The following is a 105,549-nucleotide window of genomic DNA, read 5'->3' as shown; positions in this document are numbered from 1 at the left end:
TACATAAACAGGTGGAAATGCGTGCAATATAAAACCCTATATTACCATCATTATTCTACATACGTGTGAGATCCACAGGATCACTTATGCCATTAATAAATGTAAATTTCTAATAATTATCAATCTTTCAGGATTGTGCATTTTGTGGAGAAGCAAACTAAGGATTTTCGACACTTTATTAATCTACGATATTCTCACAATCTACAATGTATTTGGTTTTCATATTTCCTTTGTATATATATTTCTGAAATGAAAGCCATTATCAAATTCAAATGCACTGATTAAAATAATGTCAAAATACTACAAAAAAGATAAATATTGAAATTAATCATCAATTAACATCAAATAAACATATCACAATCTCATATAATTCATAAAGTCAAAATCAGAACAAAATGCCCATAAGTTAAAATACCCACAATAAATTTCAAATCAATGAAACAATATATGTACTCTTCAATTAGTATATTTAAAATGTTGTTTGTACAAATACAAACAGTCCAAAAAATCTACTTTTGTACAATTGTTTTTTTTTTACAATAAAGACACATACAAAATATATCATTACATATATATTTCAATTCTGAGTTTCTTAATCATCCCAGACCTGGCAAATCCAATTGCAGAATAAACGGATTTATGATAATTCAGATTGGGTGGAATTCAAAAAGGTGGTTTAAATCTAGACTATGAACTATTTAGCTTCACTTATAATGATCTTGTGATCCCTGGTAATATATGTGTTTGAAAAAATGCACTAGATATATACCAGTTGCCATGGTTTCAACCATGGACTAACACAGATTTAGGCAAATTAATTCCATCAAACTTGCATTAGTCCATAGACAATACCATGGCAACAAGTACAAACCTTGCTTATATAAAAACACACACTTATTTACTAGGAGTCATTAGATTATTTCAAGTGCATATCTTAATGAAAGTAAATGTACCTACATGTAAGAAACAAACTTTTAAAAGTCCATGGTCTACATTTAAAACACATACCGGGAGTAAATTCTACCAATTAGCCCATATTCTCAAAAGACACTAAAAAACCATGGACTATGCAGATTTTTTGTTAATTATGACACTGATTTCATCGCATATACTAAGAAAAGTTAAATCATAAAAGCGCGCTTTCAGCAAAGGATGCCTAATTGAAGTGTGATGATAAATGAAATCTGCACGAACCATGATTTTGCATCATGGCACACATGAAACCTTTTTTTGAGAAAATGGACCATTGATCCTAGCAATAGACCCATAATTAAGGTAAGATTAAATCTTTGATGGATTAGCTTGACAACAGAGGGGTAAGGCAGTTTCATGGAAATTTTGCAATACATTAAAAGGGTCCTTTCATTGATATTAAATTATTAAACAATTTTACCAAAAGCACCTGCGGTATAATTGCAAACTGTTGAGAATAGTATCCCTGCGTGCTGATCTTGATTAACAGCATTCTGAGTCAAGCACACAAGCTATGAAGCAACGCACACAGGTTAAAGGTCATATACCTTGTAATGCAGATCGCACAATCTTGAATGAGTCAGTTTCCTTGATGATGATCGACGATGTTGGTGTAATCATCTATTTCTAGGATATAATTGAAGCCAGTTACCAAGGTCAAGTGTCAAAGGTCATAAGCACTGCATTCCAGATCACACAATCTAATTCAGTAATGATTATATCACCTTTTAAAGGATGAAATTAAATTGATTGAAGACCAAATGGGTATAGCACATGTGGTATTCAAATTTCTGAGATGTAGAATAAGTTTGTCATGCACTTGAACCGTGAAGCAAATTTCACGTGGAGAGGGTGAAAAATCCTTTCATCATTACAAGTGATTTGTTTCCTTCATCAATATTATGGGCAATTCCATGGAAAATGTTCACTTTAGAGAAAAAATGAAGGTTCAGATTTCACTTAAGCAGTCAAATTTTCTTAAAAAGTAATCTATAAAGTCTCAATTTCCAATAGAAAAATCGCAATATTGATAAAATTTTGTAGTTTTTTCCATCATCAAAAAAAATAGAATAGTAAATTGCAAAATGTAAAAAATGTGGCTATTTTTAAACAATTCATCGTTCCTGTCTCTACTAAAAGCAAACAAGGTCCCAGAGGTCTCTTTTAACTTTTGAATAGTTGATTAATGTTTAAATCAACAGAAAATAACCGTTCAATTTTATGCCATTCATCAGTTTTAGAGAAATCTGTCTTCAGATTTGTGTGATTTCTTTACCATAATCTGTGTCATGTCCGTTACGTTTTTCACTTAAAGTTTTCACAAATTACAGGAAATTTGTCTAAAGGTACTGCAGATTCAGATTCTATGTTAGAATTAAACCCCCTACCAAGTGTAGCAATCATTTTCCCTTACCACTTCTCATTTTCATAAAAATGGCGTAACGGACATGACAAATGGCGTAACGGACATGACGCCTTATATATGGCAAATGGCAGCAATCACAAAAACAAAATATTAGGCTCAGTGTCACAGACTGAGGTCAGTCTCAATTGTTTGAGGATAGCTGAATGTAATATTTCCTAGAATCTGCATGTCATTCAAGCTATTTTTAGAAGTTGGTGAATGATGAAAGTTCAGCTCTTGTTCTGGTAGATTTTTCTGAGAATTAACGGTACGCCACATAATATTATTGCAGGATAAGATGCAGCTAGATACTCAGATCACAATCTGCATCATTTGTGAATGAAAAAACATTTGATTATCTTTAGGTTTTTGCACTGACAGTTTGGAGCATGATAAAACTCTAATTTGTGAATTCATGATCATTGATGATATTACTTCAAAGTATCCAACTTTCACCAACCTCTACATGTACTTCTTCAGTGATGGCATGGGCTCACATTTAAAAGCAAGTTTGTATTCGGATATCTGTGTTACATGATGTAGCTCTATGAATCCATGAATCTACAGTGGCATTTCTTTGCAGTATCACAAAGCAAAGGGGCCGTGGAAAGAATGTGGCGCGATCAATAAATTATGTCATCATAGTATTTTGGTTAGCCATAATCACGATTTGAGTGATGTATCTTTAATTGTACACAAGCAGCAAGGACAATACAACGAAATTAGATACAGCCACATTTGTCAGCAATCAAGATCGTAAGATTCAGAACATTTAAGATTTGATGAAAGGATGATTATACTCAGGATGATAGTTATTTTGAATGAAAAAAAATCTCAGTATAGTATCCCTAAATTAGACCTCAAAATAGCCAATCTGGAATAAAATTATTGGAAATGGTTTTTCAACTGATTTGAGTAGGTATGGGTGTCAACATTTACCAAAAAAAAGTTAGGAGGAATACGGGTTGGGGAAAGTGTTTTTTTTCAAGGTCAAAGGTCAATGACCTTTTCATATATACCGTATAATGATATCTCTGAGATGGAAAGGCGCAGGTTGGTGATAATGGTGTCAAAATGCACAAATTTTTACCAGAATATCAAATAAAATAAAATTAAGTACCTAGCATGCACATTCACCGATGAAATTCAAGGTCAAAGCCTTTCAAAGGTCAATGACCTTTTTTACATTATATACCATACTGTATAATGGTATCTCTGAGATGATAAGGTACAGGCTAGTGATCATGGTGTCAAAATGTACAGATTCTTACAAGAAGGTAAAATAGAATGAATGTGAGTACCTAGAATGGATATTCACCAATAAAATTCAAGGTCAAAGCTTTCAAAAGGTCAATGACCTTTTTACATTATATATATCATACTGTATAATGGTATCTCTGAGATGAAAAGGCACAGGTTGGTGATCATGGTGTCAAAATGCACAGATTCTGATCAGAAGATCAAATAAAATAAAATTAAGGACATAGAATGCATATTCACCCATAAAATTTAAGGCCAAAGGTCAATGACTTTTTATACATTATATACCATATTATATACTGGTATCTCGAAGATAAAACGGCGCAGGTTGGTGTTCTTGGTGTCAGAATACACAGATTCTTACAGGAAGATCAAATAAAATGAAATTAAGTATCGACAATGCACATTCACCCTTAAAATTCAAAGACAAAGGTCAGTGTCCTTTTTGACATTAGATAATAATAATGGTATCTCTGAGATAAAACACCGCAGGTTAGTGATCTTGGTGCCAAAATGCAAAGATTTGTACAAGAATCTTCTGAAAATGGGTGGGATAGGTCTAACTCTCATGTCACAGCTAGCATCATCTGAGAGCATTTCCAAACAGCAGAGGGATGATGATGAAGTGAAGGCCATCATTAGAGCTGCATGTATATCAACTTCAACAAAGATGAATTCCCGTATTATTATTAATTACCTCTCATTGCGAGCTGCCAGAATCTCTTGAGATGCTAATGTTGCAGGACAAAACTTCATATCTGCTCTCTGCCGTACGTCACCCATGATGCTATTTCTACTAGGTATCAGTTTGTACAAGGATCATTATTTGGTCCAGAATAACTTGAGTGTTATCATGCACAAATCAGGCATATGATATGATAATGAAATTCAATAGGAGGTAATAGCTTAAAAGTACACATCCATTGACCTAACAAAACTCCTACAGCACCACGTCCAGTTCTTGAGAATCAAGCTATGCAACATATCAGTAATAATAAAGACCCTGGTCTGATATCCCTTGACACAAAGGTTATTAGGCTTTCATTGAATGGGTCAGATATATCAAAGTCCTGAAAATGTCAGAAGGTTTTCAAAAGTTTAATTACTCTTTGCTGAAGTTGAGACACTTAACTTCATTTACTATGACAAAAGCTGCAGCTCTAATGATTGCCTTATTTTAATTCTTCATCATTGCCCCTGGCTATATGAAAATGTTCTTAGATGATGCATGCTATTAGGGTTAGGCCTATCCTTTCCATTTACAGATTAAGTTATAGTTTATAGTATTGATTGTAGCAATTGAGGTTAGTGACCTATTGCTAAGAAAAATTAGTAAATGCTGCTACTTTAGACAACTTCACCATTTTAGATCATATCATACATGATTTTTTGTATACTTTTGGCAATGCATTACTACAATATATATTAAAAAGTGCTATTTGATATCGATTTCACCTCGAACTTGTATTTTGACGTCATCATTGGTCAAGGAATCAACTATTAAATTTGTGTTCATTTTCCATGCAGGTCAGTCTTTTTCCCATAAGAATCACTATATACAATGAAGTTATCAAGTTATCGACCTATTTACTTAAATTCCCTGACGTTATTGATATAGTTGATTGACTTCTAACGGTCTAACCCTTAAATATATTTTCCATGGCCGCCATTATTTATCCTTATTTCAGAGTGAAATTATTAAACATCCAAGTTTTCATAACAAGTATCTTTCTTTCTATAATTCACAAATAAAATGTGAATATTATATTTATGAATTACTATCTTTTTTTTGTGGGGGGGGGGGAATCATGCATGGATGTATAAATATTTATTAACTTTTGACCTTTGACACTGGACTCTGATTAATTTGTGCCTTTTCATCTTCTTGCAAAAATTGTTTTTTTACACCAAATCACCAACCTGCGACTTTTCATCTCAGAGATACCATTATACCGTATATAATGTAAAAAGGTCATTGACCTTTGAAAGGCTTTGACATTGAATTTCATTGGTAAATGAGCATTATAGGTACCTTATTTGATTTTGTTTGATCTTCTTGTAAGAATCTGTGAATTTTTGACACCAAGATCACCAACCTGCACCTTTTCATCTCAGAGATACCATTGTACCGTATATGGTATATAATGTAAAAGGGTCATTGACCTTTGAAATGCTTTGGTCTTGGATTTCTTTGGTGAATAAACATTGTGGGTACTTGATTTGATCTTCGTGTAAAAATCTGTGCATTTTGACACCAAGATCACCGACCTGTGCCTTTTCATCTCAGATATACCATTATACCGTATATGGTATATATTTTTAAAAAGGTCGATGACCTTTGAAAGGCTTTGACCTTGAATGTTTTTGGTTAATGTGCATTCTTGGGACTTAATTTTATTTTATTTGATTTTATTTTATTTGATCTTCTTGTAAGAATCTGTGCATTTTGACACCATGATCACCAACTTGTAGTATTTTATCTGGGAGATACCATGATACAGTATATTTAAAAAGGTCATTGACCTTTGACCTTGAAAAAAAGCACTTTCCCCAACCCGTATTCTTCCTAACTTTTTTTGGTAAATGTTGACACCCATACCTACTCAAATCAGTCAAAAAACCATTTCCAATAATTTCATTCCAGATGGTTACTAATTATGGGATACTAAGTAGCTATTTACAAATATTCCGATTACCTTTAGACTCATACATAATCGATAATGAAAGACTGGTTTCCAGGTACTGCTATTTAATTTTTATTAAAATACTTTTTAATACCATTTTTTTAATCTTAAAACTGACATTAATACTGGTACATGTTCTTTATCATACAATACATTCCATAATATGTTCTTCTTGGATTTATACAGGTCTGGTACATTTTGTTTTCTTCTCACAAAAAATGAGATTTGGTCTTCTCAGTGTGCAGTAGTGGTATGATAAACATTGTATTCAATATAAAATTATCACTTAGGCTATAGCTATTAAATTAATGATACCTGCTAATAATATCTACATATTTTTCTTTAGAGTGTTAGTAAAGGTACTTTGCTGTTACATAATTACATTCATTATTCATATTTCTTTCATTTTCAAACTAAGAAGTGCAAATGATGTTCACTTCGTAAGGGTGTCATGTCCGTTACACTAGTATGTTATCAACTATTAGGGCATGAATAAAAAATAATCTTTTCTATCAAATTTTTCTCCTTTAATTAGGTGTGGTGGATGGTAGTAACTGGAAAATACTCATTAACTGTTGTTAACCAGTGTAAAATAAAATTTTCTAAATATTTTTTTGTTTTATAAATATTGTACAAAAAGACCCCCTCTCAAATTGCAAAATAATAGGAGATATTACAGATTACCAGTTATGATATGTGTCTCTAACCTCTAGCCTTAACATGTAAACAATTAGACTTGTACCATATCTTGTAATAAAATAATTATATTCGCTTACAAAAAGTGGACGAAACTGTCATGTCCGTAACGCTTCGTGTGTCATGTCCGTTACGCTACATTTTGAGCTAGGAATACAGAATGCACTGCAAAACTGTTGTTAAATACCATTTTATGGATAGAGCATGATCTTACGGTTAAATTAACACCAACGTCAGGTGCATGCAATCTAAGAATTCACAGGAATTTTGATAAGCAATAGGAGGTAAAAATGCTTCGTCCATTTCGTGTCATGTCCGTTACGCTCACAAAGAGTGCAATTTCTCTGCAACTTTTCAACGAAACGATTTGAAATTTCATGTGTATGTAACTGATACTTAAATGTGTCTGATAAGCTTAGTAACAATTTTCAAAAGACTGCTAATTCTACTGTATAAACCTTTGAATTACAAAAATTTGTCTGAATGTCATGTCCGTTACGCTGGAATTGACCATATGTAGTTTCACTTCATCAATGATGATGTCAATGAAATCATCCGTTCTTTATTAATAACTATGAGCATTATAAAAGGGAGTTATACACGTCAAGTGCTAAGGAGAAAAGTCCTTTTGGGTTTGCAGGTCACACGCTCTATTTCATTTATTCAAATGATGATGTCATCATGGGATTGCTAGGAGGCGCTGTTGCTGTCATGGGGTATTTCCAACCCGAGTGCTTGGACTATCCAGGGATCACACTTTGATCCTTCCCTGAACTCATCCTTCGTTAGCTTTCCATCTCGGTGCTAGAGCAACAACAAAAAAAAAATATGAGAATGAGAGAAAAATGAAAGTAATAAACTATTTTCATAGGCCTGTATTCTGAAGTCAGGTTTAACTTAGACCAGGTCTAACTTTGTGCTAAAATGATGGGGAACCAAAAATTTAAAAAATTCTGTTTATATTGTATGTCTCTTATTTTTATTATTTTGTTTTCATAATGAAGACAAATACTTCAGTTATCATTCCCAGAAAATTCTGAACAATTTGAGTATCAAATGAGTTAATAAAATGGATGTGTACTGTTGGGGCTTTGTGCGCCAATTAGCTCTCCATAGTTATAACAACAACTATAATTTGATTTGAATAAAACGAGAAAACTCCAACAAGAATAACACTGAAAATTTCATCAAAATCAGATGTAAAATAAGAAAGTTATGACAATTTAAAATTTTGCATAATTTCACAAAACAGTTATATTCACATCCTGGTCGATGTGCAAATGAGGGAACTGATGAGATCACTCACTCACTATTTCTTTGGTATTTTATTATATGAAATATGAAATATTCCAGTTTTCTCCCCATTGTCCTGTGAAACAAAAAATTATTCCTCCCTGAACATGTGGTATTAACATTGTTTTAGCAATTTATGGTTCAATCAAGTTGGTCCCTATTGTCAAATTTGTAAAAATTGAAATATTGTATAATTCAAACAATATAATACAAAAGAAATAGTGAGTAAGGGATATCATTATCTCTCTCATTTGCATGACACCGAGTTGTGCATATAAGTGTTTTGTGAAAATAAGGGAAACTTTGCATTGTCGTACCTGGTAACTTTCTTATTTCACATCCAATTTTGATATTTTCACCGTTGTGCTTAGTGTTTGATTTTTCTCTATTTATAAAAATCTACAATTTTCTGGGGTGGACTTAAAGATGAGTCCCTCCGTTTGCAAAGGCTGGGAAACCTTATGACACAGTGTAAACGTCCAGTAGGCGGAAAGGGCAATTATAAGTGAGTTGAAAATATATTTCCAGCCTGGAAGAATAATCAATAGAGGAAATGTTTGTTCTGCACTCAATCTCTACAAAAACGTGAGATCTAGTAGTCATAACCAAACAATACATAGATAACAAGTTTGTACTCCCTGGTAAAGTAGTAAGCTGTGCTTTGTGGAAATATATACATATATCCCGGGGGGCCACTTCCATTCACAAGTGGATACCATGCGCGACCATGGGGTCTCGAAAAGCACCCTAAACACGTAATTTCCATATTCTGAAAATTCACTCCTTAACAAGTATTGGCGTGTGAAACCCTACCCTTAACAAGTATTAGAAACAAAACGATACTCTTGGCATATATTCCCTGAAATGAACCCCTAAACAAGTACAGGAATGTTTTATTGTTACGGGTCCTTCAGTCGTCGGCTTTACTTTATTTGGTTTAGTACGACCCCACCTTCTACACCTCGCGCAAATCGGACTCTAAACACGAAGTGTTAGGGCAAAAAGGACATCCTTTATAAAACATTTTAATTTTGTTTTATCATCCCCGAAAATTCGACCCTAAACACGTAATTTTCCTAGCGAAATAGATACCCTTTTTTCATTATTTGTGTGTTTTTGACACCCTTATCACGTTACGTACGTAACGTGCCCTATCGTGAAAAAGACATCCTTTTTACGTGTTTTTTGGTCGCGCATGGTATCCACTCGTCAATGTAAGTGGCCCCCGGGACATATATATCAATATATAGAACATTCATAAGCTGCTTATGAAGAGAAGGTTTCAATATGGATGAAAATAAAAAATTACAAGAGAGAGAGAGATATGTGCTTTGATATTGCAAAGAGAAAAGAGAGAAGGAGAAATGCGTCACTTGATGACTCCTCCCCCGGCACATACTATACAAGGTATTACAAGACAAAACAAGCATGCAAGAGTGTCACTGAGGCGAGCACATAATATGCACATCTCTAACACAGAAAATTGAGTTATTGGTCAAGCAAGAAAATTAGAAGGTGGCGTCCTTCTGACCTTCTGCCCTCAAAATCAATAGAATTGCTAGGATCTATGCTAGTGTCATACACACCAAATCATATGAGCCTAGGTTAAGTTAAACTGAAGGTATCGCGTTTACAAGGAAAAGTTAACGGACGGACGAAAAGACGGACGAAGAGCGTGATACCATAATACGTCCCGTCGAGACGGACATATAAAAAGAGAAAGAGAGGGGGGAAAAAAGAGACATTGAGAGAACCACCCCCCAGCTGAAAATGCTATGCCAGGCATGCTACGCCAGGTATGCGTCTGGTATCATACCTTCCTACAATGATTCATGTATCATCCCTAAAAATGAATCTTGAAATGTACTTCCCCGTTCATTTAAAAATTGGGATAGATATGTGTGGATCACAGTCCAACCAAACATTGAAAATCATACACAGCCCTTTAATGGTTAAACAGATTAACACAATGACTGTCATGATCACCCAAGTGTAATTCCTCACTTCTAAGGTTAGTATACCTTACATGTAAATCAAAGGCTTCCAAGGGACCTTTAAACCAGAGGCTTTCTGATGAATTGAGCATCTATAGATTTCGCAAGGCCAGTAGAACCACTAGAGGGTTGGGGTTATTTTTTTCTAGAGCAACGGTGATTTCATAGTATTACAGCAAAGTGCAATCTTGTGAAGGCTTCTACATGTCTAGCTGGTGCTCCATCAGCTAGAGCATTTCTTTGATCTCCGAGTTTTAGAAAAAAACCTGGCCAGTCAAAGTGCATTCAGAACATTTTCACTGCGTGTCCATTTCTTGGCATATTTATAATGATAGTCCATACATATAGGTTTTTAATGAATTCTTCTCATCAGTACAACATTAAAACAGGATTTGAATTTTAAAACATTACGATTACATTTTAGGCCATCAGGGTATTTTTGCTCAGCGATGTATGGAGGCTCCAGAACAAGAGAAATGTATTGACAAGTGCCCTTCTTGACAAAGAAATACTAAGAAGTCTGCTGAATAACTGGTAATTCTGGGTGAACGATACATAAGCAATTTTTAGTCAGCTCTGTATCAAGGTATAATCTGCTGAGCCAGTTTTTCGACAAAGACTTCTCAATTGTTCTCTGTCATTTGATGGGCATGTGACAATACATCACTCCTATTCTTGAATCCTCCATGCGACACTGAGTGAAAACTTCAGAAAAAAAACCAGCAACAACTTCTAGACAAATCAACACTTTGTAATTCCCCACAATCTAGGGGAGTGTTTTATCAACATTTTTGTCCAACAAGTCGTCAGATCTGGCAACTTTCCTTGAATTTGATTGGCTGAGAAGAACTATCACCATGGTAACTGCTGGATAAGAAGGAATTGTCACATAAAACGTCCAACAAGTCTTTCCATGAAACGCTCTCCTGAATTCCCTCTTGACCATTTGAAAAACGGCATGTAAACAGTTTCAAACCTACATTAGCATCCACCCGTATATAAGAATGACCTGTTCATTAAGACCACGTTTGGAATTTGAATAATTTTCCCTTAAGAAATGTAAATAAAGACCACCACAGCCCCATTTCATAAAGCATAGCGACTGATCTTGGAACTGATTTTTTTTAAATTTACACATTGCTCAATGCAATCAATCTTAGAAATTAGCCCCATTATCAATCACTTAGCTTTACAGGACCCTGGTAACAATTAATCTGCGAGCACGGACTCATATTTGACACTTTATCCAATAACAGGTCTAGAGTAAAGACTAGATGCCAAAGGCTCTGTCTGTGTCAAATAAGAGCCAGCCACAGTACATAGTGAATCTAGTCTCACTGCTTCAGACTCTGCATCATGCACTACCAGAATTGTGAAAAACAATGGGTCTGTGCCTGCAGACTAGGTACCAATGTTTTTGTTGTTTCTTGTCAACATGCGGTGGTATGTATTACACTGTATACATGTTTCACTGTACATCATCAATACTTACTCTATCCATTTGTGTGAATATCTTATGCACTCTCTTCTCTGGTGTATCTTCATCAGGGGGGAGATCTACCATTTTGCCCTGGAGAAAAAAAAATTAACATAATTTAAATAAAATCAAAATTGATGTAAATTTACTGCAAAAAACAGGATAATCTGTAAGCTGATGCAAATTGCCTTTTCTCCCTTGAATTTTGCTATAATTGCCTATTTGCCTCATGCTTTTCATATTAAGTTGTTTTCCTGGATCATGTGTGAGCAGTGGAGGTAGTGGATTTAGGTGAGGATATTTGCCTTGCAAATGCCCTCCTAAAAATAGTCACCCTTTTTAAGTGCTGACCTTTTAAAGTTTTCAATATGCTGGTATGAATTTCAAGCATCGCAGTGGCAAAAAGGGGTAAGAAACATATGTGCAAACTATTCATGACCAAAGTTTGAGAAAACATTAGGGGAGTTCAAAAACACATGTATATAAAGGCCTGGTCACACCACCCGAGCGTTGTTGGAGCGGTCGTGGAGCGGAGAGAAAAAAATCATCACCGCTCGCTACCGTTCACCATTTTTGATTTCGATTGTTTGTTTTCGATTTTTTCCCCCAATTTTGTGAGCGAAATTCGACTCTCTTACCTTCCGCTCCACGACCGCTCCAACAACGCTCGGGCGGTGTGACCAGGCCTTAAATCTCAAACTAGAAATTATCACAAGTGGTACAAACTACTCTCCACTTGAAAGCCCTATAGTTGTAGTAATTGCAACTTTAAAAATAGTATCTATCTTATCTTTTATCCAATATTTTGTTCAAACTTTTCACCAATTGGTTCTGTAATTCTTCTTCATATTATTATTATTTGTACTGGATTGATCATTTTACAAATATTATATATTTAAAAACATGAATTTGCCTTCCTGTCTGATGATATTATTGAGCCATCCTGTGCTTGAAAGATAATATTTATCAAACTAATGTTGCCAATTTAAGGAAGATTAAAATCTCTACATTCAGATCATAACAAAATTCAGTACCTCATACACAATGTATACTTACAACCATCTTGTATATTGCTTCTACTATGTGTAGCATCTCTTCTTTAGTGATGAAACCATCGTTATCTAAGTCATATAAATCAAAAGCCCCTTTGTGGTAAAAGAGAATGGATGAATAATGTTTACTAAATACAGAATATATCACTTACAAGTGAAATTAATCAATTATTATGCAATACATTACACTGTTAAAAAAAACCCGATTTTACAGAAAAATAAAAGATTTTGCAGAAAGCAATACCAGAATCATTCTTTAAATTCATGAAACAGGAATTTTTCTGCAATTTAACAGAACAGGTCTGTTAGAAAAAGGGGAAAAGAGTGTTTTATTTAAGGAAATTTGTAAGATTACACACACCAAATACCAATTTCCTGTAAGATTACGCAATCTGGTAAGATTACAGGTGTTCTCGAGACTCTGCTGCAGGAACTTCTTTTAGTTTAAGGATAAATTTTCTAACAGTGTAGCATCACTACAATTTCAAGTTAGACATACAGAGTGGTTATTTATGAGTATATATTTGTATGCATTTTGGTTCGAACTACACATACTTCATCTTTTCATCATCAGTATCATTTATTGTTCACCAAAACAACCAACTGTATTGTGTTATTATGCTAGGAGAAGTACAACAAACGCTATAGAATCTATTATCCATCTGTGTTTTTGGACCATAGGAGCAAGGCGCATACATTCGTAATTCCGAAGCTTCGTAATTCCGAAGGTTCGGTTATTCCGAAGGTTCGTATTTCCGAAGGTTCGTAATTCCGAAGGTTCGTAATTCCGAAGGTTCGTCAATCCGAAAACGCAATAAGGTTCGTAATTCCGAAGGTTCGTCAATCCGAAAACGAAATAAGGTTCGTAATTCCGAAGGTTCGTTAATCCGAAAACGAAATAGGGTTCGTAATTCCGAAGGTTCGTTAATCCGAAAACAAAATGAGGTTCGTAATTCCGAAGGTTCGTCAATCCGAAAACGAAATAAGGTTCGTTAATCCGAAAACGAAATAAGGTTCGTTAATCCGAAAACGAAATAAGGTTCGTTAATCCGAAAACGAAATAAGGTTCGTAATTCCGAAGGTTCGTTAATCCGAAAACGAAATAAGGTTCGTTAATCCGAAAATTAAATAAGGTTCGTATTTCCGAAAATGAAAAATTATTCATTTTGGTAACAAAAACGGTGTTGTCATTACAAGATTACACGATATTATGCAATGACGATCGATGATACATGCATGTGTTGTGGCCAAAAGCATGTATTTCATTAATAGGCGCCCTGATCAAGCATAGGCTAATTTCGATTTTATCTGAGCAATTGCTGCCTAAGCAAATGGTTTAAAGATGCAGGGGATCAAGTGTGTTGGTCGCGTGCGAGTAACCTCTAGATAATAGGATTTGTATTGGAGGGGATGTCATTTTTAATAACAGCTTCTGCTGGTAATAAAAATAATACTATAATAATAATCCTTGTGAGATGTTGAAAGCGCGAATCGCAAGCTCAAACTAGTAGACATTTCATGTAACAAGACGTGAACTTAAACATTCTGAGCAGAAAGATGAGATGTGTATCTTTCTAAAGAATTACCTCGAGGGCGAGCTGTAATTTGTTTATATAGTGACATAAGTAATCTTTTAAGGACTGCATTTAGTAACTCATGAATAGAATATACTAGTATATCTCACGAAATAATGAGAGCGCGAACCGCAAGCTTGAAATTTGTGACATTCCACCTGAAAACTGGACATTTTACATTTTTTGTAACCAGAAATAGAATGAGTTCCTCAATAAACAATACTTGATGCGAGCGAGAAACGTGAGCCAAAATTTTCCGATTTTCAACCTGAAAACTGGACATTCTAAGCATTCTTGTCAACAGTAATTGACCAAAAAGGCAAATTTTACATCTTCAGATTTGATTTCTTTCCCCCCAACCCACCGCTTGCTCGCTACGCTCGCAGAAATGAAACGTAAATATATAATTTATCAATCAGTGATCACTTAAATTTTTTTTTGCTCAATTCAATTACTACAAAACACACAACCTCTTTACACAGATGATATAATCTCATGGTGAAAATATACGTTTGCACCAAATTGCCCCTATTGGTCCCTTTTTTGGCTTTGCCCCCCCCCCCCAAGGAATTATATTCCGCTGCCACTGGTTGAAACACGCATCGTCTTCATGGCTAACTGCAAAAAATTCTTCAAATGTCCCCTTTAGATCAGGTCAGAGCTTATATATTTAAAATTTCTGTTTGCGACCTTGCTCGCAGTTATTATCTAAAGTTAGTTACATAGGCATTTCGTTTTGAAGATCACAAACATATTGCCTATCATATTAAAAAAATATATAGCTCGCGCTCGCATTATTTAAAAAGGGTTTATCATGTTATTACATATTTACTTTATTTTATAAGTATAAAGCTAATTATTGACTGTTATAGGACTACCCTTTCAAAGAAACAAACAAAAATCAACTTTAAGCTGCCGATCGAGGAAAATGTGGCTGAAAAAAATATTGCCCCCCCCCCCCTATTTGACGAAAGTTGGATCCGCCGGGAGGGAGGCAGGGGGCACTTGCACCCCCAAAATGAAATAAAAAACAGGGAAATGAATATTTTCCAAAATGAGAAAGTTCCTTTTTCAAAAATAAATATGCGGTTTTTCGTGTTTTCTCGAAATTAAATATACTCTTTTTAAAGTATACAAGTTAAGTTTTCAGGCTGGAATATTGCAAATTTTCAGCTTGCGCTTCGCACTCTCATTCGATTGGTGAAATATGCATCCTAAAGAGGTCACTAAATGCTTTCTTTAACAGGTTCCTTTTCTGGTCAGTATGTTTAAGCTGCGTTTTGCGCTCGTGTTAATTTTTTAGTTAGATGCACATCTTTTTAATGACAGCAGAAATCTGCTCGGATTTTTAAAAACCTATTTTCATTTTTTATTGAAATACCCTAAAGTTTTAGCTTGTGATTCACGCTCGCAACACCTCGCAATTGTGCCATTTTAAGAATAATTGACCCCCAAAAACGTTTTACAACTTCACCTTTGAATTTATTTTACCAAGCCGCTCGCTCATTACACCTTCTCCCGAAAAATAAAGCCTAAATATACGTTTTGCCATAAAAAGAAATCACTTTAAAAAAAGGTTTTTCTCTACTTAATCACTATCAAACACAATGACTTCAAGCAGATGATAATCTTTAGGGGAAAATATCACCAAAGTGTCCATTTTGACGTATGAGTTTCATTTTTTGGCTTTACCCCCCAAACGAAAATTCGTTCGGCCGCCCTTGCCTTCCCATCCTCATAACAATTGAACGGCAACAGTGTCCCCGCCCCCTTGCCTCTGCTTTCCCGGTTTTCATTTTTCGGATTAACGAACCTTATTTTGTTTTCGGATTAACGAACCTTATTTCGTTTTCGGATTAACGAACCTTATTTCGTTTTCGGATTAACGAACCTTATTTCGTTTTCGGATTAACGAACCTTCGGAAAAAACCTTATTTTGTTTTCGGATTAACGAACCTTCGGAACAACGAACCTTATTTCGTTTTCGGATTAACGAACCTTCGGAACAACGAACCTTATTTCGTTTTCGGATTAACGAACCTTCGGAACAACGAACCTTATTTCGTTTTCGGATTATCGAACCTTCGGAACAACGAACCTTATTTCGTTTTCGGATTATCGAACCTTCGGAATAACGAACCGTCGGAATAACGCCACAAATGTTCGGATTAACGAACCCTTTTTCGTTTTCGGATTAACGAACATCGAGGTATAGGCAATTTACGTGTTTCGGAAATACGAACCTTCGGAATAAAGAACCTTCGGAATTACGAAGCTTCGGAATTACGAAGTGTAACCGGAGCAAGGTACTACCAATCCCCTGATGTGGTCAAGGTGTATGTGTCACCCTTCGTCAATATCATAGACACAATATCAACTACAATCTTACCCTGTCGATTAAACAAAATGCAAATATTAACGACAGAGACTTTTTATTAACAAATCTATTAATAATAAACACAGTGACACACCTAATTCAAAGCTGCATGGATCCGCAAACTAGTTTCATTGGGATCAATTAATCCTTACTTAGAATCTAATCTCATTTTCAACATGTATTATTTCCAGATACATGTATGCCTGGTGAGACTGCAATCTTTTTTATTTTCATTTTCATAAAAATAACTTTAAGTTTTTAATATACTCTAAGCCTTTGTAAAGCACACTTATCAATTGCACATATTTTGAAAAAAAAATGAATAGTTTGCAACTTTAACATATAAAAGATGAATTCATTTTCATCACTCTTGAATATTCTTCTTACATTCAGTCACTTTTGGAACCGCCACTAGCAATGCAGGTAACTGCGTGCCTGGATAAGATTTCACACATGTCCATCAGATTTCATTGTATTACATGAACATGTACAATCAGGGGGATAAATACTCAAGGGAAATGATGTGTTTCTGACTATGAATATACAATGAATAAGGAGAGTGGTTAAAATGCATTTGTGATCGAAACAATATTTTCCACTTCACCAATTGACCATACATTTAAACATCAAATGAGACATACTGTATACTCAGGAATTATACAAGGCATCACAAGAGATAGCTCTCCAATAAACATTGCCAAATAAATTCTTGATTCTTCACAATCAAAAGACAACTTTGTGCAGGACAAGTAAAAATAGAAGAAAAAAAGGATTGGAATCTTATGGTACATGTATTCATATCATTCAACAGTACAAGTGAGGGAAACAGAAGTCATCATGTCCCAATTTTTATTTTTTTTTTTTTTTTACTAATCACGCCTTGATTTTCACCCAATCAGAAGCAAGAAGTACGTTTGAATTATCAAGCTGCACATCCTTTTCTGATTGAAAAGAGGCACTCTTACTTCCAAATCTAGCTTTATTTGAAAAAAAAAGAAACATAACATTTAAGCCAAATCTTCAATTAAACAAGGTAATTTTCTTTGAATTAAAGGAACTACAAATTTCTTGATTATATAAGCGCCCCTAACCATTCTCAGTTTAAACAATAAATCGTATATAGGGCACCACAGAAATTATAAATGGCGAGTTCATAATTGATATGATTTCACAAGCAATAACTATGATGTTTTAGCTGAATTATTCATGAGTATTTTTCCACCCCATTTACATGTACAACATGGTGATAACAGAGTATTTTGATCTGATAAAGTAACTTGCTGTTGTTGTTGTTGTTATTATTTTGAATAGGCAAACTAGTCGGTTTTGACTATTGTTGCCTTATAAATATGCTTTTCTTTTTTTTCAAAATATGATAATTTCTTTTTTCAAATTATGTCAGTTTGAAAAGTAAAAGAAAGAAAGGAAAGAAAAGTTCTCAGGAAATTGTGCAAGACCAACCTCTCCTGCCCTGTATTAGTACGTTATCCTGACAAGCCCGCTCGAGGTGCATTTCGAGGGCGTCTCAGGAGTACAAAAAAATTGTATTCCCTATGTCTCTCAAACGTGAGCAGGGGGCGCTCTATCCAATACCTCGTAGAACTTGATTTAAATTCCGCAGGTGCAAATTTATGTCAAATCGATCGGAACCATATCAACATTATCATTTTTTTAAAAAGCGAAAACATTTATAGTAGAGTAAATACTGACATTCAAGGGCCATGTGATAAAGTGAAAGTGACAATAAAGTTAAACACATAGATTAATTTGGTGAAAACATCATAAAAAATTACCCCCGAAAAATATGTATAATTATATACACTTTGCTCAGCAAGGTATTATGGTCACGAAAATAATAATTTGCTAAAGTTTAGTTCTCTCTACTCTTGACTACACCCTGTTATGATGGTTGCCATCCTGGCAGCCAATTTGAAATCTATGAGTCCTTTTGAAATATCTGATTAGAGCACTTTGTGTCTTAAGTGTGAGATTCTCCACTTTACGTTCCGCATCAGGGATATTGTTAACATTTAATTCAGCAAGTAATAGGGCTAGTTGAATAATAAATTTAGGGCAAACATATAAGAAATGGTATATCGTTTCTCTTTCATTACAAAATTCACACAATCCAGTCGTGTGTCTTCCCTTCTTAAAAAGGAAGTCATTTAAACCCAAACCTCCCAAACGTAATCTGTGGATCATTTTTTCACCACTTTTATCTGTGCAGAGATAATCAAAGGGAGTTTTTTCGGAGACAGCTTTCTGGTATTTTTTTAATTCTGAAGTTGACTTGTCCCATCTCTTCTGCCATTCCTTTCTTGCAAGGACTCTTACAATCTTTTTTGTTTCTTGGATATTCAAACCATTATTGATCTCTATTTCTTGTTTTAGGGCTGCCTTTGCATAGAAGTCAGCCGTTTCGTTTCCACTAACCCCACAGTGAGATGGAATCCACTCTATGCAAATTAATATACCTTTATATTTTAGACAAGTAGCGGTAATTATGATTTCTCTAACGAAATTATCCTCATTGTTTTCCTTCACCGCTTCAATAGCACTCAAAGAATCGGTAAAAATTACCACTTTATTATAAACGTTCAAATTTTCCAACCACTGCAGTGCCAAGACAATGGCGACCAATTCCGATCTATACGATTTTATAACTACTTCCCCACTTTGTTCCCACTAGTCTTTTCATTATATTTATTTTCTTTTTTGCTCTTGTTACAATCATATTTATATGTGGTCTCCATGTTAACTTTCTATCCAGTAATACTCCTAAAAATGGATGTTCGTCCTTTTGTGGTAAGGGGACCTCATCTAATTCAATCTGTACACATTTTTTAGTGTTACTAAAAAGCAAAGTAACAGATTTATCTTTAGAAAGGGTAAAACCCCATCTGTTGAACCACTCATTTAGGATATTCACATAGGTTTGTACTTTTCTTTTTAGAAAATCAATGTTTTTTCCACTTTTCCATATAACACAGTCGTCTGCGTATATAGAAATACTGACAGATTCATCCATTGGTATGTCCGACAACATTAAATTGAAAAGGACGGGACTTAGGGAACTACCCTGCGGTAGCCCTTCATCTATGTCCTGTATACCTGAAAGGTACTTATTTGCCCGGACCTGGAAAGAGCGCCCGCTTAAATAGTTCCATAAGAACTTAACTATGTTGCCTTGGAAACCAAGTTTATTAAGTTTATATATCAAGCCTTCCTTCCATAGTCTATCATAAGCCTTCTCCATGTCAAAGAAAACGGCCAGGGTATGTTCTTTATTCCCAATACTTTTTTGAATGTCATTTTCAAGTTGAGTTATATTGTCCTTAGTGCTTCTTGCCTTTCTAAAAGCACTGTGGCAAGATGGCAACAAACTATGTTTTTCCGTAAACCATACCATTCTTTCTTTGATGATTTTCTCAATTATTTTAATGAAACAGTCATTAAGAGCGATAGGCCTGTAGGAAGAAACGTCTGTAGCTTCCTTATGTGGTTTCAATATTGGGACTATGACGCAATGCTTACACTGGAGGGGAACAATTCCTGTTTCCCATATGTTATTGATTATAGCTAACATTATACCTTTCCCTTTGTGTGAGAGATTTTTATATACTTCATACCCAACGCCATCTTTACCTGGAGAAGACTCTTTACATTTTTTAAAAGATATACTCAATTCGTACATGGTAAAGGGTTCATTAAGGACACAACAACCCTTAGCATCACCAAAAGATGATATGATATCCTCACATTTTTTAGCAATATCTATTTGTTCAGGGGTAAAAACTTTGCCCTTAAAACTATCGTTTATGTTTTTAAAGTGGTTGGCGAAGGTATCCACAACGTCATTGCCAGTAACAACGGAACTATTCTCTCTCATGAGAACAATGTTTTTCCTGGGCGAAATACCATCATTATGTTAGCATTCATAATTCAAAATGCATAACAAATGTACAGTGTACCCGCATGTTTTATTATGCACCTGTTGTAGTTTTGATGGGTGATCATAATGCCATAAATTATGAAAAATGCATTTTGCATAGAACACAGTTTTCCAGGTCAGAATCAGATAATAGAATTATTAGCAGAATACAATTATCAGCGGTGAGTTTCACAAAATAGATATATATTCGTTTTACTGGATTTGAATATGGCAGGCCACAGAGGCCAGTCACAGCATTTATAACAAAATGTACTTGTTTTTGCCTGTTTACAAAATAAAGTGCTTCAAAATTTTTGAAAATAAATGTAATGAATCAGGCCTAAATGATAGTAACCATTAATATGAATGGCTGGCTTGTCACTGTTCAAATTCTGTCGAGCTTCATGTTTATTTATGTCCGGCTTGCCATAGTACAGTTCAATTTCTGCCAAGCAACACTAAGAGGAACAAGCGTGATATGAATGACTGGCTTGCCATATTAAAGTTCAAATTCTTTTGAGCTTCATTTATTAAAGTTAACTGATAATACAGATAGCTCGCCTGCCATAAAACATTTCAAATTCTGTCGAGCTTCCTTCATCATTGTGAAACACCCCCTCACATGCTCATAGAAATATGATTGAATGAAAAGGATGCGGTATCTACTTACAATCTAACTTCTCGTCTAACGTCCCCCTTGATGTCACTGATAGCGCACAAATGAATTCCTGGAAAGAAATAGTTCCATCCTGGAGAAAAGACATAATGGGGAAGAAATTATTACAGATGAGAGGACATGAGAAGAATACAAGATAAAAGTCAACCCACAATCCGATTTAGTTTGTCATCGAGTAAAGCCTATCTCTGGGGTCAATTGTGGCTTTGTGTTTTCAAGCAAGATGGGACTGAGTCACATACTTTAAAGTGGATGTTAAACCCCAACAAAAAGTCAATTTTTCATAATAATATAATAGAAAAATCAAACAAGCATAATGCTGAGAATTTAATTAAAAAAAATTATGTTAAAAAAAACAACTTATGATATTTGTAGCTTTCTCTTATTTCTAATAGCAAAGCAGTTATATCAAATATGAAAAAAAAACATTTCAATATGAGCAAGCTGGTCAGATCAAGCATTCACTTCCGGTATTTTCTTTTGTAGTTTGTTGCAATAATTATGCACAATATTCCATTTTTTCAGATTTGAAAATAAAGGGGAGTCTTCATTGATATCATGATATAACACTGACAATTCCACATCTTCAGGGAGGAATTATACTTTGTTTCACATTGTATTGAAGAACATTTCCCTATTATAGAAATCAGGCAATATCATCAGTCTCCCCATTAAACTGTTCTATGAAATAAGCAACCTTTTTTCAAACATATATAACCTTATCATTTTACATTAAATTTTGATTTTATTTTAAAAATTGACATTATGCTTGTTTGATTACTCTCCTTTCATTAATTAATATGAACTTTTTGTGAGGTTGTACTTCGCTATTGAAATGCAAAATATTAAGCAACAATATCAAGAATACTTCAAATGAATACAATGTTGTCCCTTTCCCCTTAAAAATAGTGAATTTGTGTCTTTGACGTTAATTGACAAGTAGGAGAAATAGTACTTTAGTAGGGATATTTTTATTATGGAATTGCCCTGCTGTCATCACCTCCAATTTTTTTAAAAAATCTTGTTCTCTACCATGTCTTCGCATTCCATCCCTATCTTTCTCATCTTATCCCCCCCCCTTTCCTGCTAATTGTATATCTTTCACTGAATTCTTCTTATCTACAGCTGCATTCTATAATCCCTTTCATAAACCCAATTATGCGGCTAATAGCAGCATAATTTGGTCGTAATATTGGAGGAAGACAAGAGTAATCTATGGAAGCTTAAAAGTGCCACCGAGATGTTGAGATAATTATCTCGGGAAGTCGACATCTTGATAGCAAAAGATAAGATGACGAGATCCCAGATCTCATCATGTCGACATCTTTTAGAAGAGATGATGAGATGACAAGATCCCGGATCTCATCATGTCAACATCTTTTAGAAGAGATGATGAGATGACAAGATCCCAGATCTCATCATGTCAACATCTTCTGGAAGAGATGATGAGATGACAAGATCCCGGATCTCATCATGTCGACATCTTTTAGAAGAGATGATGAGATGACAAGATCCCGGATCTCATCATGTCAACATCTTTTAGAAGAGATGATGAGATGACAAGATCCCAGATCTCATCATGTCAACATCTTCTGGAAGAGATGATGAGATGACAAGATCCCGGATTTCATCATGTTGACATCTTTTAGAAGAGATGTTGAGATGACAAGATCCCGGATCTCATCATGTCAACATCTTTTAGAAGAGATGTTGAGATGACAAGATCCCGGATCTCATCATGTCAACATCTTTTAGAAGAGATGATGACATGACAAGATCCAGGATCTCATCATGTCAACATCTTGTAGAAGAGATGATCAGATGACAAGATCTTCGATCCATGATCATGTCATCTAATCATCTCTTCTTAAAGATGTAGACATGACGAGATCCAAGATCTTGTCATCTCATCATCTCTTCTACAAGATGTCAACATGATGAGATCCGGGATCTTGTCATCTCAACATCTCTTCTACAAGATGTCAACATGATGAGATCCAGGATCTTGTCATCTCATCATCTCTTCTTAAAGATGTTGACATGATGAGATCCGGGATCTTGTCATCTCATCATCTCTTCTACAAGATGTCAACATGATGAGATCCCGGATCTTGTCATCTCATCATCTCTTCTTAAAGATGTTGACATGATGAGATCCGGGATCTTGTCATCTCATCATCTCTTCTACAAGATGTCAACATGATGAGATCCGGGATCTTGTCATCTCATCATCTCTTCTACAAGATGTCAACATGATGAGATCCGGGATCTTGTCATCTCATCATCTCTTCTAAAATATGTCGACATGATGAGACCTGGGATCTCATCATCTTATCTTTTGCTATCAAGATGTCGACTTCCCGAGATAATTATCTCAACATCTCGGTGGCACTTTTAAGCTTCCATAGTAATCCGCATTATTTTGATGCTGCTATTATCCGCATAATAGCAGCATCGGGACAAGATTTTGAGTTTATGAACGCATTTCCAAATAATGCAGATAATTGCCATGGTGCGGTCACAATTAAGGTCACCCTTTTCCAACACAACCGCATCGGAGGGGGCGTGTCCAGTTGTCATGACGATTATCCGCCTTTTTCAGGACGAGCGCTCGTAAAATTAATGCGGCTTATTTCAGAGTTTGTGAACGCAATTTTTATTGAATTATCCACATTACTCTTATTGGAGGATAGGTTTATGAAAAGGGTATTGTCTCATCAATCTATCTTAAGGTTTGGATTTTTTTCTCTCTCTCTCTAATAATTAATCAGCTGTTTGTCTGTCTGCCCCCCTTGTTATAGGTGCTTTCAGACTGACTAGGAAAACGGGGAATACTAGGTCATTACATCGGTGCAAGAACGCCCATAGCAGAGTGCATATGTGCACTGCATTACTGCAACAATGCAGAGGCGAAATTGTTATGCTAAGGGCCTTCTTGCACCAACATGATGAGGTATTCTATGATCAGGAAATTTATTGATGAGATACAAGATTTTATTTTTAATTCTAACATCCCCCCTCATTCTTCACCACCCCCCCCCGCCCTCTCTCTCTCTCTATCTCATTGTCTGTCTGTCTGATTATTTCAGAAAATCAGTCATTCGCACCCCATCCCTCTCTCTCTACTTTTCTTTTCTTTCCATAATTACAGCCACCAATTCTTGCTTATTATCTCCAGGTTGTTATGGTTTTCATTATGATTTCTATTTCTAGAGACATTTGGATTTCGCATCATCCACTGTGAGCATTTATCATCGGATGCATCAGATCCTACCACACATCCATCGAAAGCAAAAGAAAGTACATTGCACTGCATGGCTCGAAACTATATACAGCCCCACTCCTTCACATCGGTGTAATGTTTGAGGACAGAGTATCCCATCTGGATGACATAGTCAAGGAGCATTAAAAAAATACATATCCCTCGCTCTCACCAGGATCTCTGAAGCAATGTTGTCAGTTAAGCGCCCGAGAGGCACAACAAACTAACATGTATCACTTGAACAAAGACTTGATACCTTCTCACTCTCACAACTTGTAATTGTACAAATGGTACTATCTCAAGTTTTCAGGCACTGCGATTCTGTGATGTAGTCTTAAAAACATAATCCCCTAAACCTAAGCCATTCCTCAATATCACACAATTATGGGTAAATAATGATTTTTCTCCAAGTCGTATTTGGGCCCTACCACCTCTGCCCCCACCATGACAGAATGAAATCAGCGCTTGACGATGTCACATTCCATTCAGTCCCCGTTCCATGATGTCCGTAGGTAATGAGAAATGTAAACCAGCCAAGGAGTCATCTGGCAAATACAACTTCATTAACAAATGACAACTTAAAGATAAAGTTGAAGGCTATTCAAGCCATTTGCATTGAGAAGGACAATATGTAGATCTAGCTATTGGTGCGTGTTGTTTGAAGATGGTTTATTATTGATATAAGCAATTGATTTATTTCTCTGATTCTCCCTCCTGAGCTAAGCCAATACCCATTATTCCCAGTAAACAAAATAACAAAGTTATTGAATTTTGAAGCTTAGCAATATGTTGTGAAAACGGATATATGCATGCCATCATGAATATTCATTAGTTTGGTTGATGATGTCACGTACCTACTTTCCTTGTTCTCACGTTTTGAGATCTGGAGAAAACGTGGTGAGCGAAGAACAGATATACAGACTCATCCCCGACTAATTGCTGCAAATCTGTTTGACAGAGCCACAGTTCTGGGGAGCCTTGCGCAAAGCAATTTGTCAACGATTTTTCACTCTGTACTGTTAAAAGCTACTGATATCCTTGCACGTGATTGGTTGAGGGAGCAGAGTTCTCAGTGTTTTTTCCTTTGTGATACACTCTCCTTGTGCCCCATGAAGTAGCAAGATTCCTCCCAACCTTTGCTATTTACTTACATAATACAAATCAGATCGGAACGGATATTGTGATGCAGTAATGATCAAAATTATAAGATTGGGGGAAACATTGGTTGTTACATTGCGCAAGATACATGTACATGTAATGATCAGTGATCTGGGTAACTCTATGACCAAGTTTCAATAAAATTTAGTTACAAAATTACATATAAAAAAGAATTCACAAAAGTTTATGTTTTACATCAGTATGCTCATGGACTTGAATAATAGGTTGATGGTATGCAATTTGTTTGCTATGCAGGCATGACAAAAATCAGAATCTTAAGTTTAAATATATAATACTTCAAAAATTATAATCATTTTCTATTGCTAATAACCAAAATTTGGAGTGACCCATGATCTAATGCACTACCCTGCAAATAATCATGCGATGCATTAGAAAAGGGTCATGTTTTTATAAAAATATTACCTTAAAAAAATATTTCTTTTGTATTTTGGTTAAATATTTGTATATTCTTGGTAAAGTGCTAGTGATAATAGATATAGTGAAACTGTTACAACATCAGCTCTCTAATTTTCATATATCGTAAAAGCTGTGCATATAACTGTTTTGCGAAAATAAGTTTTGAAATAACTTTTAAATGTGATAACTGGGCTTTGTGGCGTGCGCCTGTATTAAGCTATAATCCAATAAGCTATGTGGGGAAGTTAAAAATTGACGGTTGAGTGCTGGTTACATCTTTCAGAAGGTGACGTTAAAGGTCAGTCCCAGACGTAAATGATCATATCTGATTGATTTCTGCTTATCTAACTCATTTTAATGGAGAAGCAGTCTTCCCCTTCCGGTGTGTATAGATCCAAAAAGCATTATTTGTTTTCAAAGTTCAAATTGATTGGCAGATCGAATTAAAGATTATATTCATAATACAAATTAAAACAAAAAATGTTACCTTATTTGCGTCAAACACATTGAAAACGAATCCTGCTAACTTGGATGGGTCCCCGAAGGGGAAGAACTGTTGGTATATCTTCTGGAATTCCTGGAAATCAGTGATGAATATAGAAAGAAGGGAAAACACTTTTTAAAAATCAATAACTTTGACACCTGAGCAAACACAGACTAAAGGTAAATTAGTTATTCAGCGTCTTACTTTATCTGAAGATGAAAACATGCAATCTTCTGCAACATCAGAAGGAGAATGTACCAAGGGTTCAGGTAGGTAAAAACATTTCAAGTTCTTTGAAATAATCGGAGATCAAAGGATGATAGATAGGATTACATGTATACAATAATAGCCAACATTATCATAAATCAATGGGGATTTTTTCTTTTGCTCTAGAAAACACCTTTTTTCCATCCATATATAAGTTTCAATAATGTTAACTCATGTAGGGAGGGCCATGAACAGCAGTGGAAATCCACCGAATTTCATGAGAGTAAAAGAGAAAATATTTGGGCTATACAATGGTCATTTAATGCACCCATGCATGCCTACACGTACGTCTGTCTGTCCGTCTTTCTGAGTGCCAAACTTTGCAAAACATCATTCATTAACCTTTCATTATCCACTTCAATTGTAAGTTCATCTCTATTATTTCTCCCTTCTACACACTCTTTCTCTCTCTCTCTTTCACCCCTTCCACTTTCTCTTATGCAGTCTAATTTATATTTCTGCCTCTCTTCATATAAAGCATCTACATGCCTGTCTCTTTCTTTGTAAACAACATCAGTAATTAACCTTTAATTAACCATTACTTCTGTCATTCATATGCACACATCCTTCAGCAAAACAAGCAAAGGTCCTAATTACACTGCTCATACCGCCATTAATTTCATTCCTGTTACTGATTTCCATCCGTGCAAACCTCTCCATTAAAATACAAGAAAAGTTTACACAAATCATCTAATTTGATTTGTCCATTGTCCATCGCATGTTTAGATTTCATTTTAAAGTGTTCATAATATTCTCTGCACAGATATTGTACTACTGTAACATGTATTTGCTATGGGTATCATATCGTCGCACGCACCACGAACCCTCCTCTCTGCGCACTTCAATGCGAAAGTTAGTTTTGCAGAAAACACATTTAAAGAAAAGCTGTTTTAAAACCAGCGATAAGTGCACCTACAAGGAGAGCAAATTATTTACCGGTGTCCTTGTTCGATAGTTCAGGTTCCAAAGTTTCATCCCGTATCATTATATTTTCTTGAAGTGAACTATTCACGCCACAATGGGCATCGTAATAGAGAGGACGGTTCGTAGAATAGATGCAGTGCGCTATCGCACCTCGCGATTTCACCACGAACCGTCCGCTCTGTTATGGGATGAAACTTTGAAACCTGAACTATCAAACAAAGACGCAGGTAAATAATTTGCTCTCCTTGTAGGTGCACTTATTGCTGGTTTTAAAAAAGCTTTTCTTTAAATGCGTTTTTTGCAAAACTAATACCCCTTTCAGTAACTCTTGATTTTTTGGTCCGCACCAGGCCCGCGCTAAAATAGACCGCACCAAGCGATAAAAATTGCTTTCAGTAACTATAGCAGAGCCGCGCCACTTTTACGATCACCCATTCAAAAACTCGGGCACGTAGGGGCAAACTGTCATGGTAACTGAACACGCCATATACAGAGCGGAAGTGCTCCGTATTCGATGAATATTCGCGCGGTAAATTTGATGTACACGCGATGCGGAGGCACGGCCAGAATTGTGTGACCTTTGACCGTGTGAGGAATTTTGGCCGGGGCCTGGTGCTGCTATCCGTTCATAAACTCTTTGGTCGGCGCCTGGTGCGGGCCTGGCGCTGGTCTGGTGCTGATAAAAGCAGCACCAAAATAGCCCGGGCCTGGCGCGGGCTATTTTGGCCCGCGCCATTCATAAACTCAAAATTTTACGACTTAGCCCGGGCCTGGCCCGGGCCAGCGAGTTACTGAAAGGGGTATTATAGCCCGGGCCTGGCGCGGGCTATTTTGGCCCGCGCCATTCATATACTCAAAATTTTACGACTTAGCCCGGGCCTGGCCCGGGCCAGCGAGTTACTGATGCCGTTTTCAATGATGATTTTTTGGTCCGTATACCAGGCCCGCGCTAAAATAGTCCGCACCAAGCGATAAAAATTGCTTTCAGTAACTATAGCAGAGCCGCGCCACTTTTACGATCAACCATTCAAAAACTCGGGCTCGTAAGGGCAAACTGTCATGGTAACTGAACACGCCATATATACAGAGCGGAAGTACTCCATTTTCGCTGAATATTCGCGCGGTAAATTTGATGTACACGCGATGCGGAGGCACGGCCAGAATTGTGTGACCTTTGACCGTGTGAGGAATTTTGGCCGGGGCCTGGTGCTGCTATCCGTTCATAAACCCTTTGGTCGGCGCCTGGTGCGGGCCTGGCGCTGGTCTGGTGCTGATAAAAGCAGCACCAAAATAGCCCGGGCCTGGTGCGGGCTATCTTGGCCTGTGCCATTCATAAACTCAAAATTTTACGACTTAGCCCGGGCCTGGCCCGGGCCAGCGAGTTACTGAAAGGAAAGGGGTATAACTTTCGCATCGAAATGCGCAGAGAGGACGGTTCGTGGTGCGTGCGACGATGTAAATTCCTCATGTGGATGAAATTATTCCAAGCAGCCATTACTCACATAAATCTGACTGCTTTGTGATATATTATTTTGCATCATTCTCTGGGCCATCAGTATGCTTAATCGGCAATGGCTAATGCATGCAAATTGATATGCATTTTATCCCTCATAAAATTGTATTGCTCTCTTTCTATATATCACCATCCTTGGAAAATTACTGGTTAATGTGATATTTCTGCATCTAGAATTTGGAGGCCTACATTAAGTTCAGCCTCATGGGAGCAGGACCCTGATTCTCAGCGCTTAAAGGGCAAGTCTACCCCAACAGAAAATTGATTTGAATAAAAGGAGAAAAATCCAACAGCATGACAAGTCTGAAAATTTCATCTAATTCAGATGTAAAATAAGAAAGAATTTATGACATTTAAAATTTCGCTTAATTTCTCAAAACAGTTATAATAATGCGCATCATGGTCGGTATGCAAATGAGCAGACTGATGACCTCACCAACTCACTATTTCTTTGTATTTTATCATATGAAACATGAAAAATTTGAATTTCCTCCTCACTGTCATGTGAAACAAAATTGAATTCCTCCCTGAGCGTGTGGAATTACCATTATTTCAACAGTTTATGGTTAAAGGGGAATGAAACCTTTGGAACAAGTAGGCTTATATGTCGAAACAGAAAAATCGAAGAATAAGAACAAAGAAAGTTTGAGAAAAATCAGACAATGAGAAAGTTATGAGCATTTGAAAATTGCAATCACTAATGCCATGGAGTCTGATGGAGATCGTCCTATTGGCAATGTGACAAGGAGGTGTGATGTCACATGTGAACAACTTTCCCTTTTGATGGACTATAAAATACCCTCAAATGTCTCTTTATGATTTGTCTTATGGTGATACAAACTCTTTATCCATGATGTATTCTTTGAAAATCTGCATGTATTATATGCCCTCCTACATAGAAAGAACACATGAACTACTGATAGATATGATAAAAGAGGCAATTTAAGTGAAATATATACCAAAGAAATGGGGAGAGTCGTTAACAAGTGACATCACACATCTTTGTCGCATTGCCAATATAATATGACGATCCTTTTTAGTGATCGCAATATCAACATTCTCATTATTTGGCCGATTTTTCTCAAACTTTCTGTTTCCTTGATTTTTCTGTTTTCACACAAGCTATCTTGATCCAAAGGTTTCATTCTCCTTTAAAGTAAAGTTGGTCCACATTGTCAAAATCTGTAATAAATGAAATATTGTATAATTCAAACAGCAAAAACAGAAGAAACTTAGTTAGTGTTGGACTTCATTCACTCTCTCATTTGCATATCAGTGATATCACTGACTTGTACATATAACAGTTTTGTGAAAAATAAACAAAACTTAGAAATGCCATAACTTTCTTATTTTACACCCAATTTTGATGAACTTTTCAGTGTTATGCTTGTTTGATTTTTCTCTCTAATACAAATCAACAATTTTGTGGGGTGAACTTGAGAGGTGCAATCTACCCTGAAATAAAGCTGATTTATAAAGCACTCCACCTTGATACAAAATTTATTCATCTGTAACTATTTGACTACCAAACTCTGTAATTCCTATATCTAGACTTCATAAAGTGACCACTTCCAGGTTCCATTTGGCAATATAATTAGTACTACTTCAGTAAAACCATACAATTACGCTAAACAGCGATAATATTTTTAAAATAAACCATTCATTGCATTATTCTTCACTTTTGGAACTCCTTTTTTAATTATTCGAATGAGTGAGTTGATGATGTTATAGGTCAATGTGCATTCTATTTTATGAAACTTCAAATATTTCTTTTCATGGATGTGAATTATTGAATATATATAGTATTTCTTACATGGATAAAAAGACTGCACAAAAATTAAACTAAAGACTTTGATTTAAAAATATAATTCGGATTTAAATCTGAGTCCAGATTTTGACTGGTTACTAAACCCCAATCAATATATCAAGATTAAAATTTAAATCCTTCATAGATATGGATTCTGATTTCCAGTGTTTTATAACTAAACCCATAGTCTAAATCTGTGCTAAAATAATGGAAAACAAAAAATGTCAAAGTTATGTTTTAAATTGTATGTTTTTTATTATTTTTTTTTACTTTTACTGTGCTCTATCTATCTTTCCATATATCAACACTTATTTCTCATTTTCTAATTGTTATGCATCATAGTATTGCTCAATTTCTTTTCTTTTCTTCTTCTCTTCCTCTTCTTCTCCTTCTTCTTCTTATCCTCCTTCTCCTCTTATTCCTTCTTCTCCTTGTTCTACTACTCCTTTTTCTTCTTTTTTCCTTTCTTTATTCTTTCACCCTTTTTTCTGTCCTTTTTTCCTCTTTTCCTTTACTGTTAAATAACAATTTGATCATCTCATCACAAAACATGTGTTACCATGTCTATCGTAATCATAGCAATGTCCAAGGGTCCTCTGATTATAATTAATCTATCTGATCATTGTCTTTTACTCTTAATGAAGATGTAGGGAACATCAAATATTGAGTAACTTTGAATGAACATTTGATTGGCAAATAAGCATCAAATTTCAGATTTATTTTGTCATATATACCTATTTATATATTCATCTATAGATTTATCCATCTATTTATCCATCTATCTATCTATCTGTCAATTTATCTGTCTCCTCACTCTTTTCATTCACTAATAATTTCCCCTCTCTCCTTTTTTGTCTTTTTCTCTCGAAATAAATCATCCACACTTTTCTCAAAATTCAAGCATAACTTCATGAATACCCGTCAGCTGATCATCCTCTTTAAAAATTCCCAACCATTTCTGCATCTTCCCTGCAGTCGTCATAATCATATCTCCCACCTAACACAGCAAATTAATTTCATCAGACATCAATTTATGGAGAGAAATGTCGCATTTTACCACCACATATCGATTGCATTGCTCGAGGGATGAGGAGCTCATTTTTTTCAAATTTGCTATGCAAAGCCATGGCAGTGCAATAAAAGAAATTATCAATATTGACTGGAAAGTAATCAATATCATAAAACAAATTGCAAGATTATATGTACGTGAAGTGCAAACAGAAGGTGGGTATTCATAAAATGATGTAGATTTCAGACACATATACCCTGTTTACATGTGATTGGCTTTTGCTTCAGAACCACGAGCCGATGCAGAATCAGCTCTTGGGTTTATTTTGCACCGCGTTTACACGCTGCATCGGCTCGCAGTTCAGAATCAGCTTTTGGGGCAAAAACCTGAAATGATCCTTGCACCAACAATACACGTCATAATAGAGACACTGCTGGATCCATGCGCTTTGAAGTACGTCACAATGGTAAAGTAAATAAAATGCGCGCCAATTGCCGATGCAGAATTTGCTTTCTGTTTACACGTAGTAAAAAAGCGGATTCTGCATATAGTAGACCGACCAAACCTCAAAAAGTGCTCTAGATAAGGATTCGACGGCAAAATTTGTTAATGCTTGGCATCCCAGCTAATAGTCTTGCAAAAATACCCAGGAATAGCGTATGGCCGGATGCCAAGCGCAATTTGGCGTGAAAGTGTCATTTTTAGCGTAAAATCTGATAGACTGTCGAAAATCACGCATTTTGATATTTTGACGGATTATCATCATTTTTTTTTATTATCTTTGATATGAAATTATTTTTATTCAGAGTTTCAAATTATAAGTCTACTAAATATGCATTTCAAATTTGAATATTACACACACACACATGGCACAGGGAAACATAAAACCGCGATTTCCTCGAAATAAAAGTTTGTGAAAACTATCAATAGTTTGAAGTTTTTTTACGCAACATAAATTCTTCGATTTAAATGCGTTTATCCATCGAATGTATAGTAAATGTCCTAGTGCCACAAATATTACAAGAATTTTCAAGAAAGATGGTACATATCTCATTTTATGTTATCCGAAACGAGACAATGTTCATTTTACCAGGTGCGCATTTTGAAAGAAAAAGTGAAAATACCGTACATTATGTACATAATTACATGTATAAGTACATACTAGATCGAGTTTTTATTTACAATGTGCTTTCCCTTCTTTTGTTCTCATTAATTTAATGAGAACAAAAGAAGGGAAAGCACATTAAATGAAATGCTTACCTCTTCCCCCAGTGCACCGCTGGGGCAATCTTTCATGAAATCTCTATACCTGTAATAATGGAAAGAGGAGGGGTAGATGAAAGGAAAATGTTGAGGAGAATGATGAGGAAAGAAGACGAGGTGATACGGAAAGATGAACGGAGGAGGGAAGAAGAAATGGAAGAAGAGGATGATAGGGGATGTTGAGGAGAAAAATGAGGGATGAAGAGGGAAGGGAGATATAGAAAAAGGAGAAGATGAAGAGGAAAAGGAGAAGAGGAATGATGATAGGAGAATGAAAGAAATGAAATGAAAGGGGGATAGGGAGAACAAAAAGAAAAGAAAAATTTAAGAAAATTCAAACATTAATGATATGAAATGTATCACAAATGATTCCCTGAAATTTCATTAAAATCATGAGCAGTGGTCAAGGTTTTCTCTGTACAAAAACGCCATACACTGTAGGGCATACAGCAGCCTAGACAGGAATAACCGTCGTTTCTGGGGATTTATTCAACAATTTCTGACATTTTACTGTAATCCCCATTCACCGACGGTAAAGTGTCCGTGTGGGCTCCCATTTGTTATAACACCAGCGCCTTTGTCCGACCAGAGTCCAAAGTTTGAGGTTCTATAACAGGCGCGTAGCCAGGGGGGGGGCGGTCGCCCCCCCAAAACGTCCCCAAAAAGAAAAAAAAGAAGGGAAAAAAGAGAGGAGAAAAGGAAAAGGGAAGGGAGGAAAGGGAAGAAAGGTAGCTTTGGTTTTTTTTTTTATTCTTTATTTTTTTCTCAAAAGAGAAACTCCTTCACTCTTCTTGCTCTAAATTCATATATGAATTTTGCTTCCGCGCTGCGTGCGGTCAAATGACAATATTGAAGTTCTCCATTGTTCCCCCACCTTTTCTCTAACCCTGTTTTTCAACCTCAGCTATGTGCTTCTTGCCAGTTAAAGTTAAAATTGTATACATTAGGGCATGAATTTGAGTAAGGTTAGGCTGAAGTAAATATATGAAGTTATCTTTTTTTTCAATTGATCGGGCAACTTCTGGTCTAGTCGGCTCCGAGCGGGTAAAATCTTTATATCAGTTTCTGCCGTCACCTCCATAAAGTCAGCTTCTCCCGCTTTTCAGCTCATTACTATAAACAACCATAATTTGGGGGCAAACAGGTTCCTAATTTTAAAAGAGGAAGGTATGGAATTCGTGTCGTATTAAATAAAAAAGTACAATGTTTTTTTATCAAATTGTATTAAACTTCATGTCATTTCCCTGTATACATTCATCTCCTGTCCTGCGCCCTCAGTTTGAAATTTTGAATGACACTTAAGTTTCTTTATATTCAAAATGAAGCGCTTCAGAATAAGTCAAAAAAATTAATCATCCTTTATTATATAGATAATTTCAATAAATCACAGAAATTTCAACTTTATGCGCACTATTTTCTTTGTAATGAAGTTCAATAATCTTAGAAAATCAATTGAATTATAGACGATAGGGTATTAGAGATATCTACATTTGATGAAACGTCCGCCCTTTGAAATTTCAGAGTTTCATTGCTCTGCGCGGGGAGGAATATCTTCCTCTACCAATCTTCTCCTCTGTTTTGCGAGTTAAAAATATGCACTGATGCTAAATTGTTTGTAATCAAATCTGATATTTTCAAAGAAAGTTTCAATATATCTTTGAGAATACCCTTTTCTCGGGGCCCTTTTTATGGCAAGAAAAATTGATAAAACACTTTAGCTTCCGCGCTTCGCGCGGAGTTATTATCATTTTAATTTCCTCCATTGTATACCTCTTTTGTGCGTTCACAATCACTTTTGAAAACAAGGTTCAAAATCGCAATATAGTCAACCGAATTAGAGGTACTAGAGACAAGAGAAACGGCTCCTTTTCATTTTAATTTATGAAACACTAAAAGCTTCGCGCGGGAGGGGGAAACTACCCCTCCCTGCACCCACCCCCTAGGGAGCGCGCTTCGCGCGCTCTGTAAGTGTTGGCACGCTTCGCGTGTATTTACCGCCCCCTCCAAAATGAAATCCGGCTACGCGGTTGTTTTAGAGTTGCGATTGATTGTAACTCTTTCTGCAACGGGCCCCTGGACTATGATCATTATTATCACTATAGTCATACCACCGAAACTGACTTTACACTGAACGGCTTACTCTTATTTCCACGTTTTATGAACTAGACCAATACACTTACAGAAATATGATGGTAATTCAACAAATACCCCCAATGTGGCCAAAGTTCATTGACCTCACATGACCTTTGACCTTGATCATGTGACCTGAACTTGCACATGATATTCAGTGATACTTGATTACTCTTATGTCCAAGTTTCAAAAGTCAGATCAATAAACTTGCAAAGTTATGATGGTCATTCAACATATACCCCCATTATGGCTGAAGTTCATTGACCTTTGACCTTGGTCATGTGACCTAAAATGCGCACAGGATGTTCATTGATACTTGATTACTCTTATGTCCGAGTTTTATGAACTAGACCAACATACTTTCAAAGTTATGATGGTAATTCAACAAATACCCCCAATTCGGCCAAAGTTCATTGACCCTAAATGACCTTTGACCTTGATCATGTGACCTGAAACTTGCACAGGATGTTCAGTGATACTTGATTACTATTATTTCAAAGTTTCATGAATCAGATCCAAAAACTTTTAAAGTTATGATGGTAATTCAACAGATACCCCCAAATTGGCCAAAGTTCATTGACCCTAAATGACCTTTGATCTTGGTCATGTGACGTGACACTCATGCAGGATGTTTGATGATACTTGATTAACCTTATGTCCAAGTTTAATGAACTAGGTCCATATATTTTCTAAGTTATGATGACATTTCAAAAACTTAACCTCAGGTTAAGATTTGATGTTGATTCTCCCAACATGGTCTAAGTTCATTGACCCTAAATGACCTTTGACCTTGGTCATGTGACATGAAACTCTAATTAGATGTTCAGTAATACTTGATCAACCTTATGGCTAAGTTTCATGAACTAGGTCCATATACTTTTAAGTTATGATGTCATTTCAAAAACTTAACCTTAGGTTAAGATTTGATGTTGACGCCGCCGCTGCAGTCGGAAAAGCGGCGTCTATAGTCTCACTCTGCTACATGTATGCAGGTGAGACAAAAACTGCATAAGTGAGAAAGCTGCCTATCAATCCAGATCGCTGTGTTAAGCATGTGTTTGTGTTTTTCTAAAATGTTTATATTTTTAATTCAAAGATAAATACCAGTTGTGGTAACGACCTCAAAATGAGTTCGGACATAATCCAATAAAATGACCACCCAAGTGTTTGTATGTATAAATGAAAAAATTATGTGCCAAATGGCTGTGGAAGAAAATGCATATGAGAAATTAAAAAGGCATTTCATCAAATGTCAGGTATTTTTCCAAGCAATATTAATTAACACTGTCCCACATAGGCTTTTCTGTGTTAGCGATCATCAGAATTATCGGCTTTCAGCTAAGCTTTCATGATATCACAAAGATATGTTTTAAAAGTAAAGTTTATTAATGTACCAGATCTACATGTATGATAATAGGCCTATTGTGACAATCAACCTTGATTTAAACAAGGAGGTACTTGATTTAAAAGACTTTCTCATGAAATACAAGTAATTGTTTGCTGCAACTGCTTTCTTTACCTTTTAAGCATGTTTTTCTAATTTTTCATTTGCATGAACTTTTATTGTGTTTTTCTAAGATTTTTCTATAATTTACATTATGCTATATGTTGTGTTCACATCAGAATAACATTGAACGTGGTATAACCAAAATACCAAAAAAAAAATGGGAAAGGGAAAACCATTTCCCTACTTTATCATCTACCAAGAACCAGATGTGTAAATGCAATAGACATGGAAAAGTTTGTTCATATTGAAAAGAACTTCAACTTGATGAGGACTGCTGGAAGATGGAATAGTTATACAAGTACATGTATGTCATTCATAAGTGTCAGATAATGACATTGGTACCTTGAAGAGGAAACCAGGAACATGGCATATATTCCAAAAACGAACAAGTTTCCAGCCATGTGAGAATCCGCAGATAACAGGCAAACATGTATCTCTCTTCTTCTTCTTCAAATGTGTAAACTTAATTTCGATCAGGCACAAGATTAATATAAATTTTCATCTAACCTTGCAGAATATATCGGGTAAAACACATTTTTATTTCATATCCTCCATATCATAGCTAGCCTAGAAATCAACTGGAATAGTGATTGATGCAAAGGGGATAATTTCAAAAGCTAAAGATAACTGCACTGGCTTTAAAGGGTGCAAAAATCACCATTACAAGCTTACAATCAATCAGCTATAAATCAAAAAGCTTTATAAGATTTAGCCTAAAAACTTGAGAAACAATCTTCAAACTACATGCAGAAAGTTCTACATGTACTAAAACTTCAATAAACTTTGAAAAAAAAAATCTTATTTGTATTTCATTTTAGTTACAGATGTATTTTGGTATGCAGCATTTATGATAATTGCATAGTACATGTATACAAAGAAAAAGACAATTCCTCAATATCTATGTAAGCAAAATCATGTCATTCACAATGCAATAGAAGTATAATGAATTCTGCTCGTCTGAATGCAACCATCTATAGAAGAACAAGCAGCACTCTCCTGGGCACCTGTCTGTTCTACCTGGCTTTCAGATGCAGCTGTTCAGCATCAAAGCTGACAGATAGAAGCACTTACGAATGACAAAACAGCTCTTTGACTCACCTCATATCAAGTAGTATTTACTCTGTCAGTATTTAGCATTATGAAATAGAATTATCATAAAAAAGCCTTAGGCCACCAGAGCCTATAAATGTGTATCTGAGCAGTTTAATGGTGAATACAATTTGCTTCTATCACCAGAAATACCCATTCATTACAAGGAATTGTTAGGGCTTAAAAATACCAGATAATTATTTTCTGCATTCATACGAAAGCAGAACCTTACATGGTAAGTTTTTTAAGTTATGAGCTTACACACTATCATCTGATTATACTAATCAGGCAAGGCACAAAATTCTAAAAATTGCGAGCTCAGCAACCCTATGGCATCCAAGCCCAACTACTCACTGGGTTGAGGAATTTGCTTTCACACTACCAAAATACCAGTGACTTTGGAAAAAAAAAATCCCTGCAAAATTTCTCATAGTTTCGGCAAGCACCTACATGTGCTATTAAATTTACTGGGTATTTTCTTTTGGGATACTATATGTGCTGCTAAATACACATTGGCAAAAATAAATTGTGTTTTCTCTGGTCAGGGTGGACCATAGTAAATTTCTCAATCAGAGAATAAGTATCCGGATCTCACAAACATTGAGGCAGTCCAAATATATAAGGGGAATGAAACCTTTAGAACAAGTACATGTAGGCTTGTGTCGAAACAGAAAAATCACAGAATATGAACAAAGAAAGTTTGAGAAAAATCAGACAAATAATGAGAAAGCTATGAGCATTTGAATATTGCAATCACCAATGCCATGGAGATCCCCCTATTGGCAATGTGACAAAAATGTGTGATGTCACATATGAACAACTTTCCCTTTGATGGAATATAAAATACCCCCAAATGTCTTTTTTTGCTTATTGTTTGGTGATACAAACTCTTTATCCATGATGCATTCTTTGAAAACCTGTATTCCATGCCCTCCAATAGAAAGAACACATGATCTAATGATAGATGTGATAAGAGGCAGTTTAAGTGAAATATATACTAAAGCAATGGGGAGAGTTGTTCACAAGTGACATCACACATCTTTGTTGCATTGCCAATGTAAGGATCTCCATATCATTAGTGATCGCAATATCAAAATGCTCATAACTTTCTCATTATTTGTCAGATTTTTCTCAAACTTTTGTTGATCTGTTTCTTTGATTTTTCTGTTTTCACAAAAGCTATCTTCTTCCAAAGGTTTCATTCTCCTTTAAGGTTATCTGCAATAGTATGAGTATCTGCCAAACATAAAGGGCAGGTCATGGCTGTGTATGCCATGTGGACTAAAGACTGTGCCCTTTATCAATTTCCAATTTGTGCGGTTACAAATAAAAAAAGATGTCTTGTGAAAACTTGGCCTTGCCCTAAAAGTATTTTAATTTAAGACCTGTAATTAGTCTGAAATTCATATATAACTTCAAAAGTTTGAGGTTACATGAATTGGAAAAAAAAATTAATATTCTTGTTTAAATTAACAGAAATGTATATGCAAAAGAAGTAAAAATTTTCAAATATTTTATAATCTTGAAAATTTTACATCCACTATGTCTACATCTACAGCTGATAGCAATGTACTATAATTGGTTACACTTCGTAATTCCGAAGGTTCATAATTCCAAAGGTTCTTTATTCCGAAGATTCGTAATTCCGAAACACGTAAATTGCTTAAACCTCGATGTTCGTTAATCCGAAAACGTAAAAGGGTTCGTTAATTCGAACATTTGTGGTGTAATTCCAAAGGTTCGTCATTCCGAAGGTTCAATAATCCGAAAACGAAATAAGGTTCGATGTTCCGAAGGTTTGTTAATCCGAAAACGAAATAAGGTTCGTTAATCATTTCATTTTGGACTAACGAACCTTCGGAAATACGAACCTCACTTCGTTTTCAGACTAACAAACCTTCGGATTTACAAACTATATTTCGTTTTCGGACTTTCCGGACCTTCCGAACAGCGAACCTTTGAAATAACGAAGCTTCGGAATTACGAATGTATGCGCTATAATCAACCCTAACATAGACTTTTTCTGTAAAAATCCGACAGAATTCAGAAGTCAACTGCGTTCTTCCTTTTTTTTTTACAGAACTGAATAAATTGAAATTGTGAATCATATCAAAAATTTATTTTCATGCTGCTATTCATACAAAATAAAATTTGTTTTTCATATCTCCGATACCCTAAAGATTAACTACTATAAACAGAAAAGCTCTCCGAATCTTTAACCAATGATCAGAACAACCATGCAGAAGTTTTTGCGCTCCTAGAGCAAGCAGGCCGGAGGGCACCAGGTCCCATCGGGATGTAGCTGGTAATTCCAGTGAATAATGCAAAAAGTTTATTCTCAGTACCTTTTGCATTTTAAGGCGGGGAAAAAATACATGGAGGCGGGCGAATCTGCCCGGAAATGCCTAAAGTCGCCCTCGAAATCACCCAAAATCATGCTTTTAGGAGCGACATAATCTGGAAGTCGCACCAGAAAACCGAAATTATTGCCAAGTGATATCAACTCAGCGGGCCCCTAGCGCCATATGCTTGAGCTCTGTTTGCCATTTAAAAATCATCCAAACTCTGCACTCAAAGTCATGAACAAGCTTTGAAATTAGCTAGGAAACAGTTTCAAATTCCTAAGTTGCGTCTTTTTTCTGTACTGGTACCACGTTTTTCCATACACATGGTATGGAAAAAAATCAGCTCTGTCTCTCTGCCAGAGCTCTGGGAGACAATTCGCTCAGTACATGCCTCAATGATGGTGATTTTCTGTTTCAGATAGAGTTTACATTTCAGGTATATCATTCAAAACTGCCAATAAAGTCTGATGATTTTTTCATTGTCATGTATATTCAAGTCATTAAACAATACATTAATTCTCACAGACTTTAAACTCCCCCATAGAGAAATGCAATTTTCAAGGAGATCTGCATTTTCAAAGAATTTCAGGAAAAGTTAGGGTATGTGGGCCTACATTACATATTAGTTATACATGGCCGAGTAATTGTACTGAAATAGACAGAGTAGAAATTAGATATTGAATTCATTTCTTTAACTTGCATGTATATCCAAGTCCAACTCATAGTCATACCCACACCCAATATTCTAAGCATGAAAAGATAACTTAAAAATAATTTTATAAAAATCATAAAATAATAATTCATTTAGAAGTGAATAGGTATTCCTCAAAATACAAAAAAATAGTATTTGAAAAGAGCTCCTGAAATGCAAAAAGTAGTCCCCAAAAGGTAAAAATGGAGCCCCAAAATTTTACAAAAAAATGAAAATGGCGCCCTTGAATTTTTTTTCTGTTTGAAGGTCTATGTAATTTTTTTTAATTGTAGTTTGCCTGAGCGTTTTCAGACGATGTGTGCGCTTTATAAAACAATCCCATAAAGAACAATCGTGCATAGCTCCCACAAGACCAAGATATAAAAAGTATGTATGTCTTTGAGCTCCCACAGGAGATCTTGAAACTCATCCTACACATACTGTAGGACAAACATTCATGTCTTACATGTCTTAATAGCTCCGAGGGATGTCTTTGTGGTGATTTGACTAGAGGATGCTTCACATAATGAAGCCTTGCATGCGCTGTACAGCAGGAGAGATGAATACTCAAGAGAATGATTTGTTTTAACCAATGTAGATAAGTGTGTTAGTCCTTTCACCTGCATGCACATGGCTTGAATAATGCATGGAATTATTCACGGCTAGGAGGTTGGATTGTGCTATGGTTCAAGCGTTTGCAGACTTGACAGACCAATCTTCCTTTATCTGACCTCTTTTTTCCCCTTCTCCTACATTTCTTGCTCATTTCTTTATAAACAGTTTGTTGTAGATCCATGGTTGTAGAAAATCAGACATGACTGGTCGAGGACTCGTCGAGCACTGGCGAGGCAGTGCCGTATTGCATAATTATCTTTGCATTGAGCATTGTTAATTATGTATGGCTCATTACAATACAAAAATTTTAAGGAAAAAACTTCCAACAAAATTATTCCTTAAAAAATGCAGCTTGGAGTGACCATGAATCTATACAAATTTTAGTTAAACATATACTGTATGCTTTTTATCTTTTTAATTAAAATCATGTCATAGTATCTTTCAGCAAAAAATAAATCCAAATTAAATTAATATGACATTGTGCTGCACTCAGCCCTGGTATGGTAAAATGGTAACATGGCAGGATGTTATTCCCTGAATTTTTTTCCTTCAGACCTTAGTTTGCCTATCGCTTTCACAAACAGTAATCATTTGCTTCAGAAATCAATGTTATCTGAGTTGATTTCATCATTAACTGAATCAACAGGTTACATTTTCATTTCTAAATTTTTTTTTAATATTTGAATAGGGAACACAAGTCTTTCCTTTCAAGAGCATGAAACTGTTACAAAAATATCTGATTATCAATACTTCTTATCAAGCAATAATGTGCTGATCCAATAAAAAGGGGGAACAAAAGAATTTTCTTTTTCCTCTCATAATTTTGAATGATATTTAAGAGACAGCATCAAAATTTATTAGGCCAATTTAGTACTAAAAATTTTACCATTGAACAGGTAAAAATATGGACAATGCTACTTACCATTTTTGTAGCTCCTTCTTGTCAACTGCAAAAAAAAGTGAGGAATAGAAAGGGAAAGACTTCAGATTAGCATTCTCTGTATTCATCTAAATATGAAAGTGGATAACAAGAAGTAAAGGTTCTTGTAAATTGAATTCACTTTCACATGAAACAATATCTGTAACCTTGGAAAAAAACTACCTGCAAAAATGACCAACGTACTGTTATGCACACATTTATTTTCTGGGGACTGTTTGATATAAAATCTGAGTGTTTTTAAATCATGAATGACATCACACATAAACAGTAATCTTTCTTGTGCTTTAAGGTATCCCTATTTAAAACCGACAAAGCACTTAACACAGGGAATAATTTTCCTGGTATGGGATCGCAATTTGCTCTACATTTTTGAAAGACTGCTATGCGTGAAATCTTTTGCATAGCATATTCTTGCATATGACTGTACATTACATACTGTACATGTAGTTGAGAGCTTTTCTCTTATGACCAAAAATGCTATTCAAATTTGTAAAACAAAATTATTCCCTGCTTGATAATATCTTCTATCCATAAATAATATGATGTGTAAAGTCTCCTTAAAGGGGAAGTTCACCCTGACAAAAAAATTTATTGTAAAAATAGCAGAAAAAATAATAATATAAAATATTGGAGAAGGTTTGAGGAAAATCCAAAGAATAAAAAAGTGACTAGAATTTATATTATTTGATTTGCGACGTCAGATGCAAGCAGCTTTCCTACAATATCATATGCTATAAAAATATCAATGAAATGTCATTTTCTCAAAAAATTGAAAATGGTTTATATTGTACATGTACCTTCAGTATATCAATACACAAATCATTTCACACACGCTCCTAAAAAAATGAAAATAAAAGTTAAGTTATCATGAACCATTCAATAGAAAATGTAATTTATGCATTTATATTACATAGCATATGGGGAAGCTGCTTGTTTATGATGTCACAAATCCAAACCTTCAAATCAAATTCAAAACTGAACACCAATACTTTTTTTTCATTTTTCTGCTATTTTTACACAAACTTTTCTTCAGGGAGAACTTCCCCTTTTTTACAAGCAGCTTTACAAAATTTCATCCTGGATTATTACAACTTATTTGCTTTGGCACTGTCAAAACAAATGTTATTTCTAATCGAGGTTGATCTGAGTATTTGGTGATCAGGGGTGGTATTCTAAGATCCATTATATCTCAGATAAATAAAATATTTTATCTCCGTTAAAATCAGTGAGATAAAATACCCTTAAAATCTCTTACAGAGTATTCTGAGAACAATTTTATCTTCATTTTATCTCTGCAAGACACACCTACATGTACCTTTTAATCAATATCCAATTAGAAACACGCTTTTATAGCTCTCTCGTGTTACTCAACCAATTGAAATCCATTCCGCCGGGAGGTGTGGCAAAGGGGAGATATTGCATCCATTCATTGACTTCAAATACGCTTGCACGTCTTTACAGAGATTTCTTGTAAACACAAGGCAAAAGCAATTTTGTGTCTCGCCCACTTATGAAAATAACCAGAAATATCATGATTTGTGAGGGCACGCAAGAGGATTATATCGAAACTTCATTGTGAAATGACTGGGATGGAATAACACTTGTCATAAGAGCCTTGCACGTAAACTTTAATGTTGACCTGAAAATGACCTTTGACCTTATCATGTGACCTCCGACTGCAGCATAACATGCACGTCCCCCAAGTCCATCTACCATCCAAGTTTGGTTGAAAAACGACATACGGTTGCGGAGTTAGGTGTCATAAGAGAGTCTTGCATGTAAACTTTAACGTTGACCTGAAAATGACCTTTGACCTTATCATGTGACCTCCGACTGCAGCATAACATGCAGGTCCCCCAAGTCCATCTACCATCCAAGTTTGGTTGAAAAGCGACTTACGATTGCGGAGTTAAGAGTCTTGCATGTAAACTTTAACGTTGACCTGAAAATGACCTTTGACCTTACCATGTGACCTCCGACTGCAGCATAACATGCACGTCCCCCAAGTCCATCTACCATCCAAGTTTGGTTGATAAGCGACATACGGTTGCGGAGTTAGGTGTCATAAGAGAGTCTTGCATGTAAACTTTAACGTTGACCTGAAAATGACCTTTGACCTTACCATATGACCTCCGACTGCAGCATAACATGCACGTCCCCCAAGTCCATCTACCATCCAAGTTTGGTTGAAAAGCGACTTACAGTTGTGGAGTTAGGTGTCATAAGAGAGTCTTGCATGTAAACTTTAACGTTGACCTGAAAATGACCTTTGACCTTACCATATGACCTCAGACTGCAGCATAACATGCAGGTCCCCCAAGTCCATCCACCATCCAAGTTTGGTTGAAAAGCGACTTACGGTTGTGGAGTTATGTGTCACTCCCGACCTTTCGTTTGAGGACGCACACGCTTATTTACAACGGTAGTTGACTTTGGAAGGGATTTTTTGGGCCCGTCATCATGGTCGTAAACTCAGTCCCGCAATGCAAATTGTGTGACATGAGATTTTTTTTCGTTTCGCATCTGCGACGGAAACATTCAATATGCGTTTCGTGTGCAAAATTATGGTTGCTACTATGGTAACAGCGATTTATCAGATTGAGGACGACTTTCCAAAGCCAAATTTGACTCCTCCTAGAACTCGAGAGGCCGCCCGGGGGGCCCACTTCCATTGATTAGTGGATACCAGTAGCGACCACCCGTAAAAGGGGACAGAGTGGGCAGGTACGTTACTATATAGGCCTATGTAACGTTATAAGGGTGTCAAAATGATGTTTAAAATGCTGAAAAAAGGGATATATATTCAATACTTGTAGGGTTTCACAAGCCAAATACTTGTTAAGAGATGCATTTTCATAATCTGGAAAAGAATTGCGTCCCTTGTTTAGCATGTTTAGGGTACTTTTCGAAACCCCATGGTCGTGCCTGGTATCCACTCATCAATGGAAGTGGTCCCCCGGAATTTGAATCTAATCCCCATTTCTGGGGAATGTAAAACATAATGCCCCTCACATCGTGTGCGAGAGGCATATCGTTTGTGTATAAGGAGTAAACAAAAGAAACAAAGAAACAAAAGGAAACGAGTTCAAAGATATCGCATATGATGTGTACATATCAACGCATGCGAAATGTTCGGCTGGAGAGGTTGATCTTATCCATGAAATCAATTGCCAATGATCCACCAATAATCCACATTAAATGTAATATCGATTCGATGGACTGTAATGATCTATATTTAAGCCTTCATTCAGTAAGTTTTTCCTCACTCAATATGTTCTCGATTTGTTTGAAAAACCACTTTCTTATCCATGTCATAAATCTATTTTAGGTCCTGCATTTTGAATATCTCCAGCCATCAGTCGTAATATACATGCATGTATGCGGTACGGGTGTCGCGGAAAGGGATTTTGCACACGAAAAGCAGATTTGTAGGGCCTGTAACCCCCCTGTTACACAAAGCTTAGCATTGATCGTAGAGCAGATTTCTACGTTTGATTCTATTGACTGTAATGCACAATCAATCTTAAAAATCAAGTGTATGATTAAGCGTTAGTTTTTGTGTTAGGGGACCCTAATACTAGCGTCCGTATGGCAAGCCGTATTGACATATATTGTGATTTTGTGATATCACGAATTCGAATTACTGATATCACGAATTCGAATTACTGATATCACTAATTCGATTTAGTGATATCACTAATTCGATTTAGTGATATCACCAAATCGAATTAGTGATATCACTAATTCCCATATGTTTTTCACACAAATCCCTTTTTTGATATCAAGAAATAGAATTTGTGATATCATTAAATCGAATTAGTGATATCACTAAATCGAATTAGTGATATCACAAATTCGAATTTGTGATATCACTAAATGAATTTGTGATATCAAAAATTCGAATTAGTGATATCAGGAATTGAATTTGTGATATCACGAATTCTATTTCGTGATATCAAAAATGGGGTTTGTGTAGTAAATGAATAGAAATTAGTGATATCACTAATTCGAATTTGTGATATCACAAAATGAATTTGTGATATCACTAAATCGAATTAGTGATATCACTAAATCGAATTAGTGATATCACTAAATCGAATATGTGATATCACTAATTCCAATTTTTGATATCACAAATTCATTTAGTGATATCACTAATACGATTTTGTGATATCATTAATTCGACTTAGTGATATCACTAATTCGAATTAGTGATATCACTAATTTGATTTAGTGATATCACTAATTCGAATTAGTGATATCACAAAATGACAAAAGAAATTTAGCATTCACGTGGTATTTTGAGCTTTACTTTAGTGCTAGAATTCACGTGGTATTTTGAGCTTTACTTTAGTGCTAGAATTCACTGGTATTTTGAGCTTTACTTTAGTGCTAGAATTCAAGTGGTATTTTGAGCTTTACTTTAGTGCTAGAATTCACGTGGTATTTTGAGCTTTACTTTAGTGCTAGAATTCACGTCGTATTTTGAGCTTTACTTTAGTGCTAGAATTCACGTGGTATTTTGAGCTTTACTTTAGTGCTAGAATTCACGTCGTATTTTGAGCTTTACTTTAGTGCTCAAATTCAGCTCTGTTTCTATCGCTAGTTTAGCGTTTTAATTCACTTGGTATTTATTATATTGATGCAAAAAATAACCTGTGATCTAAACCTTTACATTAGTGCAATAATTCAGTTCTGATTTTTTTTTTGCACTTTATTCGTTTAAATCGATTGGCAACATATCAAGAATGAAATTAAGGATATGTTGCCAATTTCTATGTAATCATTCAGTATTCTCTTTTGACGTATGATATTTTGGGGTTTGTTTTTTTATTACAAAAAATGAACAACTTATACTTTATTTGCATTTTTATGGTTGAAATTTAGTTTTGAGTGGCACATTAGACAAAAAAAATGAACGCTAATTGTGCAAAAATTGGCAACATATCAGTAATTCATTTTGTGATATGTTGCCAATTTGTTGTTTTTAAATATTATTTTTTCGACATCGCGTCTACTACACACTCTCGCTAAACTACACTCACGTTGCCACAATCTTCATGTGCCAATCCATCATTTATTATCTCTTCATGTTTTATGGACAATTCCAAATTAACCGCACCTTTTTCTCGGCGGGGCAGAAGCAAAAGTCGGGGTGCGGTTTATACACGGTGACGGGTCTGAGCCAGCCCGCCGTAACCCCTCCCGTTCATGTACGATGTCTGCCAGTTCACAACACATCGAGTGGCCGGGCGTAGCCGCCCAGGCAATGTCGTTTAGAGGGGTATGAGCCGCGGGTAATGGGAAGCGATTATTGCAATATTAATTAAATGTTGTCCATAACAAACGCACCCACCTTCATGACACTAATTTTGACTTTATTCTCGATTCAAAGTAGTGAAGTTCCCTGGCGAATTTAAAGAGACGCCAAGCATACTCGGTAATATTCCGCTGAGCGAGAGTTGAGTGAGCTTAGAGATTGCGTTGTAAGGGAACTTCACTACTTTGAATCGAGAATAAAGTCAAAATTAGTGTCATGAAGGTGGGTGCGTTTGTTATGGACAACATTTAATTAATATTGCAATAATCGCTTCCAATTACCCGCGGCTCATACCCCTCTAAACGACATTGCCTGGGCGGCTACGCCCGGCCACTCGATGTGTTGTGAACTGGCAGACATCGTACATGTACGGGAGGGGTTACGGCGGGCTGGCTCAGACCCGTCACCGTGTATAAACTGCACCCCCGACTTTTGCATAGAAATTGGCAACATATCCTTAATTTCATTCTTGATATGTTGCCAATCGATTTAAACGAATAAAGTGCAAAAAAAAAATCAGAACTGAATTATTGCACTAATGTAAAGGTTTAGATCACAGGTTATTTTTTGCATCAATATAATAAATACCAAGTGAATTAAAACGCTAAACTAGCGATAGAAACAGAGCTGAATTTGAGCACTAAAGTAAAGCTCAAAATACGACGTGAATTCTAGCACTAAAGTAAAGCTCAAAATACCACGTGAATTCTAGCACTAAAGTAAAGCTCAAAATATGATGTGAATTCTAGCACTAAAGTAAAGCTCAAAATACCACGTGAATTCTAGCACTAAAGTAAAGCTCAAAATACCACGTGAATTCTAGCACTAAAGTAAAGCTCAAAATACGACGTGAATTCTAGCACTAAAGTAAAGCTCAAAATACCACGTGAATTCTAGCACTAAAGTAAAGCTCGAAATCAAAGCGATATCTTTCACAACATGAGGGCTAAATTTCTTTTGTCATTTTGTGATATCACTAATTCGAATTAGTGATATCACTAAATCGAATTAGTGATATCACTAATTCGAATTAGTGATATCACTAATTCGAATTTTTGATATCACAAATTCATTTAGTGATATCACAAATTCGAATTTGTGATATCACTAATTCGATTTAGTGATATCACTAATTCGATTTAGTGATATCACAAATTCTATTTCTTGATATCAAAAAAGGGATTTGTGTGAAAAACATATGGGAATTAGTGATATCACTAATTCGATTTGGTGATATCACTAAATCGAATTAGTGATATCACTAAATCGAATTAGTGATATCAGTAATTCCAATTAGTGATATCAGTAATTCGAATTCGTGATATCACAATATCACAATATATGTCAATACGGCTTGCCATACGTCCGTGATGATTGCGAAAGGTCCCAATTACAGGTTTGTGACGGACGGACGGACGACATTTGGATCCCTACATGTAAGTCTCACCTTCACCTCTGGTGGACGAGACAAAAAGGACAATACTCTCACCTTTTTTCGTAGTCTATATTGCATCTTTTCAAGCATCATTTCAAAGACAATATTAGTCTAGACAAGTCTTATGAAATACTTTCTGATTGTACAGGAATGACGTTAAGGTGTTATTCTCAATAAATATATAATTTTTTTTATTTTCATGTCAACATTTAGGGTTAATTCACTTAGAAATATTGGTGAAATCAACGTCGCGGAGATAAAATAGCCCCTACCCTCTTTTCAGTTTATTTCATTTTTTCTTCAAAGTAACTTGGGCGCATGCACGTCATCCGCGTTGCAATACCCATCAGATACGCGATGGGTATGTCTACGCAGGCACTGTTCTGTTGCGCATCATCCATATTTATGCAAGATAAATTTTATGTCATCTCAGAATACCAATAGTATTTTAATAGATAAAATAAATTATCACCCGTATCAGACATCTGAGCTGGTCATTTACAAAACCGTATTGCCCTAGTTTCATAAATATCGGGAAGGGATAGGTATATTATTTGTATTTTCCTCGGTCTCAATGCGCATATTTACTTTGCATGCAGAGACGACGCAAAATATACCTTTGTATTTTCCCTGGTCTCACATCCGGGCATTTGAGGATGCGTATAAAGAGATACGCTTCATAAGGATCTGCGCGCCAATAATATACGTCATAATGAAAGACATCACTGGATCCAAGCGCTTGCAAGTACGTCATAATGGTAAAGTGCAGAGCCTAGACCCTTATATTAACAAGACACAATATAACTATTTTAAAAAGAAATATCACCATTATCACGATTTTTGCTCTAGATATCTGATTTGGATGATAATAAAAATATTGACTGGCTCTTCTTTCGGGGAACATCAAATATATTGCCCTTAAAAGACCCATATTGCCCTCGTCTAAAGACTCGGGCCAATATGATTCTTTTGCTGGCAATATATTTGATGTTCCCCTCAAGGCCAGTCAATATTATATAATTATTACCTGAATGAGGCATTTTGGAGACATGATATAAACGCGTATTTTGTCTGTCTAACTGATTAACTCAACATAAACTACGTCACAATGGCTCGGTCAGCGATCAGCTGAATGACGAGTGACCATAATATTCGTACACCCCTCCTCCCCGAAAAGAGTAATTTTCCTACTGCACCTACGTACAATAATTAGCGGTCCATAATATCCGTATTCCGAGCTCATCAATCCCCAGCGCATTTGTGGATGCGTATAAAGAGAAACGCTTCATAAGGATCCGCGCACCAACAATAAACGTCATAATAAAGACAACGCTGGATCCGAGCGCTTGTAAGTACATGTACGTCATAATAGTAAAGTGATGATAGATGCTTGACCAAGGTAAGTCCAACAATAATGTAATCTATCAATATGTTAATTTAATGTACCAGAAAGAGTTGAACAGGTAATAATAATAATATTGACTGGCGTTACTTTCGGGAGATACCAAAAATATTTCCCTCACTAGACCCATATTGCCCTCGTCTTCGACTCGGGGCAATATGAGACTAGTTTGGGAAATATATTTGGTATCTCCCTCAAGGCCAGTCAATATTATATAAATATTTTAAAGATAAAATGACCTCAGAATACACCCCAGGGGTGGTATTCTGAGATCCATTTTATCTTCATTTTATCTCTGTAAGACACACCTATGTTTTAATCAATATCCAATTAGAAACGCGCTTTTATAGCTCTCTCATATCACTCAACCAATTAAAATCCATTCCGCCAGGAGGTGTGGCAAAAGGGCCAGAGTTTATTTATTGACTTCAAATACGCTTGCACTATACGCTTGCACGTCTTTACGGAGATTTCTTTTTAACAAAAAGGACAATACTCTCATCTTTTTTCAAAGTCTATATCGCATCTTTTCAAAGATCATTTCAAAGACAATATTAGTAAAGAAAAGTCTCATGAAATACTCTCTGATTGTACAGTAACAACGTTAAGGTGTTATTCTCAATAAGTATATAATTTTTCTTCATTTTCATGTCACCATTTGGGGTTAATTCACCTAGAAATACTGGTGAAATCAACGTCGCAGAGATAAAATAACCTAGATACCCTCTTTTAAGTTTATTTTATTTTTTCTTCAAAGTAACATGAGCGCAAGCACATCATCTGCGTAGCAATGGCCAGATACGCAAAGGGTATGTGTACGCAGGCATTGTTCTGTTGCGTATCATCTGTAGATACGCAAGATAAAAATTATACGCAAGATAAAATCTAAAATTTTATCTAAGAGATAAAATCTCATCTCAGAATACCAATTTCATTTTAAGAGATAAAATAAAATATTTTAAAGATAAAATGACCTCAGAATACCACCCCAGGCATGCCAGGGGTGGTATTCTGAGATCCATTTTATCTCAGATAAAATAAAATATTTTATCTCCGTTAAAATCAGTGAGATAAAATACCCTTAAAATCTCTCCGAATTGGTATTCTGAGAACCATTTTATCTTCATTTTATCTCTGTAAGACACACCTATTTTTTAATCAATATCCAATTAGAAACGCGCTTTTATAGCTCTCTCATATCACTCAACCAATTAAAATCCATTCCACCAGGAGGTGTGGTAAATGGGTGACTTCAAAAACGCTTGCACTATACGCTTACGCGTCTTTACGGAGATTTCTTTTTAACAAAAAGGACAATACTCTCATCTTTTTTCGAAGTCTTTATCCCATCTTTTCAAGCATCATTTCAAAGACAATATTAGTCAAGAAAAGTCTTATGAAATACTCTCTGATTGTACAGGAACAACGTAAAGGTGTTATTCTCAATAAATATATAATTTTTCTTCATTTTCATGTCACCATTTGGGGTTACTTCTAGAAATATTGGTGAAATCACCGTCGCAGAGATATATTTACGCAAGATAAAATTGTAAATTTTATCTGAGAGATAAAATGTCATCTCAGAATACAAATTTCATTTTGAGAGATAAAATAAAATATTTTAAAGATAAAATGACCTCAGAATACCACCCCATGTCTTTAGTCTGTCTGAAATCACCTAGATACATCCTTGCAGCAAAACCATGTTTACAATCTCTCAAGCCATCTCAATTTTCTACTCTAACACAAATAATTTCCTAGGCATGAATTTGACCTTTGCATCCTCATCATTCTTTTACAGGGTAAAAGTGGTTATTTTCTCCATATAATCGACCTTGGTAGATGAAAGAGAGTGATTAACGAGGTTTGACATGTTCTACCGGTTAAATAGCTATAGAACCATTGGCCGGTTAGGCTTTGTATACCAATATTATTCATTTTTTTAATCAGGATTTGATGATCTACGGTATCGAAAGCCTTTCGCAAATCGATAAATACAGCACCCGTATATTTGGAATCATCCATGGCTTTGAGCCAGTCATCGGTGACTTTGATTAACGTTGATGTAGTGGAATGCAACGGCCTAAATCCAGACTGTTGTTCACATAAAATGTCATTCTTATGGAGGTATTCTAGTAGTTGGCGTTGCACAACACGTTCTAATATCTTGGACACACAAGGTAACAGTGAAATAGGTCGAAAATTGTCAGGAGAGGATTTATCACCACGTTTATGTATATAGGTACAATTTCAGCAGCTTTCGAACAACTAGGAAATTTCCCATCTTTCAATGATTTGTTGATTAAATAAGTGCGGGGTAATTTCTAGAGCACTTAGTTTCAAAATATATACGGATATTCCATCTAGACCAGTAGATTTCTTATTTTTCAGTCCCATTATCAGTTTCAGAGTTTCTGATTCATGAATGGAGGTAAAATTGAATGTGCTGTTGATGACTTGGAGGTGGTCACTTGATGTCGTTGTTAAAATTGTGTCAGCCAGAACTGTTCCAATACTAGAAAAGTATGAGGAGAATTTCTCGACTACATCGCAATTCTCCCTTAAATCACTGAAGGAAGAATCAGATTTGTTATCCGAAATTACTGATTTTAGGACTCTCCAAGTTTGCTTAGGGTCTACTTTCATATTTGAAAATTTGTCAGTAAAGTATTTTCGCTTAGCTTTCCGAATTTCAAGTGTAACTTTATTGCGAAGCATTCTGTATTGTGACATCATGTCATCATCTTTGGTTCTAAGAGCTTTGCGTATTGTCTTGTCTCGATCTCTCATAAGCTTATATAAATTCGAATTTGTCCAGGGAGTATTGCGTTGTTTTTACCTTTTTGTTCGGACAGGCATGTGCTTATTGATTACATCAGTAAACCAGCTTTGCCAAGACTCAACAGCATTATCTATATTGTAAAATTCTTTTACCTTCTCCCATGGTTGGTTTTTAAGGTCAATTCTAAACTTATCAATATCAAAGTGTTTATAGTCTCTAAACTGGACAATTCTTGGGAATGGAGTAGATTCGGATTTTAGTATCATGGAGTGATCACTTAATCCGCTATGAATGACACCATGTGATTTTATTCTTGAACAGTTACATGACATGTGATCAACAAGAGTGGAGGACTGGCTGGTTAATCTTGTGGGTTCTGTGGTATTTACCTGCTTGAGAGCATAGATGTCACTAATTTCACAATACATTCTTGTGTGAGAAGAAAGAGTATGCGATAACAGGTCACAGTTAATGTAACCAATTAATATAATATCTTTCTTAAGTCTATCAAAATGCTTTAAAAATGCCACAAATGCATGAAGTACATCGATTTTGGAATTCGGTGGTCTATACCAGGTAGCAACCAAAAGCGGTTTACAATTCTTCGAATGAACGATAGCAGCTACAATTTCTAATTCCTTAAATGAATCATGGTCTCACAGGCCTAATTCATTCCCCATAGACTCATGTGTTAAATTGGCACTTTAAAAAATTCATAAAAAATAAGGATGAAATTCGGGGGTCGAATGTTTACTACCAGTGGATAGGATTTATATCTGGCAATCCATATCTGACCAGAAAAGGGTCCCTCGACCGGCTCATTTTAAAAATAAATTGGCGTGTTTGAAGACACCGTCGGGGGGAGCAGATTCATCAACTCAAACAGCAAAATAGCCCTAATCCTTCCGCCAGTCATAATATAGTCCAAAATTGGTGATATTTCTTCCCAATTAGGGAAAAGGAAGTTCAGTAATTACCAAAAATAGAATCAGTGTTAGATGGACAATCATATGCATACACTTTGTCAATCAGCCATATCAAAATAAAAAAAATAGCAATGGGTTGGCTCGAATGAATATCTATGGCCTACCACTAGTAATTAGGCCCGTGAGACCTGTATTGTATGGCACATGAAGGTTTCTTTTTAATTTACCTTCCTGGCTTTTCTTCAACATCTGTACACTCACTTTATCACAAAGAAATGCATGAAATATACAGATGTGTTATGTAATGACCATTTCTAATGTTACTCCTAATGTCCAGTGCCCTATGGATTTACACACATCCTACATGCCTATATGTAGCTCAACAATGGATGCAATGTAGGGCCCAAATCCTATAATGCAAATTGTAGATATGAATAGTGTGCATATCTGGATTCAAGATCTGCCCACAATATAAATACCAGATTCACATGAGTTTAATTAGATAACAATAAAAAGAAATGAGAATCAACATACAAGCATACTATACATTCACATCTTCCTATGACAAGGGCCCAAGCCAGGGTGTAAGAGAAAGAGACAGGGGGTTAGATGGCTTGTATTCTAAATGGATGGGGGCTAGTCTGGCTAGAAGTCAGTAAAAGTTGAACAAGATGGCAGTAGAACTCATTCTCAGCCCCCCCCCCCCCACATACTAACTATGCTTTTCTCTACCCCCCCCCCCCCCTCCCTCTTGAATCCACCACTCTTCAGTCAAATTCTAAAGTTTTCTCTTCTCATTCCCTTCCCCATGAACCAATTTCACAAGCGCAATTGATGCAAGGCCTATCTAATGTGAGCTTTATCTCGTGATGGGTGCAATACACGATTTACAGCAGCGCTCGTCGGTATACGAAAACACACGACAACATGCAAGCAAGTCCCAGTGACAAATACATGCACATACAGCCTACACAGCCTAGCCTAGGTACACAAACACAGGGTTAGTTACTAATAACAACTTGTTACCTGTAGTACCCCTTATGTAGCCTTGTATAGCCATGAAGTTCAGTTTTTGGACCTCTTGATGATTGAAACATGTCTACTAGTAGAAACAATCTGCTACTGAAGAGTTGGGCAGGGATTTCATCCACTAAGGAATTTTAGGCTATGGTCAAGGTTATATATAGGTCTCACAGGCCTAATTCATTCCCCATAGACTCATGTGTTAAATTGGCACTTTAAAAAATTCATAAAAAATAAGGATGAAATTCGGGGGTCGAATGTTTACTACCAGTGGATAGGATTTATATCTGGCAATCCATATCTGACCAGAAAAGGGTCCCTCGACCGGCTCATTTTAAAAATAAATTGGCGTGTTTGAAGACACCGTCGGGGGGAGCAGATTCATCAACTCAAACAGCAAAATAGCCCTAATCCTTCCGCCAGTCATAATATAGTCCAAAATTGGTGATATTTCTTCCCAATTAGGGAAAAGGAAGTTCAGTAATTACCAAAAATAGAATCAGTGTTAGATGGACAATCATATGCATACACTTTGTCAATCAGCCATATCAAAATAAAAAAAATAGCAATGGGTTGGCTCGAATGAATATCTATGGCCTACCACTAGTAATTAGGCCCGTGAGACCTCATGCTGTGTAATACACTCTGTTTTTAAGGATTTATGGACGTAGAGGGCGACACCGCCACCTTGACGGTTTCGATCTCTCCGAAACATGACATAGTTCTCAATTTCTACCTCAAAATTGCTTATTGAGCTATCTTGGTCTCATTCACAGCAAATATATCAATATTATTGAGTAGTAGTATTGACTTGACTTCGTCAAGGTGTCGAATGAGACTATTTACATTTAGCTGACATAATTTTGAGCCCCCTGTAGTTAAGGTTGTCGAATTTGATGTGGCTTTGATCAGTATAAAAATCAGTTTTCTCAGCCTCTGGATTAACGGATGTGGAAAAAGTTTCAAAATCTAGTTGTTCTTTGTTGTAGAAGGGGGGTTCTTTAAATACGCACTTTGTGCACATCCAATTTTCAAAGGCTATTGATAGGCCTAGGTCAGGGACCTGGGAAGCGGGGGTGCTGGGGGTGCTGAAGCACCCCCAAAAATTTCCTTGGGGGTGCTGCGTGTATTATTTTCCATAGGCAGCACCCCCACGAAATCAGATTCCCCCTGTATTTTTTTAATATGTTATAATGTACATAATTATCACATACAAAAATTGCAAATCATTTACATAGTCTTTCACATATTCCAATAACATCCCTCCTGTAACACAATTCAATCAAGCTCCCATGTTCTGATACAGACGTGGTCGCGCGCGATACGTATCACCGGCATAGTTTACACACTACTCGATAGCTGGGAGGAACATGGGTGTGGCTGGACATGAAACTTTCAGGTTTTGTGTCGAATCAAGTGTGCGCACGCCTGACCGACCGTGTTTTGTATAAACAATTACGAGTCAGACAATACAAATCAAGTTTCAGTCTTTTTCGCCCTGCCCTATGGCCCTGGGAAGCGGGGGTGCTGGGGATGAAGCACCCCCAAATTAGGGGGTGCTGCATGTGTCATCTTCCATAGGCAGCACCTCCTGGAAAGCTAGTGGTAGGTATGATAAATGACAGAAATGTAATGAAAATGAGCAAAGGTTTGTAGACCCCCCTTCAGAATTTTCTGACACAGTACTTAAAATAGTGTTTAAATTCACCCCTTTTCAGATCGGATTATCAAATATTTTCTGCTCGCACTTCGCGCTCGCATTATTGATTTTTATAATAAAAAATGTATTTAGAATGCCCAGATGCTAGGTCTATATCTCTAAACATGCGCACCCATGTTTATTCAGATAAGCAGCTTGCTTGGGTTACCGGGCTGAAAATATTTATATCACATACATTTTTCAAAATAAATAAATGAAAATCTGATAAAAAATAGTCCAGTTATTTAATTCTAAATTTCAGCGATATATTATGTAAATGGTGATATGCATGTCGTCACAAATATTTAATAGGTGAGTTGACATGGGCGGAAATCTGTCCCCAAAGATCGGGGAGACCAGGGCCCGGAAAATTTGACAAGCAAAAAAACACAAAAGGTTATCACGTTTAAATAATGTTAGGTCATTTTAACCCTAACAAAATTTGACAAGCCCCCCCCCCCTAAAAAAAAGGTTTTCACCCAAAATGTAATGTCATAACAAAATACATGTATTATTTAGATTGTGAAGTGATGTATTTTTTCCATAATGAAAGACCAAAAATAGGAGGGGGACATTTGGTATTGTGCCCCCCTGCCCCCTCTGGGATTTCCGCCCATGTAGGTTGAAGATGTTGCATTCCCACTATCCTGTTTCTTGTGTTATTACATGGAATCAACATTGTTTCATTTTTTCAAACCTGTGTGAATGGTATGTCTCCCTTATAATGAAATAAGTTGCAGCAAAGAATATCTAATTGACTAAATCAGTTGGCAATTCAATTGTTTTTGGTTCTTGAAGGGAAAATATTGGATAAACCTAATTCTATATAATGAAATACAGAAGAACAAGTGGGGATATGAGACCATCAGTTTGCTCATTGACATGCTTAAAACTGTTTCACCGGAATAATGCTAATCTTTAAAATGCAATAACTTTGCCAAACCATGTTGATACTCGACTCACCAAACTTCAATCAGTGCTTGAAGAACAAGAGGCAAAGATATTGGAGTTGGAGGTGCAAAATGAAAAGAAATCACATGAACTTGGTCAATTAAAGTCAAAACTTGATCAACAAAGCGACCAATTACGGAAAGTACAACATGAAACCAACAGGCAAGAGCAGTATAGTCGCCGCAACTGTTTGCACTTCTTTGGTATAGAAGAATCAACAGATTCTTATTGATTTCCTTGTCGGATTTTGATCAAATCTTTATTCTTATGTTCGTCTGATTTTTCTTTATCTGTTCAAACCATATTACATTCAGTGCGGAGTTTCAGATCAGAATATCAAACATTTTCTGCTCGCGCATTGCGCTCACATTGTTAATATAATAATATATCACATTATCCATCACTTTCTTGATTTAGAAAACATGAATAGAATGTCCGATTATAGGTCTAAAAATCTCAATTTTGTTTCTGCTCACGCTTTGCGGGTGCACCTATCCTGTTCATGATTAGAAAAGTGCTTATAAGATGTCCTGTTTTTAGGATTGAAATCTCATTTTATTTCAGCTCGCGCTTCGCGCTCGCATTAATTGTATAGTTATATACTTATTCTGTTCATGATTAGAAATGTGCTGAAGATGTCCTGTTTTTAGATTTAAAATCTCATGTTATTTCCGCTCGTGCTCGCATTAATTGTAGTTATATACCTACCCTCTTCATAATTAGAAAAGTCTTTATAATTTCTTGTTTTTGGTCTGAATTCTCAATTTTGTTTCCGCTCGCGCTTCGCGCTTGCATCAATTGTACAGTTGTATACCTATCCTGTTCATGATTAAAAAAGTGCTTAAGATGTCCGGTTTATAGGCCTGAAATCTCATTTTTATTTTTGCTCGCGCTTCGCGCTCGCATTAAATGTATAGTTATATACCTATCCTAATCATGATTACAAAAAGTGCAATGTCCAGTATTTAGGTCAGAATGTCAAAATTTTCAGCTCGCGCTTCGCGCTCACATTATTTGATTGTTGATATGTGTATCGTCTTGATGGGTAACTGCAAACAGTCCTTATAACACGTCCCTTTCGATCATCTGCTCGCGCTGATCACGTTCGCAGTTCTATGTTACATACACATCTTGTTCAGGACCACAAACATTGGTCAAAATATTCAATTTTCAGGAAAAAATACATAAATCACCCCCCCAAAAAATAGTTTGTGCTCCGCGCTCAAGTTATCTAATTATATATCAATGTTCTTTTATAATAAGAAAGCTAAGAAGTGACTGTCATATACACACATACATATATATATATATATATTGTATATATAGTATTCAACCTATTCAATCTACATATATGTGCGTGAGGGTGTGTTTGTGTGAGATGCCCTTAGAGGGGTGTATGTGTGTGTGTAATTATGGAAAACTCAAGTGTGCCCCCCCCTGTTGAGGAGAGCTTTCAGCACCCCCACTGAAAAAATCGTTCCCAGGTCCCTGGCCTAGGTTATCATAATCTTGAGGGCTTACACCAATACAGCCAATATGCAACCAATCTGTACATACAGTGCAACGAAGACCTTTCTGATTCTTTTTCACGGGATTTTTACACGAGACACAAGGGTATTTAAACTTTACGTTAACAAATGGCATGGTTAATTGTAAGCAAAAAAAAAAATTCAGGTAAAACTAATACGTGTGCCAAGTTTATGCTTTCACTAAAAACAATAATCAAAATTCAAGATTGAAGACTCAAAACGGTCGCCTTCAAAGTGGGTATCATTTTCGCAATGAGCGTGATATAGCTGTCATTAGGGTTTCTTGATCTTAAGGCAGGTAATGTTAGGTTAGACCAGATGAATTAACCGTTGATGATCCTTTTATGCTATGTTGTCTAATTCCACTTGTTGCGTTGAGAGCATAGAGAGTATACATCTCTATGGTTGGGAGCTATCTCCATGATAGATATATAGTGGTGAAATAGAGATCTGTGGTTAACAATTCCCCACTGAAAACAATGCAATCCCCTATTTGACGTGCATGGTCTGCTGATCAGGAGAATGGACAATAGTGTACTAGTAGATGCCATATACACAAAGTGTAGATAATTGTATACACTGTAGAAGGTAGAGTTGTGCAGTGGTCCGTAGCTTGCGACTCTCCATTGAAAAAAATCGATGTGGTTCGGTGATACGTAATTCCTTGTTGTGATGGCGAATAAGAGAATGGCGTGGTCACGTGATCAGAAGATTAGACGAATCGTAGTGAAAAGAGAGTACGTTGTAGAAAGCCAGGCAGCGCCCAATAGTAACGCCTGCTATCCCCGGGCTTCTGATTATAAAGTTGAAGGGATCACAATGTAGAGAGCATAATAGTATAGGAAATTACTATAAGTTGGTGGAGATTCCGGTACATAAGCGAAGTCAACGACCTCGTCAAACAAAGCATACTGAGTGATTATCTGAATTCTGTATAGCCAGGCACTTAGTTTTCCTTTAGCTAACGGAGGTCTTCATTGTTCGTTAGGGTTACCTTCTTATCGTTCTTCAGTTTAGTAATGACGCGGCCATCTATGGTCCAAACCATCTTTACAATAAACCTAAACCTAAAACCTAACCCCATGACCCCCCATTAAAAATGATAGGCATCTTCGCTTCACCTTCTGATATTGCTTCTGTGTGCCAAGTGTTATGACAAACTGGAAAAAGCAGAAATTACAGGCTTTACCAAATTTTCCACAAAAATATGGTTACCATGGCAACCATACCTCCACCCACTCCAAAATCAATAGGCGGCTTTGCTTAACCATAATGGACCTTCATGCCACATTTGAAGATGATCAGAGAAGAAATTCAGCTAGTAGAGCACTCACAAGGACATCTCTGCTATTCCACAAAAACTTGTTACCATGGCAACGATGTCTCCGCCCGCTCCTAAATCATTACATGTAGGTGGCTCTGCTTAACCATAAAGGACCTTCATGCCACATTCAAAGAAAATTGGAGCAGAAATGCAGCTGGTAGATAGCTCACAAGGACATCTCTTCTATTTCCACACAAACTCTAAGTTACCATGGCAACGATGTTGCCGCCCACATCAAAACCAATAGGCCGCGAAGCGTGAGCTGATTTTTTTTTTATATTCACACCTAAAAAGGGACATAATTAAATTTATGTAATCATGATAGGTACCTGTCTTGCTAAACAATGCGAGCGCGAAGCGCGAGCTGAAATTTTTGTATATTTTGACCACAAACAGCGAGATTTTAAGGAATATATTTTAGGAATCCATTAAGAGTATGCATATCTCACCATAGTCCCCTAATGCAAGTGCCAAGCGCTTGCTGATTTTATTAGAATTACATCTGAACACATGAAACACTCTTTGTAGTCATTGCAATCATGATTATCATACGCATCTCACCAATCAAATATTGCGAGCGCGAAGCGCGAGCTGAAAATTTAGATAATTCAGACCTGAAGTGGGACATTCTAAGGTTTCTTTGTAGGAATTAACTAGGACCATATAGGTACTTCATTAACCAAATGATGCGAGCGCGAAGCGCGAGCTGAAAATTTTTCATATTCAGATCAGAAGGGACATTTTAAGGACTGATTTAAGGAATTCACGAAGAGCAGACATATCACACCAGTCCACTAATGCGAACGTAATCACGGACAGGAAATGTTTATATACGGAGACCTTAACATGGGGCAATCACTTTTTGAGTCATGTAAAAGAAGCATATGTCATTATATGATAACTCAAGTGCTAGAAAATATATTTGGTTTATATAGACTTGAAAACGTGATGTTTTAGTACAACAGGATTATATATCTTGTTAAACAGACAATGCGAGCACCAGGAACAATGAAGACGAAGGCCCTGGGCAAATTATGTTTCATAAAGTTATGATAAAAAAGTTTCTTATGTAATGTAACATAAATAATAACACAATGAATTATATTTTCTTCTTTCCCACTACGTTTCTCTTCCTTTCTCCCTCATTTCTCCTTTTCCCCGTTTTTTTTTGGGGGGGTGGTCAGCCGATGGGGGGTATAGTTACGCCACTGTATGTCCATATGGCAAATACCCCTCCGATATAGTTATATTTTTTACCCCATGATGGTTTTAAACCATCATGGGGTAAAAAAATATAATTAAATTAATGGTTTTATTACAGATTACATTCAAAATGTTTAGACATTCCATCTTAATCCCTCCCCCAAACCCCCCCCCCAACATTGATGAATTGGAAGAAACGGGGGTTTCTCTTCAATGTTATAATAAGGACATAAGTATTTCGTTTGCAAATGGTTAACTGGCTCTTTATTTGCATTTTATGATCCAATGATATTGTTTTATTTGTTAAGCAGTATTTTAGGAAGAATTTTCACCAACAAAACAATTATCTCTTATGATTTTTTTCATTTCTTCCGTAAAAAGTGGGGGGATGTTTGTACAGGCCATCCCCCCCCCCTCCTCGAAAAGTGGGGGGATATATCCCCCATCCCCCCCCGGGATTTACGCCAGTGAAGAGCGCTCACAAGGACATCTCTGCTATTTCCACAAAAACTTGTTACCACGGCAATGTCTCCGCCTACACCAAAATCGATAGGCCGCTTCGCTATACGATACTCGACCTTCATGCCAAACTTGAAGATGATCGGACAAGAAATGCAGCTGATAGAGCGCTCACAAGGAAATCTCTGCGGCGACGGACATGGCGGCGCAACAAGGCCAAATCCACAGTATCCTCCGAACTGTTATTCTTAATTTCTCATTAATTAAAATTTAATACATGATTATAAATCTTCTTCTTCAAGCTACATTGACTGCATCCTTCAATCCTGAAGATTCTCGCAGTATAATTGTAGTACCAGGGCCGGGCAGGTGCAATACACCGGGTGAACACCCTACTCTTGATGAATAGTGTATTGGTTTTAACGTGCATATAGGTTGTGACTCTCTTATACACTGGACCAACATTTGCGTCCTTTCCGATGGACGGAGTGTTTTCTGACTGCATTCACACCTGTACTGAATACAGTGGTGAGGCACGCTAACACACAACGCTATAGCATCAGATTTTTGTTAGCCGCGTTTCGGCATGAGCGGGACTCGCGTTTCCGTTTTACACCCTGGCGAAGGCATTTTCCGGAAAAGTAGCCAAAAAGCGACTAGTGAAGAGTCTACACACGTCGCTGGTTGCATGCAGCGTGCGACACAGGCTAGTCCACCGCATGCAATTTGCACAGTTACTGATCAGAGCACAGAGTTCCTCGGCACTTCATGTACAGAGAGAGCGGCAGTCAGGAGTGAAATCCGAACATGCTTTTGCAGTCGCGTTGTTTATGATAGTTTTTTTTTCTAAAAAATAAATTATTAACTAAATGAATAGAATGACAGGCAAAATAAAAATAAACAGATACTTATAATGGAAAGACAAACTGAAGTTTGATGGATTGATACACTTAGAAGCTGCCGAAAGATAGATATAGAAGACTGATAAATATATAGAGACAAGATAGACAGATAGATAGATAGATAGATAGAGAGAGAGAGAGAAAGAGTGGATAGATAGATAGAAAGAGAGAGAAAGAGGGAGAGATGGATGGATAGATAGATCATAGAGAGAGGGGGAGAGACAGAGGTCGATATATAGAGGGAGAGGGGGAGAGAGAGAGAGAGAGGATAGATAGAGAGAGAGAGAGATGTTGTAGATAAAAATATGGACGGACAAAGAGAGAGAGAGAAAAAAGACAGACAGATGCTAGAGAGGGAGAGAGATAGAGAATTTGAGAGACAGATAGATAGATGTTAGATAGATAGAAAGATAAAGAATGAGAGAGACAGAGAAGATAGACAAATTAACAGATAGATAGATACATAGATAGATATATAGATACAGAGAAATAGAGAAAGACAGACAGATGTATAGAGATAGATAGATGAGAGATAGATAGATAAAGAGGGAGAGAGACAAAGATTATTAACAAATTAACTGATAGATAGATAAGTTAAAAAATAGATAAATAGATAGAGAGAAATAGAGAAAGACAGACAGATGGATAGATAGATGGATAGAGAGATAGATAGATGTCAGATAGATCAAGAATGAGAGAGAAGAGCGACAAATTAACAGATAGATACTGTAGTTACATAGGTAGGTAGAGAGAGAGAAATAGAGAAAGACAGACAGATGGATGGATAGATAGAGAGAGATAGAGAATTTGAGATAGATGTTAGATAAAGAATGAGAGAGACAGAGAAGATTATTAGATAGATACTGCAGTTACATAGATAGATAGAGATAGAATTTGAGAGATAGATATATAGACAGATAGAGAGAAAGTCAGACATCAGCAAATCGGCAAGGCAAATGATCAAGGCAAACATTCGTATTGAACCTGGAAAGTATAAGCTCAGCTGCATTTGAAAGTACGGTATGTTCTGCGGATAACTTCGGTGCGGACTTTGGATCGCGCGCCCATCTGATATAGATAATGTAAACAAACGTAGACGTAGACTCTTCACTAGTCGCTTTTTGGCTACTTTTCCGGAAAATGCCTTCGCCAGGGTGTAAAACGGAAACGCGCGAGCGGGACTCGAACCCCTCACGTTGAGATCTACGATCTCATCCGAAACATGCGCTCTAACCGACTGAGCTACGTAAAATAATACTAATTATTTATAATCACATATTAAATTTTAGTATTTGTGAAATAATTTTCATCTATAAAGTGTTCTTCAAAACGGCATCGCTAACTGGATGTACCTCATACATAAGCTTGGGGCTATTTTCTAATTCAGTGGGCTACTTTTTTTTATCGCGTATCAGCAATTACATTACCTTTTGACATTACGAGACTCACTGTGACGCCTAACAGGTCAGAACATTTTTTTTAGCTCCCGGTGGTGGGGGAATGCCCTACAGGCCTTACAATAATCAACAGTGATCCAACCATCAGAGTCGCCTTCAGCTTCACACACTTCAGATTTGAGCCAATCGAGGCCCCAAGACTTTATTGGCCGATTCAAACATTTAAGAAATCAGATTTAAATGTTTAAGTGTGTTTTGACACCCTAACTCCACATCCCCTTTACAACCATACACACATGGGCTTATTTATTTTTCATCTTTAATGAACAATGAACCCCCGCCAAAAAAAATCTAAATAAAATTAATGAATAAAACAAAAATATAAAGGAGAGAGGGAGAGATGGAGAAAGAGAGAATTCAGATCAATTAATAAATTTAGAAAAAAGAAAAAAAAATCATGGTTAGAATCACGGGTGTAGGTGAGTGTTTGTGACTATGAGGTGCACTTGGATTGCATTTAAATTATGTTACAGAAATGAAATCAATATCTTACTCAGTCTATTCAAATTCCAACACATAGCCACAGGCTATGTACATGTATTGTAGGTTCATGTACCTTAAGTTTTTCACAAGTTATTTTGAAAACGCAGATCTCCACAGAAAATGACTTTCACTCTGGGAGAGTCTAAATTCGGTGAAAATGTATTCATTACTTAAATATTAATCACAATGAAGAAATCATAAAGTTTTTTGACAGTTTTCAAAAATTTACATGAAATCTTAACTCTATCTGAAACAGAAAATCACCATCACTTAGGCCATTACTGATAGAATTCTCACCCAGAGCTCTGGCAGAGAACATGAGCTCAAACTGGCTAGCTAACAGCATGCAAGTACCACACTCAAGTGCACGGCGTCTTCCTATTTTTTTTAGATTGAGCCTTGTTTGATGATTTACTGTCTGATATTTATCCCTCTTCAAGAAAGAAATTAAAAAGTTATAATTCACAACTATAAGCGAAGTGATTTTGGATTACTAATTCTCCGTTTTGACAAGCAAAGACAGCGACTGTGAGGATAAAAGACTCTCACATCGTATGTGCTGTGAACATGGATTTATATCCTGAGCAATTCAAATTACTATATCACAGAATTGTGATATCCAAAATGGGAAATGTGTGCATTAGATATTTCACATGGTGAAGTATGGAAGAACCATGGTATTGAAAAAGAGACGCACTTGGCAATTTGAAACTGCTTATCGTAAATTGCAAGTTACTTGATTTTAGCTTTCCAGATATTTAAATTTATACATGTACGATATGGCTTCGCTGCTAGCTTCTAAAAAGCCTGTGCTAAAGACTATGCGTACTCTGCATCCATTAACTGGGCGTTGTGGCGTGCGCCTGTAATCCAAGCTGTAGGGAAGTTACAAACTGATGCAGAGGTTCGAAGTTCGAGCCCTGGGGAGCATTTCATGAAAGGACTTGTCAGACGTTTTATCCGACAAGTCCCATTTTATCCGACAGTTACTATAGTAACAGTGCCTCTCAGCCAATCAGAATCAAGGAAAGATGTCAGATCTGACAACTTGTCAGACAGAAATGTTGATGAAACGGTCCCCTGGTCACGTCTTTCGGATGGTGACGTTAAAGGTCGGTCCAGACGTAAATAATCATATCTGATTGATACACGTCTGACAAAACTCAAATACACACACACACACACACACCATATTGCATTGCGCGTTTATTTACAGTCGCGAAGCTTCAGGTGTTGCGGAACTCGGCTCGGATATTGCATTGACCGTTCAACTTAAAGCTGGCAAGGGCGATAAAAGATGCGCTTGCTCCGCCGCCGGAGAACGTAATTGTGTGAAGTATTTTTTACATTGTCGATGGTATTTTATTGGAGCGATTATAAAGTAAATAGTCGCCCCAAAGCATTGGGTTTTGAGAATTTTTAGGGGCGATTTGGGCTGCATGTCATTGGGGCGAAATCGCCCGTCGCCCCCGTGTAATTCCGACGCTGGCCAGTCGATCCTATTGTAATTGCGTTGTCGTTGTGTACATGTGGATCGATCGAGGGATCTACACAAGACCGGTCCAGTAAGAAAACTTAATTTTTTGACATTTTTATTGACCATTTTATTAAACCTTCCTATACACGATTCGGACGCTTGCGTCGCGTAACGTACGTGGGTGAAGAACAATTGAAAACAAGATGGCGGCGTATGATCGGGCAATTAAGTCTCTTCCTTCTTATCATGATATTTTTGTCATTTTTTTAATGAATTCTTGTCTAAAAATAAAATCCATAGCATAGAAATGTCGGAAAATGAAGTTGTATCCCATGTACATGATTTAGGGCTAGATCTTTGAAAGTAGAAATCTCCGGGGCGAAAGTTTCAGGTTTTGGCTTCCTACACGCACATGTATAGAACAGATCTGAAGCCCTGGCTATTCGTTAACCCAGGGAACTCCCGCCCGCGTAGCAGGCGGGAGCCCGGGTGGGTGTTTCATAAAGCTGTTGGTAAGTTAAGAGCGACTTTAAGAACGACTGGTGATCATTTCTTGTAGCAAATGGTATATCCATTGGCGTCGGTTTAGCGCGTAAGAAAGGTTCACCAGTCGTTCTTAAAGTCGCTCTTAACTGAACAGCTTTATGAAACGGCCCCAAGGACCGTAGGTGTAATTGACCATTCTTACCTGACTAGCGTGAAGTATGGTCAAAATAATTCTCCGAATATATAGTTAAAACAGAAATCAAGCACTTACCACGATTATATGGATGAAGGTCTAACGAGTGGCAGTTTCCTGACATCTGGGCACAAACTGGAACCTCAAAAAAAAAAAACGAAAAGTTCTCTCCTACCCCCGTCTCGATCGGCCATTTTTTGTTATGAATCGTAACAAATTGGCCAATCAAGACTGGGGTAGGAGAGAATTTTTCGTTTTTTGAGGTTCCATTTTGTGCCCAGATGCCAGGAAACTGCCACTCGTTAGACCTTCATCCATATAATCGTGGTAAGTGCTTGATTTCTGTTTTAACTATTTATTCGGAGAATTGTTTGACCATAATTCACGCTAGTCAGGTGAGTATGGTCAATTATACACGTATAAGGTCCTGCTCCTGGGCTCCCGCCCGCTAAGCGGGAGTTCCCTGTGTTATGGCTTCGTATGAGAGTAAGTTACGTTAGTAAATGATTTTTACTCTCTAGAAGTCGCCTGGTTACGACGGCTACGGTGATGTCAAACTCTGAGTCTGAGCGGCTCGGCCAATACAAAATGCAGGAAGAGGAAACACATCTGCATGCGTGGGACTGAAGTTGAAAGTCTACTCACAATTAGTTGCCTTTTGAAGCTCTTTTATTTCTTCTGTACTCAGTTTACTTGATCCATTACCCATTTTGGATTTGTGGACACTCAAATATGACACAATTCCAGCTTTTCCAATATCCTAGGTCGGCCTTATCGTCATCCAAGTCACTGGGGACGTGTGTGTGTGTATATTTTGAGTTTTGTCAGACGTGTATCAAACTTGAGACACACCTCAAAATATCAGCAATCTTTCAATAGAATCCGCGGTTGGAAGATTTTCAAAAGATATCTATTGTTCGCGAATCGCGATGCGAAACGGGACGTGCGAAGCTTCTCACTGAGCGGGGACTTTCTTCCACCAGACGTTTTCCCATTGACACAATAACATCTGACTCGGACACTTTTTCAAACCACAAAAATATTCTTTTTCTTTTCACTCCTGTGGCAGTATGTTCTTCCGAGTTGATGAAACAGTGATCAAAACGTTAAATAAGACAAAATTAATAACACTAAAAACACTATTTAACTGTCTAAATACTCCTCGTGATCCGAGTCCCCTTCCCGTGTTGAGTTCGTCTACAATTTCCCATAGGAGGGGACTTGGATAACGAGGAATACTATTAGTCGTTATCCAAGTCCCCTATGCAGGACGAACTCGGCACGGGAAGGGGGCTCGGATCACGAGGAGTATTTAGACAGTTAAATAGTGTTTTTAATGTGATTTTCATTGATTTTAATGATTCTTATTATCGAAAATATTCATTAATCATGTCTATTAAACTGTCTAAAAGTGGCAGAGTGGTTTTGAAGAGGAGGGAAATGAGGGGTAGATGAATATCAACGGGTTAATTGCCGTTTTGTATTTTTAGGAGAGGGGACTTGGATCACAAGGAGTATTAAGACAGTTAAATAGTGTTTTTAATGTGATTTTCATTGATTTTAATGATTCTTATTATCGAAAATACTAAACTGTCTAAAAGTGGCAGAGTGGTTTTGAAGAGGAGGGAAATGAGGGGTAGATGAATCAACGGGTTAATTGCCGTTTTGTATTTTTAGGAGAGGGGACTTGGATCACGAGGACTATTTAGACAGTTAAATAGTGTTTTTAATGTGATTTTCATTGATTTTAATGATTCTTATGATCGAAAATATTCAATAATCATCCCTAGGAAACTGTCTAAAAGTGGCAGAGTGGTTTTGAAGAGGGAAATGAGGGGTAGATGAATCAATGGGTTAATTGCCGTTTTGTATTTTTAGGAGAGGGGACTTGGATCACGAGTAGTATAGTTTAGTTCAATTCTATCGATCTTAATAATTCATCATCGAAAATAGGAAACAAGTGACTTAGTAGTTTAATTCGGATGAAGGGGGACTTGAATCACGAGGAGTATTATAAAGACATTCTTTTTACCTGACGATGGAGACAGTTCAGAGGGAGATTTCCAATTTGATAAAGCATAATCATGACAAACATATATATTGAGATTTATTTATATAGCATGATTAAAAAGTACGACGAAACGAAGCTGTATACTGAAAAGAAGTCGATGCAACGTAAATTATGGATAAACGAAATAAAGCAATGACTGAAGAGTGATATACTCGGGGCCGATTTATTTAGTAAAAACGTGATAGACGAAATAAAGCATAATCATGACAAACATATATATTGAGATTTATTTATATCGCATAATTAAAAAGTACGACGAAATGAAGCTATATACTGAAAAGAAGTCGATGCAATTCTGATTTATTTAGTAAATTAGGGATAAACGAAATAAAGCAATCCCTGAAGAGGGATATACTCGGGGCCGATTTATTTAGTAAAACTGTAAACGAAATAAAGCAAATTTGATAGTGTGAGAAACATGTAAAGATGAATAAAATCATGATTTATTTATATGAAAAGTGCTAGTTTACGAAACAAAGCAATAGAGATTGAAAAGAGGATTCAATTCTGATTTATTTAGTAAATTAGGAATCAACGAAATAAAGCAATTGAGACTGAAGAGGGATATACTCGGGGCCGATTTATTTAGTAAAAATGTAAACGAAATAAAGCAAATTTCATAGTGAAAAACATAAAAAGATGAATATAATCATGATTTATTTATATGAAAAGTACTAATTTACGAACTAAAGCAATAGAGATTGAAAGCAGATGCAATTCTGATTTATTACGCCAATAAAGTAAAGACCAAAGATTGTAGAACGCCGCGTACGCGGCGCTCTACAATCTTTGGTTGAGATGAAAAGAGACAAATCGCACACAGCTAGGAGGTAGGTTGGTAGAAACAGGTAGGACATGTTTTACGTTGTGAAAAATTGTCCGTGGATCCAAGTCACCGGGGACTTGGATCACGATAATGCCCCTAGGGGCCAAAAAGAAGGGGGAAACCAACTATCTGAGAAAGCCGTGAGCAGAAAGACTGCATGCCTAGCGACGCGACCGACGGGTATCCATTCTCAGTCGTTCTCTGATTGGTCAATTAAGACAGTGCGGTGTACGTGTGTTCCGTGTGTGTATATGTATGTGTAATGATGCAGTAAATGTGTTCAGTGGACGTGTGGGCATAGAGTAGAGACCCAGTCGTTTTCTTGATTTTAACTTTACAATAATAACGATCAGGGATAAGTTTATTTTTTGCAGTGTGTGCATGTGAAGGATATTACAGGTCTTAATCAGCTGACTCTCTTTCAATTGAGCTTAAAAGTATAATGATGATTGCTACATTCCAATTATTTGACTTGATTGATTGAGAAAGGGTCTTATTTTTCACTCAGTCTATCAATCCTCTCATTAATTAAAGAGTCTTCACTTCATTACATCATTATGTCATATGTTTCAGTGTATAATGAAAATGGAAACATGACGGTCATATGTTTCAGTGTATAATGAAAATGGAAACATGCCGGTCAATTGGCTATATATGTTTCAGTGTATAATGAAAATGGAAACATGCCGGTCAATTGACTGATATAATATAAAAATGGAAACATGCCGGTCAATTGACTGATATAATATGAAAATGGAAACATGCCGGTCAATTGACTGATATAATATGAAAATGGAAACATGCCAGTCAGTTTACCATATAATTATGTATCAGTGTATAGTGAAAATGGAAACATGCCGGTCAATTGACTGATATAATATTATGAAAATGGAAACATGCCGGTCAGTTTACCATGTTTCAGTGTATAATGAAAATGGAAACATGCCGGTCAATTGGCTATATGTTTCAGTGTATAATGAAAATGGAAACATGCTGGTCAATTGGCTATGTGTTTCAGTGTATAATGAAAATGGAAACATGCCGGTCAATTGACCGATATAATATGAAAATGAAAACATGTCAGTCAGTTTACCATATGTTTCAGTGTATAATGAAAAATGGAAACATGCCGGTCAATTGACCGATATAATATGAAAATGGAAACATGCCGGTCAGTTTACCATATGTTTCAGTGTACAATGAAAATGGAAACATGCCGGTCAATTGGCTATATATGTTTCAGTGTATAATGAAAATGGAAACATGCCGGTCAATTGACTGATATAATATAAAAATGGAAACATGCCGGTCAATTGACTGATATAATATGAAAATGGAAACATGCCGGTCAATTGACTGATATAATATGAAAATGGAAACATGCCAGTCAGTTTACCATATAATTATGTATCAGTGTATAGTGAAAATGGAAACATGCCGGTCAATTGACTGATATAATATTATGAAAATGGAAACATGCCGGTCAGTTTACCATGTTTCAGTGTATAATGAAAATGGAAACATGCCGGTCAATTGGCTATATGTTTCAGTGTATAATGAAAATGGAAACATGCTGGTCAATTGGCTATGTGTTTCAGTGTATAATGAAAATGGAAACATGCCGGTCAATTGACCGATATAATATGAAAATGAAAACATGTCAGTCAGTTTACCATATGTTTCAGTGTATAATGAAAAATGGAAACATGCCGGTCAATTGACCGATATAATATGAAAATGGAAACATGCCGGTCAGTTTACCATATGTTTCAGTGTACAATGAAAATGGAAACATGCCGGTCAATTGGCTATATGTTTCGGTGTATAATAAAAATGGAAACATGCCGGTCATATGTTTCAGTGTATAATGAAAAAGGGAAACATGCCGGTCATATGTTTCAGTGTATAATGAAAATGGAAACATGCCGGTCCATTGGCTATATGTTTCAGCGTATAATGAAAATGGAAACATGCCGGTCAATTGACTGATATAATATGAAAATGGGAACATGCCGGTCAGTTTACTATATGTTTCAGTGTATAATGAAAATGGAAACATGCCGGTCAAGTGGCTATAGTTTCGGTGTATAATGAAAATGGAAACATGCCGGTCAATTGACCAGTGCATAATGAAAATGGAAACATGCCGGTCAATTGGTTATATAACATGCCGGTCAGTTTACCATATATTTCACTGTATAATCAAGTGGAAACATGCCAGTCAATTGACCATAATTTTCAGTGTATAATGAAAAAGGAAACATGCCGGTCAATTGACATGTTTCAGTGCAAAAAAAATGTCAGTGAGATAGTTGTAATTATAATGTTTTTTTATATTGTTGATTTAATATGGCAGAATGCTTAATGTCTGACAAGTTTACTTTTGAAGGGACTTATCCATATGAAAAAGAACTTCCACGCTAATCCCCTTTCTAATTCTCATGAGACTACATGCATGACCTTAAAATTCAATGAGTACAAGGGATTACCACGCTATTATTGTGTTAGGGTAATATTATCGGGGCTGATCGGGGGGGGGGTAATATGTGGAGAAAGCATATCAGGGACTTCAAGTATTTCAAGTTGTTTTAGTTTGATATGATGACATAAAGTGTAGTTCCCTATATAGCTATATATGTAAAGAAAGGTTTAATTCGGAATGTTAATGCGTTTTTTTTCATTTGATTTTTGTGTGTAGGAGGATATAACAAAGTTATTGAATTTCAAAGTCTATCAATATTTTGTGAAAACAGTATACTGATGCACATCGTCATGAATATTCATATTAGGTTCGTGGGCTGATGTCACGTATCCCAACTAGTTCCTTTTTCCTCAGTGTAAATTACACTGTAATCGTAAATGTTTCACTTTTCAGCCAACTGACCGGCAAGTTTCCATTTTCATTATACACTGAAACATATGGTAAACTGACTGGCATGTTTCCATTTTCATATTATATCGGTCAATTGACCGGCATGTTTCCATTTTCATTATACACTGAAACATATAGCCAATTGACCGGCATGTTTCAATTTTCATTATGCACTGGTCAATTGACCAGCATGTTTCCATTTTTATTATACACCGAAACAAATAGCCAATTGACCGGCATGTTTCCATTTTCATTATACACTGAAACATGGTAAACTGACTGGCATGTTTCCATTTTCATATTATATCAGTCAATTGACCGGCATGTTTCCATTTTCATATATATATCGGTCAATTGACCGGCATGTTTCCATTTTCATTATACACTGAAACATATAGCCAATTGACCGGCATGTTTCCATTTTCATTATGCACTGGTCAATTGACCGGCATGTTTCCATTTTCATTATACACCGAAACATATAGCCAATTGACCGGCATGTTTCCATTTTCATTATACAAACATATAGCCAATCGACCGGCATGTTTCCATTTTCATTATACTATATGACCGGCATGTTTCCATTTTTATTATACACTGAAACATATAGCAAATTGACCGGCATGTTTCCATTTTCATTATACACTGAAACATATGACCGGCATGTTTCCATTTTCATTATACACTGAAACATATGACCGGCATGTTTCCATTTTCATTATACACTGAAACATATGACCGGCATGTTTCCGTTTTTATTATACACCGAAACATATAGCCATGCAATTGCCCGGCATGTTTCCATTTTCATTGTACACTGAAACATATGGTAAACTGACCGGCATGTTTCCATTTTCATATTATATCGGTCAATTGACCGGCATGTTTCCATATTCATTATACACTGAAACATATGGTAAACTGACCGGCATGTTTCCATTTTCACATTATGCTGGTCAATTGACCGGCATGTTTCCATTTTCATTATAGTGGACATTCTATTTAATGTAATGAAGTGAAGATCTCTTTAATTAATGAGAGGATTGATAGACTGAGTAAAAAATAAAAGACCCTTTCTAAAACAATCAAATCAAATAATTGGAATGTAGCAATTATCATTATACTTTTAAGCTTGGAAAGAGAGTCAGCTGATTAAGAGCTGCAATATCCTTCACATGCACACACTGCAACAAAATAAACCCATCCCTGATCGTTGTTATTGTAAAGTTAAAATCAAGAAAACGACTGGGTCTCTACTCTATGCCCACACGTCCAGTGAACAATGTACTGCACGCTTCACGGCACTGCCTTAATTGACCAATCAGAGAACGACTGAGAATGGAAACCCGTCGGTCGCTAGCCAGCATTGTTTGTTTAGCTGCCGTGCAGTGATCAAAATTTTGTTGTTAAATGATTCGCATCGGCGATTTTTCCACTTAAGCAGACATTTCTCTTTTCGATTGTCTTCTCTTATCTCCTTCTCTCCTCACAGTGGCGTACAGATGGGGGTGTACTGTAGGGGGCTCTTCCAGAAGCGGATCTAGAGGGAAGGGGGAGAGTTGCAACCCCCCCCCCCAAAAAAAAAAAAAAAAAAAATCCGGGGACCATTTCTTTAAATCTTATCTTTTTTTTAAACTTGTAATTTTATGTTATTCTATTTCTATGTATTCATTTTATTTATTATTATAATTGTTATTATTGTTATTATTATTATTATTATTGTTATTATTATCATTATTGTTATTATTATTATTGTTATTATTATTATTATTATTATTATTATTGTTATTATTATTATTTCTTTTTGGAAGAGGGGGGGGGGTGGGCGAACAAATGTCACAGAGTCCCTTGCCCTCCCCCCCATCGGCTTATTTGAGGACACGGGCCACCGCCGAAGTGACAAGCTAGGCCAGCGTTGCCGAATCTCATCCCCAAAATCCCCACATTAAAGGTCAAGTCCACCTCAGAAAAATTTTGATTTGAATCAATAGAGGAAAATCAGACAAGCACAATGCTGAAAATTTCATCAAAATCGGATGTAAAATAAGAAAGTTATGACATTTGAAAGTTTCGCTTATTTTCAACAAAATATTTCTTTTGTTTTTTATTGTTTGGATTATACAATATTTCAATTTTTACGAATTTGACGATTAGGACCTCCTTGCCTGAAGCACAAAATGATAAAATATTGGAATTCCACGTGTTCAGGGAGGAATGAATCTTCATTTCTCATGACAATGACGAGAAAATAAAAAATGTTCATGCTTCATATAATAAAATACAAAAGAAATAGTGAGTGATGTCATCAACTCTCTCATTTGGACGTAACTGGCTCGTTCAAATAACTAGTTTGTTAAAAATAAGCGAAACTTTAAAATGCTATAACTTTCTTATTTTACATCCGATGTTGATGAAATTTTCAGTGTTATGCTTGTTGAATTTTTCTCTTTTTATTCAAATCAAGTTTTTGTTGGGGTGGACTTGTCCTTAAAAAAAAAATGGGGAATTGTTGAAGTCTTAGAGGATGAAAAATAAATATTTGGGAATGAAAATAATATTGAGATTTATAAAAAACGAATTTGCGGATTTTCTGTCAAAATTTGGCAACTTTGGGGATATTTGAAGTGTCGTTTGGGTGGGGATTTTGTGAAGATTTAACCTGGCAACGCACGCTGAGCTGGGCTGCTCATTTCCTGGATTACTTGTTAAGTTGCTCACTTTTTTATCAGTCTGATCTGAGTGTAGTGACAAGCAATATGGAAGCAAACAGGGCAAAGAATACGTAATATTTTTTCCTGTTAATGTAGTCAACATTTTCTGGGTTTTTTTTATTTTCATATTTCATTTATTTATGTATTTTCTTTTTATTTTATCTATACGTATTTATTTCATTTTATTTATCTATTTTTTTTTTTTTGGGGGGGGGGGTCAGACGACTTTTGTAGCAGGCTATTTATGTCTTTTTGTTGAGACATATTTATTTTTTGGGGGGTCAAAATTTCCAAAACTTGAAGTACGGTACAGTACTACAGAGTCATGAGAGTATTTCCCAATAAAAGGAAACCAGTTTCATGAATGAAAGGCTTAGTGTTATATTCAATTTTTGATTGTATTTTACTGTTAATTTAAGTATGATGTTTTCAGATTCATTTCCCATTTAGTTTATGATATACATGTATAGATGTGAATGTGAAGAAATGCGTAATTGCTTTGTTCTTATTGCCCCCAATTAGGGTCAAAGGTCAAATTGAGTCAAACATTTTTGAGAAAAATATTTTTTATATCAACATCAAAACCTGTTTCTAGAACCAAGCACTGATATTTCAAATTTTTAAGATACTTTTGAAATCACAAGTCCCTATTCTGAGAAACTTGGGTAGGCCTTAGTTATTTGTCACTGGATTAAGATCAAAGGTCATTTCAGATTAACTTTTATGAAAATAAAATTTCTGAATTAATTGAAAAGTACTTATACTTTTATTTTGAATAAGGTTTATTTTTTTTTTTGGTCATCAGATTGCACAAGTGACATTAAATAAATTAAGTTAATTTGGCAACGACCTCTATACCAAAAATAGTGGTGTTTTAGATGCAAGAAAACGCCATTTTTACACACAGATTTTCAATTTGTTCCCTTCTGTGGGAGGGGGTGTCCCCTCCCCCTCGCTCGCTCCGCTCGCTTGGACTCGGTCCCTACGCTCCCTCGCATACCACCCCGACCCCCTTTATAAAAAGCTGGATCCGCCCCTGTCTTCCCCCATCAAATTTTTCATGACCAAGGAAAAAAAAAGAAGAGAGAAAATAAAAGAGAGAAGTGTGAAATATGATATTATTTGCCGAATATTATGCCAAAATCTTCAACAAAAATTGGATTTTTGTAATAAAAATGTCAAAATTTTCGCTCGCTTTTATACTCACTCGCAATTACCTTTAATAATATTATGTGATACGCCATATCTAACGTTGAGGTCTTTGGTTAAACCATTCCAATTTTTTTGCTCATTACGCCATTGCTCCTCCTCCCCTCTCTGTTTCCTATCCTCTCCTCTTTTCTTATCTTTTTTCTTTTCTTATTTTCTCATTTCTTTTCTCTTTTCTTTTCTTCTCTTCTCTCTCTTCTCTTTTATTTTATTCAATTTTATTTTATTTTCCGTTTCCTTGTCTTTTTTTTCTTGCAAATGTGAATCACAAAGATATAGTTTTTGGACCCAAATGAAAATTATATAAACGATATGAAACATCTAGCCACTATTATTTTGATGATTTGATCATATTCAAAGTCGCTTGCGAAAACACTCGTGACTCGAGCGTGTTGTGCTATGTTGTGCTATGTTGCTTCCTTTATAGGATTTTGGATATATAGGAATTTGGATTTAGTCCTTTGGTTTTTTGCAATTGCTATTTTGAGGAAATTCCGGATAGCAGTAGGTAAGCTGTCATTTTTGGGCCTTTTATGCACTTTGCACTTTGAATTTCCCGCCAAACCACAATGGCGGAGAATCTAGCTCAGCGTAAGCCCCCAGAAGAGGAGGGGGATTTCAAGTTATAAGGAAGCTAAAATTAGCAAAAAAAAGATTGAGAGAGGGAAGTTTGAGTGATGTGGAAGAGTTGGCAGCGGATACCGACTTTGGCACACCGCCGTCAACTCCTTTCAAAATAGGAATAAATGCCACAAAAGCAGACCATCTAAATGTACTCTTAGTACCCATTGAGAGAAATAAAAACCTTAGTGTAGTTAATGAACTAACTGTCAAGAAGGATATTGGAAAGGCTTGCAGGTCTCCCCCTGACTTCATTAAGTTTGTACGTGGTGGGAAGGGTCTCTTAAAAAAAGTGTAAAAATGAGAAGCAACGTAAAGCCTTAACTCAGATACCAGAGATTGGCAATATTCCGGTCCCAAGCCTCGAAAGGGGTCATATTTGGAATTTCTCTAGAAACCTCTGAGGAAGATATTCTGAAGGAGCTAGAAATTAGCAGAGTAGTGAAGGTTGAGAGAATGAAAAAGATAATTGAGGGTGATTTGAAGCCCCTAAAGACCGTAATATTGTTCTTCTCTACCCCCAAGTTCCAGAGCATGTTGAATTTTGCTTCCAGAAAATAAGAGTCAAGGAATATATTCCACCAGCACCCAGGTGCTTTAAATGCCAAAGATACGGGCATTTAGCTAGTGGGTGTAGTGCTAAGGAAAGGTGCCCCAGATGTGGCCTAGGACATTCGGTAGGAAATTGCGAGCTGGAGCGACAACACTTCAAATGTGTAAATTGCAATGGTAACCATTCGGCTGCTTATAAAGGTTGTGAGGCCTCAAAAGAAGCACAAGAAGTGCAGCAAATTAAAATACAAAATCATATCTCATATGCACAAGCAGTGAGTCTACGCTCTGAACAAAATGAGGAAATTAAGCAGGGAAAACATCTTGTAAACAAGGCAGAAATAATAAAAGTAACAAATCCAATCAATAAAATAAACACTCAGAAAGGAAATGCAGATTCTGATCAAACCGAAATGGAAATCGTCTCGGATTCGCAATTTTCTACCAAAACAGAGGTGACAAGTAAAATGTCTGAGAATGTAGGACAAACGCATAGTAATTTCTTGAAAGGTGCTTCAGACATCACACTTATTTCTTTCATAATTAGACTAATCAGAATAGTAACAAAGCCTGACTGTAATCCATTTGATGAAATAACACATATTTTGAAAGATACTCTGGGTTTACATCCCTCAGACGTTGATTTACAGTCAATTCGCAGCCTATTCTACTAGTCTGATCACCCTCGTGGCATTCAGCATTCTCCAGTGGAATGCACAGGGTCTTGAATGCCACGGGGATGAGTTAATTAGATTTGTGAATCAACAAAAAAGACCCTTAGAAATTATTTGTGTACAAGAAACTTGGTTAGAAGAGGGGAGGGTCATGCAGATACCAGACTATATATGTGAATATAGGAATAGAAAAGGAGGGTCCCGAGGGGGTTGCGCTATATACGTCCATTCTTCACTAAACTACAAAAGTGTTTTTAAACACGATGATCTGGAGATAATATCATTAGAAATTTTATTGGATGATGAGGTTTTAAATGTAGTCAATTTCTATAACCCCTGCAGCAAACTTAGCACAGACTCGCTGAATGAACTTTTCAAGAATGTGAGGGGAAAAAACTTTGTAATATTGGGAGACTTTAATGCCCATAATACATTATGGGGCAGTAAAAAAACAGATGCAAATGGTAAAGTAGTGGAAGATTTTGCAAACGAGAGAAATATTGTTTTCTTAAATGATGGAAGTGCCACTAGAGTAGACTACCACACAGGTAATTTTTCTTGTTTGGATCTAACATTAGCCCCTCCCTGTACAGCGAACAAAGCAACGTGGCAGGTCCTGAATAATAGTTTTGGAAGTGACCATTATCCATTGTTAAGTGAGTTGAACATACTGAAAGGGAATGGTACGCAAACAAAGATCGACCACTCCCATTCAATCAGTTCAATTTTATCCACAAAGAATGTAAATTGGGATGAATTTAGGCGGCAAACTGATGAGCAATGGAATACCTTAGAGAAAGAAGACAAGGTCATAGAGTTCGATACTTTCCATGGAATCAATTAAGATTACCCTGGAAAATTTGAAAGGACATCGCTGCCAAGTATATCAAGAAAAACCCAGTACCATGGTGGAATAAAGATTGTTCCTCTAGAATAAAAGAGAGAAATAGAGCAAGGAGCAAATTGAAAAGTTATGTAATACCCCCTCCAGATTTATTGGAGGATTTTAAGAAGAAAAGATCTATTGCCCAGAAAACTTTAAGGCAAGCCAAAAGGGTTTACTGGGAAAAGTACTGTCAAGACATTGATCGTTTTACCCCTTTATCCGAGATCTGGAATATGATTAAAAGGATCAATAATGATGGTATTTCGCCCAGGAAAAACATTCTTTTCATGAGAGAGAATAGTTCCGTTGTTACTGGCAATGACGTTGCGGATACCTTCGCCAACCATTTTAAAAACATAAACGATAGTTTCGAGGGCAAAGTTTTTACCCCTGAACAAATAGATATTGCTAAAAAATGTGAGGATATTATATCATCTTTTGGTGATGCTAAGGGTTGTTGTGTCCTTAATGAACCCTTTACCATGTACGAATTGAGTATATCTTTTAACAAATGTAAAGAGTCTTCTCCAGGTAAAGATGGCGTTGGGTATGAAGTATATAAAAATCTCTCACACAAAGGGAAAGGTATAATGTTAGCTATAATCAATAACATATGGGAAACAGGAATTGTTCCCCTCCAGTGTAAGCATTGCGTCATAGTCCCAATATTGAAACCACATAAGGAAGCTACAGACGTTTCTTCCTACAGGCCTATCGCTCTTAATGACTGTTTCATTAAAATAATTGAGAAAATCATCAAAGAAAGAATGGTATGGTTTACGGAAAAGCATAGTTTATTGCCATCTTGCCACAGTGCTTTTAGAAAGGCAAGAAGCACTAAGGACAATATAACTCAACTTGAAAATGACATTCAAAAAAGTATTGGGAATAAAGAACATACCCTGGCCGTTTTCTTTGACATGGAGAAGGCTTATGATAGACTATGGAAGGAAGGCTTGATATATAAACTTAATAAACTTGGTTTCCAAGGCAACATAGTTAAGTTCTTATGGAACTATTTAAGCGGGCGCTCTTTCCGGGTCCGGGCAAATAAGTACCTTTCAGGTGCGCAGGACGCGCGTTTCCGTTTTACTAGTACACCCTGGCGAAGGCATTTTCCGGAAAAGTAGCCAAAAAGCGACTAGTGAAGAGTCTACGTCTACGTTTGTTTACATTATCAGCTGGGCGCGCGATCCAAAGTCCGCACAGAAGTTATCCGCAGAACATAAATTTGCAAAGTGCAGCTGAGCTGAAACTTTCCAGGTTCAATTCGAATGTATGCCTTGATCATTTGCCTTGCCGATTTGCTGATGTCTGTCTTTCTGTCTATATATCTATCTCTCAAATTCTATCTCTATCTATCTATGTAACTGCAGTATCTATCTAATAATCTTCTCTGTCTCTCTCATTGTTTATCTAACATCTATCTATCTATCTCAAATTCTCTATCTCTCTCTATCTATCCATCCATCTGTCTGTCTTTCTCTATTTCTCTCTCTCTACCTATAGTAACTACAGTATCTATCTGTTAATTTGTCGCTCTTCTCTCTCATTCTTGATCTATCTGACATCTATCTCTAAAATTCTCCAGCTCTCTCTCTCCCTATCCATCTGTCTGTCTTTCTTCCATCTATCTATCTATGAAACTACAGTATCGGTTAATTTGTCTATCTTCTCTGTTTCTCTCATTCTTTATCTATCTAACATCTATTTATCTCTCAAATTCTCTATCTCTCTCCGGCTCCCTCTATCTATCCATCTGTCTGTCTTTTTCGATTTCTCTATTTATCTTTTTCCGTCCATATAACTATAACATATTATCTCCATCTCTCAAGTTCTCTCCCCCATCCATCTATCCATCTATCTATTGTAACTATAGTATCTATCTATCTGTTGATTTGTTGATAATCTTCCCTGTCTCATTCTTTATCTATTTAACATCTATCTATATCTCAAATTCTCTCTATCTCTCCCTATCTATCTATCCATCTGTCTGTCTTTCTCTCATTCTCTCTATCTATTTATCTATCTATTTTTTTTAACTAGAGTATCTATCTATCTGTTAATTTGTTAATATTCTTTGTCTCTCTCCCTCTCTATCTAACATCTATCTATCTCTCAAATCCTCTAATTATCCATCTGTCTGTCTAGTATATTTCTCTCTATCTATACATGTATATCTATCTATGTATCTATCTATCTGTTAATTTGTCTATCCTGTCTCTCTCATTCTTTATCTTTCTATCTATCTAACATCTATCTATCTGTCTCTCAAATTCTCTATCTCCATCTCTCCCTCTTTCTCTCTCTTTCTATCTACCTATCCACCTCTCTCTCTGTCTCTCTCTCTTTCTATCTATCTATCTGGCTATCTTGTCTCTATCTATTTATCAGTCTTCTATCTATCTTTCGACAGCTTCTAATTGTATCAATCCATCAAACTTCAATTTGGCTTTCCATTATAAATATCTGTTTATTTTGATTTTGTCTGTCATTCTATTCATTTTAATTTATTTTTAGAAAAAAAAACTATCATAAACAACGCGACTGCAAAAGCATGTTCGGATTTCACTCATAGAGATGTATATTGATTTCACTCCTGACTGCCGCTCTCTCTGTACATGAAGTGCCGAGGAACTCTGTGCTCTGATCAGTAACTGTGCAAATTGCATGCGGTGGTGGACTTGCCTGTGTCACATAACACGCTGCATGCAACCAGCGACGTGTGTAGACTCTTCACTAGTCGCTTTTTGGCTACTTTTCCGGAAAATGCCTTCGCCAGGGTGTAAAACGGAAACGCGCATACAGGACATAGATGAAGGGCTACCGCAGGGTAGTTCCCTAAGTCCCGTCCTTTTCAATTCAATGTTGTCGGACATACCAATGGATGAATCTGTCAGTATTTCTATATACGCAGACGACTGTGTTATATGGAAAAGTGGAAAAAAACATTGATTTTCTAAAAAGAAAAGTACAAACCTATGTGAATATCCTAAATGAGAAAAGTACAAACCTATGTGAATATCCTAAATGAGTGGTTTAACAGATGGGGTTTTACCCTTTCTAAAGAAAAATCTGTTACTTTGCTTTTTAGTAACACTAACAAATGTGTACAGATTGATTTAGATGAGGTCCCCTTACCAAAAAAGGACGAACATTCATTTTTAGGAGTATTACTGGATAGAAAGTTAACATGGAGACCACATATAAATATGATTGTAACAAGAGCAAAAAGAAAATAAATATAATGAAAAGACTAGTGGGAACAAAGTGGGGAAGTAGTTATAAAAGCCTTTTGAATTTTTATAAAGTGGTCATCAGGCCATGGTTGGATTATGCAGCAGAAGCATATGATTCAGCTCATGATCATGTGAAGAACTTCTTGTTGACAATTCAATACCAGGCTTTAAAACTGTGCACAGGGGCGTTGCCGGGCACCTCCCTGGAATCCTTACAGGTAGATACTGGTGAATTACCACTTGATCTGAGAAGATATATGCTTAGCAAGGTTTACAAAGCAAAAATAAGACAAAACGCCAAACACCCACTCCAATCATTGAAGAACTGTTGGCAATTTGAATACGAAAAAAATAAGAAAGCACGAAAACCTTTTGGATTAAGAGTTTTGGAAGATGAGATACTCTACACAACTGAATCTTTGCAGTCTTATACACCCATGCCTCCTTGGCATCTCTCTCCACCAGAAGTGTCATTGAAGCTGCATGAGCTTGTGTCCAAAAGTGACATTTTTTATCAATACAACACAACTGTGGAGTATATTAATACAACTTGGAAAGAGAATCTCCATATTTACACTGATGGTTCTAGAGACCCGGCGCACGGCAATGCCTCTGCTTGTTTTTACGTGCCTGCTATGCGGGTAATCGAAAGTAAAAGAATGCAAAATTTTACATCATCGTATAGATCGGAATTGGTCGCCATTGTCTTGGCACTGCAGTGGTTGGAAAATTTGAACGTTTATAATAAAGTGGTAATTTTTACCCATTCTTTGAGTGCTATTGAAGCGGTGAAGGAAAACAATGAGGATAATTTCATTAGAGAAATCATAATTACCGCTACTTGTCTAAAATATAAAGGTATATTAATTTGCATAGAGTGGATTCCATCTCACTGTGGGGTTAGTGGAAACGAAACGGCTGACTTCTATGCAAAGGCAGCCCTAAAACAAGAAATAGAGATTAATAATGGTTTGAATATCCAAAAAAACAAAAAAGATTGTAAGAGTTCTTGCAAGAAAGGAATGGCAGAAAAGATGGGACAAGTCAACTTCAGAATTTAAAAAATACCAGAAAGCTGTCTCCGAAAAAACTCCCTTTGATTATCTCTGCACAGATAAAAGAGGTGAAAAAATGATCCACAGATTACGTTTGGGAGGTTTGGGTTTAAATGACTTCCTTTTTAAGAAGGGAAGACACACGACTGGATTGTGTGAATTTTGTAATGAAAGAGAAACGATATACCATTTCTTATATGTTTGCCCTAAATTTATTATTCAACGAGCCCTATTACTTGCTGAATTAAATGTTAACAATATCCCTGATGCGGAACGTAAAGTGGAGAATCTCACACTTAAGACACAAAGTGCTCTAATCAGATATTTCAAAAGGACTCATAGATTTCAAATTGGCTGCCAGGATGGCAACCATCTTAACAGGGTGTAGTCAAGAGTAAAGAGAACTAAACTTTAGCAAATTATTACTTTCGGGACCATAATACCTTGCTGAGCAAAGTGTATATAATTATTCATATTTTTCGGGGGTAATTCTTTATGATGTTTTCGCCGAATTAATCTATGTGTGCACCTTCATTGTCACTTTCACTTTATCACATGGCCCTTGAATGTCAGTATTTACTCTACTATAAATGTTTTCGCTTTAAAAAAAATGATAATGTTGAGATGGTTCCGATCGATTTGACATAAATTTGCACCTGCGGAATTTAAATCAAGTTCTACGAGGTATTGGATAGAGCGCCCCCTGCTTACGTTTGAGAGACATAGGGAATACAATTTTTTGTACTCCTGAGACGCCCTCGAAATGCACCTCGAGCGGGCTTGTCAGGATAACGTACTAATACAGGGCAGGAGAGGTTGTCTTGCACAATTTCCTGGGAACTTTTCTTTCCTTTCTTTCTTTTACTTTTCAAACTAACATAATTTGAACAAAGAAATTATCATATTTTGGAAAAAAAGAAAATCATATTTATAAGGCAACAATAGTCATAACTGACTAGTTTGCCTATTCAAAATAACAACAACAACCCGAATGATAAGGTAAGGGAGGGCTTGTGACAATTGACCTACCCCCCCCCCCCCTCCCCCAATAAAGTTTCATGACCAAAGTGTAATAATGGAAAGGGAAAGAACATTGACAGTAGCAGGGACGGGGAAGGGGTCATGATAATGGTATTAATTCCTCAATGATATTATGTTAAATTTATTGCAAAATAAGATTATTATTTTTTTACCTTAAAAGGTCAAAATTAAGTGCTCGTTCACTCCGCTCGGTCACAACATCTTATGTCTTTTGCCCCTAACCATGTCTGGTCCCCGCAAAATGTTTGGCTCATTGTGCTGCTCAAACGGATGTTAAGAAGAAAAGATAATTCCATGAACATGTGGATACAAAGGTTTTGTTTTCCTCCTCTCCTTGCATAGCATAATGGATGCATAAAAAGACTAGATGAATGTTTTCAAGATTTGATCCTTCTACTCGAAATCGAATCGGATGTCTGTATCTTTCATCTTTTCACCATACCATTCGTCGAAGTCTTCATTTAAAGCAACTGTAAAACGTTCCCTCCACTGTCCACTTGTACCTGGAATGCAAATCAAATAATAATGATCTTAAAATAATTCATTGAAGCGCATTACAATAATGAATTAATGATTCGTGTAATGGTATAGGATTTGGGAGACCGAAGACCGTCACAATATCCACAAATGTTTTATTCTTTTTTATGAAACATCTTATCATTCATCGATCTAGCTAATAATGGTAATAATTATGGCGTTTGATACCGGTGTTATATATAATAATAAAAAAAACTATTAAGTACAGGGGGAAATGAAAATGTAAGTCTCAAAAATGAAGAAAAAAGTAAAAGAAATAAACAAACGAAACGGAACTAAGATGAGCAGGAATATCTAGATAATTTCATTTCATTTATTGGTTTCTGCAACACTTTTTCATGTGAACAATGAAAATACAATAATAATATACGTATAACTGACAAGCAAAACATTGAACATAATTGCATTTCCTATTGATATAAATTATATCAATTGTTATAAGGTTGCAGGGGTTACCACTATAAGCTAAGTTGACTGCCTGGCAGCCCCAGAAAACAATTTTTATTCATCCGAAATATCTTAACGTAAGGGTGCAGGTGCGAAATGACGGGGGGGGGGCGCCTGGTCCTCACAATGTATTTTTATTATGATTCTTGGTTGTTGTTTTTTTCTTGTTTTGGTAATAAAGTGTTTCATTATTTAAGAGAAAGAGCAATTTTGAAATTAACTCTCTGAATATTTATTCAATAATAATGTTTTAATACCTTTTTTAAAGGGAGAAATGAATCTTAACTGTTTAAGTGAATCTGGCAATGTATTCCATATGCCAGGCCCATGATGTCTAAGTGTTTTATGTGGTAATAGTGTTCTAGGTTTGTCTAAGTGAATATTCTGACATGTCCGTGTTGGGTATGAATGTAAGTTGCTATTATATGAAAAGAAATCGGTAAACACAATAATAATTTTTAAAAAGGTGGGTCTTTAGCAAGATCTTGAATTGAATTGAATGGCATTGAATAATAATGTATGACAGAGTTTTACAAATAATGTAAATTCTTAAATCCTTCGCTTCGCTCGCTCGGCGATTTTCGAAATTAGTGCGCTGTTTACAAAATTCATCCTCTACCATAATTTTCGCACACCACACCACTGTATAAAATGGCCACTCAATCGGTATTGCAAGAAAAATAAAGGGAAGGTAATTGTCCCTTATAAACCCAGGTATTAAAAATCCTCTGAGTGCCAGCTGGTCATGAACATAATCCTTACAATGCAGTCTGTGGTGGATCTAAGAGGGGTGGGGGTTAGGAGTTTAAACCCCCACCTCGGGCTATCTTAAAACTACGTCGCAGCTTATCGTTTTGAGTACCGAAGTGATAACGTCACAAATATATATATATATGTGACGTCATCACTTCACATATATCATATATATACATATATATATATATATACATACATATATATATATACATATATATATACACATATCATATATATATATATATATATATATTGGGCATTTCAGCAAATTTGAGACCACAATTTGGTAGAGAATAAGTGAAAAAAATTTTTTTTTAAAGATTGATGAGAATCTGTCCAAGGGGCCTGAGATATAACTTCATGAATACATAATTAGCCCCATTGAAGTCAATGTATTATTGGCCTGGTTCTAAAGCCAATCAATGGGGCTAATTATGAATTCATGAGGTCATATCTGGCTCCCACCATATTTGGGTTGTGGGGGGATCATCATGCTCTACCAAAATTATATGGTATAAATGCAAAAAATGAATATTGATGATGTCACACTTCGGTATTCTAATTGCCCCCCCCCCCCCCTCTTAGCAAAAAGCTAGATCCGCCCCTGCAAACACTAACCTCTGTCCCGTCTTCTTTCTTTTTTGTTACCTTTTTTCATCACGTCGAGAACTGTAAAGTCTGCTTCTCTGTTCTTTGCTGCCTTTTCTGCCGCTTCTCTGTATGTTTTTGTCATTCCCTGGAAAGAGCTCTTTTCAAGTACTCTCTGCAATGTTTCTTCCGAAAGAGGGCGTCCGAGAAATTCGGCCACTTTCTCAATGGATTTCACTGGTTCCTAAAACACAATCAAAGTTAGAGAAAGGGAGTGAGAAGTTAGATTAGAGAAATACAGAGAAAGTCAGAGAGAGAGGGGGGGGGGGTTAGATATATAAAGAGAAAGAAAGAGAAAGAAGAGTAAAAAAAAAAGTATATTTACCCAGGGTAGCCACTTCAGTTTCGAAAACTGTTCTACCAGCGGGCCCTGCTATTAATTTTACCCGGCTTTAGCTGAGCTGCCTATAAAACGCTCAAGCATTGAAGGAATTTCTTCATACCGGGTACCCCATTCACCTCACCTGGGTTGAGTGCAGCACAATGTGGATGAGTTTTTTGCTGGAGGAAATTACGCCATGGCTGGGATTCGAACCCACGACCCTCTGTTTCAACGTCAGAAGACTAATCCACTGGGCCACAACGCTCCACACATAGGGATGCATAATCTAACTCCAAAAACTATAATATTAATGATTTCCCAACCTGCCAATTATTGATTAAAATTATTAGTGAAATTACTTGTGCATCATTCAAAGACACCGTTTCATTTCGTGTCTTAATCACATAAAATGTATGATGGAGGTGTTGGTGATGGGGGTGGTCATAAAGAGTTTTGTCAGTGATACATGTTATAAACTACTGAAGGCCTTGCATTTGATTGGCTGAGAGCCAATTAGTCAGTAATATCATCACGGCAAGACATTTCATAAAACGCTACCACGACTACCTTTTGTATGTCTTCATAGAACATGAAGAGAATGTTATCTTCCTCTCGAAGCTCCCAAGCAGCCATCACGTGATCAAACCAAGAACCATAACGGAAGTTATCTAATACAGTGCGTGTAAAAAAATACAACAAAGAGGATACTGTAGTTTTGTAAACCTTGTCAAACTTTTGTTTCAAATAATGTCTATATTTTGATGTTCATACATGCTCCAAAGTCTTATATATAAACATGATAAAAAGAGTTTTGTTCATGCTTGAGCGAACAAGGACATTTTTTGTTTGGTTCAAAAGAAGACTTGCGCCAAAATTGTAGAAAGTTATAAATAAAAAGATCATTAGAGTTGGGAGTCAGCAGGCGTACTCCTAACCTTTTCATTCATTTGCCATTATTGGTGAGTGCTTTCAAATAGCATTTGTTGCACACAATGAAAAGATCTGAATAGGTTACAAGCTCTCCAGTTAATACATGTAGTGTAAATCCCCCCTCCTTAACTGGGTTGACATTTTTTTAATATGGAGATATATATTCAATGCTATAGCTCGTGATCCACGAGTCTCGTCTGATTTCACGATCAATAAAATATTCAATATGATTTTTTACTCCTGGATGACCTTTGAACTTATCATCCTCATGAGTACACATGACTTGTGGCGTTACCCCATGGATTTGTCCCATGTGTGATAATAACTGATGCAGAAATAACGAAATGAGAGCAAGTTGAACAAAAAGAAGACCCTTTGATGGCCCTACACAGCAAAAACTGTGGTGTTAACCGGTGTACATAGAGGACCACGCCAGTTATTGTACACCGGCGTTAAATTGGTGGTGTTAGTTTTACACCTATAGGTGTTATTACAACACCTTTTGTTGTTACATTTACACTCTTTGGTGTTACGTTTAATCTCTAGGGTGTAATTTTAACACCTCACGGTGTGGTCCTCTATTAACGCCAATTGGTGTCAGTTTTAACACCGCAGTTTTTACAGTGTATATGACCTTTGACTCTAGCATCCTTCACAACACACATGGTTAATTGTAACCAGGGGCCCGTAACACAAAGCTTAGCAATGATCGTAGAACAGTTTTCTACGATTGATTCCATTGGCTATAATGTACAATCAATCGTAGAAATCAGGCGTACAATAATCGTAACTTTTGTGTTACGGGCCCAGGTGTGGTCAAATTTGTTATAGAAATAGAGAAATAAGAGCAAGATGAACAAATACCTTGTTTTATATAAAAAAAGGACGGAAATGACCTCATATCATTTGATCTTTTGACACCCCATTAACCTCATGGACATACATGTGGTATTAATACCCTTTTCATAAACCTATCCTCCAATTAGCCGCCTAAGAGTAATGCGGATAATTCAATAAAAATTGCGTTCATAAACTCCGAAAATAAGCCGCATTATTTTTACGAGCGCCCGTCCTGAAAAAGGGGGATAATCGCCATGACAACTGGACACGCCCCCTCCGATGCGGTTGTGTTGGAAAAGGGTGACCTTGTGACCGCACCATGGCAATTATCCGCATAATTTGGAAATGCGTTCATAAACTCAAAATCTTGTCCCGATGCTGCTATTATGCGGATAATAGCAGCATCAGAGTAATGCGGATAACTCTTGTCCTCCTCTAATTTTACGACCAAATTATGCTGCTATTAGCCGCCTAATTCATTTTAATGGGGTTTATGAAAGGGGTATTGTAATTTTACGACCAAATTATGCTGCTATTATCCGCCTAATTCATTTTAATGGGGTTTATGAAAGGGGTATTACACAAGGATGTGCCAAGTGTGAGCATAATGCAGAAATTAAGAAATGAGAGGAAGTTGAATAAGAAGTTTTCCTTTGACCTTATCATCCTCAACAACACATACATGTGGTATTCCCCAAGGATCTGCTGTCACCTCATCCCCCCCCCAAAAAAAAAATCATTTCCGAACTTGAAAGTGAACCTTACAATATTATACCACTTACATTCCTGGTGTATAAAGTCTTTAACGACTTGGTCATATGAAGCGTTACCAAAGGCTCGAGTATGCCCTAAGAAATTAAAGAAGGAATTCACAACATCTTTGGGGTTCCGAGCTACATACACCACCTGTATAATGTCAAAGGAAACTGAATCAAATAAGTGGCATAAAATGATAATTGATTAAGAAAGAAAAATATTAGCAAAAGAAGTTTTACCCCTCTTATTTAGATGTTTGAACTAACCCAGATTTCCCTCTTGTTTCTTCAGGTCTCAGTAACGTCGTTCACATTTTCCAAATAATATATTACCCGATGAAAGATCAATTTGAAGCCACGACGAAAAAAAAATGGAAGCGGCATAAAATGTGGGAAACAGAAATGACAACATGTGCAAATTATAAAAATGAACGAAAAATGTGTAAAAATATTGTCTTTGAAATATCTTATTAATGCGTCATCATAGTTTTAAAACTACAATTCAGGGCATACATCTACTTTTTTGTCATAACTCCTTCAAAAGATAAAGGTTTAAAGCTGAAATTTTGCTTTAGAAAATAAAACCCCATTGGTCTTGCAAGCTTGGGTGCTTTGATAATCACTTTGGCTCGTTGAAGAATATCAGGCGGCAGAAGATTCCATGGCAGATGAGTTTGCATGACTCTCGGAGAGGGCGCTCTCTCCACAACGTCCAGAAATGGTGTCATGATCATCGGGTTGGCCAATTCTTCTTTTCTCGTCTTGGGTATCTTATTGATACCTAAATCTATCATCTCAATGCAAGACGACCAAGCGGTTCGGTTTATTCTTTCCGGATAACCGTCATTTAGGATGAGACCGACGATCTCCAACATCCAGTGCGTACCTTCCATGAACATGATGAATATAAAGACAAAATGAATGTAACACTTATGGGAACCTGACAGACATCTCGAAGATTGATAACTATTAATGTCTTACACGGAATAGGAGGAATAGTATACATCGGTATTAGAAGTGATGAATAAGGAACGGTATAACACCTGACTTAGATATAAAGAATTCAAGAAGATATGCACTGATAAGTTTCAATTTGATACTGATGTGCAACCCTTGTTTGTTTGTCCGAAGAAATCAAAATGACACTGACCAAGACTAGTGTCAGAAAGTGGCAACTCATCGGTGACAAAAACAGCACACATATTGCATCTGGTAAATGATCTGCTTTTTGAACATTCACATCTACGTATATAGGCCTATGCGCATTTTGTCGATATCTAAACTCTGTAGAAATACTTAATTGTGAACAGTAGGCCTGTAGGATACTACATAAATATTCGAACTTTGATAATTGTGATAACAAAAACTGAGAAATCCCCTTGGCTTGCCTTATTCAAGCCCTTGGTAAAGTTATGACTAAAATCAGAATAGTGATCAATTGCAAATCGGTCGTAATACGATCGCAAGTTGCACGCTCAATTAGCCACTTTACCTGATTTTGGATATGTGTTGACGTATACATCATCGTGGCGAACTTGAAACGTGTCCATGGCATCTATACTTGATTCTAAAACCCAGTTGGGGAGAGACAGACCCTTCACCATACGATTTCCCGTGATGAGAGGCAGGTCGTCTATGTTAGTACCCATTTTTTCTAGAAATAAAATACTTGAAGAAAATGACACTACTCATTAATGTTATAATGTGACCATTATCATTGTTATTAAATTATGTTATGAAATGTTCACTATTTTGCTTGTTTAGTTTTACCTAATTTCATTCGAACCAACTTGATCATTGGGTTTAGTACCACTTGAATACCCAGAAAAGTATTGCCTCTTGAAAATATCTACAGGAAAAGGAATTATGCATTTTAAAAAATGTCGTCCTGTAGAAATTTGTTATAATCAGAAAACTATACATTTTGTGACATATTGTAGCAATCATTAAAAGGGTATCAAGACAGCTACCTATATGAGTTAAATAACAGCCACAATATGTAGAAAGGGGTTCATCTGGTGATCATCATCATCACCATCATCACAATCATCATCAACATCATCATCACCATCATCACCATCATCATCATCATCATCATCAACAACAACATCATCATCACCACCATCATCATCATCATCACCATCATCATCACCTTCACCATCATCATCATCATTATGATATATCATCACCGTCATAATCAATTATTATGATAATTATAATATTTGATTGATATTCCTCCAAGTCATTTTCGTAATTAGCTAAACATTTTGAGGGGGCTCGATAGGGTGTATCGCGTAAAATTGATATGAATTGCGAGCGAGCAAAAATGTCGACATCTTTCAAAAATCCAAGTTTATGATAGATTTTGACATGATATTCGCAATTCACCCTTATCCCTTTCCTTTTTGTTTTCTTTCCTTTCCTCCTTTTTTTGGTTGGGCCTTTTTTTTTGGGGGGGGCAAGAGCCACCCCAAGCCTACCCCCCCCCCTCTTTACGCTACAGCTCCAAGGGTCCTGAACGGTAACTTACTTCATGTTCATATTTTCTAAATGTTAATGATGGAAATATATAAAAACAAAAATGATCTGGAACAATAAGGGTAGCATATTGGCATAGGGGCCTAGTACTGGTCGCATCCGCCCCCTCCCTCAGTAGATATTATGTTTAGAATCGACACTACTAAACCAGAAAACATCGGTATTCGGTGATTTTTAAAACAGTATATAATGACATGACCACTGATTCATACTTCAACTTGATATTTTGTCACACTCACCCAAAATAAAGATATGTATATAACAAATATCTTACCACAGTCGATGGTATCTTGCAGTTTAGATAGTTGAAAGAAGATGTGAGCGGTTTAAAATTATACTTTGTACTCACGGGTTATGAACGTCTATGCCTAATTATCAGACTGAGAACGCATCACCACATTATAGTGGTACGAGAATGTTTAGTATTTATGGGACTTTATTGTGACTCTCGTTACGTAACTCAGACAGACTGCATATCGGAGAGAGATTAGTTATCACTGGCGCGATAGCCGATTGGCCTTTGCTCGATCTAAATAAAAGGAGAGTTTGCTGGGTTTTTTCTTCAAATTGCTATAAAATTTGCAAGTTTTACGCTTAACGAGTTTGTGTGTATTACTATCATATTTTATCATCATCAAGCGGAAATTCAGTAGTTGCCGTCCGGTGGTCACAAAAAATAGAGTACTTTTCAATATTCGCGTCCCTATTCCTATAATGGATGTGTGCTTCAGGTTTGTGGAGATCGAGTGCAAAATGGCAAATGAAACATCAGGTTGGCGTAGCTCGCTTGATCGGGTTGTCCTCATTTCGGGGGCGACTTTATATAAAAAAGTGTCGTCCGGGATAATATGATTTTTTTTTTAGAATTTCGAGGGCTGTGTATTTTTTTGTTGTAACCGATGAAATTAAAGTATATAGAAGAACCCAATTGAAACGTAGTGATCGACTTTTTAATATATGATATATATATATATATATATATATATATATATATATATATGTGTGTGTATATATATTTTGTGACGTCATGATTTCGGTACTCTAAAACGATAAGCCGCGACGTAGTTTCAAGGGAGCCCGATGTAGGGGTTTGAACCCCTAACCCCCACCCCTCTTAGACCCACCACTGCATGGTAAGGTTTATGTTCATGACCAGCTGGCAATCAGTGGATTTTCAATACCTGGGTTTATAAGGGACAATTACCTTTCCTTTGCTTTTCTTACAATACCGATTGAGTGGCCATTCTATACAGTGGTGTGGTGTGCGAAAATCATGGTAGAGGATGAATTTTGTATACAGCGCACTAATTTCGAAAATCGCCGAGCGAGCGAAGCGAAGGATTTAAGAATTTACATTTTTTTTATAACTCTATCATTTATTATTCAATGCAATTCAATTCAATTTAAGATTTTGCTAAAGACCCACCTTTTTTATTATCTAGATATTCTTGCTCATATTAGTTTCGTTTCGTTTGTTTGTTTCTTTTACCTTTTTTCTTCATTTTTGAAACTACATTTTCATTTCCCCCTGTACTTAATAGTTTCTTGTCTCACCTGCATAGCAGAGTGAGACTATAGGCGCCGCTTTTCCGACGGCGGCGGCGTCAACATCAAATCTTAACCTAAGGTTAAGTTTTTGAAATGACATCATAACTTAGAAAGTATCTGTACTTAGTTCATGAAACTTGGCCATAAGGTTAATCAAGTATTACTGAACATCCTATTAGAGTTTCATGTCACATGACCAAGGTCAAAGGTCATTTAGGGTCAATGAACTTAGACCATATTGGGGGAATCAACATCAAAATCTTCACCTGAAGTTAATTTTTTGAAATGTCATCATAACTTAGAAAATATATGGACCTAGTTCATTAAACTTGGACATACGGTTAATCAAGTATCACTAAACATCTTGCATGAGTTTCACGCCACATGACCAAGGTCAAAGGTCATGTAGGGTCAATGAACTTTGGCCGATTTGGGGGTATCTGTTAAATTACCATCATAACTTTAAATTTTTTTGGATCTGATTCATGAAACTTGAACATGATAGTAATCAAGTATCACTGAACATCCTGTGCAAGTTTCAGGTCACATGATCAAGGGCAAAAGTCATTTAGGGTCAATGAACTTTGGCCAAATTGGGGGTATTTGTTGAATTTCCATCATAACTTTGAAAGTATGTTGGTCTAGTTCATAAAACTTGGACATAAGAGTAATCAAGTATCACTGAACATCCTGTGTGCATTTTAGGTCACATGACCAAGGTCAAAGGTCAATGAACTTTGGCCATAATGGGGGTATATGTTGAATTACCATCAAAACTTTTAAAGTTAAGGATCTGACTCATGAAACTTGGACATAAGAGTAAATCAAATATCACCGAACATCCTGTGTGAGTTTCAAGTCACATGATTAAGGTCAAAGGTCATGTAAGGTCAATGAACTCTGGCCACGTTGGGGTTATTTGTTGAATTACCGTCATATCTCTGTAAGTGTGTTGGTAGAAATAAGAGTAACCAAGTGTCACTGAAAATCTTGTGCGAGTTATAGTAGTTTTCAAAGTCAGCACTGCTGCTATTTTGAATCGCGTGATGCAGGCGACCGTGACACCGGTATCAAACGCCATAATTATTACCATTATTAGGTAGATCGATGCATAATAAGATGTTTCATAAAAAATAATAAAACGTTTGTCGATATTGTGACGGTCTTCAGTCTCTCAAATCCTATACCATTACACGAATCATTAATTCATTATTGTAATGCGCTTCAATGAATTATTTTAAGATCATTATTATTTGATTTGCATTCCAGGTACAAGTGGACAGTGGAAGGAACGTTTTACAGTTGCTTTAAATGAAGACTTCGACGAATGGTATGGTGAAAAGATGAAAGATACAGACATCCGATTCGATTTCGAGTAGAAGGATCAAATCTTGAAAACATTCATCTAGTCTTTTTATGCATCCATATACAAGGAGAGGAGGAAAATACTTCATCTGTGTAGAACTTACTTATTATAACTTTGTGGAAAGGAATTTTCTTTCATGAGAAGGGTTCAGACTTTCATTTTTATTATACACATCTGAGCATGATCGGTTCATCACGGACGGACATTTGATAGATTTTGAAAGTTTTGAAGGCTTGTAACAAATTAGGAATAAGATGAACAAGGTTCCTTTGTGTTTTATAGTGAAGGGTAGGACATAGTATGCTGAATGATTAAAAAAGTTTGTTGCCATGGTTACCTACAAACACAGGTATCCACTAAATGTGCCATATCACGGACGGACAAGATAGAAATGTGGTTTTTAGAATTTTTGTACATTTTTATTGTTTCTATCTAAACAGCTTTACATGGACCAATTATTGTTAATGCACCTAACACTCGGGTATGTTAGCTTCTATGTTCAGCATATTGAATTCTTAACCAATATCAAACTTCCGAAAGAATTGCAAATATTTTCCATCACGGACGGACATCATGGACGGACATCACGGACGGACACAATTAAAATACAATGGAAGTACTCTGTAAAAAGTTCTTAGTACTTTTTTGGTAAACAAATGCAATTGTTTTGATGATTTGTACATATTTTAATAATATTAAACAGTATTAGTTGCACAATCAAGTTGCTACAACTTCAATCAAGTTGCTGCAACTTGATTTAAGATGTAGTAACTTGATTTCTATGCTAGACGCACAGTATAATCTAGACATACGATTGCTCTTAACACATTTCTTGTCAAAATCGAACGTAAAGAATACGTGATGTACAACTGTATAATAAAAAAAAATAAAAAACGTAAAAAGCCATTGATATGCAGGCAGAAAGGAGCAAATTCACATGACAGTCCTTTTACTTTCAGAAGATGTTAGTATTCATAGAGAATTAGCAAGTGAAAAGACTTTAAATGAAAAATTGACATCCTGGTTCTTCCCGCATACATTTTTTACATAGTTTTTGTGGCTCAACTTACCCCAGACGACGGCACAACTTACCCCACAGATGGGGCAAGTTGAGCAATTTGACATCCTTTTTTTCAAAGGTCACAATGACATTCAGCGTGGGGGTAGAAAGTTATATATAGGTGAAAAATATTTCCCAAGAATCAAATTTAAAGGTAAGGTACTTATTTCTACAATATTACTAGTCATATCAATTCTACATGTAATGTGCAAAATGCAAAAAGTGTCACAACTTACCCGCCTTCCCCTATTGTCTTTTTAAAGTGTAGAATACAAGTAGGTTCAAAATCAACAGCTAGTTGATTATTGATCATGTTGATACAAGTATTTTTATGATCATGATGATTTTAGGCATTAATTTTCCAAGAGCAAAGATGTTGTTTTAAGGTCCAAAAACTAAATCTAAAAGATTAACAGGTCACTGATCCTTATGCTTGTTTGTTGGATCAACACTTGTCAGGGGCTCTCTTTAAATCCATCTTTTGCATATATCAAAGCGGAGACACCCCATAACATCAACAGCCCTCATGTATTTAGGCCCTGACCGAATCCAAAATTGAAATTGATATTCCAATCCAAAGCTTAACTTCTAAACACTACATTGCAAGCTTTATGCATTTTCACAGTTTACCAGATAAGCGATTTGCTTAAAATTAGCTCCAAAATGGACTTCGAAAAAAGGTATTCATGTAATTTTCACAAACCTATGTTCTGTTAGAAGCATTGTGAATCCATAAGTTTGTACATGGAAAAATTGATTTTTCTGCTTATCAGATTATGCATTGCATTCTACTTCTCCATCACTTTCTGCAAGCTTGAATTGATGAAATCTACAGCTTTGGACTTGTTCTTGCCATATTTTGTTTCCAGCTTTTTTGGCATATACATGTACATGCAGCTTTTCAACTCTATCTGCATTCCAATAATGCTTAACAATTTTCCTGACAACAATATAGCCCCAATAACGGCCAAACAAAGATATCACAAAAAATTGTGAAGAGTTGTAGGCTTATTCCATTTGAGTTCTGAATAATTCTCAGAGCCATTTTTCACTGCAATTAGAAGCTAAAATTAAACTCATAATCTGCTCAGCAAAGTTTCTCATTTGCATATATGAATCTTTCCACAAGTATTTCACTCGTCCGTCCGTGATGAAATTAATGTCCGTCCGTGATCATTTTTCATTGATTTATTAAATGCATAAAATGTATGGATTTTAGCTATGTTCAAATAAAATGATGAACAGTGTCCAGTGAAATACTTCTACACACTTTTATTTCTGTTTCTATTCTGATAAAGAATAAAAAGCTGAGTCCATAGACATTATCCTAATAAAAATGATCACGGACGGACATTAATTTCATCACGGACGGACGGAAATGTTAACATCTACAAGGAAAGTTTACTTCCCATATTTTTTTCCTACTAATTTATGTTTGATGATAGATTAATGTTCAGAGTGCAAGACCATTAAAAAAATTGGAGTAACTTTGAAAACAATAAAACTAGAGTGAAATGAATTTGAGTGAATTAACTTTGTCCGTCCGTGATCAAATTAATGTCCGTCCGTGATCATTTTTGACTGACTTTATGATATGGATAAAATGTATGGATTTTAGCCATGTTCAAATAAAATAATGTACAGTGTTTAGAGAGATACCTCTAAACCTTTTTATTTTTTATTTCTACTCTGATAAAGAATAAAAAAAACTTTTCATCTTTTTTTCCATCACGGACGGAAATTTCAAAATGGAAATGTTAACACCTACCAAAAAAAATTAGTTCCCAATATTTTTTTTCTACTATATTATGTCTGATAATAGAGAAATGTTCAGAGTGCAAGAACATCCAAACCAAATTAGAGTAACTTTAAAAACAATAAAACTAGAGTGAATTTAATTTGAGTAAAAATGTCCGTCCGTGATGAGAGGTAGCAGCACCCCCATGAATAAAATGGACTATTCCGGTACTTTCGGAATCATCAATCTTCATGAAACTTAGTTTTTTGAAACCTGAGATATCAAAGATTATTTTAAAAGCAAATTTGATAAAAGTACCTTAAAAAAAATTTTTCACCTCAATGCGAACCCTTAACCGATCATGCTCATCAATAGGTATTTATATCAGCATGCATTATTAAAAACAAGTCTAATGTACATACACACATATGAAGAGTTTAGTTGCAAAAGGGGTTAGGTCCACTTTGGACCATTTCGAGAAAAAAACATGTTTTTGTTCTCACGTACTGAAATATTCTTATTAGAAACTAAATTGTCATGATGTACTACCCTATCTTGTGAACATAAATTTGGGTATAAAATAAATTTACATGTCTTCAATTTTTTTCTATATGTTCTTTTAAAAATTATCATTGTGTACCAAACCCTGAACTTTGAATAGAATTCAAAATCCTACTCCACACATGGAAAACATTGCATGGTCCAGGCGCGCCGGAACACTTTCAGTTTTGGGGGGGCAAAATCCCGAAGGGGGCACAATATTTTTGACAGCGTGAGATACCGAAGCGATCGAGGGGGAGAGGGTGTGGGACCCACCCCCCCCACGGTAAGGACTTTGTGTAAAAATGGAGTTTAAAAGTTACGTTTCTAAGAGAATTCAAAAATAAATTTCTTGAGAATTAAACATAGAATTCACTACGAAAGACTATACTCAGAGTTTATGAGAACCTATGAAATCTACGCGCAAAACGATCGCTTAATTCGGAATGTGGTTTTCGTGTCTGATCAATTAAATTACGTAATACGCTTATATTGACTCAAAATACCAGAAATTACATTTTTCATGCAATATCCTTTCAGAAATATTTATTTATGTACATTTACATACACGGACGACGCGAGAGAGCACAATTATCATAAGTTTCAAGGAGTGTATTAAGCAGAAGAAGCGTACCAACAGAAACAAAATACATTCTAATGAATGTCTTTTTAAATTAAAAATGTCATACTGTTCTGACGTGGCAGACGACGATAAGCGCTTAAATCCCCATTCTATTTAAATCATTTCTGACCTCAGCATTGGAGAGAGTCCCTGATTATCCATGCATAGGCAAAACGTTTCATATTTTGTAACTGGAGGAAAAAGAAATATGACCTGCTTAATCATTGTCTAACAATTTAAAACTTTTCTGAAAATTTAAAACATTACTCGATTTATGTGTTTCCTTTGGCATGTTTTGTATGGCTGGGAAGCACTTTTGGATGACCCCTTCAAAATCTTCTTTTTTCTTTACATATTTTCTGGGGAAAATGTGACCATAACTAGGAAATGATGAATATCAAATTCCAGGAAATATTCATATGTAAATAATCATGAACTAACAAACTACGGCAGTTCATAATGTACATTATGTAACATTATTTAGAAGAAAACAATTACATTCCAACAGCGGATGTGGTTGACGGTACACCATGTGGAGTTTTCGAAAAAAAAAGTGGATAGAGGAAGAAGTGAAATTGATAGAAGTAGACAGTTGATAGTCGAGTAATTTTTTGTTCAAACGAGCGTAGTCCTGATAAAGACATTAAACCAGAAAAGGTTGAAGAAGAGGCTTGATTAGTTGATAGATGAGTACTCCTGCTCTGCACTCCATTCACCGACTCAAGCTAGCATCTTCTCATTTATCCAATAAGCAACTACTCAATCCTCTATGACTCTTTAAACTTTTCGGATTTGCAGCTATTTCCAGATTTCATATGTTGCTTGAGTAACTAGCGTCACGCGCGTTGGTGATATCGGGTCCGGGGAGCGTTTCATGAAAGGACTTGTAGGACGTTTTATCCGACAAGTCCTGTTTTATCCGACAGTTACTATGGTAACAATGCTTCTCAACCAATCAGAATACAGGAAAGTTGTCAGATCTTACAACTTGGCGGACGAAAATATTGATGAAACACCACCCCGGTCTGAGTGTTTCTGGGCGACCGCGCGTTTGTTAGCCGACACAGCCAGCATGCAATTTTTTTAGTCTGGAATGTATTCATTAATAGGCCCCCATTCCACAGAACGGAGACCATTGAAAGACCACTGAAAGACTTAAAATTGGTGAGGTCTTACAGCGGTTTTCAAGATCAATGAAATTTGTCATCTCTGTGGAATGGCTCAGAAAGACCTCTCAAAGAACTCTGAAAGACTGATGGATATTTCTTGTCGTACTGGTCTTAGACTAGTCCTCTCGAGATCTTTCAATGGTCTTTCAGAGATCTTTTATGCAATAAGTGATCTTTCTGAATTCTTTCCATGGACTTTGCCTGGTCTTTCAATAGTCTTTCAATGATCTTTCAATAATCTCTCATGAGTCTTACAGTGATCTCCGCAAAAATCTTGAGAGACTGCCGAAAGATCAATGAAAGACTATGAAGACCTTTAAAAGTTCATCGAAAGACCGCTGAAAGACTGCTGAAAGACCACTGAAAGACAATTTTCCTGTAAGACCGTTGTAAGACTGTTTTGAACCGTTTCAAAAAGTTTTGGAGCCCATGAAGACCACTGAAAGATTGGTCAGGACTCGTGTAAGACCTCAAAGACCATTGTAGGTTCATTGAGAGACCTCTGAAAGATCAACCAAAATTCATGGTCTTTCAAAGGTCTTCCAGCGGTCTTGTTCTCTGTGGAATGGGGGTTTAAAAGCTTAAACGTTATCACACTGTAATAAGATGGAAAAGGGGCTTATCAAAGGTATGTTTCACAGAGGGACATGTTCGTCAAAAGACGCAAGGCTTACTAAGATGTGTAATTGCCCCGTCAGGGGCGAAATTTTTTCATTTTTGACAAAAGAAATGACAATTCTTAGGCAGAAAAGTGCCTTCATCGTTTACATTTGTCCTTAATATCATTTTTCTACTTTTAGGGGGGCACATTGGGGGGCAAAATCTCGTTTTGCCCCCCAAAAATTTTCTTGGGGGGGGGGGCAAGCGCCCCCCCCCCCCTGCTCCCCCCCCCCCGCTTTCGGCGCCCTTGGCATGGTCCGTCTCCTTTATACCTTCAAAATCTAATCTCTGAATACATTCCCGTAAGAAATCTCCGATCCTCTACTAATAAACAGCTAAATGTACAAAGAACGAATTTAACTCTGGGAGAAAAGGCATTTGCCTCATCAGCTCCATCTCTCTGGAATGCTCTTCCACTGAGGATCCGATCAGCAGAATCACTTGAAGCATTTAAAAAATACCTAAAATCTTATCTGTTTTCTTCTTATTTTTGTTAAATATTGTTAGCTAATTTCATTTATTCATGCACCCATACATATGCAAATTATTTTATCTGTAATTCCCAATCCCTCTGCGCCTCGGAATAGTTCACTAGATAGATGGCGCATAATAAATGCTGTGTTTATTATTATTATTAACCCCTTATGCAAGTAAACTTAATGAATCCAATCTATTTTTATTGAAAAAGTGATTTTTCTTTGCCACTTTTATTCACGTTTACATGTGAATTCCAAATTTTCTTTGTTGTCATCAGAGCGACAAAAAATTGAAGGTTTTGAGACAAAAAGCAATAAAATTTATGAACAATGGACCTAACTCCTTTTGACAAATTAGCCCTTCAGAAGAGTTTGTTTGCAAAAGGGGTTAGGTCCACTCCAAGAAAATCATTTTTTTATTCTTCCATACTGCAAATATGCAAAACTAAATTTTCATGATACCCTACCATGAGAACATAAAATTGGGTATATGATTATGAAAGAAATCTACCTTTCTTCATATTTTTTAAAATATTCTCTAAAAAAAAAATGTGTGGACCTAGCCCCTTTTGAAAAAAAAAGGAATTTTTCTTTGCCATTTTAAATCACCTTTTAATGGGAATTTTAACTTTTCTTTGGTATCTTATATACATTGAGACAAAAAAATCAAATTTGATGAAAAATGGCCCTAACCCCTTTTGCAAGTGAGCTCTTCATATAGAAAATGAATTTAGCTTATTTTTCTTTTTATGTAGGAGCGAATTAATAGACTAAATCCTAGCTGTAGAAAGTACCCCAAATCTTCCTTCCTGTTATTGAGCATATCTCATGTGTTGTGTATTTTTGGACAGGTATAGTTTTGCGATTTTCCATTCATTTTTTGTCCGATAACAGATAAAGATTTGTTAAAAATTCGAATTTCCTGTTTGAAGTTACATGCAGTGCCCTGTGAATTCAATCGTTTGTAAAAACGCTGTTTAAATTTCAAGCACGTTTTTTTTTTAATTATTATTTCACACACGTTTTAACAACAAGTTGTCTAAACTTTCGAATGATTTTATCAACTTTTTGGAAATTGTTTAACTTTAAACCATAATTATCCATTTGCATACACGCCTTTTTTAGGATAACAAACATTTCCCAGAATGTTCAAATTTTAGGAAAAAAATACACAAGATTTCGAAAAAAAAAATTAGCTTGCGCTTCGCGCTCGCATTATATAAATAAGGATTTTGGTATTATACATTTATGTTCATTCATAAGAATAAAGCTAAGAAGTGACTATTAGGACTACTCCTTCAAAGAAACCAAAAATCCCGGCAAAATCATATTTGAGCGGCCGATCGGGGAAAATAAGTCTAAAAAAAATTCCGGGCCCCCGCCCCTATTGGCAAAGGCTGGATCCGCCCCTGTAAAAGCATCCAATTTCAAAACTTTCTGATCGATAAAACCCTTTCCTCTGAACAAGTATGTAAACATGTCTATATCAGATCAATTAAAAACATTACTTCACTTCTTTATTTCTCTTATTTTAAACACTGTGATGTTTTACGTTTTCCTCATATATTGATGAATGATTTCCTTTACTTTTGTTTGATAATATTTATGCACTTTCATTTATGCTGATGTTTTTTTTAATCATCATGTTTTTGTTATTATCGTATATTTTGTTTTGTTATAAATCATTTGAATGTTTTGATTTCAATCGTTTTTATGTAGGTAATTATCTCGGCCTCGCCTCACTGAAAATAGCTAAATGTTGATTGCGGGCAACTTGTTTTTCATCAGTGAATAAATAAAGTCAAACAGACAACAAACAAACTGACTGCTCATGGTTATAACACCATACGGGTTTCTTTCTTGAGGACAATCAATAATTAGCATTATAATATTATTAACTAGTTAATATTGTGATAGATCTCTCAGCCACTTCATCTTTTCATTCCACCCGTTTCTAACAAAATGTGATTATTATAGGCTTTGTACATCCTTCATTTTTCTATACATTGTATCTCAGAGGTGCACACTATTAAAAAACAGCAGTATAGCTATACGGGTTCGAATGATTAATTTTGGTGCGGGACTTTTTATACCAATAAATTCGTTTTACATTTTTCAAACAAACTTTTATGCATAAAGATTACAACGGTTCTTGCAGTGACTAAGCTAATTGTAACTGATAGTATCATGCCTCATAAATAGCCATTCCACCTCTATTTTGTCTCTTCCTGTATCTTTTAAGCAATTTATAGGAATTCGGCCTACCCCACCCCCCCTCCGGTTGCCATCTTCGCCGTGAAACGACATGACGAACGCTGCCAATTCTTTTTTAAAACGTCCAATCCATGTGAAGCCAGCTCTTCCTTATGGCCTTTCCCGCCTCTGTTCTGTATGTTTTGTCATTTCCTTAAAAGGGTCCTTTTCAAGTAGACCTACAAGTCTGATCCGCAATGTTCCTTATGACAAGGAGGTCCGTTTTTTTTTACCAGAATCATATCACCGTGGTCTACCACAATGGTGCAATGTCGCGAGTTTTGATCAATAATCAATTTCAACCTTTTCCAAAAGAGCAATACTGCCATCACATGGTAACAAAAATAATACTCAATTTTTTTTTATTATTGTTTTTGTTTTTCTTTCCATGCTATGAAAAAAGAGAGATAAAACAGCTTCCTTTTTCTGCCTTGACATATTGCTTGTCCCAGATCCTTAGAAGGGGAATTCACCCTGCCGATATGTTATTTAAAAAAAAAAAAGCAGAAAAGAATTTGAGAAAATATTCGTGATCGTTTGATAAGTTACCAGCAAAGAAAAGGAGAGATGAATTTTTGAAGTTTGATTTGGGTTTTGCCTGATGATCTCTCTCGAACTGATCAATTGTGAAAAGTATCCAAAAATATATCACATGATTATGATGTTTCTTCCTATGTCATGATTTTAATTCAAATATTCTAGTAGTATTTATAGTAATGGTAA

General features: G+C 36.2%; 2 protein-coding genes across 3 annotated transcripts; both read right to left on the bottom strand.

Annotated features, from left to right (window-relative positions):
- Positions 1 to 7,454: 7,454 nt before the first annotated feature.
- LOC121428370 (calcium-binding protein NCS-1-like) lies at positions 7,455 to 68,988 on the bottom strand. Of its 2 annotated transcripts, none has more exons than XM_041624954.1 (8): positions 68,510 to 68,988; positions 42,796 to 42,820; positions 33,493 to 33,541; positions 26,716 to 26,805; positions 21,386 to 21,464; positions 12,838 to 12,926; positions 11,797 to 11,874; positions 7,455 to 7,821 (listed from the first exon to the last, which is right to left on the bottom strand). In XM_041624954.1, exons 1-8 carry the CDS (start codon positions 68,571 to 68,573, stop codon positions 7,708 to 7,710), a joined length of 588 nt encoding a protein of 195 aa, XP_041480888.1. In that variant the 5' UTR covers positions 68,574 to 68,988; the 3' UTR covers positions 7,455 to 7,707. The 2 variants fall into 2 exon arrangements, with proteins under 2 accessions (XP_041480888.1, XP_041480887.1); XM_041624953.1 differs by lacking the exon at positions 68,510 to 68,988 and adding an exon at positions 60,196 to 60,292.
- A 16,956-nt stretch (positions 68,989 to 85,944) lies between these two features.
- LOC121429232 (sulfotransferase 1A1-like) lies at positions 85,945 to 93,770 on the bottom strand. Its single transcript, XM_041626194.1, has 7 exons — positions 93,669 to 93,770; positions 92,349 to 92,524; positions 91,480 to 91,742; positions 90,884 to 91,007; positions 88,899 to 88,999; positions 88,010 to 88,193; positions 85,945 to 86,124 (listed from the first exon to the last, which is right to left on the bottom strand). Exons 2-7 carry the CDS (start codon positions 92,503 to 92,505, stop codon positions 86,015 to 86,017), a joined length of 939 nt encoding a protein of 312 aa, XP_041482128.1. The 5' UTR covers positions 92,506 to 92,524; positions 93,669 to 93,770; the 3' UTR covers positions 85,945 to 86,014.
- Positions 93,771 to 105,549: the final 11,779 nt, after the last annotated feature.

This window comes from Lytechinus variegatus, chromosome 15, assembly GCF_018143015.1.
Source record: "Lytechinus variegatus isolate NC3 chromosome 15, Lvar_3.0, whole genome shotgun sequence".
In the NCBI taxonomy this organism is placed as follows: Eukaryota; Metazoa; Echinodermata; class Echinoidea; order Temnopleuroida; family Toxopneustidae; genus Lytechinus; species Lytechinus variegatus.
Note: the sequence above shows the minus strand (reverse complement) of the source record. Positions and strands in the feature narration are given on the sequence as shown.

What these genes read in the sequence shown, in the direction of transcription:
- LOC121428370 (XM_041624953.1), bottom strand. Translation starts at nt 60,277, where the DNA reads ATGTATACTCTCTATGCTCTCAACGCAACAAGTGGAATTAGACAACAT. An exon ending in AAGCAATATACAAGATGGTT is followed by an intron (nt 11,875 to 12,837) that starts GTAAGTATACAT and finishes TTTTTTCTCCAG; the next exon opens with GGCAAAATGGTAGATCTCCC. An exon ending in TATTCACACAAATGGATAGA is followed by an intron (nt 7,822 to 11,796) that starts GTAAGTATTGAT and finishes TTGTTGCTCTAG; the next exon opens with CACCGAGATGGAAAGCTAAC.
- LOC121429232 (XM_041626194.1), bottom strand. Translation starts at nt 92,505, where the DNA reads ATGGGTACTAACATAGACGACCTGCCTCTCATCACGGGAAATCGTATG. An exon ending in CAACACATATCCAAAATCAG is followed by an intron (nt 91,743 to 92,348) that starts GTAAAGTGGCTA and finishes TGTTCATGGAAG; the next exon opens with GTACGCACTGGATGTTGGAG. An exon ending in TCTCGACGTGATGAAAAAAG is followed by an intron (nt 86,125 to 88,009) that starts GTAACAAAAAAG and finishes TTTGCATTCCAG; the next exon opens with GTACAAGTGGACAGTGGAGG.